Source organism: Centruroides vittatus, unplaced genomic scaffold, assembly GCF_030686945.1.
Source record: "Centruroides vittatus isolate TY-2023 unplaced genomic scaffold, ASM3068694v2 contig_474, whole genome shotgun sequence".
NCBI lineage: Eukaryota > Metazoa > Arthropoda > Arachnida > Scorpiones > Buthidae > Centruroides > Centruroides vittatus.
In genome coordinates, this window is record NW_027122266.1 from 1,495,707 (window position 1) to 1,639,885 (window position 144,179).

General features: G+C 29.4%; 2 protein-coding genes and 1 long non-coding RNA gene across 6 annotated transcripts; 2 read left to right on the forward strand and 1 right to left on the reverse strand.

The window, feature by feature from the left end:
• Positions 1–7,054: 7,054 nt before the first annotated feature.
• LOC136977773 (uncharacterized) lies at positions 7,055–7,921 on the reverse strand. Its single transcript, XR_010881133.1, has 2 exons — positions 7,598–7,921; positions 7,055–7,435 (listed from the first exon to the last, which is right to left on the reverse strand). It is a non-coding gene; the product is annotated as an uncharacterized lncRNA (long non-coding RNA).
• Positions 7,922–8,234: 313 nt separating this feature from the next.
• LOC136977790 (RING finger protein 44-like) lies at positions 8,235–99,724 on the forward strand. Of its 4 annotated transcripts, none has more exons than XM_067273355.1 (12): positions 8,235–8,360; positions 8,987–9,067; positions 9,151–9,301; positions 12,738–12,814; positions 76,396–76,568; positions 76,636–76,801; positions 78,216–78,527; positions 78,598–78,708; positions 85,006–85,127; positions 87,926–88,071; positions 88,143–88,303; positions 97,203–99,724. In XM_067273355.1, the coding sequence occupies exons 2-12, from the start codon at positions 9,002–9,004 to the stop codon at positions 97,278–97,280; spliced, it is 1,563 nt and encodes a 520-aa protein (XP_067129456.1). In that variant the 5' UTR covers positions 8,235–8,360; positions 8,987–9,001; the 3' UTR covers positions 97,281–99,724. The 4 variants fall into 4 exon arrangements, with proteins under 4 accessions (XP_067129456.1, XP_067129457.1, XP_067129458.1 ...); XM_067273356.1 differs by having other exon boundaries at positions 87,929–88,071; XM_067273357.1 differs by lacking the exons at positions 8,987–9,067; positions 9,151–9,301 and having other exon boundaries at positions 8,267–8,360.
• Positions 99,725–124,324: 24,600 nt separating this feature from the next.
• Positions 124,325–134,929, forward strand: LOC136977774 (M-phase inducer phosphatase 3-like). Its single transcript, XM_067273324.1, has 17 exons — positions 124,325–124,478; positions 124,692–124,903; positions 124,972–125,054; positions 126,482–126,527; positions 129,497–129,563; positions 131,088–131,243; positions 131,347–131,424; positions 131,503–131,634; positions 131,713–131,901; positions 131,974–132,219; positions 132,287–132,362; positions 132,436–132,473; positions 132,551–132,613; positions 133,641–133,739; positions 133,885–134,018; positions 134,097–134,214; positions 134,289–134,929. The coding sequence occupies exons 2-17, from the start codon at positions 124,770–124,772 to the stop codon at positions 134,427–134,429; spliced, it is 1,800 nt and encodes a 599-aa protein (XP_067129425.1). The 5' UTR covers positions 124,325–124,478; positions 124,692–124,769; the 3' UTR covers positions 134,430–134,929.
• The last annotated feature ends 9,250 nt before the right edge of the window (positions 134,930–144,179 follow it).

The window sequence follows — 144,179 nt, forward strand, 5'->3', positions numbered from 1 at the left end:
CCAGATGCATTTTGCTGGATATACACTACGCCAAACCAGTGACTTCCAAAAACTGCATTACAGTGGATAGCTTCTAGTGCAAAAGGAAGCAACCTTGAAAAACTTTTAAGTCGTCCTTAAACGTTTGACACAAATGATACATTCATTGGAAAGAACTTGCTACACAATATGCTTTGCAAGTGGTGTTGATTCTTTAAAAACCAAACTGAGAACATCTTCAGAGCAAAAATTTGTATATTCAATTATCTTTCTAGTAAGATATCTAAAATTATATGAAAATAAATAGTTCAGGATATTAAAATTAAATTAATGTATATTACAAAGTCATTGAAACTATCAAACTTTGAAGAACAATATCCATTCTCAAACAAAAGTATGATTGTATTTAAAACATTATACTAAATTTTAACTGCTGATCAGTCAAAATCTGATAATGTAATTTTCCTCAATTATGATAACCATCTATGATTTAATATTAATGTTTTTTCATTTTATGAAATTCCATTAGATCCAAATGCTATGGACTAAAGCAGTGGTTCTTAACCTGGGGTGTGTACACCCTCGGGTGCGAGAGAGCATTTCCGGGGAGTGAGAGAAATTTCAAAAATTTAAAATAAAAAAAAAAGATAGCTAATGCACATATGGAAATAGAATTTGAAAAACTAGACTTAGAACAGTTCTGGTGTAAACAGAAGCTTATCACAACTGGCAAAAGCAGCACTAGAGAAACTTTTACCATTTGCCGCCATCGGCATTTGTGAAATCGGATTTTCAGCACTTTTGCACATCATACAAAAGCCAGAAATCGCTTAAATGCATCTGATGACTTATGCGTGGCTCTTTCAAAAAAAGAGCCTCATTTTAATAGAATTATTATGAATAAACAACAACAACCTAGCCATTAAAATTTAAATATTGGTTTTTATGTTAATAATATATATATTGTAAATAAACACAGTATTTGTTTATGCAATAAATGTTTTTTCTTAAATAAAAAATATATGCACTTTTTTAAGAGGTGCAAGAGCTTATTTTCATATTTCGAGGGGTGCTGACCACTAAAAAGGTTAAGAACCGCTGGGCTAAAGGGATGTCTCAAAAATAGATGGAAAAATCAAGAACACTGAGCTTAATAGTACAAATAAGCTTCAAAATTAGTTATTTATGGTAGTGGTGAAATTAGTTTGAAAGAAATACAAGAATGATATAGTAAAAATATCAAGATTAATGTTAAAAAAGTAATTTATTCAAATAATAATCACTTTTAAAATAACAGTAGACAAGTAATTTAGATAATAAAATTAAACAATGAACATAAAGTCAAAGATCAAATAAATGTTGCAAAACATGAATATACAACTTGTTAAAAGCTCCAGGTGTGTTTGACATTAAAATTCCCAATGAACATATTTTTTGACAGGTATCGATACATGTTAAAAATAGGCTATTGAAAATAAATCTAAAAATAGATTTATCATTGGAGGTGCACTGTAAAACATTTCTCCAGAAATTGAAATTTATACTTTTGTCACCACCATGTGAATGTGCATTCGAAATGGTACATTTAAACAGTTTGCCAATATGAACATTTTAATAAATTAGCAATATATTAGCTAAAATTTCAACTGGATTTTTCTTAAGATGATTAACAAGAAAAGTATTGAGAAGTACACTAAATACTCGTGCGTTATAGTAATTGTTCATAGATACAAAACAAGTTCCAGAAATTTTTAATTCTATCGTAAAATTCTCGATAAAATATTGCATAGCTGTTCAAATTTTGATACCTATAAGCGATTAATGCAAACGCTTGTTTTAATATTCTGAGATCTTATTAATTTTATTGTTTATGATGATAATCACTAATATAGATATGCATTTTGTTGCGTATGTTTTGTTCTACCTAGTATAAATAACACAAGCGCGTACAATCGCATTCAATACGAAAAGAAGTTGACACTATAGCAAACCATTTTCTGTGTGTTGTATAATTAATATTTTTTCGAATATTACAAATATAAAACGGAGTCTTCCTTAAATGTCCTTCACTTGTCAACAGGAATATGCTTAAAACAATGGAGTGTAAAAAATAGCATCCATAAAAAAAACACCAGAATAGTCACCCGTGGGTTCAAAGTTGTAACTTGAAACTATTATTTAAAACTGGAGGTCACTTTATTATTGCGAACATACATTATTATTATTATTTTAATATACTAATATAATCTATACCATTTAATAAGACATCTAAAAAATCATGTTATATTTTTTTCTAAACTGCATATATTCATAAATTATCGTTAAATTCAGATTTCAAATTTTTATATACACTAGCGCAATATATCGAAATTTTCTATATCCGACGAAGTTTTTCTTCGATCGGGATATGACGTTAGTCGAATGACGTCACAGAGCGAGTTTTGACGCTTGCTGATAATGTCGCAATTCATTGCAACAATCTAGCACCACTCAGAATATATGACGTGTACTCTATTTTATGACCTTACTGCTATATAGTTTAAACCAAAACTGAAACTGGACTTTTTGATAGTATGATGTCGTGCATGAATAGGATTCTATAATTAACCAAATTAAACGATTAGTTTGAAAAGTAACTAAAGCGAAACCATTTTTCGATGCAATAGTACGATATACATTCGAAACTGAGAAATGTTACGAAACGAACTATTCTTTCGATGGTCAATATCTATATATCTTTATCCTCAAAAATGAATCAGAAAAACTATACATTAAAAATTCTGACTAACGTCTGTGTCAGTCTGTTCTTTCTGATCATTTTAGAGCAATTACTATTCCTTTTCTTGAAGTTCGAAATGATTTCAAAATACAAAAACTGATATGGTTGGTTTTGGTAATACTACGTCTAAATAGATTCTCCGTACTTTGATCTAAACATTTTACATGGAGGAAAAATGATTGTCAATTATCCAAAAGCATTTGCTTAAAAATAAATAAAGCAATAATGTTCATACTACACAAGGCAGTAGTTTTCAACTTTTTTGAAGCCGGCACCACCTGGTTTAATTTGGTGTAATGACACCTTCACAAGCTTGTTGCGATATCGTGTCATGAAAGCCAGGTTGAAACCACTTGCATCAAATTTTCAATCTCCTTGTATTAATTCTTAGAAATGGCTCAATGAAATAGAAGTCAACTGGGTAACTGGATTTCATGTTGGAATAAAACCATGATCACGATTTAAAACATTTTACACGTAATGAAAAATTTTACACACATTTAATAATTACTGTATACTTTTTATATAATACTATCTTCCAAATATTTAATTTTTTCCGTAAATTCTTATAAACACGACAATACTAAACCATGTGTACTGTACATGGCACAATAAACATCATATATGATCGTGTTAAAAAAGTTTGTTAATCATATTTGGAAAATATATTATTCAAAACTCTGACCCATTTCTAAAGTAAGGTCGTACGAAATGCGCGTTTTGACCCAATTAGGTTAGAAAAGATTACAGGATGAATTTGTTCCCAGGGTTAACGAACTTTGACAAATAAAAATAAAGCACTTAAGAAAAAACAAATTTTATTTAAAAATATTCAAAATTTGCACAACTTTTTTCCTTAAACAGTTTAAAATTATAAAATTAAAACTGGCCAGACAGTACAATTACATTTGCTACCCGAATGTTAAAAGAAAACAACCGTTTTGACATCGTAATCAAAATTATGATAGATGACACAAAGTCTATTACCACACTACTGTACTAGCCAGTCTGAGCCAAACATTTGAACATAAAAGTGCAATTTTAACTGTATTTTCAAGACAAAAACAATTATAAAACTTGTGCATAGATTTTGGTTAAAAAATAACTTTTCACTTTAAAGCCAAATTTTTTTTTTAAATGTCAATTATCTGATTTCTCATTTGTTTAAAATATACTGAAAATACAAAATTTATTCAAACATAAAAAGTATTACCAACCCACTTAATATTAACCCTTCCCCAGCATATTCAGGATTGTATGTTAACTTATTGCATTTGTTTTCACTGGAAATAGACAATTGAAAAAATATACTTTGAAAGTAATGTCTAATCCTGAATTATGCTTATTTTATTTTTATTTTCTGTGTGTTGTGTTCAAAATTTATTATCCTGGTTTAGCTTTTTGAACTTGCATCATAAATTATGTTCAACATAAAGGATAAAAATTTTTTAATGTCCCCAAATAGAATCTTGCAAGTACTAAACCAGTTAACTGTTTATACTTGTATTTTAAATTTTTTTAAATCCCTAAAAAAGTTTAATACTGTTATATAAATCATACTTTTCTAGTAATTTTGATGTTCCACACTTGTACAAATACATTTTCTATAAGAGAAATAAAACATTTTTTGGAACATTAAAATTACTCTATCATACTCTACTAACTTAAAATAGCCAACCTTCAGGATGACTAGAAATACTAAAATATAATTGCCAGGAATACTTTGTAGGTTTTTTTTAATTAAATGAAATTGATATATCTTTAAAAATGTACCAATATTTTTAACTGAATGAGATTTGTCATCTCCTGCCTTTAAAGATATATCAACATGTACCAATGTTTTTAACTAAATAAGTTTTTTGATCTCCTGACTTGACAAGATCTTCCAAGCAGTTATTAACTGCACTTAAAGGAAAAATATACATATATACATGCATACACTTTATACATGCACCAAGACTTGTTCCCTGCTGATGCTATCACCTTATAGGAATGATAATTTTGGTAATCTGAACTTAGTTCCCAAAAATTCAGTTTAATTTTCAAAAAACAAAAAAATTATTGTATGTATGTATATATGTATACAAATGTATAATTTTTTTTTTATATTTGTGAAAAGGAACTTAAGCAAAAGTCTTAAGTTAGTAATAGATTAAAGCAATTTTTTTTTTCAGAAATACAAAATCACAAAAACAATGTTGTTTCACTGTGAAACATTAAATACTAAACAATTTTGAAAAATGAGAGTTCATTCATTTCAATATCAATCAAGTATACATACATACACACATGCAGACACTCACATTCATACCTACATACACTCATGCATTATATAACAATCATTCAGAGAATGAAGTGGTTTTAGGTTTTCCTCTATGATAAAAACCATATATAGCAAAAGGAAAGATAAGCAATTTAGTCATTAGCATTGAAGCAAAGAAAAGAAAAGAAAAAAAAACAAAAATTGAAGTGATCTTTTTTTATGAATTTTTTTTTAATATGGAATGATCAATGAAATTAAATTTTAGCACTATAGGCAATGTATTAAGATGGGATTTGGAAAATGACTTGTTCTCAATGCTCTAACTAAAAAAGTTTCACTTTCCATCCAGGAGTTAGTGTTTCTTGATGGCTTCTACTTTAGTCCTCCTTGAATTATCTGTCACAAAGAACTATGATGGGTAATTGCAGAGCGATGTACCATTTTACAGATCTAGCAATCAATTGTCAATATTCTTGATCCCAAGCAACACATATCAACACAATGTGTTGAAGAAAGACATAATGGCTTTGGCAGCTACTGTAAATACAGTGGAATGTTTGTGTGTTGCTCAGATTCAATGACACACAAAACCATTACTCTGACCATGTAACATATTATATTGAACCCATCATTAGCTTGTGCTTTAAAATTTTCATCCAGTTGCCTGTTGCACAATATGTACTAACATAAAATAATATATGATAATTGATTGTACATTTTTGTGATTTTTGTCATACCTCTTCAATACATAAGAGGCTTATGAATATCACAGTTAGTCCCATTGTATCAATAGCAACATGGAAAAATAAAAGGGGAAAAATGTAAAGGTGACATCACACCATAAAAATAGTTTGACATATTTACACAGTAAAAAACTAAGTCTTTGTGACTAGACAAAGCAAGCCACCAAGATTCACTAACCATAAAACATCCAGGGGAAAAAATATATATATCAAGTATCATCTATACATAACACCTAAGACCACATCACTGGTTTCTACATAACACATTGGATTTTTAACAATTTTTATATTAAAAAGAAAAATATATATATGAATTTATGATAAAGGAATCTGCACTAGCATTTAATATTAAGTATTTGAATTTCTAATTAAAAAAAAAATTAAGATAACGAAACAACCAAGCAATAAGGTGGCATATTTACAAGCTAAAAGAGAAATCACAAAACATGCAAGAAAAAAGAAAAGGAAAAAAGAAAGGAAAACTACCAGAAGCTTATATGTGTATATAAATATATATACTGTTTGTTTGTAAAGATATTATATATATCTATGTTGAACTATGAAAACATTTAAAGATAAATTACTTTACAACTCCAATAATCACATCTAATTAAAGTTCCCATCGCACCAATTAAATTGATCACAGCCAAAATATTTAATCACTAAAGTGATTTACTTTACAAAATGCATATGGCATTTGATTTGTTTATAAAGACATTTTTTCAAGTTATTAATTGGATAAGAATTTTTAAAATTATCTTATCCTATTTACAGTTATAAAATTTCATATATGCATTTTCTACTTTTCACATGTAAAAAATTTTCTAAAGAGAATGATTGGAGTTGTAAAGTTTTTTTAAACTTTGTTTTTCCTTAATACAAATTTAAACTTATGTTCCATTTGTCAAAAGGAATAAAACAAAAATGATGAAATGTTAGTACATTATGCTTGAACATTCAGCAGCAGTTTGAGATGATTGGTCATTTCGACACAGTTTTCTGGTGCTGATTCTTTGATACTCTGTTCAAAGTTTTTAAAGGGATCTTGGGGTTTCATATTCATGCTCATCCAATGCGAATTATTTGTAGCCAAAGGTTTGTCAACAACGGTTTCAATGGCTACGTTCATCCAGTGAGACGGCGGTTTAGGTAATGCTGCCGGAGACGGCGGATCACTGAATTTGGCACCAGCATTACAATCCATTGTCACTGCACGGTGCAAGTCGACTTGGTCGGTGACATTCTGGACGGAGAGGGGTTGGCTCCCTGCTTCCCTTTTAGCTTTGGGTGAATTTCTTTTCAGTATATTAATGCTGGCCTTTATTAGGAACAGTGGTAGCAGGTGGTGTATAACATTTCCTCCAACCAGTGCCACAAGTAAATGGAACTTGTATTCCCCATTCAGAAACATTCAAAGTTTGCCTTCTAGGAGGGCTAATAATACCGTAGAGAGATGAATTTATATATTGGCCTCTGCGCTGCACAAGCGGCAGTCCGACCACTTGAATGGCTTCGAAACTATTACTGATCATCATAATTTTAAAACAAATTTAAGCAAATCAATAGTTTTACCATCAAACATACAGCTTTCTCTATTTGTATATATTTATATATTTATAAAATGGCTGACAGCTGCGTTACGTCAATAGAAAATCCAACGCAACCATTCACCTGAAATATAAAATTAACTAATTTAATACCTAACATTATTACTAATCGAAGTCCGATTAAATAATCCCGATTTTTCATTTTCTATAAACTATTTTTTAACTTCCGAAACGAAAACATTCGAACGAGCCAAAATGGCGACCGTTAAAAGGAACTTCGTCTCACCTTCCTTTTTGACATCAAACTTCCTGTTATCTCCACTTCGCCCAATTCTCTTCTGTCTCTTCTTACTAACTCATTAAACACTTATCTATCATAAAAAGTCTATTTTCTGTACAATACGATCTCAAACCCGTAAACATACAGTCCTCGTATGCGATCACCGACATCCTTCCCAGTGCTTCTTCATGGTTTAGCTTGATGTGTTTTCTTTATCATTAACCAATACCAAACCAGCATTTCGGCCATGTGACTTTTGTATCCAATAAAACTTCGCATGGAATAATCCCATGATTTTCGTAGCAAATGGAATCAGTTTGAAAACGTCAGTTCTAAATTTTAAACCAATAAGATGCCGATATTATATTCACGTAGTTATTCCCTTTAAAAACTCCAATAACAGACCAATGCAACAACAACAAACTTTCACGTGATAGTGATGTAATAGATTTTAAATTGTAACACATATAAAAAAACAATCATAAAAAATACTTTTAAAAGTTTATTAATCATTTTTTTAATTAGGGATTATTACACATTATCACGAAATATGTAATGAATGTTGTGTAACTTGACTATCATCAATCATAATTTAGAGCAACTTTATCCTTACTTGGAAATGATCGGTAAAGATCGGTTTTTCAGAAAAATGACGTCACGAAGTGAAGAAAAACACATGTATTACCATTGATGGCCTTGAACACTTGCATTTCGCAGGTGTTCTCTCGCGTCGAAGTTGGATGTGTTATCTTTTTTGAATTAAACTCAGGTGGGACAAATAAATTTTATTTTATTGTACGTTCGTTTTAAAATCCTTTAATAAAACGCTTAAATAATATTTTATAATAACTTTTTTAATATCTTAACTGTCGATATTTAATAAGTTTAGTATTTAAATTTATTACATAATATTTTTAATGATTTTTTTTTATTTATGTGAGATATATTCTGAATGGGCGATTGAGTTATTTATTAATAAATACGGTTTTAAGAAATGTCACAAATAATTTCTTGTCAAATATAAGATTTAAAAAAAAAAATATCATATAGAGAAAAGATCTCAGCTGTAATAATAAAAGTCGCGTGTGTTTCATTGCTTGACTCAGACTATTGCCAGTGAGTCAACTACTGTAATTGTAAAATATATCGAAAATGAAAAGAGAAATTTGGACTTTTAAAATTTCAAATAAATAATTTACGTTTTTAGAAATATTAATTGAAAACGTTTACATATATGAATGCATAAGTTCCGTGATTTAAATATATTTAATAAAATCAGTTTGCGAAAAGACATTTTATTAACAAGAAAAATAAAATGCACCTTTTGGGGCCTCTAGAATACAGACCTTTTGTACATCTTCACTTTCATTCAACCTTTAACAACTTTCTTTACAGAATCTATTGTGTACAATGCCCATAGCCAACAAACGTGAGGTACCAACTCACTATCATACAGCGAAAACGGGAGACATACAAGTTAGTTTAATTGTAAAATTATTATAAATAATATTAGAATTATTAATATTATCATCTTAGATGTTATTATCGTAAAATTTTAGGATATAAATCAAATAACTTCACCAATTTCTGTGCTTCACCGTCAGGGGGAAGTGCAATCGCGTTTAGTCAATGTGGAGTCTAGAAGGGATTCGCCGACATCTAGATCCTCACAAGCTGGATACGATTTGAGAGATAGGCAAATTCGCTCTGGTTTGTATATATTCTGTTATATATATATAATTTCTAATCAGATAAAATAATATATTAAGTAGACAAATTATTTTCTTCACATTTTCCTCTATTTCTACGTTTGTGTGTATTGTATATCATCCTACGTTTCTACATCATGACGCTGATAATACCACATTACCCGAAATTAATTAAATTATACGAAGAATAACACTGATAAAACTCCGTTAAAATAGGACGTCGTTTATATCAATATAACGTATTAAATAAATAATATATCGATATATAATCAATAACATATTAAATTTTAATCACTTAAATGTTAATATGTATAGATTTAAGCTTCTTAAATAATTGAGGAATTATAATATTAAGATTCTGCCCATTTCACAATGATATTTTGTATTTAGGATACAGTTTAATGTTTTTTTTTTTTTTTTTTTTTAATTATTTGAAACGTCCTGTTATACAACCGCTAAAGAAAACTGTACAAATAAGATTAAAACTATAAATAAATGTTTACAGGAAAACGTATACAGCCTACATATGTATGTGTGCGTTTTAGTTATCTACCTATAACATAGAGAAATTCGTCATCTCATCCCTGTAGGTATTTACCCTTGAAAATGTAGAAAACATTTGCGAGGGAAAAATCGATCGCATGAACCAAATGCTCATTATCTTCCACCTGATATCATTGATTTATGGATATTCTTAAATATAAATACACATTATTTGTTATGTTATAATAAATTAGGATTTTCATATAAATTGAGCTTGAAATTTCTTATCCTTCAACTCCAATGCAATCTTTAGTGAACATGAAAAAGAAGGGTGAAGGGAAATGGCTGTAGGGTAGAGATTCGTTTGGCATATTAATATGTTTTTTTATGTATAAATATATGATCGATAACTGATACAGTAGGATATAACGGCCATACCCGTAAGGTCTCGGGTAAGTGACCTGTACATTATAAACTTCCTGTTCTCAACTTGTACTAGTTTGTCCCCAGAGGGCGTTATATAATCGAAGAGAGAAAGGCTTTGCTTCCCATGTGTTCCATCGAATTTAATCTTGTTGGCACGAAATATAAAATTTTCATCGTATGCATCTCATTAAGGAAAAAAAATTATATTTTTTTTCTTAATGAGAATAAAAGAAAAAACATTTTATAACGTTTAATTCTTAATATTTCTATAAATATAATAAGTAAAGGAATTATACGTATCAGTTTGCTTTGAAAATATTACATACCTTAGTTACTTGCTTTCAAAAATATTTTTTTTTAATTTCCTCCTGAAATTCGATAACTTTATAAAAATGTTTTAAAAAAGTTTTTACAAAAATAATTAAAGTTGTGCAATAAAAATACCTTTATATTTAAATAACTCCATTTTAAATAATAATTTTTTTCAGCATCATACAAAAGTGTATTTAAATTTTAGTATATATCATTTGTACAAAATCTATTATTATTTTTATAATTCTATCAAAGTTGTATATTTAGATCTTTACTTTTATAATCCAAAAAACAGAGCGAGAGAATAGCAAATATTAGAAAAACTCATTATTTACTATGAAAAAATTTAAGGTTAACAAGAAAATTTATAAATTATTGTGTATATTTAACAAAATTCTTTAATAGAAACATAGAAATTGTAAACTGTAATGAATTGTTAAATTTTGTTTTCCATGATCATAAATTATTTTGCAACTGTATTTATTACTCCCCAACGTTGTTCTCGTTACTTCCAACAGTTCAATGATTTTAGTCTTTCATGAGAGGCCTACAGTATCTATTATCCACAGGGAGAGAACTTCACCGGTAAGTTCTCCTAGCACATATTTTCCTTTTTAACTTAAATATAGAATCATATAGAAATTTATCCAGAACGCATATTGCGTAAGTGATTATTTAATTTTCTTTTAGCTATTGACATCAAAATTAGTATATTTAATTTTAAACGAATGGTTTTGGTTCCTAATGATTAACTGGTGATGATTTATTTTATTTTCGGTTGGTTTGATTACATATATTTTTTAAATTTATATTCGTTTATGGTTATAATATATATATATTTCTAGATATTTCATTGTTTAGTTTTCTTTCCAGTCTCCCTCAATCGATCTCGCTAAGATAGAAACGAGCATGCGTAGTGGCAGTTCTATGACCGATATCGGGATGTTAATATGGCGGCGTTGCCATGGTAACTTTGGGTTTAAGTGAAAAGATTAAATAGTCACAGGGACTGTCTGCTTCGGTGTTGGCAACGCTATTATATTTGACACCCGAATACACAAAGTTTTAAATTTTTATATTAATAATAAACGTAAATTATGGTGTTTAACGTAACAATGCCCAAGTCGTTTAGTTTCAGTATTAATTTTTTTTTTAAATATGAGACGTAAATACGGCGACTATGCAGACGCGAGCGAGCGAGAATATGTGGCGAGAAGAGGCGAGACGCGATAAATATCAAACCCTGTCAGATATGTGCGAGAACCAGAAATTCGCTCTCGCCAGCGATATTTCTCGCTTCTCGCTTGTGCATTGCGAGAACTATATCGCTCGCTACTAAATTCGCGTCTGCATAGTCGCACCCTAACTATCCTGTGGAGAACGATTTTCATGCCGTGTTCTGTTGAATTTTATGTTAGAAAGAAAAAAAATTAAAATATTATATTACAAAACTAATGTGTTTTATTTATAACAAAATATTTTCGTAAATAAAATTAATCCGGAAATTAACTGCTAGATTTAAATTTCGTCTCACGTGATAGCGTGATACGCCATTTATTTTGGAATAAAATTACGAAATAAAAAAAAAACTTTGCTAGAATATATCAATAATTTAATCGAATATATTAGATATTTCTGTAAATGTGTCATTGATATTAAAATCCCAAAGGTCACTTTCTCCATTTTTAATACAATCTTTATCGCATTTGATGTGTGTGTGTACCCGAAATTAATATTTTAAATAAGGGCTACAGATATTTTCGAATATTTCGAAATTATTAAAATTAAAATGTTTGAAATCCTGAGTTATTTTATTTTTTAGAAATTGCATTTACCTTTTAAATAATTCAAACACAATTTTTCCCCCTCAAATAATAATTATTCTATGAAATGTATGATTTAGTTTATTTTAATTAATGCTGCTTTAATTCTGTATTTATAGGAATAGAAATGAATCCGAGATTTAAAAAATTTTAAATATATATTTTTATATAAAAAATTGGTTTCTTGGACAGTGGTATCTTAAAGCAGAAAACAGTTGAAAATAGCAAAGAAATACTATTTAATTTTAATTTTGTATTTTCTAAAATGTTTTTAAAATAATATTAAAGGAAAAATGTTAATATTTATAAATGATAAACTGTAATGAAATTGTAATTATAACTATATATTGTAACTATATAATTAAATGCTAGTTTTATTTATTTGTTTTTTAGATTCCTTATCACAACCAATGCCACAATCCTCTCTCTACTATTCGGAAACTGTTACTAACGAAGAAAATATACATAAAGTAAGCATATACAATTTATGTACTATATAAAATTTTTTTAATATATAGATCTTTAAAATTAACATTAATAAATTTAAAAGCTCTGTTTATTAAACTATTACCACTAGGTAAATGAACAATGCATTTATTTCAGTTTATTTACATTTTATTTTATAATATTCACTATTAAACACAAATATCATTTCTGTTCTCATTACAAAATTCTATACAGAATTCTTTTCTCTATAAGAATTTAGTTTAAATTGATTTCAATGAGTTTCTTTTAATGCACATAATTTACAATGGTCAGAAAATTTAATGTTTATTGTATGTGATATTTTATATTAAATGCTAAATATAATACAAGTTTTGACTGTGTTAAAGTAATTAATTATTATTATTATTTTATAAATATAAACATTTTTAGATTTTTATTAAACAGGTATGATAAATGACTTCTAGTTAATTTTTATTTCCACATCGTAAATAAAGTTATAAAGAATTGTTTCATTTGTTATTTTTAAGTTATAAGAGATAAATCGCTCCATTATCAGTCTATAAAACTCGCATGATAAAAAATGTAAGTTAATTGATATAAATGCTTGAAATTAGAATAATTATTCTAATTTTATTGTACCAAACATTTAAAAGTATTAAATATTCTGATAGTTACTGTAAATAAATTTCTTGTATTATTTGGATAAGTCTAATACAATAGTATGATTATTAAATATGCTTTAGAAAGTGATCATATTTATAATTATTGGAAATTTTGATATTAAAAGTAACGGTAAATTCTGAACAGATACATAATGTTCATAAAATAAAATAAATTTGCATAATTTTAAGCTATTGTTTTATACAAACAAAATCAAAGGAATTTCTTTCTGCTATTTAAATTTATCAATTAAAAAAATATTTAAGTATTAGCTACGTACAGTAAAACAGAATTTTATAATAATGTATTTCTTATTAATAGTAGTAACATTGTAAAATATACTTAGAGTAAAAATTGAAACTACACTACTTCAATTTCATTATTTGATTTATGTAACAAAAATATTAAATAGCATAATAAATATTTTAAGATAATGGTTAATTAATTTCATAATAATATAAAACTGTATAAGTTTTTAATAATAACTTTTTACTTTTACTTCTTATTTATGATTTTAATACTCATGTTACTTAGTTTCTAAATCAGTGATTCTCAACCTTTTTTTCGTCTTGGTAAACTTTAATAATTTAAAAATTTGGCAACACACTAACACTAAGATAAATTTATAAGAATTTTACTTGGTTAATTGAGGGATGTACTGTACTGTACTGTACCTATAACATATTTTGTAAAAATAGCATATGATGATAATTTTCAATGAAATATAAAATGAAATTGCATTACAAACTTCACCTTTTCTAAACGCCTTGGTAACTATCAGCAATTACTGGTATCACTGGCTACAATTTCCATACACGCCCTAGGAAGGTAGAACCAATTGAACTATTTGTCTGACGTTGCTCATGTATGGATATTCGCAGTGGAAGCACATTTCAAAAATCTTGCAGCACAGTGGTCGAGAATCACTGTTCTAAATAAATACTTTGTAAACTTGATACATAATTTCTTGTCTAAACTTAGTGAAATTAAACAAATCTTCAACATAAACCTAATAACCGGTGCAAGTCTAATTAATTTTCTACGGCAAACGTTTTCGGACTCCACTCTGGGTCCATTCTCATCCCGGACTTCAAGGCTGCGAAACTACTGGCATGCTGATCAAATTCGATGGTTAGAGCAAATGGAAATTTATAAGGCCTTCCAATCATCCCAGCCGATAAATGCAAAGGACAAGGTGAAGTTATTGCTAGCTTGGCAGGCCCTACTGCAAAAAGAGTAGATGGAGTAAAGGAAAGGAAAGATGCTGACGGTCTTTTTATTGAAGGGTTTGAGCTGTTTAAGTTTTTTAAAGTTTTTTAAGATGTATAAAGTGAACATGGGAAGCGTTTTTTCGGGTAAAGGTTCTACAGAAGCTAATGGAACAATTTTGAATTTTCGAATGGCACACGATTGGGAGTATTCGATTTGTCGAACACTGAATGGAACAGAATTTAAGCTTGAGAATGGACCCAGAGTGGAGTCTGAAAACATTTGCCATCGAAAATTAATTAGACTTGCACCGGTTATTAGGTTTATGTTGAAGATTTGTTTACAATCCGGTGTTTTTAGGAGTTTATTATTATTCTTAGTAAAATTTTTTGAAAATTATTTTATAATATATTTTCCAAAAATAATTAGTCTGTCTTATGGAATTTTTGATATACTGTCTCTTTAGAACAATTAAAATTGTTGGATATGAAAAAAATATATTGTAAATGTTGATTGATTTTGCGTATCTACATTGTAAGTAATTAGCAAATTATAACATTTTTTAATTATAACTTTCCCAACTATAAAGTAAATTTTATTTGAACACTTGGAAATAATTAAAAACAACGATAAAATCATGAACAATAATTCTGGCCAAAAATTACACGAATCATAGTAGGCATACTTGACAGAGGGGGTGCAGGGGGGAGAAGTGTGAAAATGCATAGGGGAGAGGGTGACCGCTATTCTGAAATGTACCTGGAATCATCATGTTACTTTATTCGGGTTACCGTGAATCTGCTTTTTATTTTGTCTTAACAATATACTGTACATTTTTACTTCTTTACTGTTTTACCAGTACCTCAGTTTATTATTGTGTAATTGTATCAGCACCACCTTTTATGTAAAAACTTTTTGTTCTATCTTGTGTTTAATCTTTTAATGTTTAAGGTTCAAAACATCGAATCTACATGTTAAATGTAAGTCACAGCCTTTATTCCATTTCTGTCAGTTATGGTCCTTTTTAAAATTGTTAACCTCCCATTAATTAATTTTATAGCAAAAAACTGATGAGTGACTCCACATTCGAAATGCATTCTGAAAATAAAATAGTGTTTTTCTAAGTCTAATTTGATGTCCTGTGGTGGTGTAATAAGTCTAGTGGTAAAGTAAAGCCAGTCTTAGCGCTCACAAGTTATTAAGAAGACTAAACAAGAAGCATATCATAGAAAAATTTTCATCAAAAATACTGGAAAAAACTAATAGATTTGAAAAATTGACTAAAATATCTTTATTAATTGTATATATTAAAATTATTAGTTTTTAGATTAAAAACAAACTTCTTAAAGACAAAAATATAGACAATTTCAAATATTACATAATAATTAAGAACAATTACAAAATGATTTGTAATAACTTCCATTTGAAAAGTATCCAAAATTAATTATTTTAGGTAATAATAATTATATGAAAAAGTAACTGATATAAACGTAAAGATCAACTTTAAAATTATCAACTTTAAATAAGATTAATTTGAATCTTTATACTCATTATTTCCAATAAAATTATGTAAAATATTGAACAGGTTTTGATGATAGTTTTAAGATTCATCATGAAATGCTTCAAATTTTTTAAACTTAATATTTTAATAGTAATAATAGACAAATAAATTATATAATTAAATTAATGTAATTACAAACATTTTTTTTCAAAATCCAAATGACTTAAGAAATAACGTATATATAATTTATTTAATATTTTTATTTTGATTTATATTCTAATTAAGTACTAAGTAATTAAGTCCATTAAAAAAAAAGGAAAGTTTAAAATACTTCATTATTTAAAAAATACAACATGAATTAAAAATAGATCTATGTTTTATAAATTGATAACTTAAAATATTACCATTATAAATAGCATATTTTAAAAAAATTCCAAGCTATTAGTAAGGTAATAAATTAAAAACAAAGTAAATAATTTTTCAATACAGAAATATTTTAGTTTAATGTGTTTTATCCAAAGGACTTGCTATGAGAAGTGTATTTTCTCAGATGGACATTTGCCAATCTATATTTAGATTCAATCTGTCAAGATCAACGACCTTTTCCTTGGTAAAATATTGTGAACTGAACAAAATTTTTATCTCAGATTAAAATTTTATAATAATTAAATGTTATCAATGTTTAAAATTACGTTAAATTAAGTCTTTTATTTAATTCAATTTTCACAAATTATTTTAAATGGACTTATTTAATATAATATGAGGTTTTAAGTCAATTTCTCAAGAATCTTTTTTTGTTACTGCTTTAGAAATTTGAACACAAAAAAATAAAACGTTAATTTCTGGAACAGAGTATAGAGTATTGTGAGTGAAAGATATGTCCTAGAATTTGCCAAAGTCATTTATTTTCCAGCCGGGCCTTGGTTAGGTAAGACCTTGCCTTCCAGTTTTTATGACGGGTCGCAGAAAATTAGTTTATCAAGGTTAAAGACACGCTCTAGAAATTTGAAAAGAGAAATTTACTTTAACGGAAATATGGATTTTTGTTAAATGTGAGGGAGAAGTTTTGATTTTTTTCCAAATGTAAAATTCTTCCTTTTTTTCAATTACGAATCGCCATTAGATTATACCAATTGCATGACAATTAAAATTGAAAAATTTTAAATTCTCTTATTATTTTGCGATTAAATGCAATAATAGTGTTGAAAGAAAATAAAGACGATTCCATTTCTCAGAAAATATGAGGTGAAGGATAATAAAGATGGCCTTGAATTGAATATGTCCCTTCAGTATGCAGGAGTTCAAGGTTATAAGAAAAACAAGGCGGAGTAGGTTAGGGGATAGCCTTTCTATCCCCATCACATATTTGACCTCTATGCGCGATTGTTTCGTTTTTCCTTTATTCTGCAAACACAAATTCTCCTGCCAATGTTTATTTGTTTATAGGAATAGTGAGAAATAGTTTTTTCATTTACTTTATTGAAAATATAGGAAATGAATTATATTAAAGATTATAAAAGGATTTTTATTGATGCTTTGATTAGGAAAAAGTTATCATTTGAAAGAAGACATGGTTCCTTTTGTTTAATTTTCACTTTTTTATAAAGTATATCAGTTTTGAAAAGATATACTGAATCTTTTCAAAACTGATATATTGTTTTAAATGATATCATTTCAAATTTTATATTCCAATCATACAAGATTTTATGGAGAATTAGATCAATAATTTATGGAGTGATTCATTCGATAAATTATTGTATATATATATATGGAGTGATTCATTCGATAAATTATTGTATATATATATATAAGACCATATCTAAAATAATTTTAGTGTATTTATTGAATGTTTGTAAACATTTTTAAGCTGAATTTAATTTATAAAATAAGATACTTATCTCATTAATGACACAAATCATAAAATTATATTTTACCGATAAATGTTGGTAAGGTAGGTAGGTATGCCTACACTTAAGACTGAAATTGTTACATGCTACATTGAAATAGTTGCGCTAATTGCGAATATTTTCACTTTTTTGTATCAGATGAAATTTGATTATAGAAGAAACTAATTCTTTTCCATATCAAATATTTTTGTTTTTTTTTCTTCCGAACGAATTATAATATTTATTTTACAAGTTGTGTACTTCCCGGAAGGAAAAGTCTATAAGTGATCTTATTCTTCCGTTGGAGTTCGAAATACAATAAGGAAGTTCGAAAAACAGGTTCTGTCGTTCTCACTGATGTTTCAAGAACAAGTTGCTGTGGAAATTCAGGAAACAGGGTTGGCCATCGGCAGTCAGAGTGAACACTTACGTGCAAAGCGGTCATGTTTGAATTTAAGATAATCAAAAACAAGCTGATGCGGAAGCAAATGTTTTCTCCTATCTCTTCTATCAAATTCAAATTTAATCTAATCACTAAATACATCTAATATTCTTGCGTTTTATATAAAATATTAATTTTTTTTCATTAAAAATAGCGAACAATTAAAGTATGGAAATTTGAATGGAAAATAGATTTTACGTGCCTATTTTGATAATTACTTCGATTTATTAGGTGATTCATGTAAGAAATAAGTTATTAAAATTATTTGTAAATTAATAAACTATTTAGAAGAGGATGATAATTAACTATTTACCGGTATTTAGTATTCAAACTTTGATGGTAATTGATTAACTTCGGAGTTTTATATTGTAATTATATTAGAATTGTCTAACGAAATAAATATTTAACATAAAATAATTAAATAAGTTATTTTTCTTTTAATTAAAACACAACCGAAATTTCTGAAGGTTTGAACATTTTATTCTTCGATCTAATAAACGAGTTGAAAAAGCAAATTTTTAAAATGATATTTCAAACTATTTAGCAGATTTTTCATTTGCGTTTGGTTTATTATAGACCGAACATCTTATCATCTGAAATATTTATCTATTTAATCAATGTACTGTAATAAACAAAACTTATTTCTGAAATATGAGAGATTCTCTGACAAGTTCAACAAACTATTACGAAAACTAGAAATAACGATCTGTTATTTCGTAAAAATAATGGTGTTTTTTGGAATGGAATTTAAGAATGATATCTTCTCCCTTATTCATGATACTTGATTTCATTGCAGTCTAACTATTATAAAAATATAATGGGTCTTTAATAAGCAAAAATGGTACTTTCTTTTTAAAATCCATGGTGTACTCCCTTTTTAAAATCCATCGATTTTTAATTTTATGAAACAGTTTTATAATTTTCGTGTTTCGTTAAAACGTTATGTTACTGGCAGGACTTGGGGTTTTTTTTTTTGTGGTATATTTTGAGTTTTATAATTATATGAAAACAGAATATAGAACCATCATAAAAACGTTTCAGAGAATTGAAAATATCTGACGATGACCTGTTGATCAGGTTGAAAACGTTTGTTAAAGCAATAAATGTTGGTTCTCAGAGATATAAGGTGTGTGTGTGTGTGTGTGTGTGTGTGTGTGTGTGTGTGTGTGTGTGTGTGTGTGTGTGTGTGTGTCATAGTATGAAAATAAAAATTGTCGATTTTCTCTGAAACGACTGAATTTTGACATTGATAATTTTTCATAGAGTAATTCGTCTATATTTTCAACCATACTTTGTAATTCAATTATACATTGAATATAATAAATCTTAGATTTTAAAAATCTTACTTTGAAAGGATTATCAGTTTAACTTATATTTTTCTATCGAACAATAGGAATAAATTAATGAAGTTGTAAAGCTGTCAATGGAATTTTACTACTTTTGAAGGAATTTCTATAATTAAAATTTTATAGTGACAATTTTTACAAATACTTGGTTATTAACCAAATATTTGCAAAAGTCCTTATTAAATATGAAATATATTACAACGAGTATATTTAGATTTTGTTTTTAAAATTCTTTAAAAATATTGAAATATTTCAATTTTTATTTGTTGGATTGTTTCATGTAAGAATTATAATCCATTTTATTTATAATTTAGTCCATTACGTTATACAAAAAAACAAAAACAAAAAACCTATATTATAGTGGCCTCAATTTTTTCCAATTACAAGCTGTTTTGGTCAGCAACGAGGTCAGCAGCATGAATGAAGGATGAGGAACCAAGACCCAATTCAGTCTTCTCACGGAAAATCTCTAGAGATCGCCTACATGGCCTGCTGTTGTAAGAGATTCACGTTCAGATTCTATGATTCGATCAGGAATATCTTCTCCCTTATTCATGATACTTGATTTCATTGCAGTCTAACTATTATAAGAATATAATGGGTCTTTAATAAGCAAAAATGGTACTTTCTTTTTAAAATCCATGGTGTACTGGTTCTTCGCATGATAAATCAACTCAGAGATTCGGATTTGATTCCAGTTTTGTACCCCTTATCGTATAGTCAACCAAAAATTAGAGTTAAATTTATTAATTGACGGTAGAAATCAGATGTATCCATTTCTATTTGTTGTTTAACTATGGGAAAAATTCGTCTTCAGTATGAATATTGGAGACCTCATAGGTATTTGTAATATTGTCACGATTTCATGTGTACCGTGTTTATGTATTACGTTTACTTTGGTCATTTACTAAATAGTTCGGTTTTCAAATTAAAATTATTGTATCAGCGAAACTTGAAATTCTTTAAAATGTGTTAAATATGTTTTTAACATCGTTATAAACAATTTTTGCAGTAAATATTTTTGTAATGATTTTTAAAGAATTATGGTCCCAAGCTAAAGTGCAATAAAAGTAAAACTACTTTTTATAATAGTCACTAATATGTTTGATTTTTTTGTCAATTTACTGTGAAAATTGAATAGATTTGATTTGCTTTTGTTTGATGGAATACGGCAAACACATGGCGACCTTCCAAGGAAGGGTGCTTTTCCAGAGGACTCTCTTTGGAAATCTGGACTTATTTAGGTGTTAGATATGTGAAGGAAAATCCACGTGGCCAGTCCGTTGGTCAGACCAGTGTTCAGTGGTTTTATCCATTTGACCATTAGCAAGCTGAAAGTTAAGAAGTGCAGCGTGATAATATTGCGATCTATATAATTATAATAATTTTTTAAATTAAGTTATTTTGCTTTATTTAATTTTCAATGTTATTACTGTAGATTACATACAGAAAGTTTATATCCAATTTATAGAAATTGTTTGTGACAGTAAAATATTCAAAGTAAAACGTTAGAAATTAAATAAAGTAATCTACAATAAAATGCATGTATCATAATATTAATAAAAAATATAGTATACAGTAATTTAATTTATTAAATTATTGATTACATAAATGATGATGAATAGCATTTATGCTATTCTTCATCACTTTTTCTCTATCGTACTAAAATTCTATTAACGGGCGACTTTGTAAAGTTAATTTCTCGATTAAGGGTTGTCCATAAATTACGTCCGCATTTTCATAAATTTTTACTCCTCTTCCCCCTCTTGTCCCAGTTTTTCCAAGTTTCCATAACCCCCTTTTCGGACATTCAACAAAACTCGATCCCCCCTTAAAACCTTTTTTATGAATGGTAGATATCATAAGTAGACGAAATATACAAGAAATTGTGAATATAATAAAATTCATAAACTGTTTAGAATTTAATGAAATAAATAAACATCCACTGAAGCTCAACTTATCCCATTCCCTTTGTCCGACTCGTCTGCCCTCTCCCTGAGTCTGTCAAAAGATCATTGTCTGTTACAATTGTAGTTCTGTGAACAAATATTAGTTCTTTGTGATCAGCCATGGACAACCCTGTTTTTTTTTTTTTGTGGCCCTCCCATAAGTCACAGTGTATCTATGTGGCCCTTGGTCTTAACAAGTCTGTGCATCCCTGAATATATACTTACAAAGTCTTCTTTTAGATTAACAATCACTTGAAGGCAAAATATGACTTAAAAGTTTATGTTGAAAAATGTCATATTTCATACTCAAGAGTGACTTTTGAAATTGTTCCGTACAGTATGTTACCTGATATTCCTTTTTCTGTCCGATTCGTGAACTAAGCTGAATTTTCCATAAAGGGCTGTCCATAAATGACGTCCACGCTGGAAGGCAGGGAGAGGGCAGACGAGTCGGACAAAGGGAAGGGGATAGGTTGAGCTTCAGTGGATGTCTATTTATTTCATTAAATTCTAAACAGTTTATGAATTTTATTATATTCACAATTTCTTGTATATTTCGTTATGATATCTGTCATTCATAAAAAAGGTTTTAAGGGGGGATCGAGTTTTGTTGAATGTCCGAAAAGGGGTTATGGAAACTTGGACAAACTGGGACAAGAAGGGGAAGAGGAGTAAAAATTTATGAAAATGCGGACGTAATTTATGGACAACCCTTAATCGAGAAATTATCTTTACATTACAAAGTCGCCCGTTAATTCTGATCATATTTTGTATTCTGACCAGAAAAACAATTATAGTGGTTGCTGATAATTTCTAAAAGATTCGAGAGTAGGGTAGATGTACCAGTTTTGGCCAGAAAACAAATTTAACTTAAAAATATAATCACAAATGAAACAAACTTTTATTGTTAACTATGTGAACAGTTAACAATAAAAGTTTGTTTCATTGGACAGATTTGAATATGTGGTTATTATATTTTTAAGTTAAATTTGTTTTCTGGCCAGAACTGGTACATCTACCCTATTAAAGTATCCTATTGCTGTGAGAGATTTTAAGTTCGGATTCGCATCTATATTCTTATGATTTTTCATGGATAGTTTGATCAGATGCCATTTCATTTCTCATCCCACTTGTCGACCTTATTGCAAGTCAGATCACACATAAAAGACAAAATCGAGGCCTATCATATAACTCACGTACATTGATGCCTCGAGGAAGAACCATCGATTCCTGCTGGGTATTTCATCATTTACAATGCATTCATTGCAGTGCATATACGATGCATATTATGAAATAAATTATTCTTGACCTAAATAATAAATATTTTTTAAATACGTTCACTTTGACCTAATTGCAGCTTAATGATAAAATTTAATTTTGAAATCAGCATTTTAAGATATATAATAAAACTTTTTATGAAAATCACATTTTAGAGAAATAATTTTGTCAACGTAATAAATATACAGATGTTTTTGTTATACAGAATTTTGTTATCTTTAATTGCTGATTGGAAGAACGTGAAAAATGGAAAATAAGTTTGGCTGTGTGGGCGATTCGAAAAATTAAATAGACTTATAAGTATACGCCTATCAGCATATATTGAAAACATTACTATTAATATGTGATCGTATTTGGAATGAAGAAAACGTGTAAAAAATTATTAGTGCTTGAACTCAACAACTGTATATTTTCTTGTAATAAATTACAAAATCTAGAGATATTGCATTAAATTTCCCAAAATTACTCAAAATTTATGCCGGCATACTAACCGCTGTTGAAAATAGGTTAATCATTTATGAGATTGATCCAATCTTAATGTTTTAAATTTAGAAAAATTTTTCGATTCTTTTATTTTAGCATTTTCGCTTCACCTGTATACTTATATCTACTGTCCAATGCAGTATTTTATGTATACAAACCAACATTACAAATATATAATATATTTATTTGAATATAATCAAACATGACCAAACTGCAGCTCGCGAGTGTATGCGACTCTCCTTACACTGTCGTTCACCATTAATTACAGAAATTACGTGACGATGTAAGAAAATTTTAAAGTAAAAATAGTTTAGAAAAAAATATCCTTATAAAATTTATCATAACAATCAGACGTGTTAAATTGTTACAATACTTAAAATATAATGTACCGTAATAACATATCGTAAAATGTGATACAGTAAATAATATATAAAAAATTGTAATATATCAATGTCAAAACGTAATTGTTATTTTTGTATAGTCGTATAAATCATGTCTGATTATTGCTTTGTGGTTCTCGAAAACATGAGTGTCTTGTTATAAACTAAGCAACTTAGTAACATTTTATAAACATGTTAGTAATTTGAAATATAGACGTGGTATATACTATAAAATTTTATTGCAAGATTGTTTCTTGGTATCATTCTTATTTTTTCATAAATATAGATTATAAATATATAATTTAAAATAATATACACCTGTATGCTCAAATTGTACATATTATATTCATAGTCCTTATTATTTAATTATGTAACATTTTGAAAAAAATAATTTTCAATATTTCACTAATTATTGATAACGGAATACCTTCAAATAATGTTTTCAGCAAGAAGCTTGTCTCAATTTTGCTTACCTCAACTCTATCTAAACATATAGACGCTGCAGCCTACTAGTTACAGTACTTGAATGACTTTACTAATGGAAGCCCAGTTGAACCTTTGAGTTGCAATAATTTAGAATGATCTATAAATTATATTTTGGGTTTTTTAATATTGCTCATTTAATATCATATTGTAATTAGAAATAGCTGAAATTAAAAAAGCTTGCAATTAAAATATTTTACTAAATTATCGAGACACAAGTCACTTTTAAGTAGATGACGTCATTATTGCAATTGAATTTCAAATGATAATCCACCTATTACAGCTTTCTCCTATCCAGGTATTGTTGATTTGGTATTGGCTGTTATGACTAGAAATTCTCCTGTCAAGCATAACCGAATTCTTTTTATTAGAAAGTAGATATTGAAGAATTGAGAATAGTAGAGATTTCAAGAAATTCGAGAAGAGTTGCTGATATTTCTACATATTAAGAAGTTTATACTCGAGCTTAACGTTGTGATACTGTTTTTACTGATAGCTCTTGACAAAGCCATTCTTACTCAATGTTGCTCAAGTCGGACTTCACGGCCTTCAGGGGTCTCAGTTGTTCTTATTCTTTTAGATCTAGAATTTACCTGGTCAATTTTACTCTTAGGTTTTTCCCTAGGCATTTTTCCCCGACAAAATAGCGAGTCTTTTTAATTCCATTTTGATAAAACAAAGATGAATTATATGTACTGTACAGTACGCAGTGGCTTAGCGAGGGGGGTGCAAGGGGGGTCTATCAATCACCGGGCGCCACTCTCAGAGGGGCGCCCAAATGGTCTCCAAGACAAACTATGGGTACGTTCGTTAAGTCAAACGAGTTAAACGAAAATGACGTCATCGTTATTCTTGTTTCGTTAGACTTTTCGAACGATTCGTTATAACTAAATGGCTGTTTCTAAAATCGAAGATATGAATGTTGCTAGTGCAGCCTTATCCAAAATATTTTTCTTAGGTTGCTTCGGATGGACAGTTATTTCAATCATTTCATTTTTTAATTCACAATTTAAACACTCGAGTAGATCTAGAAACATCGATATCGTCGGGCGCCATTTTCTTAACGAAGTAAACTAACTCTTTCCTTCGTGAGCTTCGTTAGAGTTTCCTTCGATACGTCATCACCGCGGAGCATGCGCACTGAGCGAGACTACTACTTTTCGAACGATTCGTTACTAACGCGTTTAACTCGTTCGACTTAACGAACGTACCCTATGTGTTTTTGGAGGGGGGCGTGCCCCGGGAGCCAGTTATGTTCGCTACGCCACTGACAGTACGTTAATTAGATGAACGATAATACATGTACTTTCTAAATAACGGGCTCGTTGGATCGTTACTTCCGATTGGATGGTAGAATGTCACGTGGTCACTATGGAAAGTTCCTTAAACAATTGGTCGCATTGTGTCACTTCTATAACCATCTTTTTTTAAAGTTAATTCATTAAAATTAAAGTTTAAAATACGCCATTTGCCAAAATATTTAAAAATATAACGTACGTGAAATTCGTCAAACAAGAACTAAATGAAATTATTTACGTCACTGCAACGTAAGTGCGATCACCGATCCAAAATCGATAAAACGTTTATTCTATAGCTAATATTTCCGTAAAAAAGTATCTTATTTTTTCCGTCAGAACATAAAACGATTATAACCAAAGTTTCATCTGTATTGAACAAAAATCGCAGGAGTTATAGGGAATTCACGCGCGCGCGCGCGCGCGCGCGCACACACACACACACAGAGAGAGAGAGAGAGAGAGAGAGAGAGAGATGACGGCTTTTATATTAGTAATAATGATAAATGTTGCTCCAAACCTATTTACACAAAACTAGTAGCCCGGGACGCGCCCTAGTGGGCATTCTAGCAGCATTACGACCGACAGACACGCGTTCAATGGGTTATATATATATAGGTAACAAAAATTTAAACAATATTCAGACAATCCTCACAACAAATTAAGCGATTCAAAAATTTTAGCGGCCTCCCTATTACGAATTTCTAATGAAATATAAAACTTAAGTTAGACTTTATCTTAAAATGAAAGAATATTTCTCATTACAATTTTAGTAAGAGAAAGGCAAAGAATTTTAAAATGTATGTCAGTTTGTCTAATTATCATTATGTATATAACAATATATGTTATGTTATATATTTTTGTGGAACTTTTTGAAATGAATATTGAATAAAATGCTGTATAATAAAACAGTAACGAGCAATTATTTTTGTGACGTCACAATGCTGGGTTGCAATTTTTAATCATATTTTTAATTTATTTGACTTAAAATATATGCTCTCCGGCTCAAATTAGTAGTGTCTTGCCCCTATGCATAATATTTTTCCTGTTGGCAGTAGAGTCAGCCAGCAGGAAAAAATTTTTAAACTGAAATAACATGACTTCCGGTTTTCATCAGAAGTTTGTATATAGTTAATCGAGGCCTCCTGCCCCTAAGGTTTTCGTATCTGGTCTCGTCTTTCATTTCTATCTATCATCCGTTTTCGAGATTAAGGGAACAGATGATAGTGGGAATTTATAGGTATAATTTTTTCAAATTGCAGTCCAATATGCGTATGTCAAAAGTAAAGCCGATCATTAGTTAAAATACAAAACTGTATCTTAATTAGTTTTTACTAATGAAGAAATAGCTACATTTCTATTCGACTTAGTCGTTGCTTTGTTTCAGACATTTTTTGTTAGCGTTATCCCCTGTGCACCGAAATCGGCCGCCTGGAAGTTTGAGGAAGCTACGTAAATGTGCACGATAAAGAAAGAAATAGAAGGCCAACGTTTAGAAGGATAAATTTTTCAAACGTGTGAATTCAAAAATTAATAAAATTGTCGCTTTACAGTTAACGATCTTGCAGAGGGATTTCTCGAAATTTCATCATCTATAGTCTATTGGATTCTCACTAACAAAACTTTCGAAAATTGTGTATGAGAAGGCTATTAAAAATATTTGGATGTGCACAAAAACAAAACAAAAAATGGAAACTACATGTGTTTGTTTTTGTCCATAATGAGCGAGAGGAAACGTTTTGTTCCATATTGTCACTGGTTACGAAACATGTATTTCTTACGTGAGCTTTGAATCAAAACAAGAATTTATGCAATGGTGTCACCCATTTTCATCAAAGCCCGAGAAATTCAAGTCAACACGGAAGATTATGGCTATTGTTTTCTGGGATCAAAAGGATAACCTCCTCGTGGATTCTCTGGAGCCAATAACAGCGATCGCGTTCGAATCGATCACGTGTGATACGCTTTCGAAACTCAGTACGAATGGCACATTCAGAACTGGAGGCGATGTTGACATCAGGAATTAGTCTGCTTTAGGATAATTAAACTGGAGACACTATTGGCCTAACTTTTTCTTCACTCATTACTGTAGGGCCATAAACTTTATACATTTAACGATAAATTTCTGCAACACTGACCTTTAGCGTTGAGTAATCTGATTATTGATCTGACTTCGTAAGTGACAGAATTGTTTATTCTTTCAGCCATAATAAATTGCTATCATGGGACAAAAAACAACAATAGACTGATAACAATGAATGACAGCTACCAAACGAATCACTTGAAGTTGTTGCGCATGAACAATTCCATACAGTATTGCCAATATTTGTAATTAGCGATGACCCTTAGTTTTGACTAGGGTTTTTCAAACGGGGTCCCGGCTTTTTTTTTAACCCGGGAAATATCCCGAGAAATTCTCGTTCCAGGAAATCCCGCAAATTTTTTTTTAAAGTTCACTTTTTTCTCTTTTTGTGTTAAGGTTGAGGAATTTTGCAAATAGAAAATATAATTAACTCATAAATACAGTTGTATTTATTAATTTTAAGCCTGCTTATTCGTTTTTTAAATTTTTGCTTGTTATGACATATCACACATTATCAATAATCAACATGTATTCGTGGCAGGACTCTGAAAATTCTTTACTTGTCAGAACCTGTAATATCTTGAATAATTGTGCCGATGCTGTCTTAATTTTAACCATGCACAGTAGCTTCAATAGCTGCATTATGCCAGGTTGTGCAAATTGGGCAAGGATAGAAACGAGTACGAAGTCTGCAAGTATGAAGTTTTTCTCTCATAAACCTGATTATTAAAGCCAAACGAACTGCCGAATTATCGGCTATAAGCTTGATGTTTTTGTTAAAGCAGCCGAAGTAGACAAATCACGAATAGTTGAGAGCAAAAGCACTGCAACGCATCTCGAAAACGAACTAGAAATCCTCGACGCTACGGGTAAAACAACACGTAACATTTGTCTTCTCTTAAATGCATTAAAGACAATTCCACCCACATCATTGAATTGGAAAGGGTACTTTCATTAGCGGGACTTTTTATTATTAAAATAATAACCAGATTGAGTGATCGTAGTATTGACCATCTTTGGTTTTTAAAATCTTATAAAAATTTACAATAATATTTTGTATTATGTTCTATTTAAAAAACGAAAATTACCTTCTAAGTTAGAAGTTTGATCTAAGTTCATTTTTTTTTTAAATTTTCAACTCGATTCAAAGGCATTTTTTGTAAACAGTTTCCAACAAGCTTTAATAAATTTTTTCTATTTGTGAAAATTTCTACGTAATTCAAAAGTAATTTTAATATATATTTTACACAATATTATTATTATTATTATTTTGGAAATTGCAGAACGTATTAAATTACTTTTAAAAATGAAAAATAATTATATCATTCGATTTCAAGATATAATTAATTATTTTTAAAATATAAAAAATATCCCGGGATCCTGGGAAACAGGTGACTTTTTCTCGGAATCCTGGGACAAGCAAAAGATCGGGAATGAAAAACAATAGTTTTGACACGCCACATAGTTGGCTTTTCCCCCACTAAGCGACCTCAGAAAATGCAGGTTCCAGTATACAGTATTTGGCTTTCTGATTTTTACTTAACTCTTTCTGCATCACGACATTACGAAAGTTTAACAAGCTTATCAGTTTAAAATGTCACGGAGCTAAGGCGGTAAAGCAGCAATCTGATTCTCTAGGAACTTGAGTCGAGTATGAGAGTTGAGTCTTTTTGACTCTGCCCTGAAATCAATAGTCGAATGATAGAGGTGATTGAGGCGTTGACCTACTTCTCTGGGAGACTCGGAATCGAATTCAGGCGAGCAACCACAGGAATTTTTGATAGATGGTAAGTCCCGGATAAGTTGGGCTCCATCTCGCATTATTTGGTGGCTCCCATTAAGGCCAGCGCAAACTAGGCAATGACATTGCTTTCGACGTGATGTCAGAGACAAATTTTATGGTCACGTGACTAGTTTGCTTCGACTATCGAGTAAATTCGCGGCTTGTGATATCACTCGTGACGTAGTTCTACAGAACCAATGAGTATTTCGTCTACTCCTCTACTAACTATTGCTCGGTAGTTTGTTTTGTAAAATGACGACGTTTTCGTAGTTGATGTTAGCTTCGATTGCTTCCACATAAACGAAAACGAAATCGAGAACCCGATAGATTTATAAATTTCAATAAAATAATTTATGTTGTTACTTCTATGAAAATCTATCAGACAGTTCTGTTTCGTAATCCCAACGTAGTCAAGACATGGCCAAAACGTGAAGCATAAAAGATCGCCTTCTTTGTGGCCTACGGCGCATGCTCTTTTCTCGCAAACTTTCTAATGTGTATGAGCGTCGTCGTTCGCTGCCCGAAAAATCAAACTTTTTGGATCCTAGAGGCGTCAAACAGACCGCCTACTTTCCGCCAAAGGGTATGATGTAGAGTGATATTGAGTCAATGACTGGCAATCGATGGCCATCAAGCGGGCGATGATCGAACTAAATTGCTTCGATCAGTTTGCGCCTGCCTTCATGGAGCTGTACGAATCCACGATAGTACCCTCTGGGTGAGAAGAACCAAAATGAAAGGGGGAAAAGTTTTCTTTAATATAGTAGATGACAATGGAAATATTTTAATGATAGTGTGCATATTGTATTAAAACATTATAAACACAAGACAGCAATGAAACGTGCTGTCAAGCCTCATTGTATATTACTTCCGTCTGCAATGAGCGTAATTGTGGCTTTTCAAATAGCCTTAACAAGCCAATGCCTTGCGTTAACTAAATCAATCATTCTTTATCAGTTTTAATCTGATCATGAAATTAATAATTAAGGATTTAACAAAAATCCTTGGTTCCTCTATTTTATTAAATTTTCAAAAATTATTTTATCTTTTGCAAAATATTCTATTATATCAAGTGTGACAGTTTATTGCAAAATGTATTTAATTAAAGCCTAATTACATTTAATTTTAAAATATAATTTTAAATAACGATCTTACATTAACTTATAAATTATTTTTCTTTTACTTATTAACAGATATTGTGTTTTATTATATTTTGTTTACACAAATTGTGATTAACTCTGAAATTAACTGCATTGATTGATTGATTGATTGTGATGAAGGTTGAAACAAAGTGGTTAACTTAATCACCATTCTACAACATATTTAAAATTTTTTTCACGTAAAATTATACTGAAATAAAATTTAATGTAACGTCATAGTTGAACACTCCGATTGCTCCTTTCTACGAGCTTATTCAGGTATTGTTTGTAGTTCTCGCATAGCTGCGTTAGAAATTTTGTATTGTGCACATTGTTATTGTTTGTAGTGATGGAATGTGCTTTGCTAGTAAAAAAAAAAAAAAAAAAATTATTTATAAGAAATAAATCTGTTCCGCTAGGTCAAAAGAGAGAATTTTAAAAATACTGTGTTTAAGTTTTAGATTATTTGGTTACAAGAATTCACAAATTAAGACCTCAGTTTTGTGAAATAAATAACAGAAAGAAAAAACTGCTTCTGCTGCAGAAAATGTATGGCCTCATTCTGCGATGAGTAAGTTATAAAGTTTTAGTAAAACATGGAATAAAGTTACAAAACTAAATCATTCTCTTTATTTTCTATTTATCTTCTTTAAACTATTTCTTGTTATTTAAAATCGAATCCATTCTAAAAGTGATTCGAGCATGCATGCAGTACATGAGAACACAATGTTAGAAGTAAATGATTCTATTAAGCGATTTCAAAAATGTGCTACTTTTCGGAGATTATTTTTAGCAATGTTAAAAGCTTATTTATTTATTTATTTTTCATTTAAATTCATATTATTTACGAATTTAATTGCGAAACCATGCATTTATATTCGAATAAATGAATTAAATATTCGGTTTAACTTTCTGTTTATTTTATTGTTATAGCTCTTTAAAAAATACATTGCGCTTAAAAGCATCATATATTCGCTATTAAAAAACAAAAAAAAATTACTTTTTAAAAATGCATTATGCTTAATCCTAAAAATCAGTGTTTTTCAATTTTTATTAAATGGTAGAATACTTATAAAATAAGAAAAAACTGAGTAAACGTTTATTTAAATACACAATATATTATAATAAATTAAATATGTATAAACTTAACGAGATATCTAAATATATATTTTTTAAATATTTTATACATAGTATAACGCCATTTGCCAAAACGTTTACAATTCTCAGTCAGGGTCGTCAAAATTAAATTGTGAATAATACAAAATAGAGAAATGTGACAACATAAATACTGTACAAACTCTCACAATTTGCAAAAGGTCGCAAAATATTTCTGAGTTAATTCGTTTGTAAAGCTTAATGCCGGTATGTAATAGTTCCGTGGCCGAATTTCTATGGGAATTTTCCCATTTCTGTGTTAACCGTTATAAAATGGACAGCGTGCGGTAAGGTGTTTGTCTGCGTGTTGAGGAATCTAAATTAGACTCCGAACTGAACTTTCAACTGATGAAACAACTCATTGTTATTAATTATCCAAATTAACTAACAATGATGAATGATTCGATTCTATTGCAGATCACATCATTCTATAATGGGCAGACTTGAAACCGACTATATAGTTAATGTGTTTATGACTGCAATAAAAGCCCAGTTTATTTCTTCCAATTGTTAACTGCTAAGAAAAACAATCGGGTAGAAACATGGGCGTCTGCAGAAAATTTTCCAATGGACAAAGCTTGGAGACAAATAATACAGCAATAAGTTTTTGTTTTATTATTTAATTTTTGGGAGTTTCACAAGTAGATTATAGAATACAGTATTGCAACAATACAAAACGATAGACAAAGCGTCCCTTGGTCGAGGATGTAAGGTTACATATCTCAATCAGTTCTACGATTATAATTTCTAAAAATTTTACTCGATACTAAGGGGCAATGCCCCGTTTGTCCCCCTCTGCGGTCGCTCATGGGTAGGAGTATTTAATTATCAACGACCGATTTAAAAAAAAAAAATGAAAACAAATGCATAAATACGTAGTGCGTACTCGAAATCGAATGTATCATAATATTCAAAAGCATAAAATATAAATACTGTATGTTGAATTTACGTAAATCTGATTTATAATTTTAATTTAATATTATATAATCAGAAAGATAACATATGCCTATTTATCAGATCTGTCTCAGAATCATTAATTTACATAAATGCATAATCGATTACAAAACGGTAATTATAAATTAACTTCGTTGGCAATTAAGTTTAAAAATTAGATTATAAAATTAAGTTATTTATAACGTTTATTCAACGACTTTTCTAAATTTATCACATTTTACTTTATATTCAATATACATATACGCACGCGCACTCACAAAATAAATAAATTTTTGATGTAGCAATTATAAATTTTAAACGTCAAAATTATCGTTTACGCATTACCGCCATCTATTGGTACGATTATAATTACAGATTATAAAATCCGGTGACCTTTTTTTTTTTATAATTGAGATCTCTTGCAAAAATATCGGAAATTTCAAATAGTTTATAAATTGTTATAAACTATTTGAAAAATTGTGTGTTCAGATTTCAAATCAGTGCATCAGAATTAGTGGGAAACAGTCACAATTGTTTATTTAACAAAGCCTCTGATGATCAGTGTATTTAAAAGTTGCAATTTAACAATATATAAATAATAATTATAATTATTAAATAGTTTAATCTTTAAAATCTACAACAATCGTATAAAGATACATCCATAAAACGTGTGCCCTGTTTTAAAGTTTAAGCCCATCTCCTTTCTTTGGTTATCACATGTGGTCTATAGCTGCACTCCCTACCAATAGCGTAACCAAATCCGACGAACAGGAAAACCTAGGTTAAAATTTAATTTGAATCACTACACATTTACATACTTATATAATGATTATAACAAATATATATAAATCTATGTTATAATAATAATAAGATTTTTTTTATTTAAACAAGTCATACAAAGACTTTTGGACGTTAAGGTTAGCAACTTTGATCACATGTGAGGCCATCACAACTTACCAACACAGATCACTTTTCAAATATTAATAGTAGATCAATATTTATTAGTAGTCCGTTAGCCAGCCTCTCTTCTGGAAAGAGGTCAAAGACTACTTTTGGTAGAATTACTTCAACTCCCTTCCGCAACAGCCCGTTCTTTCTATTAGACCAGCAGTATGGTGGCCTAATAGAAAGAACGGGCTGTTGCGGGCATTTGAAGAGGAAAATTACAGAATAGAAGATTTCTTGCAAGCACAAAATATGTTGTAAGTGGTTTTCGGGGGTGCCAAGTTTAGATATTCAGCAATGCTATCTCCATCCTATTAACCGGAGTAAAATTTGTTCTAAAATTCGCTAACGTTAGTGAATTTTAGAACAAATTTTACTCCAGTTAATAAGTTGGAGATAGCATTGATTTATCATCCCGGGGTATCAGAAGGATGAGAAAGTATATTTTAGATATTCAGTTCATTTTTTGTGAAATTTGATTTGTTGACAGATTACCATTTGATATTTGGCTTTGCATGGTACAGTTTCTTAGAGTTAACATTAGAAAAAAAATATATCTGAAAAAATTGAAGATATATTTTCAGTTGGTGTCTACTTGACCAATGAAATTTGCCATTTGTACCCTCTGAGTATTGCAAAATATGACAAAGGTAGATTGAAATAACCAAACTCTTTATGTGGTTTTCGTTTAAATGCTCATTATAGTATAGCATTTGATTTATATAACTATAAAGGTAATCTTAGGTAAGGATTTATCACACCAAATGATAAATCTAACACATTTTAAAAATTCTTTAAATTGCATACAGTAGAGGAATAAATAATTTTTAGAATGTGTTAAATTGGGTACTTGATGTGATAAACCCTTACCTAAGGTAACATTTGTAGTTATATAAATCAAGTACTATAATGTAATATAATAGATTATTTTGTACTTCTAATCTTAATCTTTGGTGGTGTTATTTTTTGCCTTGGCTACACTGGGCTCATCTGCTAGTAATTCATATTTTTATTCATATACTATACTTAACTTTTTCATCAATTGACATTTATATAAATTAGATTTCAAATAAAAGTAAATCATTTAAATTTTGCAATCTGGTAATTTGTTGTAGTCTCCTATACTTTCTGACACTATATATTTAAAATAAATATTTCATCTACATATATATATATATATATATATACATATTTTGTTATTTGTGACTACTAACAGTAAAAAATTTATAATATACTTAAATAAGAATAATGATAACAAATACTATAATATTTATAATTTTTGGTGGTAAGAAATCAGTATAATCCGTTATCGTGATTTTGCATGTTTTAGTATTATACCATATGTGTATATTTGCTATTTTATTTTTCGTGCATTTTACATAAAAATAATAATTATTAAGATAGATTGAGAAGAAACAATAAGTTTTTTAACTAAAATAAATTTAAAAACACTTTAAATCATTTTCAAGTAAATGATATCAAATAACAGAAATAAGCAAATTCTTTATTGTAAAGTATTATTTGTTTTAGGAAAACATATTGCTTTTATATTGATAAGAGCTGAATTAAAATATTCTGAATAATATAATGATGACAATGTAACAGTTAAAATAAAAATGCTATAATTAGGATTATCAATTCTAATAATAATGCTTATACAAAGAAAAATAATACATTGATGTTATTTATTTATATAATGTTGAAAAGGTGTAATATTTTTCACTTTATATTACATTTTTTTATAATATACAGATAGTTTATTTATAGAATGAATTAGAAAAACTTTCTTTATTGGTATAATATATATAACCCTTTTAGTGCTACCTCTTTTTATAAATTAGTTACATTATTATATCAGCTTAAATCTCCACATATCCAAAAACTTCATCAGCTATCTAAATTTTAATATTTTCAAAAGTTGACTGATATTTATTTCTATTTGTTAAGAAAGTACATTCTTTAAAAAATAGAAACTTTAAAAATATTTTCTTTTTTTAATTTGTCTTAGTTTAATGTTTTAAGTTATTGGTAGTTTTATTCATTTCTGACTAAATTTCATACAATAATTTTTTTCTCTTCTATTAATGTAGTTACCAATTTGGCTATTAATGAGGACTTATCACATAATCAAAAAGATTACTAGATTAGAACCTCTTCTAGATTAGATTCTTTTAATTAACTCCAAAATGTATATTTTGGGTCTTTCGACTCTTCTTCAGTTAGAATAGATAATTCTCGTAAATTATTAAAGATTTATAAAAATTTCTAAAATAAATTGCAATATTACATGTTTAAACTCAAGAGCTACTCAATTTTTACTTACCGTATATCTCGGCGGATAAGACGATAGTTGAACCATAAAAAATGGCCCCGAAAATCCAGGGTCATCTTATAGAACAGATACAAAAAAATTTAGATTGAAATTTATATAAATTAAAACCAATATAAAAAGACAGACAAACCATAATTATTTACTAGAAGAGAGTAGGGTATGTGCACAAAATGGAATAGCCCATAGGATGTTTTTGTAAATAGTCAAGGTCATTACCGAAATGCCCGAATTAGTGCGAATGTTTGCAAAAATCTCCAGATGCAAGAAAATAAAATTTGTTCATTCGAAAAATTACAAATAGGGACATAATTCCATATATACTATACAGTATTATTATTCAGATAATGATTGCTGTTCTAAACTAAATTCATAGGCCGTTGATAGTTTGGGGATCATCTTATAGGACAGATATATGCTAAAACTACAAAACTTCGATGAAAATTTGTAAATCGTCTTATCTGAAGGTCGTCTTATCTGCCAAGATATACGGTACATATGTAACTTAAAATTTTCTGTATAAAAAAAAATGTCAATAATTTTATTCGGGAACTGGATCTTTTACAATTAATAAAAATATTGGGTTGTTCGGAAAGTAATTTTGTTTTTTATTACTAGAGAAATTAGATGTATTTTTATCAGCCAATTTTATTTTAAACTACATTTTCATTATATACTTTCGACAGCTGACATTTTAAGACTTATTTGTGAAAAATTTTGTTTGATTCTGTACAATTGTTTTTTTTTTTTGGTGACCCATCAAATATGGAAAATTGAAAGCATCATTTTCGACATATTTTGCTTTTTTATAACTAAAAAATCAAAATGCTGTTCAAACAAGAAAAAAATTGTGGTACATGTTTGGAGATGATGTGTTGAGAGAAAGACAGTGCCAAAACTGGTTTACAAAATTGCGTTCTGGCAATTTTAATATCGAAGATACACCACATTCTGGATGGCCATTTGAAGCCAATGAAAACAAAATAAAGGTACTGATTGAAGCAATCTGCCATATAACAACACGTGAAATCACTACGAAATTATATCTGTTAAATTGAACCGTTTATTATTACTTAAAACAAATTGGTTTCATTTCAAAGCTTGATATATGGGTTCCACACATTATTAACGAGAGATGCTCTCTATGGTTTGATTTTAAAGAAATTTTTTTTTGAGCTTTTACCAGACAATTTAACAATTGATTCGAAAGTGTACTGCCATCGAGTAAACAAATTGAGTAATATCATCAAACAGAAAAGGCCAGATTTGATCAATAAACAAAGTGTAGTGTTTTACCATGATAATGCCAAATTTCACACAAGTTTGGTAACTCGTCAGAAACTGTTATAGCTTAGATGGGAGTGTTATCACACCAACGATATTTGCCAGATCGGGCACACTCAGATTATTACTTGTTCCCGTCTATACAAATTTTTTTTAACTGTAAGACATTTACTTGAAATGACAATGTCAAAAATCACTTGGATCAGTTTTTTGTAAACAACGATCAAAATTTTTATGAATGTGAAATCATGCTACTTCCAGAAACAATGACAAGGTATTTGACCAAAATGGTCAATATATAATTTAATAAAATATTTATTTATTATAAGAATATTGCGTTTATTTTTCTATGGAAAAAACGAAATTACTTTCCGAACAACCCAATACAAGTATGATTTCTTTAGATACAGTATTTATGTATTCATCTGTAAAATATGATAATGTAATAGAAGTGTTAGAAGAGTTAAAATGTGAAGAATAGTTAATAAGTTTAATTGAGTATATATTGAATAATTGATAAAAAAATTAAAATTTGAGTTAGAATGTATAAAAGACAAAATTTTACTGTATTTGGATATAAAAATAATAAGAGATGAGCAATTATTTATTGTGACATTGTGATAATGCCGGGCTGCAATTTTTACTCGTATTTTTAATTTATTTAATTTAAAATATATGCTTTCCACCTCAAATAGTAATGGCTTGCCCCTGTAAATCATATTCATGCCAGTCATCTATCTAACACTTTTTGAGGAAAAATTTTTGAATTGAAATACATGACTTCTGATTTGCATTTGAAGTTTTTATATAGTTAATTGGGCCTCCTGCCACTATGGTTTCCATATCTGATCTTGTCTTTCACCTATCAAACTCCGTTCTTGAGATTAAGGAAAGACAGAGGGATAGATGACAGTAGGAATTTATTTAATACAGTTTTTTCAAATTTCAGTCCAATAATAATAATATTACTAGTAAAGTAACTCACATCAAGAAACTCTAAACCAGTGATTCTCAAACTTTTTCGATCCACCGCCCCCTTTGTTCCTTAAAGTTATACCCAACGCCCCCTAACTCATTTTCTCTTGTGTGAGAAAGGATTGGAAATATTCTCAGGAAAATTTTCTATGAATCTCACACTTTATGCCCTTACCGTACATTGTTCTCAACATCTGGAAACCATGCAATGTTTCCTCTTATCCGTTTAATAGAGAAAAGGGAACAGCTGTCAGTGGCTCTAACTTTTGCCTTTGATCACCGTTCAGGGTAATGAACAGTGATCAAAGCTCCCCTAGATTTATTAGCACCCCCCTAGATTTACTTACCACCCACTTTGAGAAACGCTGCTCTAAACAATGTTTATTGGTGTAGTTAGTCTGGGCGAGAAGTTTGAGCAGTAATATGTCACAAATGAAAGATTATAAGTGATTTATTATTGAGAAAAGAAAAAAATATATAATGAAAGGTATAGATAAAAAAGAAAAGTATAAGAAAGAAATTAAATTAAACAAAAGTAAAGTAAAAAATAAGAAATAAAAGAATAATAAAATCACATCAGTTCTCATTTAAGCGGGAATAATTGGAGTCGATCATTAAAACCATCCACGTTTGAGATTTTGTCCAGTCTGGAACTGTGTCTCAAACATAACATCTATGGGTCGCGTGACATGGCTAAAAACATTTATTTGAAATAGTTACATAAAGTTGAAAATTTCCGATGGGATAAGAGGAAGGAGTTGAGGTGAGCAGTAAGCGAGTTCAGGCTTCTGGGATAACTTTTGAGCTTTCATGTCTGTTTTTTTTTTTTTTTTTTTTTTTTTAATTGCACATTAGATTTTGATGATTTTGGTATCAAAATGCTCAGTAGAACCCTGGCATGTGGATAAATTATATCTTGCAAAATATAATTAACTCTCAGAAAAAATTCAAAAAATAAAAATGTCAACTTTTGCCTTTTTGATGCTTAATAACAATAAAGTAATATGACAGTTTTGGGTGCTGGTTTTTGAAATATAAAGCCAGGGAGTTGCTTCATATTTTTGTACGTTTTGGTGAATTTCGGTTGAACTATGAAAAAGTTATCTGAGTTCAAAAGAAAAGGAAGCAGATTTACTTCCTTAATCCCCACTAAATGGCAGCTTTCACTAGCTCTAATAAGGGAAGCTTCTGGAACTTTCTGGAATATCTCGCTAGCAGTTTGTGGTAGTGGCAGTGGTTTTGATTTTATATTTTTTTACTAAAATATATGTTCTTTAGCTAGTAAATGGCTCCAGCGCAACATCGAAGAGGAAGACACCGAGCTCGAGGTGTAATGAGAGGAGGAGGTGGTCGAGTAGTGTCCAGACAGATCCAACAGCAGCCACAAGAGGAACCTCGACAGAGAGCAAGACGCTCAAGAGGAAGGCCTCCTGGACGAACTGCTCCGGCACGTAACGTACCAGTTAACATAACAGAACACCAACAGCATCGAGGCCGACGAGGTAGGCCTCGAGGTGTTCACCGTGGTCGACCACACCGTTCACTAGAAGGTCGATTGGTTCGTGAAAGGAATAGACTTTACCAAAGAGAACGCCGACGTCGAAGGCTACAGGCTACAAAACTTTATCTTATTCTATATGATTGATTTGAATTGTGTTTAGAATACATATATTTCCCACTTGGAAAAATATTATTAATCCCAAAATATATTTTATTCGATTCAAATTTTATCTTGACTACAAATGTGCATGCATTTTCTAAATACTGTATCATATAAATAATCTTAAATTAGTGACATTAGATTGAATAAATATTTCAATGAATTAAATATTTTTGACTGAATTTTGATATAAAATTTTTAATGCATTATTATTATTGATTTCTATAAATAGAATATTTAATTCTCTATATGTTTGAATAGCAATGTATAGAGAAAATAAATGTGCTAATTTACTACTAGATAGGTGATATCAAGAAACTTGAGACTATGTTTATCGATGTAGTGAGCAGTTTGAGCAGTAATACGTCACAAATCAAAGATTATAAATCATTTATTGTTGAGAAAAGAAAGAAATATGATAAAAAGTACAGATAAAAAAGAAAAGTGTAAGAAAGAAAGTAAACTAAACTAAACTAAAAAATAAGAAATAAAAGAATAACAAAATAAAATCAGTTTGCATTTAAGCGGGAAAAATCTTCAATAATTTGGAGTCATTCATTAAAAGCAGCAGTGTTTGAGATTTTGTCCAGGAAACTGCGTTTGAAACATAATGTCTGTGAGTTGTTTGACATTGCTAACAAACATATATTTGAAATAGTTACATAAAAGTTGGAAATTTCTGATGGAATGAGAGGAAGGAGTTGAGCATAACTGCTGATATGTTGACGAAAGGAAATGACAATTCGTTTAAGACTGTACAGGACCGTGCATGCAGTTACAGCAGAGGCAATTGAAGAGTTAGGTAATGTGGCGCCATCTAGTGGGGATGAGGGACGTAAATCTGGTTCCTTTTTCTTTGAACTTGGATAAGTTTTCCATACCTCAACTGAAATTCACCAAACTGTGCAAAAATATGAAGCACCTATCTAGCTTTATATTCTAAAAAGCAGCACCCAAAAAATGTCAAAATACTTTTTTGTTATTAAGCATCAAAGAGATGAATGTCAGCATTTTCGTTTTTTTTTATATATCTTTTCTGAGAGTTAATTATATTTTGCAAGAAATAATTTATGCACATGCCAAAGTTCTACTGAGCGCTTGACACCAAAATCATCAAAATCTAATGTGTGAATTAAAAAAAAATCGGACAGGAAAGTGCAAAAGTTACCCCAGAAGCCTTGGCTTCGCCCACGTAATTATTCGTATACTCCACTATACTTATAAAAATGAATGTTTTTAAGATGTAAATGATACAGGGCATTTCTACATCATCTTTATTCGGAATCTCCTATAGGCCAATACACGTTTTGGGCATAAGCCCCTCATCTGTCGGCATGACTTCTGGGATTTCTTGTAGGTGGTGTTGACATGTATACATTTCGTTTAAAATTATTTATTTATGGTTAAAATTGTTTTAATGTTAAAGTACCATTATAGTTTAAAATATATTTACAATTAAAAGTACTATTACAGTTAAGGTTTCTTGACTTAACATAGAACATCTAGCACAAGGGTGGGCAACCTTTTTTATAACATGGGCCAGAATAAATTGTACATTTTTTCAATGGGCCATAGTAGTTAATTGACACCTTCTTGTGACCTGTAATTTTTTAGTCTGCAAATGTGAAATAAATAAAAAAAATAAGTTAATTGCAGTACTACATTTATTTTTCTTATCGTTTTTGAAAAATTACAAAGAATTGGAAAAATAACTATTAATTAGTTAGTTATTTTTCCAATTTAATAATCTATTAAAGTTCTCGCGGGCCAGATAGAAACTTTTCGCGGGCTGGGGGTTGCCCACCATTGATCTAGCATATACTCTTGACGTCTGTGTCTATCTATGCACCTAGTCGTGAAGATAAAAACAGATAAAAGACACTGTTTCAAAATACACAAGAGAGAAATAATGTTTTTAAAAAAGTTTATGTTGAATGGATATCCTAAAAAATTATTAGGTAAATGGATGGATAATATTTTAAATACAAATAATAAAAGTAAATGTAAAAATAAACAAAATTTGAAAAAATATTTAGTGATTGTAATATATATTTAGTTCCTGAATATACAGAGGTTATGGAAGATCAGTTTATGAAAACTGATAATTTAAAAAATGATAATGTTACAGTTAAAAATAAATAAATAAAAAAAAAAGAAAGTATACAAGGTGGGATGTTCATGAGACACACCAAAAATAATATATGTGGAGGAAATGAGAAGATCATTACCTATGAGAGTAGCAGAACATATTACAGCAATAAAGTATAAATATGAAAATTATATAATGGCAAAACATTATAATTCAGTAGATTGCAAATGAATTTAAATAAAATAAAAATTTTTGAAGGGGAAAAAAAATAATAAATTTAAAAAAAAAGCTGAAAGAACATTTAGAAATTAAAAAAATAAAGAAAAATGTAATAATTGTATAAATGAAAATGAAGGAATGAAAATTGATAATATATGGATAACATTATTGCTGTTAGAAGGTGAGAGTTGGGTGAATTGATTAGACAATTAATATAATTTGGTTTAATTGATCAAGTGAACTATTGTTTTTTTAAAAAGTTTTAAATGAATACAAAAGATAAACAACTTATTTCTGGGACTATTATTGTAAGTAAATTTTTGTATTACTGATGGTTTTATAGATGTACATATCAATAATAATGTAATCTATTTAATTTTAATAGTGAGGTTGAGACTGAAGTTTTAAATGCGAAAACGTGTACGTCAGATGTTCGGCACCGCTTTCCTGTAAGCCTAGAAGTTTGACAATGGTGTTTGGAATGTCGAGCATGATTCCATTGACTTTCCAAACATCATTGTCAAACTTCTAGGCTTACAGAAAAGTGGTGCCAAACATCCAACGTACACGTTTTTGCGTTTAAAACTCCGGCCTCAACCTCGCTAATATTTTATAAAATCATACTTCAAACAAGAAAATTATGTAACTCTTGGGTTTAAACATATGTGAAATTGTAATTTATTTTAGAAATGTTTATGAATTTTTAATAGTTGATAAAAATTGCCTATTCTAATTGAAGAGGAGTCAATTAGAATAGACTGAAAATGTACTATACATTTTGGAGTTATTTAAAAGAATAAAAAAGTTCTAATCTGGTCACCTTATTGATTGTGGTGTGATAAGATCCTCATTAATAGCCAAATTGGTATCTGTGTTCATAGAAGAGAAAAATATAATAATCAAAGGATGTGACTCTTTTTATAAAAAGTTCTTATAATAAAACTAACATTCAAGTTGAAAAAGAAGAATAAACATATTTACAATTATTATTGCATTTAAATTAACAAGACTACAACAAACTCCTTTTTTAACTCTAATAGTTGTGAATAATTGTACTAATAAATATTTATACAATGCTTTCCTTTCATTAAACTGGGTAGGATTAGTTTGGTATTAATATTCTAATGATATGCATTAGAATTGTCTCAGCATTAAAAGGGTTACTGATGATTAAATTAACTAGTATTTAATATAAAATTAATTAAAACTTTAATTTATGAACTATTTAATATTTGATAATTTCAAATATGAATTTCTTCAATTATACACTGTTTCTATTGAAAATCTTTACTTGGGAACAAACTTTACAAAATTTATAAATATTCTTTTGATATGTTTTAGATTCAAGAATACAAAATAGGCCTTCTTCTTCATCAACTTTATAAATCATTTAATCAATTTAATATCACATCTTTATAGTTTGTGGTTGCTTTTTGAACAGACTCAAATCTTTCTTATTTGGAATCCACTTCACTCATAAGGTAACATCTTATCTATTAATTATCAATATTACCATCTAAAAACCCAATAGTTATGTTCTAGAATAACAAATTTTCACTTCTGATAAATATTTGTCATTAATTTCAATAAAATTGAATTTTTTGAATTTAATGAAATTTAACATTTATGAAATAATTTTTAAAGGTCTAGTGTAATTGCTATGGATCTTCAATATTTTGAATTCATTATTATGACGTTATAAATGTACAAAAGGTTTAGTTCTTATAAATATGAATATAATTATAGCATCATTAGTTTCAAGGATATGATTTGTCAAAATGTTACTGGCATTCATTAAAATGATTAAAATAATTTTTTAATCAAATTCAACTGAAAAATGAAGTTTTCAAAATTTTTCTGTTATGGAACATACAACATAAAACAGAGATTTTCATGCAGACAGCTTATATTATACAGAGATCTTTAGATTTACATTACTGCAGCAGTAACTACAGATAACAAATTTAATTTTGTGTGTTTTGGACACATATTGTAAAATTTATTATATTACATTCATTGTGAACCAGTTGTTAAATATATAACAAATAAACAATTCAAGTAAAAATTTGTGAAATAGATATAAAATATATCTACAATTGAAATCCTACTTTTATTCAATTAATTAAAAGGATTTCTCCAAATCAATAAATTATCTAGGATGCATGAAGAATTAGTTAAAACTAACAACAGATTATTATTATAAATTTTTCTTATAGATATATATTAAAGTTTTAATAAACTTTACATCTATATGTGTAAGAAATACTTAGAGAATATTTTGTAATCATTTGTATTATTTAATAGGCCTGTTGCATTTTAAAAGTGAAGTATTTTTTGAGTCAAATTTCATTATGAAATGAACAATAAAATGTCCATTTTCATAATACAATAGAGCATCGATTATCCGACTCATTTGGGGACTGGGGTTGGTCGGATAACTGAAAAAACGGATAACCGAAAAGTATGAAAAAATACATTATAGTATAGTATATAGTATCCCATGTAATTAGTATATTAGTATATTGCTATTAACCTACTTTGCGTTGAATTTTCATCGATGTTAAGCCTAACAAAATTTTTTAAAAGATAATAATCGTCACTATTGTATCATTAAAAATTATTTCTTTATTTTCCACAAAATAAATACAAAAATAAAGACAAAATAAAAAAATTAAGCCTGGTTTAAATACTGGCCTCCCTTTCATGGTCGAGCCAGTGTTGCCAGCTAAAACACGCAAAAATTTAACAAAAATAATATTAAAGTAGCCAAGACATAGCCAAATATTGTAGCGCCACATCACTATCAGACATTTGAATTTGCCGACTAGAACGCGGTTGGATAACCGATGTGACGGTTAATCGGGGGTCGGATAATTGATGCTCTACTGTATAATTTTCGTACTGTATTTGATTTTTTATGGTTTTTACCATAAATTTAAAAATTTCATAGTTAACTTTATATTGGAATGAATAGAAGCATATGACAAACTATTTAGATACCTGGAATGGAAATATGATTTACTTAAATTTTTTCTATTTCAACCATGTTGTAGGTTAGAGTTCACTAGATTTCATTGAATATCAATATTTCTTAAACAAATATAGATTCAAAATGTAAGCCATTAAATACAGCTGAAATAATATCATCAGATCTCTGTAAAATTCTTCTTTTCTCTGTTTTATTCACTAATTCTTGTATTATTTTTTGGAAAAGATTACTTTCCACAATGTAAAAACTTCCAATAAACAAATTAAAATTTTTAAATTGATTTAAAAAGGTAAACTTTAAAGGATGTTTTTCTGTTTTTATTTTGCCTCATATGCTGATAGAAAACAATCATAATTAAATAAAAATTGTAGAAATTACAATCAAGAAAATTCTAACTCTATTATCATAAAAATTGCTTTATTGAAACATGTGACATCATTGGCAATAGAGTCCATCTCACTTGTCAGTTAAGAATAAATTGAACATAAACAAGAATGACAATTTTTAGTTTAATATTAACTACTGTAATTTTGTGTGGATAACATATGGAAATGTAGTACACTTCATAGAAAATTAGTAGAATGAAAATAAACTTCTACGTATTTACTTTATAGTATAGTCTGCATCTCTAGAATGTCCTTTGAGAGCATGACGCTTTCTGGTATGCAATTTAGAAGATACCATCTCAAATTAGTAACAGCTAATTGTTCATGCTTCTTCTGCCCATTAACTTATCAAAAAGAAAATTTCAAAATTAATTATAATATAATTAGAATGTATTCTCTGTAATTTCTGTGTTTAAATTTCTTATCTTGATTCTTTCTTACACGAAAAACCTTGACAATCCAGTGTTTTTATATACAACTGCTAACGTTTTCAACCCCTTCGGGGTCTTCATCAGGCACAGCACAAAGGTAGTTTCAAATGCCCATGAATGGAACCAAGAAACCAAAGCGAGTTCTATTCCAATTTTTGAAATCAAAGAAATTGGAAGATAAAAATGGAACATTATGCACGAGCTATTATCTATTATCTACGCCTGCGTACTATTTACGTTCACCGCTCTTTAAATTTAAAACAATTAATGCAATATTAAGTTATTTGTGGGTGTGGGATTCCCTCATAGCAAAATTTCCATGCTTGCGAGATGTTGATTGCATCCTTGTAGTTGATGCACGTGTTGTGCAAACCCGCTTTATATATCTCTAGGGTCTCCAGCGTTCTGAGTTGGTCCGTGTGTTGTGACATTCTGATTATACGGGCGTTTTTGAGGTCGGCAGTGATTCCCTGCTGTGTGGCATACGTTGCCAGTGTGGTAGATAGTTTATTATTGGCAATGTCGTACCTGTGCTCTCGGAGTCGCTGATGGAGGGAGCGTTTGGTCGAACCCACGTAGACCAGACTTCTATTAAATCTGTCATCCCACAGGGGAACCTCATATACGCCCGGTGCGTGTTTCATGTCCAAATTGTCCTTCCCATTTCGAAGTAAGCTGTAAACTGATCGCGGTCTCCTGTAAGTTATTTTATTTCGGGTGCTGGATGCGATTTCTCTGTATATCGCATCTAAATGGTGGTTGTACTCAACTATTTTTCTTGCACTAATATCTGCGGATCTTACCCCGGCTTGTAGGTTGTTACGAGTATTTCCCCGTGTGTACTTGCGTGCCATGTTGTACACTATTTTTCTATCATAACCGTGTTGAGATGCCACTTCCTGGATACGGCCTAGCTCGGCCACTGTGTCTTCATACTTCGAGTTGTGCGTGAATGCGCGCTTAATTAGTGCCCTAATCAGAATGTCACAACACACGGACCAACTCAGAACGCTGGAGACCCTAGAGATATATAAAGCGGGTTTGCACAACACGTGCATCAACTACAAGGATGCAATCAACATCTCGCAAGCATGGAAATTTTGCTATGAGGGAATCCCACACCCACAAATAACTTAATATTGCATTAATTGTTTTAAATTTAAAGAGCGGTGAACGTAAATAGTACGCAGGCGTAGATAATAGATAATAGCTCGTGCATAATGTTCCATTTTTATCTTCCAATTTCTTTGATTTCAAAAATTGGAATAGAACTCGCTTTGGTTTCTTGGTTCCATTCACGGGCATTTGAAACTACCTTTGTGCTGTGCCTGATGAAGACCCCGAAGGGGTTGAAAACGTTAGCAGTTGTATATAAAAACACTGGATTGTCAAGGTTTTTCGTGTAAGAAAGAATTAAGTTTCATCCAGTCTACAGGAAGAAGTATAGTTCTTATCTTGAGAAATTCATAATTCCAATTAGTAGTAAGTGTTTTTCACTAGCAGTAGAGATTTACATGTTAAAATGTGGTTGCAATTTGCAAAACAAAAAATTTGCCAGAAATGACATCATTGCCAAAGAAAATTTACTTCACTTTCAACTTTTTGTTAGTAATTCACTCAAACTAAGCTTAAAATTGATTGAACCAAATGAAGTACCAAATTATCAGGATTATGAGTAATAATTACAGATTAATTATTCTAAAGGTAAGTATTTATGCTGCCATCTCATGTTAATTTTAATAATTATAAAAAAATTTTTAGAACCATACTGGTTTCTTATAGTGCCAACTGAGAATGGCTAATAAATCAGGTTTAGAGATGATGATGATGATGATGATGATGATGATATGTACTGTACACCATGCCAGAGTAAAGTGATAGCTGGCTGAGTTTCATGGAGAGAGTTAAAGGCCATGACCGCTGAAGTTGTCCCCAGTTGGCACGGTAAGTAACCACTATGGTTATATCTAAATTAATAGTCCTGGATGCAAAAGTAGGATGGAGGTCTAGAAAGTTTAACTGGTAATGCATTTGCACAGTAGGTGAGAGTTACAGGTTTGAGTTTGAGTCCGACTTCAGGCCAATTCTTTTTCTCCAGAAAATTTTAAATTAAAAATTAATTTATTATTATAATTAAAATTAACACAAGATTTTATCATAACCATGTACTTCTAGACTAATTAATTAGTTTATAATCATTAACTTAGCTTATAATAGCCCAATAATTTGACACATTGTTTGGTATAAACAACTGAAGAGGCAGTGATGGAAACAAATCTGTTGACAGCTTGAATCCAGTCAAGGTCAAGCCTCAGAGCATTCCTCCATATTATGTGGGGAACGTATTTGTTAGTAACTAAACTTTAAAGGGCCTGAATATCATTTCCCTTAAGCTTTTCATACTTGAAAATATTTTGTTTTGTTCTTTAAATATTTAAATAATCTTGATATATATTGCTAAGAAAAATCATTAAAAATAAAATATTAAAAAATGAACTTTTTGAATTCTAAAGTGTTTATCCCTTATGTTTTTTGAGATGTAGATGAGAAATTAAAGAGAGAACGTATTTATTAAAGGTCTCAGAGTATGTTGTTATTAAAGGTCATTATATATGTAGTTTTTGTATTATTTACTGACTACAGAGTATTATTATTGTTATTGGAATTACTTAAAAACATTTTAGCAATCCCTTTTCTCTCAGTTTTCATTGCATTGACAATGGTTTGTTAACCCCATTTTTTTAATTTTAGATATCTGAAACAAATATTAATAATAAAATAATAATTTATAGGCTAAAAATCAAATTTTTATGGTCTTTCACTACTGTAAAAATGTCTCATTTTCAATGTAGAGGAAGGAAAGTATACCATGGGTTTAATTTTTTTGTTTTCATGAATTTACTACAGGTTCAATGTATAGGTTGAGTTAGGTTAGATGTATTAATAGATACAGATATAGATGTGAATATCATGAGTTCTACACACAAAAATTGGATTTGTCAATGAACAGTTTCTAATATATTTCAAACAGATAAACAGTATTAAACAGATATTACCTGTTTACCTGACAAACTACCTTGGTTACATGGCTGGTATTAAAGGTATTATAACATATTCAAAAATATTATTCACCTCAGACCTTTGCTGCAAAATGGTTATAACTTGTTCAATATGGCTTATTATGCATTAATAAAGTAATAAAGCAAATATGGGTCATATAGATCTGAACATAATAAACATAAGAAATAGAAATAGGAAAAAAGTTAGAGAATATTTATACTAAATAAAATTTGTGTAATATGTTATTTTAAAATGTAAAAAATTCATAAAAATTTAAAAATTAAGAAAAATTGTAGAAGCAAAAGAAAAGTGAAGTAAAAATTTGAAAGTTAGTAGTCAAGGGATAGAAACACCTTGTAAAACTATAATATTTTAAATCAGGTGAAGTTGTTTGGTAATTTTATCACATACAAATTTTTTCATGTTTTTCATTCCTTCTTGGCAGCATTCACTGCTATACTTTACATTCCACTATTTCCCCATTATTTAAATTTTTCCATTATTTCCCATCCTTTCCCAAAAGAATTAACAGAATACTATTAAGTTATTTTTTTACTTAAATGTAATATTGATAGTGGCAAAGAACACCAGAGGACACTTTATCTATTTTTATATTTTTACATTTTTTTGTGGAGGCAGTAGCCTAAAAAGTAAGGTCGTCTCCGTAACTTTGTGAATTTTTAAGGATTGCTGATGGTGTAATGGCGAAAAAGAAGGACAAAAGCAAGGTGTTTACCTATGTGAAAAAGTCATATTAATAGTTTTTTTTAATAAATGAAAAATATAAAGTTATTTCATTCATCATGGATCTCAAAGGCATCTGAACATGAAATAAAAAGCATTTGTATCCAATAGCCAATCAAATGTTCATCTGATTACAAATGCATAAAAATTAAATTAATGATAAAATTATACTTTGTATTGTTTATATATTATCAGCTTAAATTCTATTGTTAGCTATTTTTAAAATTATATTCAGTTTAAGCAAAATTAACTCAGAATGCAATGCTTTGGCAAATATATCACAAGACATTTGTTCTTCCCTGCACAATATGGGGATCACCAGGTTGCATGCACATGTATTATCTTTGGTGGTTGACTAACATTTGCCTCTCCAGTTATTTATAGTTCTATGTTTAACTAATAAATCAGGTTTAGAGATGTTGGTGATACTTAAAATAAATAAAAAATTTTAATGAGTTTTAATATTTTATTAATGATAAAAAGTTTTGTCTTTGGTTGAATGAATTAGTTGCCAAAAAACTATGATTACTTATATGGAAAAGACGTGATGAATTATAATGGTCAGACTCTAATAGGACACTGAAATTCTGTTTTATTCATTCAATTACTGTTTAGAAAGAATTATGTGAAGTTTTACTTTACTGTTAATTTCTGGCCCAAAAGGTGTTTAATAATTTATTTTGTATTTTATATGAATATTACTTTAACTAATATAAAACAGATAGACTGTAGACCAGCATTTCTCAACCTGGGGGTTGTGAACCCCTTGGGGTTCACGGTGATGTTAAAGGAGGTCGCAAAAGAATAATGAAATCATTTTATGAGAAAAAATCATTTATTATAAATTTATAAACATTTTACTTACAATAAGTACACATGTAAAGAAAAGAAATTAATGTGATGATTGCATTTGTTTTTCATTTAAAATTTTCTCCATATGTAGATATACATTAGAAACACACAAAAGCAAATTGTTTTCGAGTGATAAAAGACAATTCCTGTATTTAGTTTTTAGCGCAACCATAGATGAAAAACCCTTTTCACAGAGATAAGACGTGGCAAAAGGGATTAATATTTTCAATGCTTCTATGACTAAATTTCCATATTCATGTCAACGAGCAAGCCAAAACGTATTTAAATCTTCAGATGTAAATTGCAGTTGTGGTGTTTTGTTGGCAGACATTTCGATGAGCTGGTCATGAATCTCAACTGGTAACTTAGCAGCAGCAACAACATATTCACTAAACGGATTCATTACCCATCTCTTCGAGAAATCATTTTTATCTTCCAGGAAATACTCCATCAACTGGGTTTTTAGCTCACACAAATGCATCTTCATGCAATCCAAACTGTGGTGAATAAGAGTGTCTTGTTCATTCAAATTTTTCTCAATATAATCCGAAGTGTGTGGGAACATATCCAAATTTTTGCTTTGAAGGCGAATAATCCAGATATCAAGCTTCTTAATTAATGAACTCATGAACTTTGTTTATCATTAATAAAATGTATTTATCATGTCCTTATAAATTCACATTCAAGTCATTTAAATTCATCTCGCAATTCCAATACCCAGGTTAACACTTTCCCCCACAATAACCATCTAACTTCTGTATGGAAAAGAAGAGATTTTTTGTTTTCACCCATTTCATTGCAAAGTTTAGCAAACAGCCTGTTCTGTAATGGTTGGTTTTTAATAAAATTAACTAACTTTACAGCTTCACAAAGAATTTGATTGAGATTTTTCTGGCATATTTTTGTGACAAGAGCATGTCTGTGAAGGAAGCAGTGTGTCCATTCCGCCTTTGGTATAAGACGATCTCTTAATATTTTCATTAATCCTTTAATCCTTTCATTAGTTCTTTCCTGTTATCGCCTTTGCACCATCACTACATATTGCAATACATTTTGTCTAATCTATGTTAGTATAGTTTCTCGTAGCTTCATAAAAAAACATCAAAAAGACATTGTCCTGTTTTGTGACTCAGTACTGTTTTGCAAAACAACATATTTTTTTTGATTGATGTGTCCCTATTGCATTTGTACCTCACAAAGCATAAGAACTGAGACATGTTTGCTACATCTGTTGATTCATCAAATTGAATACTAAAAAATTCACTCGAACTCACTTGCTGAATTATCTGATTGCAAACATCGGCAACCATATCATCGATTCACCTTGATATTGTGTCATTAGAAAGCAGAATGTTTTTCAATTTTTTTGCTTCTTCCACACCTATTAAAACACTGACTATGTCAATTGCAGCAGGCAATGTGAGGTTTTCGACTATTGTATGGGGTTTGGACATCTTAGCTACTCTTAATGCTACGAGATAAGATGCTTCGAGTACACTTTTATCAGTACAGTAGTAATAGATAGTAATAGAGCAGACCTTCTACCTGGCAATGAATGTCAGGCTTCTGGTGCTCCACTTTATTTTTCAGACGTTCTCTGTTTCGCTCACTGCTTTACAGAGAGTTGGATACACTATTGCGGTCGTAGCCGCTACATTTTGCCGACATATATTCGTATTTTGTTACATTCAGCATATTACATTTTATATATTTAAATTACATATTATTGAAACAATTAACATAATATGTAGATTTTTTTTTATAGTTCCATGTTGGCTGTTTTGTACTTTTTTTTACAAACATTATAAATAAAAATAAATACAAATACAAAATGTAAAATATATGTGGAGTTTTTTTTTTTTTTAAAGTTAATGATAGTATTAAAGAGTCTACATATGTTTTATGTTTTATTTAAAAGTACTTGAGATATTTTAATTAAGGTTTCAGAGATAACCGCTATGTTTGCTTGTCGTATGTTGGCACTTCCTATTGTCATCGTATTTTCATATTACCACTATAGTATCGAAACGTTTCTTTACCTGTACTAGTATCACTGTCACTGTTACTGAGTAGGTACCTCCACAATTTAGCACTTTAATTTGTAGAGCTTTCACTTATAACACAAAAAGTATCACTTTCTTGTAGTACTTTCACGTGTAGTTTCTTAAGTCACTGTACAACCATTCCTCTTGCTCCTCCGTCGTATTTCCCTATTATTTGTAGCACTTGTAGTACTTCCAAGATTATTTTGTTTTTCATGATATCATCTCATTCATACCACTTATTTCATTATCACTTCCTTTTCGTTTTGTGTGTAAAATTAGATACACTTGTAGTACTTGTAGTACTATTGCCTGTTGTTTCTGTTAGTTGTATTATTGTTACTAGCACTGTCGTCGTATTTCCACGTTTCATTACTTCTTCGTGATGGTATATGGGACGATTATATTCTGGTTTTATAACATATTTTTATAAAGTTTATAAAGTATGTATAAAGAGTGACGTTATTGATAAGACTACTTTTTTTATTGGCCAAATATAACCTTCTTTATTGCTTATTGTTCGTAGCTCGTTTCTAATATTTTCATATTTAATACACTCAGAGAAACTCCGACACATCTTTTATTTGTCTCCGCACATTTCACAAGTGCCATCATTATTATGATGGAATCTATTGTGGTACTCTGCAAAGTCACCATGTGCAGTCATGAATCTTGTAAATTTATAATTTATTATAAAGTTCTTATTTTTTATTCGCTGGTGAACATCAGGTAGATACTCAAAAAGTTCTCTTCCTTTTGTTGATTCTGTCCATCTCTTTTGCCATTTTATTATATATTTGTTCTTTATTTCCCTTTTTTACATATCTTTCAGATAATTTTTTGTATACTACTTTCATGTTTGAGCTGCTTGCCTCTTTTGCTAGGCTGTCTACTCGTTCGTTTCCAGGGTCGCCCATATGTGCTTTTACCCAGCTGAAGGATATATTGTTTTTATTTGCTAAGATATATTTTCTAATGTTGTCGATGAGTTCGTGTTTGTTTTCGTCGTCATTCAATGCTTTTAATACGGAAAGACTATCTGTACAGATTGTGATTGTTATATTTTTCATGTTGTTGCTAATCCAGCTTACAGCCTGTTCTAAGGCTACGAGTTCTGCCTGATAGTTATTGCATCTTTTATCTAGTTTGATTTTCCTGTTGTATTGTTCTCTATTATTTGATATATATATGTATGCAGCTCCTACTCCTTCTGGGGTTCTCGAGCCATCCGTATAAATTCTATTTTTAGTTAATGGACTATATTCTTTTATTTGTATCTTTTTCCACTCATATCTTTTCAATTGTTGATATCTTTTGATTTGATATTCTATTTCGTCTTTCTCTGTTAGTATTGCACCATATGTTATTTTTTCTTTTAAAATTTTTCGAATATCCCTCCTTTGACTTATTTCTAAGTCCATTGGTAGGAGGCCTGCCATTACACATAATGCATCATTAGACGTGGTTCTATATGCACCTGTTATTCGTAGGAGAAATTTACGTTGGAAGCTTATTATCTTTCTTTTCATATAGGTCATTTCTGCTCTATTTCCCCATACTTGAGCGCCATATGTAGTTATTGGTATCACTACGCCTTTGTATATTTGAGTTAGTGCAGTACCTCCTGTACTCCATTCTTTTTTTGCCACTTTGGTAATTTCTTGAAAAAGATTGCCAACTTTCTTTTTGACAGATTCAAGGTGGGCATTCCATGACAATTTGTTGTCTATTGTCATACCTAAGTATATTATTTGATTAGAACATTTTATGTTTTTGTTTTGCAATTTTATCGTTGGCTCTCTTTTATCCACTTTGCAAGTCGTAAACGCGATGGCCGTAGTTTTATCGGGATTAAACTGTAATTTGTTTCTCTTTCCCCAGTTCGCTATCCTCTCCAATATGTTATTACATTTTTTCTCGATTTGCATCCGACTGTTTGCTGAGCAAACCACCAATATATCATCCGCAAACGCTGTTATTTTCGTTCCTATTATTGTCTCAGTATTTAAAAGGTCATTTAGTAGGATGGACCAGAATGTGGGGCCTGAACACGATCCTTGTGGGCATCCCATTGTCATTGTTTTTTCAATTTTTATGTCAGCATATTCTATGAATGCTGTTCTGTTATTTAAATAATCACATATTAATGAGTATATATTACAGGGACAATTGATTTCTTCTAATTTTTTGTGTAGGAGCGGCCACCACGCACTGTCGAATGCTCCTGCTATATCTAGACTGAGAGCTATTGTCCATTTATTATGTTTTCGTTCTTCTTCGATATCATTAATTACTTTAGCGATGGCATCTTCCGCCGATTTTCCTTCTTGGAATCCATATTGATTTTCGTTTAGGTACTGTCTAGAATTTAGCCAAGTTGTGAGGCGGTATACGATTAGTTTGTCAAGAACCTTGCCCATTACTGGTAACAATGAGATTGGTCTGTAGCTTTTAGCTTTCAATTTATCTTTATTTTTCCCTTTGTAAAGTGGCAGAATTTTAGCTACCTTCCAGGGTGTCGGAAAGATTGCAAAATTTAAGCAAGTATTGTATATTTTAGGCAGAAGATCAGGATCTTTCATATTTAGTATCTTAATCATTTCTATTGTAATATAATCGTTACCTGGTGCTTTCCCGTTTTTAAAGGTCGATATTATCCATGTTATTTCCTCCTTAGTAAATTGTGGCGTATGTGTTTCATTTGTATGAAAACGTATTGCTTCACGTAATGTTTTCTGTTCAGGAGTATCCTGAGATTTATCATCAGTTTTAATAAATTCCTGTAGTAATATCTTTAGACATTCCTCCATATCACTGATGATATTTCCATTTTCATTTTTTAATTCTGTTAGTTGGAACTTTTGTTTTATTTTCTTAGCTGAAATTTTATATATTAATCCCCAGGGATCATTCGCACTTTGTTGACAGAATTCTGTCCAGCTTTTTTCCTTCGACTCTTTTATAAGTTGTTTATACTGCCTTTGCTCTGTGAGATAGTCTTCTTTGAGATTTCCTCTTAAATTTTGATCTTTGCATTTTGCATAACGTCTACGCTTTGCCCTAACTTTACTTTTAAGGGTGGTCAGTTCTGTATTCCACCATTTGACAATTCTATTTCTTTCCTCATAAATTGGGATGTTTTTATCTATTGTTTTATTTATTATGTTTGAGATTTGTAATTTTTTCGTTTGCCTGTTCTTTATTTTTTGTTTTCCAATTCTTGTTTGTGTGGTTTGATTTCTTCGATTATTCTTTTCCATTTGGCTTTTTTGATATTGTACTTTTTTATACTTATATTGTTAAATATTTGATCTATTTCATATGTGATGTATCTATGTTCAGATAGGCTGATTTCATCGTTTACTTTCCAATTTTTGACTTCATTCAGTGCAATACTATTAATAATTGTTATGTCTATATTAGAACTTCCATTTGTACTTTCGAATGTACTAAGCATGTTTGGTTCATTTAGAAGAAATAAATTTTGATGATTTATGAATTCTTCCAACTCGTCACCTCTGTCATCCATATTTTCGTCGAACCAAACATACGAATGGGCATTACTGTCTCCTCCAATAATAATTGCATGGCTTTGATGGTATATTGTACACAATTGTTCTAATTTTGCTAAGTGAGTATTGATATTTGCTTTCATTGGAAGGTATATATTACAGATTATCCATTTTTTATCTTTGTTTCTTAATTCGATAGTAGTCATAAATTGATCACTATAGTTGGTTAACAACATACATTGCATATTTTTGTTGTTTATAATTGTTATGGTCCATGGTGTTTCCCCATTGCTCGAATAGAGTACCTGTGTTTTGAGTGGCCAGCCCATAGGTTTGTTTGCTTTGCAGTACGGTTCTTGTATCAATAGGATATCAAGATTTTGTAGTTTATTACCTACAATTTGAGATACAGCATTTATTCCCCTCCCTACGTTAATCTGTAAGCATTTTAAACTTTTACTTTCCAAATGATTCATACCTTCGTTATTATTTAGAGAACTAGTTTCCATAATCAATTTTCATTTTAATTTTTCTGATTATTTTCTGCTTTTTCGGGCATTCGTCACTTATTGCTTTGTGGGTATGTGTGTCATTCTTACATTTCATGCAATTTACGCAATTTGGGGTTTTATCCTTATTTGTGCATTCATTGTATCGATGATGACGCAGATGTGACAGCAGTGCTGTGAGGTTGCCGACTGGTGCGACTATGTCAAGAAGGTCGAGCGGTCGCGAAGGGTCGTATGTGGGCGATCGGCACTGAGACAGACTCTACGGTTACAAGAAACCGTTTATTTGACACGAAAGAAGCTTACAAGATTTCCGCGATCTTGGAAGTTCTAGGTCGGCAGCAGCCTCTGGGTCTTCCTCTCCTTTCGAATATAGTCTCATTTTGAAGGAGTGTCCCTAGGTCGCGAATGGCCAGTTCCCTCGACGACTCCGCGACTCCAGGACGATGCGGTCGACTTCCGTTGATGGAAAGATGTCGATCCGAGGTCGGGAGACGGAGACGAAGATGGGCACCAGACACACACACAACAATAGATCCGTCACTTGGAACTTTCGGGAGAAGAAGCCCTCGCGTCCTTGAATTCTCAGGTTTTATCTGTTTTCCTCCGATTCCGCTTTCCGATTGGTCTCTTCTCGTCACCTGGTGACAATTCGAAACCTTTCGGGGGCGCGGGAGAGGTCAAAATCGAAGTTTAATTCGATTCCCACTCGGAGATAGACGATCTACGTTTCCCCATTGTTCTATTGTTTAAAAGTTCGCGTCGTTTTCTTTAAGAAAAACTATTTCTAACTTCTATTTTTTTTTCCTCTAAAAAAATAATTTTTTCTAAAAATAAATGATTTTAACGCGAATTTCAGTGAGGTTCGGACCTATCCAGAGCCTCACAGAGCTTCCCGCCAATTTAAAATGTCGTAACGAAATAACGACATTTTAGCTGGCAGCTCTGGAAGCTGACAGTCCTTTCTCCCTTTGTTTGCCAAGTGACGTAACAGCGATACTTGTCTGAGAATCCAGCCTTCTCTGGCGCGCGTTCGGTTTCGCGTTACAACAAAGTTTTTTTTTTCGATACATTATTGAATGGTATAGAATATCGTTTACAATTCATCGAAATGTTTGTGTAACATCACATGTCTGTTTATAAGATTGGTTACAAATAATCAAATAACAATCACGGTCATCGAATAATATTTTAACAACATAAATGATCGACAAACTATTTTCTAAAACATGTGAGTTTTTTTTTTTCGTTTTCAGACTGAGCAATTCACACAATCTCAAAATTTTCAGAAAATGGTCTGAAACGGAGGGGGGAGGAATGGAATGTATTCGTGTTCCCTTCCTAATTTTTCGGAACATCTGATTCAGAAATCTGATAACAGGTTCAACGTTTAGTTTGATTCGCCTGTCTCAACCAGAATTGGAACTTGGGAACTTCATAGCCATTTCCGGTGCACGTGTAGCGCGGAGTTCTCTGGATCTAAGTTGAAGACACGTGCTTTTCGAAGCTATGCATCTAGTTCCGTTCCAAGTTTTCTGAAAAACTTCGTCTTTACCATGGGGGTCGAATCTTTTCCATTTTTTTTTTTTTTTTTTTTTTTGTACTGGACCGAAAGAGGATCATGGAGCTTCTGCATTGACGGTGTGCAGTTGTGATCTTGCCAATGTCTTTACGGCCATAACTTCCGGATGTCAGTCTCTTGAACCAGTGACAGTTCTCTATCATCGGTTTTCCGACGCAGATTACCGCTAATCAAGGTCACGCAGTTCAGAGTGTTGTTCCGTAACTTCCGTTTGATCTGGTCAGAGTCTATTCGCAGTCTCGACTGTGACAGGTATGATCAATCATCATGTACGCAAAAAAGGAAAAAATTTTCTGACATTTTGACTATATAAATTACTCAATCTATAACAGAAGTTTTCATCAATGTTTTGATCACGACAAAATTGTTTTCCGATGAGCGCGAATCAAATAGAAGATCATCGTTAAGTTTTCTCGAGAGTGATCAAATCCTCATTCTCTCTAGGACGGACAAAGTGACAATTTTCTGTCATCTATCCTAAGTATGAGAAAATTTTGGAAAGGCGTTGACCAAGGAGATAAGTCGCTTCCCCGACATGACTCTCTTCCCTTGACCAGTGTAGGCTCAATCGTGAGCGCTTCGTAAGGGATGGACAGAACAGTTTACACGAAACAAAAACAATACTATGGCTCCCTTTCGAAATGCACCACGCTCACATTGACTTGAATTCCGATTCGCGACAATTTTAACATTTAAGCACGTTTTTTGCATACATTTTTTTCAGCGACAATTTTTATTTTCAGAAAACGTGAATTCAATTAAAATTAACATTCGCTTTTGTTTTTATGATGATCTCTCCTCTCCAGAATGAAAGTTCATCATTCACAGTTCGCAAAACCGGACCGATAGAAAATAGAGAGTAGGATACCGTAATCGCTTATAATCTTGACCTTAGGTTAAAGTTGCTATATTTTTTTTTTGCAATTGACAATCTGCTTGCTTTGCGTCTACCTTGGGACTGAGAAAAGCTAAGCATCTAGTTGCGGTCGCATTGGCCTGTTTCCGGGCTAATACTGTCAGAAAATCCTCTACATAAAGTGCCTGTTCTAAATTTCAATCGACTTCGGATTCGATTTGCCTATTCTGCGATTGATGAAAGAGTATCTACTGAAATAATTAGCCTATATCGCAATGAATACGATGGATTTATAATCGGAACCTGCAACGCATTGGCCTCGATCTCCACTCGACTAGAGATGGCAGAGGGACGTCCTTTTCTCCGTACCAATCGGGCGACAGTGGTTGCATGTTATGAGGTTGTGAAAAGCATTGCAGCGAATTCGGATAGGGGTGTGCGTTTCCTACTTCGCTATTCCCTCGTTCCATGGGTTGTCCTGTTTGTTTATTCTGAATATTATCTTTGCGCACCAGTTATCGGTACTGACAATGTTCGATTATCTAACAATTTTTCCTAAAGTTTTAAACTGTTTAAAATTTTGACCCATCTTTGCACCGAACGCAGATTTCTTATGGAGTTTCACTCTTCCCGAATCCATTAGGTTATTCTCCGCCGTTTCAGCTTCGCGCCTGACAAAACTGTGCATTCTGCTAGTCACTCGTTTCTTCCCTAATGGCTACCTTTAGAGCTTTTGTGAATGAAGCAGTGCCAAGCATCCTGACGCTCAGTTTAATGTTTTTACTTATTTTTTGAAAAACTGACCTCGGAACATTTTGCCTAACTTCCGCTGCTGGCACTATTTTATAGTGGCGTTTTGTTGCTCGGTCAAGCCTATTTATTCTATCATTGTCGCACCTGCGAGCTTGCGCTTGGTTAACTAAAGCATTTCTGCGGGATCATCCAGCTAAGCTCGATATTTTTTTAAGGGATCGAAGAAGTCATAATACGCTTACTTTCACCGAAGAAAGCAGGTATCATTCCTCTCAAGGCCAATGAAAGAGAACTGCTAACTAACTCGCGAGTTCGCGCCGAAGTGTCTGTCTCAGCATCTATCGTTCCGACCCACCTTTAACTCAATTTCGGGGCGAAATTTTGATGTCGGCATCCTCAACTATAGTGTGGGCCCGCTGAATTTGTGCAAATTCTGCATTTAAAATCCCACTCTCTGACACCAGTGTGAGTTTGCCGACAGGGTGCCGACTATGTCAAGAGGGTCGAGCGGTCGCGAAGGGTCGTATGTGGGCGATCGGCACTGAGACAGACTCTACGGTTACAAGAAACCGTTTATTTGACACGAAAGAAGCTTACAAGATTTCCGCGATCTTGGAAGTTCTAGGTCGGCAGCAGCCTCTGGGTCTTCCTCTCCTTTCGAATATAGTCTCATTTTGAAGGAGTGTCCCTAGGTCGCGAATGGCCAGTTCCCTCGACGACTCCGCGACTCCAGGACGATGCGGTCGACTTCCGTTGATGGAAAGATGTCGATCCGAGGTCGGGAGACGGAGACGAAGATGGGCACCAGACACACACACAACAATAGATCCGTCACTTGGAACTTTCGGGAGAAGAAGCCCTCGCGTCCTTGAATTCTCAGGTTTTATCTGTTTTCCTCCGATTCCGCTTTCCGATTGGTCTCTTCTCGTCACCTGGTGACAATTCGAAACCTTTCGGGGGCGCGGGAGAGGTCAAAATCGAAGTTTAATTCGATTCCCACTCGGAGATAGACGATCTACGTTTCCCCATTGTTCTATTGTTTAAAAGTTCGCGTCGTTTTCTTTAAGAAAAACTATTTCTAACTTCTATTTTTTTTCCTCTAAAAAAAATAATTTTTTTCTAAAAATAAATGATTTTAACGCGAATTTCAGTGAGGTTCGGACCTATCCAGAGCCTCACACAATGTGTACAGTAGTTTCTATTACATTGACATTCTTGGGCAGTATGCCCATATCGACAGCATTTATAACATTGAATTATGTTATAGTAATCTCTTATTTGGCACCTTACCCAACCCATATTTATTTTTCTTTGATTCAAAAGTAATTTGCGTAGTTTCGGGGATACCTCACAGACCCAATGATTTGTGTTTTTGGATTTACCCCACCTATATTTTATGTTTATTTCGTTATTATAGTTTCCTCCTTCATTATAGGCCATTGAAATATATTCGTTTTGAATGAACAATTTCTCTATTAATTCCTCTTTCTCTATATCGTCTGGTACATGATAAATACATATCTTTGGCATGATTTTTTTTGGTGTTTTTGCTGTAAGATCCTCATTTTTAGCAATTTCTTTAATTAGTCATTCGCTCTGGTTTGCATTTTCTACTTCCACTAAGATACCATTATTTCTAATTTTTCTTACATTCTTTATGCCAATTCCAAGTTTTACTGGATCGATGACCGTCTTAATTTTTTTCTTAACTTCATCTGAGTCAATATTTTCGTTTTTGTGATTGATTATTATAACTGCTTTATTTTCTTTTTGTGGGGATATCCATTCCTTTACTATATCTGCATATGTTGGATTTTGCGTTTTTATGGCAGTGTTATCAATTAGTTTTTCTAACTTGTTGTTAATTTCTTTTATACAATTATCTGTTGTTCTATTTTCTTTGTAAATATTTACTATTTTATCTAGACTATCTGTTATAAATTTTACATGTATTTTTGTTCCTCGTTTTGATCTAGCATATTCTTTTATATACTTTTCTATATCACTCTTTACAGATAAAATATTTAGTAATCCTACATCTTCCTTCTCAGATTGTGATTTGTAATCCGTAGACGAATTACTATATTCTTCCATTTTTTTTATTATATAAGTTTTTATATAAGTTTATATAAGTTTTCCAAGTAGTACTAATTAATTATTCTAAAGTTTCTAGAAAGAAACAGACATTGACCGTTGCCATAGCAATGGTAAAGTCAAGGTGCAAAATGGAAGCCAATCTAAGAACAGTCATAATTTAAAAATAGGCAGGCGGATTTTGATAAAATTTTCAAGATACAATACTGATGTTGTCCTCTCGGCTAGGGTAGAGTATTATTCAAATCTGTTCAGCCAGAGGTCCGTAATTTGAATTCGATGGCCGACCGGAAATAGGCTTAAGAAAAATATAAAAGTTTTCAAAATTTTTGTATCCTACTTGATATTATTCTCTTCCTTTATACTTCTGGCAATTCTTTGTTTACAATCCGACAATGTTTTCCGTGAATTAATGCATAAATCACACAAAAAAACGAGAGCAAAATCACTAGCAGCTTTCCGATTCCCTGATCATCTCAGTAAAATCCCCACTTTTATCAGTATGGCTTAACTTACAAGTAGAAGTTTGTTGATTCCTCAAGGTATGTAATTTTCTTTCGAAAAATTCCAAGGGTTCGTTTTTATGAGCTGGATGTTTAGTTTCCAAGTGTCAAACTAATTTTGAGGGCTTCATGCCTTCATTGGAGAGAACTTGAGAGCAAACAATGCACTGTGGCTTTCCATCCAATGAGGTGAAACCATAATTTAAATAACTGTCATTGTACAACCTTGTCATTTTACCAACTAATTCACTGGATGATCTAGGCTTGCTTCGTTTTTTCACAAATTTATCCATTTCGCATTGGAAATTTAAAAAAACAATTCAGTTTTACAGTTGACCGCACACTAAAATAAAAGCACCAGATGCACACTTCGCATTCAAAACTTAACTGAAGTGGTGCAATTGCCAGCACCTCTTTTATACTAGTGACAGCACGACTTGTTCAAACACATCCATATGCATGTTCAAACATGCTCTCACAGCAAGTCTTATAGAAGGAGATCAAATTACAAAGAGCACATACATAGTCTTGCCACTTTTTCAAAATCGCTGACCCGGACGGCAGATCAGGTTTGTTCGAACACAAGTCCCTGATCCATGCGCAATGTCATTTTACCATGTGAAGAATAACGTGCATGCCAGTTCTAAACCAGTTAGGACTTGTGGTGTAGGAGTAACTTAAATTAAGAAATGAAATAACTTGGCTTTACAGGCAGAGCGAAGAGAAGCCAAAAAAAAAAAAAAAAAAAAGGTTGAAGGATTTCTACGAAATCCAGACAATGAGTTAAAAACCAGATTATCCGGGTGAAAACCAGACGGGTGGTAACACTACACATACACATCAAGTTGGCACTTATAAATTGCTTATGTATGTACAGTACACATCATACATCGTCTTCATACCTGTCACTATAAACACAGCAACATAAAATAATAGGAATACTTGTATTACATTTTTTATACTGTCGGTATTTTTTAATGTATAAAATTAGTGCAATGTGATTATATAATATTTTAAAAAATTTACTTTTATAATTACAGTCAAAATTCAATTACTAATAGTAAGGCTTACTGTTATTATTCCTTTGGGTGGGGGTTGCGAAATATTAATTTTATTTATATTTACTATTTGGACCATGTAAGTAATGTTTAATTATATATTTTATGTAATTAATTAACATTGAAATGGGAGCCAGGTATGATGTTCACTCGGGCGTCAAAACTGTATTGCATGGCCCTGATAACATTACAATTTTACTTTATTTGCTTCATTTTTAAAGTCTACAGCAGCAATTCTCAACCTTCCTAGCTCTGTGACCCCACCAAATAGTAAATATAAATAAAATTAATATTTTGCAATCCCCCACCCAAAGGAATAATAACCAATTAAGAAAACAATTTGCTTTCGTGTGTTTCTAACATAGATCCAGGTATGGAGAAAATTTTAAATGAAAAACAAATGCAACCATCACATTAATTTCTTTTCTTTACATGTTTACTTATTGTAAGTAAAATGTTTATAAGTTTATAATAAATGATTTTTTCTCATAAAATGATTTCATTATTGTTTTGCGACCCCTACCCCTCTTCAGCAGCACCGCTAGCTGTTTGAGCGCCCGTGTGCAATACCCAGTAGTGATATTCGAAATATTTAACAAGGGGTTCGCTAGCAGAAAATTTTTCCCTGACAATCACCGACAAATGAAATGGAAGTTTTGAATAGAAATAAATACAATACTTTTTCTTGCAACCGTATATCTAACAATCAACCTTTTTTTTTTTTTTTTTTTTTTTTTAGGCAGAGGTAATCTTTACCGCGAAATGATGGCGCTTCTGGAAATACACACGTGTCATCATCTCTCGAGATACATTATACTTTTATACTTTTTCTTTCGCTGTCCATAGCCCGACACGTGTTCGACAGCCATCTTGTATTATCTCGTGCACGTGGCATTCTGGAATCTCTCTTATGACTGGATCAAGAACTCTCTTGAATCGATCGCGATTAAACCTCGATTGAAACGGTCGAGAGAGATCGCACCAAGACACTCCCTGACCTTGCTCACAATCTAGAATGAAATGCTCGGTACGAACGGGGTATAAGGCTCTAGTTTAGTAGTATTACAGAGTATAATACGCATATTTTAATATATTTTTTTAAAAAACAAACCCACTGAGAAATGTTCCGTGTGTTTAACAAGGTTCGGAAAACTGAAAATTTTAACAACGGGTTCGGGCAAACCCGTTCGGAAAACTGAAAATTTTAACAACGGGTTCGGCCGAACCTGTGCGAACCCGCCGAATATCACCACTGGCAATACCGATTATTGCCGCCCCTGTTTAACTACAACTACCTATGCTGAACTTGCCAGCAATACCAATTTCCCGCCCCCTGGACGTGCCACCCGTGTGCGGTGCATGCCTTGCACACCTGCTTACGGCGGGCCTGCCCCTCTTTAATATCACCACAACCCCCAGGTTGAGAAATGCTGAGATAGATTATTAGCAGGAAAGTATGATATACAGGAAAAAGACACTACTAATTTGAAGTAGAGGGCATATAGATTAAAAATATGATTGTCACAATGCTGGGCTGTAATTTTTAATGTCACAATAAAAATCATTATGTTCTAAGTTAATGATTCAAATTGATGATTAAAGGAAATTATTAGACAATTTTACATATAATATTAAATAACATTTATAATTTAAATGAATATAATAATGTTATATTTCAGTTTTTGTTTATAGTTTCTTTCAAAAGAGCTTAGTCACCAATTATGCTTACTTTATGCAGCAGGTATAAGTAAATGTACAGTATATAGTTGAAGATTTGTTAATTCTTTTAGTTTTTTGCTTTCTACAGCATGTCTAATAATTTTAACAATGATATTTACCGTATTTTCGAGCATATAAGACGACTTTTTAACCCAGGAAAATCTTTTCAAAAGTCAGGATTCATCTTATATGCCCAGTTGTCTTATACGCCAGAAAGTACGGTAGTCTTATATGGCGAGTATATCCCAAACTCTATATTTTAACTGTAAAAGTCAGGGGATTGTCTTATACACCCAGTCGTCTTATACGCTGGAAAGTACGGTATATAGTATTTTCATATATATTCAAATGTTACTGACATAATCATTTGATTTATGTAGGTTAAGATATTTTTGAATATATTTAATAGAATAAACTAAATGTAATAAAAAATTTCAAATACTAAATATGAATACTGTATATTTGATCTAACTAATTTTTCATTATCATCATATTCAAATGATTGTTAGAAAGGATCATAATATATACTGATACTTGTAATGTATATTTGGAAAATTTAACCATGGAAATTAGTAGGCAACTTTTTTATGTTGTGTTCTTTAGATCAAAATGAAATTTTTGATATTAAAATCATATTTGGCATTACAGAATATATAATATAAATTTTGAAAAGTTAAAAGAAACTAAGGATATTTTGAGTGTACATTCTAACTGTTTATTCATTAGCACTCCAAAATCTTAATTATAAACCAAAAACAACTGCTTTATTAGAGTATATTATTTTACACATAAACATTCAAGTACTTTTAGACTTCTTCAGTTCATCCTCAAGGACTAAGAACCTGGAGCTTTAGAAATATTTTTTTAATGTTTTAGAACATTTGTGTAAAGTTTTGCAGAAATTGGTTTAGTCTTTCTCAACTTATATTTGGACAGACAGATGTAAGTTCAGAATTTTTCTCAGGACTATCTTGAGTATATGTACAAAGTTTCATACAAATTGATTCAGCTGTTCTCATCTGATACTTGAACAGACAGACAAAACAATGTTCTGGAACCTTTAAAAAATTTTATTAGGTTCTTCAAAAAAAAGAAATTTAAAGTTCTTGGTTCTTAAATTCTTAGGATGAACTGAAGAAGTTTGAAAATACTTTGATATTTGTGTGAAATAATACACTTGAATAAAGCAGTTGTTTTTGATTTTATAACTGTTTAAATAAATATGTGCAAGATTGTCTTTAATAAATTAAAGGAAATTATTAGACAATTTTACATATAATATTAAATAACATTTATAATTTAAATGAATATAATATAATGTTATATTTCAGCTTACTCTTTGCTTATCAATATAACATATAGATTAAATAAATTTATATTTGCATACACAGACATTATAAAGGAATAATTGCATGATTTTAGCAGAAAAATTTTAAATGACTGTGATTAGTAATATAATAAAGTAAAAAGAACAAGTTAAAGTGATAAGAACTGTTACTGTAGATTTACAAAATTAATTAAAATGTTTGTTAGAACTCCATGCTAAATATTATGTAAAATTTAGACTGCAATGAAAATACAGTACTACCTCGGTTTTTGTTGACTTCGGTTATCATCGGTTTTGGTTTCTGTTGATTTTTTTCATGAAAAATTTGTCTTGGATTTCGTTGGCATGCCCATATGACCTTGCTGCTAATTTTGTGAAAACAAAGGTTGACCCACACATTTCCTACTCAGTGTGGCATTGTTTTTCATTGTGTGAACATTAGCTTGTGCGTCTAGCCAAACAACTCTTCTATGACAGCTGGATGGCTGTGGTCAAGGTGGCAGCCAACCACTCTGGGGGACCTGGGATCGATTCTGGGTGGGTCGAAAAATTCCCAAGAATTTTTCAGGTGGTTGTCCGTCCAGATATGTCGGGCACCGTCCCTCACCACCCGGCTGCCCCATTGTGGGCCTGGCCAAATCCATAATGAGCTTGCTAAAAGAGGCCCTCTTAGTGCCCACAGGGCAGAAAGAGTTTAAAAATAGCCAAACAATTCCATTTCTTTCCTTTCTTTTTAGCTCTATCATAGGACCAAAGGATGTTTCCAAAGCCAGTAGCCCTTTGAATGATATGTTAAATGTTCATTTATTCATTACATTAGTATTTTATATTCATTTTATATTAAATTCTTATTGTTTTTAGTATTAAACACTATATTTATTCTCTATGAAATGTTTTTTGGTATGTATTTCAGTGTGTCTAGAATGATTAATTTGATTTACATTGATTCATATGGAAATAATTACCTCGGTTTTCGTTGGTTTTGGATTTTGCCAATTGTTTTCAGACGGATTATTGACAAAAACTAAGGTATCACTATAATAACCAGAATTTTTATTGCAGTTAAATATTATAGTATTTTGGATATCAACTTATTTCAGATTTGAACAATAATTTGTAATTTGAAATTAAGATTGACTAATTAAGTTTTGGAAATTGATATTTTAGACTGGTATTTAAATTTGATTTTTAATGAAACTTCACAAATTCAAAATTTAAATATACAGGGTGTTCATAAAGTCTACAACTTAAAAAATTTATTGCAAAGGCAATTGATAAGGTATCTTAATCAGACTTGTTCTATTGTACTCAATGGTTTTCAAAGTTTTCCTACGTCATTTAATACACTTCTGTATGGGCACCATTAGTCACACAAAGCACATCAAGATGGTATTCAACTTCTTGCATATTTGCTGTAGCATAGCCTCATCAATGGTTGCTATTGCATCTGTTATCTTTTTCTTTAGTTCAGTAATGTCTCATATCTTCGTTTGATACATATCTTTAACATAACCCCATAGAAAGAAATCCAGAAGTGTGTTATCTGGTGAATGTAGTGGCCATGGAATTGGCCCATCACTTCCAATCCAACAGTCTGGAAACATTTGATTTAAGGAAGTCACGAATATGCAGTCCCCAATGTGATGGGGCACCATGCTGCTGGAAAATGATGGTCGGTTGAAGGTCCTGCAGTTGTGGGCTATGTTACAGCAAACATGGCAATAAATCAAATATTGTCTTGATGTGCTTCATGCGATTAATTGTGCCCGTATAGAGGTGTATTAAATGAGGTAGAAAAACTTTGAAAACCATTGAGTACAATAGAACAAATCTGATTAAGATATCTTATCAGTTGCCTTTGCAATAAATTTTTAAAGTTGTAAACAGACTTTATGGATACTGTATTATGTCATAATCATTAATATTTCATAAATTTTATAACTAAAATTTAGGCTGTACTATAGATTACTCCCTATGGAATTTCGGGACTGAGTATATATTTGAACTCATGGGGCCGAGACGAGTTCAACGGTACCCTACTTTTGGACAGTAGACGAAAAATAAGAAAGTTATATTTACAATTTCTTGCCTTTCACAATGCATTCTACACCATTTTAGTTTTTCACTAGGTGATGTTTGACTGTTCGCACTCCCGACGGACCTCCCGGAGGGGGGCCACTGGCAGGCTGCCGAGTGTTTAACATCACTAGTTATTGATTCATGGTAGTTCTTAAACAAAAGAAAAAAAACAGGAAGTGGTGTTCGACTGTTCGTGCAATTTCTTGCCTTTCAGAGTGCTTTTTTTAATGGTTTGCAGACTTTACCGCAAGATGGTGGCACTAGCAACTACAGTGCCATCTGTATGATAGCATTAAATAAGTATGATAACTTTCTTATTTTTTGTCTCTGGTCCAAAAGTAGGGTATCGTTGAACTCGTCTAGATTCCCTGAGTTCAGATATATACTCAAAATCCCGAAATTCCATAGTGAGTAATCTATAGTATATCCAAAATTTCTATTTTTTAACTGTAAGTGACAAATTACTAATAGATTTCAAACAAAACTAATTGTTTTTATACTGAGTTGTAGTATATTAACTTTATGTTTTATTCACTAAGAATACAATTATTCTTTGTATCAGTAATGGACAGAGAATGTCAAATAAGTATGTAATTATTATCATATGATTTACTTACAAATCTCATCAACAATGTTGAAACTAACAGTAGTGAAATATGACAAAATTACAGTGTTTCTTTTATAATGTTAGCAATATTTATATTATTTTCATATTTGTGTTATAAGTTTTAAATATGTGCATAATATAATAGCCTTAGCACATGCATGTGTGTGTAATTAACTAACTTTAAATATTAAAAAAATTGTTTTATCTATGAGATGGCACTAGATTCAGCTCAGAGATGGTACTTACATTGCAGTGATGTCATTTACTTTAATAATAGCCACATCATGTTGCTTCTACACTACAACAAATTTTTTAAAAAAATTTTCCATACTGACCACATGACATTTTATTTTCTATTCTACTCAGTCATGCTTGACAGAGAAATTTCTCTAGTATATTCACAAAATAAATCATTTTAAAACAATCACTGGTTGATTAATTTTATTGTTTAAAAATTAATAAAAAAAAAGAAAACTAAATACTTTCTTCTTAATGTTAAATAAGTAAATACAAACATACAAATGGACTGGCAATTTTTGTATGCCACCCATTATTGATAATGCATTTCATTAACTAAATGTACTGACTTGTTTATGTGATAAACTACTATTTTTTTTAAATAGTAAATTTGAAAATATCACACACTTCCGTAATTTTCAAAAATTTTGTTGTATCAATTAAATAATTTGAAATAGATTTATCATGGTATTGAAAAATATATAAATTTCATACCCAAGTTTATTTCAGAAGTTTTCATGCTAACACAGAACAGAGGTGTACAAATTAAGGTAGATCAAATTAATGTAATCTTCAAATAGTGAGCTAAAACTTACATACATCTCTATAATATAATTATAATATTTAAAGCTTGGCACCATTATTAATACCTTTATTATTTATTCTGCTAAATTGAAAAAATCCATCAGAAACATTTCCAATGGATTTCTTTATTTTTGGCTTTCTCAGTTTAGAAGAATAAAGAAGAAATAATTCTTTCTTATATTTTATGTATACTACCTTTTTTCACATTATGAATGAATATACTAAAAAAAATAAAAATATTCTTGCAAAACTTCACAATTTAAACTGTAAAATTTTGTATAATTATAATGTGATGTACATGCGGACGAACAATAAAATACGAGATTGTACACAATAAAATAATATTTTATTAATGGTTTGCGCGGTTCTTTGAGATCCCAACTATACACCGCCAATATGTACAATGTCGGTGTGGTAAAACTTTGTACATACAAAGGAGAGTGATACGTTTACACGACAATGTTCTTTGTTTGTAGCCCTTTCCGAAATATTCCGATTAACTTAAACTATCTTAAACTAACTTATAATTTAAAAGAAAATAGAGGAGGAAAGAATGAAGGGTAAGAATAGAAGAAAAATGCTGGTGGGGTACCCAGGTTTCTTTCTTGTCTGGTCTTCACTCTTGACGAAATGGAGACTTGCACCGCAGTCACATGTAGCTGTCCCTTTCAATAACTCCGATCTAATAATCTCTAAGTATTCACCAAACTCTCAGTTTTAGTTTTCATCTATGTCAGTTCTTTTCTTGCAGACGACCTAAGCACTCTCTGTCTCGATCAGTGATGACGACCTCTTTCTTTTTCGTCCGCTTCTTCTCAATGCTAGCCCCAGAATGCCTATCTCCTTCCCCAACTTGCCTCAGGGTTTTTACACACTATTGTTTTTTGGTGTTATTCTACGAAAATGTGTTCCCACCAGCAGGAAGGAAAGACCGTTAGAAAGTTCGAAGAAAAGATATAGAACAAAAGACTAACGAAACTTAATATTAGGCTTAACACTACAGACATATATACAACAATATGGCTTATCTCCACAATAACATGTTTTTAAATTGAAAAGTTATTCACAAATGCTATATGAATTATATCTTTAGAAAGAATAATTCAAAATATTCTGACTATTAAATAAAGAGAAAGGCAGTGAGAAGAATTAAAGAACAAAAAATATATATATTTAACAAATAGATTGAATAAACTTCATAAATAAAATATACCTTATAATCCCACCAGAGAGTATAGATTCAGAACTTTTCATTCTTCTACTTTCAAGGAGAGGCTCAGGATTGCTCCCCTCAGATTTCAATGAGTTTGATATACAGGGTGGACCAACGAAAACGAAACGGCAGTGTGTTCGTGTTCGTCCAAGCAAATCACTTGGACAGGTCGATATTATTCTCGAGGGGACATCTTATGCAATAAAGTTTTTGCGAATCTGAATATTAACTAAACAAATATTTTTTTTTGAAATAAATGTTTGTTTAGTTAATACAAAATAAACGAGTTTTTAAAATTTTTTGTTGTCTGTTGTATTCAGAATCGCAAAAACTTTATTGCAAAAGATGTCCCCTCGAGTATAAAATCGACCTGTCCGAGCGATTTGCTTGGACGAACACGAACACTCTGCCGTTTCGTTTTCGTTGGCCCACCCTGTATATTGTAATACTATCCTAATAAATCAATTATAAAGCCATTTGATGTAACTTTAAAATATTTGTGAGTTTAAAGTTTTTCATATTTGTTATAACTGAATCTCAAGATATTACTGTACCATACATGTAACAACTATCATTATAATACTGAACCAACAGAGACCTCAGAAGCATATAATACTATTGGAATGTTTGCATGGCATCTTTGAATTTATTGTTCCAACAAGTTCAAAGTTGCCATAGACATTTTGTACTTGTTTGTAATATTACTATTATGTGTGAGTTTTACTGCAGATATGGCAGCATTTCTCTTGGTCACAGATTAAGTTACAATTGTTTTATTGTTTTTTTTTAGTTTGTCTGTTGAATTGTGTACAAAAAGGCTTAGATTAATATATATAATCAAGTTATTATTTCTTTATTTTTACACACACATTTTCAACAAATGTAATGTAGATATTAACTCTCACACAACCTTTGAATAGTAGCAAAAAACTTTAATAACTAACACTTTTGGTTATTTTTAAAGATCTTCAGGTTACAAACTTTAAATCTACCAATTTAAAAATTCAACAGAAATAACTTAGAACAAAAAATAAGAACGCTGAACTATTTTTAAATTAATTTTTTCTGTTTTAATTTAATTTTAAAATTTTTCAGTGTTCTTATGTTTTCATTCTAAATTATTTCTGTTGCATTTCTATATCTTTTTGATTTTCCATATAGGCCTAAATTAATTTAAAGTTTGTAGTCTAAAGTTGGTCTTTAAAAATGACCAAAAATGTTAGTTATTAAAGATTTTTGCTACTGTTGAAAAGGCTGTGAGTGTGTTAATATCTACCAAAACACTTATTTTTGATTACAGTGTAGAAATAAAAATTATTTTTAATTGTCTACATGGACATTACTCATTAATAGGACTTTACACTGGTGTTTACTTATTAATAGCACTAATGTCCATGTAGTCAATTAAAAGTAACTTTAGAAATAAGGACTGTAATGCAATTATAATTAGAAATGAAATCTTTGTACAACTGAAAAATTATTTAAATCTTTTAAAATACATTTTAACGATAAAAATACAGTGGAACCTTGCTTAATGAGCATAATTTGTTTCAGAATCTTACTCGTAATGTGAAACACTCATTACGCAAAACAGTTTTTCCCATAGAAATTAATGTAAAATACAATAATGCATTCCATGCTGAAAAAATACTCAAATGTTTTATGTATAACATTTATTCAAAGAAAATTACACAATATACATTGTTAAGAAGTGTGAAACATCTTCATCTTTTCTTCTAGCACAGAATGAACCAACCTGGAATGCGAATCGATTTGCAGAAAACAAAAAAGTAACAGATAATATGTCTGATGAAGAGCCAAACGATATGCCAAATTTTTGGTCTATGTAAAGGCTATAATTAAATATTAAAAATTAAATTATTTGACTAGAGGTAGGCAGTTATGCTTCCATCTCGTACTAAATTTAATAATTATAAATAATTAATTTTTAATTTAGACATTTTAAAAATTTAATTTGGAATTGGTCATTAAATGTAGTATGAGATGGCGTGTTTATTACATAACGGGCTATGATTGTCGATGTTTACACATAAAGTGTGTGATCACAAGTGACACTAAGATGCTAGCGGAAAGAGTGCTAAATACAGACTGATGGAGCATGAGCACAATCCGAGATTTCCCCTCTCCTTGTCACTTGTTATGCAAAACATCGCTTGTTAAGCGAGGCAAATTTTTACAATTTATTTTGCTTGTTATGCAAGGTGCTCATTAAGCAAGGTTCTACTGTGTGTTCCTTTTGAATATAAATTCAAAAGAAAACTTTTTTTTTAAAGCAATATTGGAACCTACATGCACATCTCAAAATTAATATTTAGTGACCTTACACCCAGGCTATGGCAACTCAGTAAGAAAACATCTATGTATCTATTTTGAGAGTCAGTTATAACAAATACAGAAAACTTTAAACTCAGTTTTCTTACAAATGCTTGACAGTTTCATCAAGTGACTGTATTATTTATTTATATGGTACATTCCATAAACATAAAGGTACTAATAGATTTTCATGTAAAATCATTCGTATGGAAAATTTTTTTCACATTCTATTTATTTTTAGTTTATTTAAACAATTAGCTTAAAGGTCACTGCCCCAAGAATATAAAGGCAGGTTGATATTAAGATAGCAGAGGTCAATATTAACCCAACTGAAACCACTAGAAATGACTGAGTTAGAGTCACTAATTTAACAATGAGCTAAGGCAAACCTCTAATGGACTTAGAGAAAGGTGAAATTCTTGTTTTTAGAGGTGAAAAATACTCTAAAAGAGCAATTGCTAAGAAATTAAATTAGTCATCCACTGTAATCAACAACTTTATTAAACTTGGAGATCAATATGGTCAAAAAAAATCAATAGGATGTCCTTCAAAGCTTATAAATAGGGCAAAATGAGCCATTGTTTGCCAGATTTTCAGCAACAAAACATCATTTTGGAAGTTAGCAGCAATGCCCATGTAATTTGCCAAACAATTACTGGATTATATTGGACTACTTTTCCATAATTATATTTAATTTATTTCTAAATAATTTAAAATAAGAAGTAAAACAACTACAGTGTCTGTGGCCAGTGTGCTTCTTTCCTTGGAGAAGCTTACTGGTCACAGACACTGTAGTTGTTTTACTTCTTATTTTAACTCTTTCCAGTGTTTATCCTTTCCATTTCATCTAAATAATTTGTCCTAGAGGGAGGCATTAGGTGCCATTTCTGGACTGGAGGCTCGAGTAGCATAACTGGCAATGCATTTGCACAGTAAGCAGGAGTTGCGGGTTCAAGTTCCACTCTAGGCTGATTCTTTTCTTCAAGAATATTCTAAATTACTTAATTTAATTATAATTATTAAATTTAATAAGAGATAGCACCTAACACCTTCCTCTAGGACAAATTATTTAGAAATTACTTAAATATAATCATGGAAATGTAGCCTGATATAATCTGGTAGTTAGTTGTTTGGCATATTACAAATTTATTGGGCTTAGATGTTTGTAAATGCCCAAGTGTAATGTTGGCAAATCAGCTATTGGAAAAGTTGTGCAAACATGTTGGTATCTTGTATATAAGTCAAGAAAACCTGCCCCATTACTAAATCCCACTCACAAGGAGAAATATTTACTCTAGGTCAAAGAAAAAGTGAGATGGGGAGGACACATGGAAACAAATCATCTGGAATGATGAGAAAAATTTAATCTTGATGGTCCAAATGATTGGAGCCATTACTGGCATGATTGAGAAGGGAGGAATGACCATATTCCAAGTGACAATAAAGTGGTGGTTCAGTTATGCTGTGATATGTTTTTAGTTGGCAAGGAAACACTCAAATTGCTTTTTTACAATGGTTATACAAAAGCAAATGATTATCAAGATATGTTGGCAAGCAATCTCCTGTCTTTTGCAGAATGTATTGCTGGAAATTGTTGGTTCTTTGAACAGGACAATGCTCTCATTCACATAACAAACTCTATGAATGGATTTTAACTAATGAAGTGCCTATTATTGATTGATTGGCCAACTCTATCTTCTGACCTTAATCCAATGGAAAAAATCCTTGGAGAATTCTGACTAGAGCTGTATTTGCAAATGGGCAGAAATATAATATTGTGGAATAACTAAAACAAGCTATAATTCATAACTGGGAAAAAATAAGCATATCTGTCCTCCAAAAACTCATACATACAATGACAGACGACATTTAAAAATTATTTTAGACAAAAGAGGTTTCATTGGATATTAGATTATTGTTAAGTATAATTTATTAACATGTCATTAATTGTTTCAGTTAATTTTGTTATATGCCTTTTATATTTTTGGGAGAGTCAAATTGATTCTGTAAAATTGTGGTTTATTTATTTATTTTTTTGATATGGTTTTTTATGTGCATTTGTGAAAGTCCAAGAAAGCCAAAATTAAATTATTTTTGCAACGTTTTCAGTGTGAATATTTTTATATGAAAATCTTTATATTTATGGAATATACCTTGGTGGGGTAGTATTACAATACATATGAAACTTGTTGAAATCTGAGGGAGCCAATTCTGAGTTTCCCCTTGTTAGTAATAAATAATAGATGTGTTTTGCACATTTATGACTTACCATTTATGTAATTTGTAAAAAAATTTTTAATGTTTTCATTGACAAGTACAGAATTTTGACTACATTTAATTTGATGATGGAATGACATTTAAATGTTGATAGGTGTAGAGTACCAGTATTTAAATTAATTTTATCCTATAGTTTTGTTGACATTCATAGTTTCATTATTTCAAGTAAAATTATTTACAAATTGTAAATACATTAATTAATATTTTTCTACTATAAACATATTACAATATATTGTAAGTATTGTGTTTATTAAATTTTTTATATGTATAATCAAATGTATACAGTAAGTTTAAATATATTCAGTTTTTTACAATTCATTAATTAAGATTTTTTAAAAATTATTTTTAGAGTCCAAGCAGAAAACGCCGTCGTATTTCTTCACACAGAATTGATTCTTTGTCTCCTAGCCAAATATCTCCCACGTCTTGGGATAATAATTCACACTCTATTGGCAGAATGGTACATGGAAGAAATACATCACGTATTGCCATTCCAGAACAGTCTTCTACTTGTAGAAATAGGTACTTAAGTATTAATTTTTAACTTTTACTATACATATATAAAACTTTTTATATTTTAATCCTTTAGTATTGGTGTAAGATGTGAAAATATTCCATCATGGTGTGATAATCAAGTTAGAGATCACAGATATAACTATCAGCCTGCCTTCCAAATGAATCATGCATTGCCACATCCTGGTCTTTTGGCTCATCCTACTGGTACTCAGCAAGGATATGTTTGTGATATTACACAGGTATGTTTGATAAATTTTGAAATAGTTTTAGAATGAGTTCATGGAAAAAATGAAAAATTAACATATAGTTGTGAACGTAAATATCATATCAAAAAGATATTCTCATTAAATCTGATTAGCTATTTTAAAATAAATAAATAAAATGTTTCTAGACTACCATGATTGTCATCATAACCTGTATTCCATTTCAGAGAGTCGATATTTAAATTATTTAGCAATTACATAATTTTATTTCAGAAATCCCATAATTATTAAAATTTTTTGAAATCTTTTGATTTAATAGTAATTACCTTGTATATATTTTATTACAACAGAGTTGTCGTCATGGATATAAATTAGTATTAGATCAGATAAATTAGATTATATTTAGAATTAAATGATGATGATGATGATGATGATGATGATGATGATAACAGAGTTGCCATCATCATTTAATTCAAAAATTTCTTGCCAGAGTATGTGCAATGAGAAATAATTCTCAAGAATTCTCTGACCGAAACTTTTGTGCTGTGTGTAATGATATATTTTAAGAAAAATTACTCAAAATCCAAAATTAATTAAAAATATGTTTGTATACATAAAGTTTTTCTTATATAATAAAGGTTAATTATTGAATACATATATACATATCTTTTGTAATATTGAATTTCTTTTATTTATGAGAAATTGAATATGGTTATTTTATAAAATTTAATAGTAATGTTTTAGATATTGATAAGCAGTACTTTTTTATTTATATAACATTGTTTGCAGCATTATATTATAATAAACAGTTTTCTTTTTGTTGATATATGCTTCTTGTTCTTAATTACTTATATTATACTTTTGCTGACTTTGGATGTTTTGTGAACTAGGTCTTGTTACATTGAGGGTAGAGGAAAAACATAATTTCAAATTAAAACATATTTAATGTAATGTAATCCTGGATTATGTTTTCTTGTTTGGGGGTTTTTTTGTTTTTTGTTTTTTGTTTCTGTAAATATTAATTATAGATTGCAATGGAGAATTTCAATTGAAAATATTCTTGAATGGAATTGCTCTTACTTCCCATTATTGTCGATAATTAAATTAAAGATTATTTTTGAGTTAAAAAATAAAAACAGTATTAAACTTGTTAATTAAAATTTATTGTGAAATAATATGAATAAACACTTTCTAAAAGAATAGAAAGATTTAATTGTATAATTATTACAGTTTATATATATTAAAATATTAATTTAAATTATTTATGATACTCATATTTTTTCCTCCATGTTACTATGATTACTATCTTGAATAAAAATCAAAAATGTTCATTCATTCACTTTTAAACTTTATTAGGTCTATTTTTATTTCTAAAAATGAATGAATAGAACTCAGTATCAATTATTTCTTTTTTGTATGAAATTTTGTGAAATTTATTATCATCTTTTAGGTTGCAGGAAGTGTTCCTGGTATATCTACTCATCCATTTCTTATATACAATGGGACTGAAAATATTGGGCCAATTCCTATTTCATCACCATATTATGTTTCAGGCACTATTTCAGGCAATATTCAACCTCAGATAGTTGCTCCAAATTTTGCCTGTAACTGTTGCTATCATCAGACTAGATATCGTTCCATAAATCCCACAATTCCTACACAACTCATTCAAGCACCGAATCAGCAATTGCCTCATTTTCAACAACAAATTCCAGCAATGGATCAGCCCCAATATCCTGTGTCTTCTTCAATAAATACTCAGGTACAACAATTAATAGTTCTTATTATTGAATAATATATTTTTTAATTATAATAAATTTAAATTATTTTAGTCACAAGATAATGGTTTAGGAAACCGTAATGCAGATTCGCAGACAAATTATCCGAATATTCCACCATCACCAATTATTGCTGCATCAACTTTTTCTGCAATACAAGATATAGTATGAACAATTTTTTACTTTTCATATGAATACAATATTGTCAGTTTTTTTTTCTATAACAATAAAAATTAAATTTTTATATCATTTTATTATTAATAGTAGTTATTGTAACAATAAGTTACCAACTGAATAATGATAAATCTTTATTTTCTGACATTCAAGACTAAAAGAAAATATTATGATGATAAAAATATTTAGTATGACAAAACTATTGTTAGTTCTATATTTATCCTCCATATGTCTTAGTGCAAATGTTTCATATCATACTATGATCAGATATTCAATATTAAATTAAAATTAAATAACTCCACTAAGAACCTTCAAAAGTACCAGCACATTAATATATTTAAAATAATTACAAACTGACAAACGTTTTCGATTCAATAATGATCTGCTTAAGTTCTACAGAATTAGAATGCAGGATGTTCGAATTTAAATATTTTAAAATCGTTCAAATGGTAAAACTTTATAATGAGTATACAAGAAAAATCATATGTATGTGTTAACCTTAATGCTAAAACTAAAATAAAATAAAATTTAACACAAATATTAATGTATATATTTTTAAATAATATGTGAGTTAATTGTTTTTCAATTTCTAATTTTGCCTGGATTGTCAAAAAAGCATTGTCAGGCATATGAGATATTTGCCTCATCCTTAAAATTGATGGATTCCCCTTTTTTTCAGCTTTAAAAATTTCTAAAGCCTCTACAGCTCTGATTTGATCCATACGCAGAGACTGGCTTGGTGTAATTTAGCTTCTACGTCCGTTTCTGAAGCGTATATTGCTAGGGCGGTGGTCTGTTTTTTGCGTTATACTATATCTATGCTTTGCCAGTCATTTTTTAAGTGATCTCTTTGTTGAATCATTGTATACAAGATTCCTATGAAATCTGTCGTCCCTGACAAGTATACTATACATTCCCAGTGCATTGTAGGTGTTAATGGCATCTTTGCCATTTCTTAATTACTTATATACTGATGGATTATGCATGTATGTTATTGAACAATTTCTGCAGGTAGCAATGTCTTGGTATAAAGCATTTAATTCCCAGTCATAATCAATTATTATATGTTTGCCATATGGGCAAACATATAATAATTGATTATGACTGGGTCACAACCCTTATTATTGCCATTGTTAAAATTGGAAGTGATGTGTTCATTCATTTTTTTAATATAATTCTTTGCTAGATCTTGTACCACTTTTTTAGGGTAACCATGAGTAGCCGCTATTTTTTCTATATGTTTTAATTCTTGTATTTACTAAATATATTTGTGCAGTATGTGAAGGCTCTTTTTGTAAGGGCTCTGAACGCTTCTATTTTATAATTATAAGGATCGTTCAAGGTGGCCGGTATGAATAATGGCTGGTACCCAGATTTATAGTAAATGTCTGTTTCAATCTGGCGATTTTTAAGATAGATATTCAGGTCTGTCCCAACATATTAATGGCGTATCAGTGATTGCTTTTTTTTATCATTTTTCTGCTTGATGTAGATCCATCTCAGCTTTTTGTTGTATCTATTTTGTAGGGTGTTTGATATTTTGTCTAGTGATGTAACGAATAGTATATTCGGCCTCAACCGAATACCGAATATTCAGCTAGGAGCGTGGCCGAATACCGAATATTCGGCCAGGAGCGTTGTCGAATGGCCGAATATTCGGCCAAACTATTCGGCTTGATTAACGCACATATAAAAATTAGCGCGCAAACCTCATTATGCAAGGATCGCGCACCGTGTTCTCTATTGGCCCGCTGTCACTACGATTTTTTCTTCCATTAGGTCTAAATTATTTAAATTAATTAATTAAATTATAATTATTAAACTTAATATGAGATGGAGCCTAACGTCTACCTCTAGTGCCAAATTGGTTTATAATTTATGTAATAGCCGTAAAAAGCCCGATATGATTCGGCAGTTGTTGGTATTTGGATGTAAGTTATAACTTACATCCAAATACCAAGTTCTTTTATTTGCAATCGATCATTTTAACTCTTTAATTAAACACTAAAATTTTGTTTTTACTACTTATTTGTAGACTGAATAGTACACTAAGGATATACTTTAGTAGTGACATAATATGGTCTAGTTTCTCCCCAGTTGTGGAACGGTTCAAATATATTATTGGGGAGTTTCTATTTGTGAAGTTTTGTGATATTTTGTTGCTATTGTTTTTGTCAATATTTTTAAAATTAACATGATTTCAAATGTTATCTTTTGTATATAATGAGAAATGCTCATTCTTTGCTTTATATATAAAATAAATTATATATTAGTTACTCATCTTCTAGAAATAGATAAATAATTCTTTCATTAAATACGATAAGTTTCAATAAAACGTTTCGTAAATCATTTTAAAATATCGTAAAAAAAATATTAAAATATACGCGAATACGAATATAACATAATTAACTAATCAATAACATTAATGCCCGATACATTCTAACCTACACGCCATCAATGCCATAAGATATCGGGCTAGATAAAGGCTATAATATTATTTAATTACAAAATAATTTAATACTAGAGTTAGATGCTATTTCTTATTAACTTTAATAATTATAGTTTAATTTTCAGCATTAATAAAAGTTACCAAAATGATTAATTTACTGTGTTTTTGTTATTTCTTACTCCTGTTTTTAGGTATTCGGTATTCGACTGAATAGTGACTAAATATTCGGTATTCGGCCGAATAGTGATTTAAATATTCGGTATTCGGCCAAATAGTGAAGAATAGGCCGAATACCAGGTAATAACCGAATATTCGTTACATCACTAATTTTGTCCTGTAAGCTGATAACCTGTCTGTTGACTTCATGCAGTGTGTTTGGATCTTGTTCAAATAGCTGGTTTTCAAATTTAATCAAATTCTTGAGCTTGGAGTACATCTTTCTTCTATTTGTTCTAATGACTTTCCATAGGCATAATATTTTTAATCTTGGAAGGAGGGATTTGCATCCCATCTGTAAATGCATATTGTTTGTATATGCAAACTTTGTTCCTTTTGGCACTCTAATAAGAAGTTGAGTTTAGCCCTGACCCTCGTTAGGGCTAGCACTAACTTTTGATATATCTTAGCTGGTATTGCTTACAGAGTTCTGATTCTTCTCAAAGTTGGTTATACACAATTAAAAAACTTCACTAAGAACCTTCAAAAGTATCAGCATGGTACTTTTAAATATATTAATGTGCTGGTACTTTTGAAAATTCTTAGTGGAGTTATTTAATTGTGTATAACCAGCTTTGAGAAGATTCAGAGTTAAATGAAAAGCAACAATAAGAGAATTTTTATTCTGTGTGAAAAACACTTCAAATAAACTGAAATATTATTGCTTATCTTAAATCAGTTAACAGTAATAGACTACTTTTAATCAAATTTTATATTAATAATGAAGCTAATAAATGAATTTACATAGATGATTTTAAATTGAAAATTAATGAAAATCATATTGTTTATTTTATTCAGTAACACAAAAAACCTTTCACTCTTTGTTTATGAAGATTTCTTCTTAAGTATCTACATACAATCATGGAACACTGGGGATGTAAACCACACTTTCGGGAACCTCTTGCCGGTGTTGGACACAAAACGAAAAATTGTCGTTAACGTTTTCAAAGGTTCCTAGTTTTTTAACCGTCTGAAGAAGAACTACCAAGTTCGAAAACGTTAACGACGATTTTTCGTTTTGTGTCCAACACCGGCAAGAGGTTCCCAAAAGTGTGATTTCTTCTTAGTAGTGACATCATTGCTAAGAAAGTTTAAACAATATTGACATTGTAAATTATCTTGTGAGTTTAACCAAGATGTGCTGTTGATGATATGATATAATTGTTAAAAGTGGAAACAAGATAAATTTAGAAACTGCATGAAAGATTGTAATGGGCTCAATGAGGGTGGATTGGCCTATTAATTTAGGGGGTTATTGAGAAGTGATTGCCATGCGAGGGAGAGCGTTTAAACTTTCTTAGCAATGACGTCACTAGTAAGAAGAAACCTTCATAAACACTGACGTCACATAAATATCTTCTAACTGACGTCCAACCGACCTTATTGTACCTGAAGAAGGCCATTCAAAACAGCCGAAAACGTTTGTACTTAGTAATTTAATTGCTAGAAACAAAGTGTGAAAGGTTTTTTGTGTTACTGATTTAAGTAGTTCTAGCTTTGAGTGCAGAGAGTTTATTTTATTACAAAGATATATAAAATAACTCAAATAGAGTTTTTCAATTAAAAATTATTCAATAAATTAGGTAATATTTTTTTACTTTATATGTAGTGAAATTCTGTTTCTCACATGATACTAAAATTTTCTAGACTTCTGAAATTTCCTATATGTAAAATAGTTTTGGAATGTATAAAGTTGCAAGTATCAGTTTTTATTAAATTTATGAGAAATAAAATTATAAAATAAAAAAATTACAATAATCAGTTTATTCTGTTTTCAAACATAAGATGAATGTCCTTTTTACAAATTGAAATATTTTTCTGTATTGAATGTATGTAATGAAGAGTAAAATATAAAGTAGAAATAGAAAAGTATTCAAAAGTTATAAATAGAAATTTGGAAAAACTAATATTATTGATGGATTTTTGGGCAAATGGAAAAACACAGAGAGAGAACAAGTGTTTATAAATTTCTTAAGTTGTTTTTATAAAAAATTTTACGTTTACAAATAATAAACATAGTAATTCACTCACAATCTTTTCAATGAGAATTTTCTATATGATTACTGTCATACAAAATCTGTATAATTTTATTATAATTTGCTCCAAATCCTGAAAAAATGATCTGTGATCAATAGACCAAGCATTATTTGTGAAACTAGTAATGAGTGTTTATTGGAACAGTTATTGTGCATTAATTGAGTTAAGATTTCATAATTTAATTAAAATTTAGCATAGTCTATTAAATTTAAATGGTTAACTAAAATAAATAAACTTAAAAATGGATATATTAAATGCAAGAAATTGATATGCAACAAACCTGCACTTAGACTAAAAACCTGTTAAAAGATAGTGAATGTTATTGCAACAATATTTAATGCATTAACATTTCATTATGACATATAAAGAAATGTTAATGCATAAAATATTTGTGAAAATTTCTAAAAACTATTAGAACAATTAACTAAAGATTTTTACCTATTAATCGTATAGGATTATTTTTAACTAGAATGTTTCTTCATTGATTCTATTCGGTAGAAGTAATTTTTCTTTTTGTATGAATAAAATTGAATAATAATTGGTCCTGGAACATATTCTGTTCAGTTAAATTGACTTATATATTGATATTAGTACATACAGAATTTAATATTACTGATCTATTGTCTTCTGTTCTTGTCAATTGCTGTGTTAGTTGGTTGGTATATTACATTCTGTTAATGTCAAGTTCTGTGAAGTTTTTACTTAACTAATTCTTTTATTCAAAAACAGACAATTCTGGCAGATAATAAAGATAAATACTGTAAAATTGTTCAATGATTTAAATTTTTTTATACAGTTTTGTATTTTAAAATATTTTTTTTTTTTACCATTAGACATAATGAAATATACCAGTAAACTGGAGTTATTTGTGACACTTTTCATGTTTTTTTAATGTTAATTACTGGATTATTGGACCAAATATGTTGTTAGTTGTTAATTTAGAATGATTTAATCTTCCCCTCTTTATACACAGTTTTTAATTGTTCATTTATTGTTTTAAACAATATTATGAAAATTATTGTCACAATGTTATCCTGTCACTTGGAGTAATTTTGTGACAGTCTGTTTGCTGCATATAATGAACTCTATGTGACAGTGTTACCCCTGTGACTTAGTGATTACTAATAGGAAAGGAAAACAAGAAAACAATCATTCATTAGAAATAATAACTTGTTAATTATCACAAAATAAAGGATTTTTAATTCTTCAATAAATACTAAAACTAAAACAATACTGAAAAATATTTATCATTCATTATACTTTATAAATCATTAATAAATTTAAAATTTTTCCATATTATTTAGATAACTTTAATTTCTAATTAATCATTAGATTAATATAATTGATTGGTACTGAAAATATGAAAATAAAAAAAAATTGATTTAAATGATTATTTTTGTTGTTAAATATTATTTAATTCATTTTCTAGCTAATTTTCTAACTTCATCAAATTTACAAACTTAGTATTGATATGAATAATTATATTTTAGGATATAACTTTTTATTTTTCAAAAATTTATTTATATTATACAAATGGAAGAATATATTGTCAAAATTTATTTTATAAAAATTTTTTTAATTTATAGAATAGTTATCCAAATGCTCAATGGATGGATAATCGGGGAAGAAGACATGCAAGTAGACATTGGAGAGGAACAGTGTTACCCCCAGTACCACCAGCATATCAGGGTTTTCTTCTGCATTTCATGTATGTTTCTGAAGTTTTTATGCATTCTTTACTTGTTTTGTCTAGTATACATGTATTCTTGATATTTTTATGCAACTGATCAAAAAGGCAATATATAAATTCTAAATGATATAGAATTTTGATATATTTTTAAAATGTGATCTCAAAAATTTTATTAAATATATATAAGATTTGAATTGAATTAAAGAATTAAAAATATTAAAAATTATAAAATTTAAAATTTTTTTCTGCATAAAAGTGTTTATGAAGTGTGTTTTAAAAAATTTGCAGACATTTTCATAATATATACCTTTCTTATCATCATTATGTATTAATATAAAATTTGTTCACAATCAGCAGTTAAGTGCAAATACATTTTTTCAATATTTAGAAAATTTTGCAAAGTTAAATTTGAATGAAAAATTGGACAAAAAGCATTTGCTTCAGATTTTATTGGAGATTGAATTTCAAAAAACATGATCCTATAAACTCTCTTACTAGTTCAAGTAAGAGAGTTTATAGGACCTTACTCTAAAATAAACAGTATTTGTAACAATTTTCCATCATGATTATGCATTAATGTGTGCTTTTTTCAATTGTTGTTTTTTATTTTTTCATATTTAGCAGCATGGTATGTTCTAGATTGGTTATGAAAGTATCCACATAGACTCAGATATCAAGTATATTATATATAAATTAAATAAATAGATTTTTTTTTTCAAAATAAAAATATTTATAGGAAGAAACCATATAAAACTTTTTATATCATATATATACAGTAGAATTCAGTTATTATAATCACAGATAATGTTATCAATTGGTTATTATTATTATAATCATTTGGTCCCAAAACACACTACATATAATTAGTTAAAAATAATCTGCCCGTTATAATCACACTTCTGTTATTGTCATCAATTGAGATAATTACACTTAGAGACAAATGATAAGAATTCTTAGAAAATTTGTACTACTGTAAATGGACCTTTTCTTCAAAATTTATTTTTAACCAAAACATACCTTTTATCTTTTACACATCATGTGCATGACAAGAATTCTTAGAAAGTACATGATGTGTACCCGTACCTTTTCAAAATGTATTGTTGTAATGACTGGGAATAAAATTGTGCACTTGTTGTCATTCTTCTAGTTTAATTTTATGATTTATTGAGTTAAAAAAGACTGTATAAATACAATCTTTTTTAACTCAACAGATCACTCTAATGTACTCTGTAAAAAAAAAACCATTTTGATCTTAGCAGAAGCAGTGCAAAAGTATAGATATTTGTCTCTTTGAGAAAACCAAACAATTTTAAGAGTGTTATGATAAGTTGCCCGTAACAACTCAATGTAATGCAGCTCTGCATTTAAAAATTTCACAATAATTTGTGTGTATCATTTTATATAAACAGATCAAACGTAGAAATTTCTTCTTTTTCTAACAAGAATGTGGATTAGAAGAGAGAATGACCTTGAAAGGATAGTCAAGTTGAGTCAGCATTAAAACTTTGGTTTAGTAATGTTCATGAAAAGATTGCTTCAGTTAATGGGCAAAGATTTCATTGCAACTGGTGGATGGTTCACCAAGTGAAAAAATGAGAGACTATCATGTATAAGAATCTTCATGGTGAAGAAAAAAGTGCTGATTTGTAGTAGCTAATGTGTAGATAAAGACAGATTGGCCCAAAGTTATTGCTGAATATTTATCCCAGTATATTTATAATGCAGATGAAACTGGACTCTATTTTTATGCAATGTCTGAGCATACTTATTTGTTTAAAGATGAAACTGCTAAAGGATTTAAACTTTCAAAAGTGTTAGTGACAGTTCTTTGTTGTGTTATGATAGATTTTGAAAAATGAGAGTTACTGGTGATTGGAAAAAGTAAATATCTTTGGTGTTTTAAAGGTGTCAAAAGTTTTCCTGTTGATTACTCTTCTAGGGCAAATGCCTGGATGACAAATGCCATTTTCACCAATTAGTCAATTAAATGGGATCCTGAATTAAAATGAAAAATTGTCTTGTTAGTAGACAACTTTTCCATATACAAATGCTTTGATGTTAAAAAACAACAAAATTATCTTACTTTTGAACACTATGTTGTTAATTCAGCCATGGGACCAAGTGTTATACAAACTTTAAAAACTTATTACTGCAGGAGAATTCAAGTGCAAATTATAGCTAAACTTCATGAAATTCAAGATTAATCTGATGCAAGTGCAATTGCAAAAAAAGATTTCCCTACTTGATACATTGCATTTGCTTACAATCTTGGAAGCAAGTCTCAGAGAAAACCATCAAAAACTGCTTCCAAAAATGTGGATTTTCTAAAATAAATCTGAAATTCCTACTTTCAAAGAACCTGATCTTAAGCTGAAATTTTCAAAAGAATTCCAGGCGGTATGTGTAAAGACAAATTTGAAAATTTGGTGGATATAGATAACAATGTTGAAGTGGTTGCTACAATTACTGTATTGGAAATATGTCAAGATGTTGCTGATTATAACTCCAAATTACCAAAGAAGAAATTTCAGAAGTTCCTCCAACTAATGCCCAGATGCATGAATCTCTATGAATTCTTGTCATGGTGTGCAATATTAAGTGTACAGTTTGTGATAAATATAAATTGTAGAAATAACATAAATAACATAATAACTTTGTAATAAATTGAGTTCAATAATGAAAATTTTTTAATCCTCTATTTAAGGTTAGCTGGTTATTGTTATCAAAAATTGCAAGTCCCAAAATGATCATAATAAATGAATTCTACTGTATTTAATATTGTAATTCATTGTATAATTTAATTATTATTTTATCAGCAGTGCCATGTTATCCAATCCATCAGTACCACCTTATAACCAAGAATTACCTAATTCAGATTCTCCAGAAGCAGAAAATTATGAAGCATTACTTAGTCTTGCAGAAAGATTGGGTGAAGCTAAACCTCGTGGATTGCCCAAATCTGGTAAATGCTTTAGTTAATTTGAATAAGTATTGCAAATTATTTTAACTAAGTTATATAATTTGAATTTTTAGAAATTGATCAATTGCCTTCTTATCGTTGTAAATTGGAATCTCGTGAAAATGATCAAACATCTTGTGTTGTGTGCATGTGCGATTTTGAATCTCGTCAGATGTTAAGGGTCTTACCTTGTAGTCATGAATTTCATTCTCGTTGCATTGATAAATGGTTAAAGGTAATATAAAAACTTTTATATAAAATTATTTTATTTACATTAGACTTGTATATTATTATGGAAATGATATTTTTAAATATAAAACTGTATCTATAAATATTTATTGTAAATACTGTAAAGTATTGATCTGCAGCGTATGATTAACAAAATATTTTCATAAATTAATACATCAATTTTAGATATGAGTACATTCTTAATAATAGTAAATTATTAAAAAAAACATATAAGTAAAGATCACTCTTAGTAAGATGAGTTTAAATGAAAATCAGTATTTTATTTGTTTGTTAAATATATTTTAATTTTTGAAGTATTATTTTTTTCTTATTATTAATTGTTTTATAATATTACAGTTTCAAAGCTTAATAAATTTAAAAATTTATACAATCATTTAACAGAAAAAGAAATAAACAGTTATCTAAATATATTTATTTTCTAAAATAAATATTATTTCATATAAATTATTTGAGTATTGCAAAAATTTTGGCTTTTATCATCATCATAACATAAACATGTAGTGTAAGACAGAGTTTATAAAAATCTGGAAAGTAGGGAATTTTAAGTAGTCAAAGAATATTTTTATTTCACAGGAATAAATATTCACTAATTTAATTTGATAGTGTCTAAAATTTATATAAGTCATTTTATATCAAATAAACAAGGCTAAAAACTAAAGATACATTCAGGCAATATGGAGAGCTAATGACTGACTGGTATGGCATGTTTAACTTTTATTTATGCAGATAAAAATTTCTAGTGGATGTATAATAAGCATTGTAAGCATACATTTTATTTTATTATTATCCTTTGGAGAATCTATAAAAACTTTAAAGAAAAAATAAACTCAGTTTTTAGGAGTCTAAATTTTTGAATATTTCAGTTTTATAGAAATTTTTATAGTGTATTTTTGTTTTTTGCTATCTGATCATGATCTCTGAATGATTTCATTAAAATGAGCAATTATTTATTGTGACATTGTCAAAATGCCAGACTGCAATTTTTAATTTATTTAATTTAAAATATATGCTCTCTGCCCCAAATTAGTAGTGGCTTGCCCCTGTACATCATGCTTTTCCTTTAACAATAGAGTTGTGCCAGTCGCCTATCTAACATCTTTCAGGGAAAAATTTTTGAATTAAGATAACATGACTTCCGGTTTGCATTTGTATATAGTTAATCGGGGCCTCCCACCCCTAAGGTTTCGATATCTGGTCTTATTTGACTTCATTCTCAAGATTAAGGAAAGACAGATGAACTTCAGTAGAAATTTATAGGTCTACAATTTTTTCAAATTGCAGCCCAATTAATCCTCACTTATCATTCCACATGTTCGAAAACTGGGATATGACTGATTTTGTCATTTGATACATCAAATAAAGCAAAAACTTCAATGGGTCATAAAGCACCAAAAAAAAAAGTTATTTTGGAAAATTATTTTGGTACACTTTGTTTTTATGCTAAAATACATCCTCTTGCCAAATATAAATCAAATTTAAAAATTCAGTTAGTTTTTGGCTTTGTTGTTGAACTTGTATTTGTTAGAGAAATTCTAAGATTTTTACCTGGAAAACCTGGAATTTAAATGAAGATGGAGAGGGACCCTGATTACAATGCTTATTTTCAAATTCATAAATCTACAATATCCATTTGACAGTTATTACTGATCTGTTAAAATAATAGTAAAAATTAATACAGTAGATTCTCAATAAGTTGAACTTCCTTAAATTGAAATTTTTTCTAACTCAAATTTTATTTTATTTTTCCAACTCTGACAGTACATTCTGTGTTTCTCTAAAGCAAAGAAATTCTGAAATTAAATTTCACTGACTTGAAATTTAAGAACCAGAGACTATTTCATGCCTAATTTTGTATACTTTTCCATTTTTAAAGGGATGAACAACATTATCTTGAAGATGAAGTTTGGTATTGTATAGAATTAGCTTTTGATTGTTAAAATTTTGAATTTTATATAATGCAATGTTTGCATCTAAAGTAATTATCTCAAATTCAAATTGACTGATCAAATCAAGTGCTTTAAAAGTATTTTTCTTATTTTTAGATTTAAAAAAATTGAAAACTTAACAATTTTAAAATGTAACGAACACATCTGTGATTTGACAACTCAGCAAGTTGTCAAATCACAAACTTAAACATAATTGGCCACTTGCCAACTGGCCAGTTATGTTTAACTTTGTCTCTATGTATTTCCTTTATTTGGAACTAAGCACTCATTCTGTATAAATTTCACTGTAAAGTTTGAATCACATGTTAAGGTTTAATTGCATGTAATCAGTGTTTTGACCATTCAAAGTTCAAAATAGATAGAATAGTAAACAAAAGAGAACTAAAAATTTTGTCAACAGCAGAAAAGACAATCTGTCATAAAGATTGTGGAGGCAAGCAAAAAGAAAAATTTGAAATTTGATATTCTGTTGAGCATCCTCTTCCCCCCTTTTCTGAAAAACAATAAGAGGCTTTCATAAAACTGCAATGCACAACAGAATCATAGAGAGCAGAAAATGAAATATGAATGTGAATATCCAGATTCTGAAAAGTGTGTGCTTGAAGTAATTTGTACACTACAGAGACAAGAATACTCCTGTCATTGGAAAACTTCTTAGAGAAAAAAGCTGAATAATTTAAACAACAGTTGGAACATAGCAGATTCAAAGTACCAGGTAATAAAAAAACTGCTGTCATTATTATTATAATATGCTGCAAGTAAGAATGCATGAATGATATCAGAGCTTTCTTTCTAACTGGCTGAAAAATTAAGAAGTTTATATGATTGGCAAAAACAGAAAATTTATTCTTTTTATGAACAGTTGCAGTGCTGTTTGATGATCCCAATTGTGAAAGCTATAACAGTTCAATTCTTACCATCGAATATAACTTCTAGATTAGAACCCTTAGATTAAGAAATTATTCTAAACTTTTAAATTACAATACAGAAAGCTAATCATACAAAATGTGATGTACATTATTGAAGATAGATCATATGAGTGTGGTGTGACCTTGCCAAATGAAAAATGAATAATTAATAAAGCTTGAAATAAAATTTCACTAAGTACTACTGCAAATTGCTTTGCAAAAACAGATTTTGGTCAACAATTTATTGACACTGAATAAATCAGAATTTGTCAATTATGTTGAAGGTTTTGTCACTACTGATAATGACCTATCTGTCTACCAACACTTATCTCAAGATACAAACATTGCTGAAATAAAAAAACAAGTACAAGAAACAAACAATAAAGATGAGGAAGTAATAAATCCTATCAAGGACAAATATCCTGCTCCCCTACATGTAGGGAAGTCTTAAGCTTTTAAGGGGCTTTTATGCTATTCACATTGTGATATTTATGAACTTATTAAAATGAAGACATTTTCCATACTGTTTCTGTCCTTTCCACTTCAAATTATTGAGAGTCTACTGTGGTTTACAAATTAATTTTTAACTGCTTTATAAATATATTTATTTTTAGAAAGGTAAAATTTCCAGTTATGTAAACAAAACAGAATATAACAATTTTAACAGTACTACTCATTTTTAAAATAATTTTTTTAATAGACAGTCAGGGTTAATATTAATTAAAATAAATAGCATGAGATCTGCATATAATTGAAATTGATACAATTATTTTGATTTTCTTTTATATATTATAAATTTGAATAAATGTTTAAGATAAATTGATCAAATATAAAAGTTTTCCTTAAATTGATTTAAACATACATACATACATACATACATATACAGTGAACCCTGTACAACACAGGATACATTGTACACTATAGGAAACCAAAATACACTAAAACCTCATTATTTTGATATCAGACAATTCAAAGTATTGCATAATTCAAAGTCAAGTCTAGTCCCAGGCCAAAGGATCAGGATTTTGCATATATTTTAGTTTCGATGATTTGAAATATGCATACAATGAAATTCAAAGTTATTATTTGGTCTGGTAACCTACATAAACATTGTTTAATTCTAAACCTTTCATCATTATGTATTCATAAGAAAATTTCCATGCCCAAGTGACTATTTTGGTTTTACTAGTTATACATTGTTGATTTATTGGACATCCATTCAAGGTCATTCAGACATTGTACTGCCAATGAAGAGAATTTTTTATTTTTATGGAAGAAATCTGTCATTTAATTATTTTGGACATTTTTTGCAAAAATCTATGATTACAATAATTCCAAAATCCATTGAATACATATGCATATTCATGATAGAATGCCTACTTATAGCTTTTAGTTATTAATAAAACTTGTTTTCACCAGATCACATGATTTCTGTAATCTCAAACTGAAGACAAAATTTGTGGTAATTCTTATTGAAGCACTTAAGCTTCTTTCATATGTTATGAAAATAACATACTTTTATGGTCTTGCTTTGAATGTAATTTGGTTATGTTTTCATTAAGTACTCACCAACTGATGGTTTTTTCAAAATAACTTAAATTACTAAGTAATAAATCATAATATTAAAGCATTTGTAAACAAACAGGTGAAATTATGTAAGATGATGTCATAATTTTATTCAAGAATTTACATAAAACTTTGACTCAAAAAAAGTTTGGATAATTTAAAGTCCATGTTTTTTTAGTCCCTTGAGTTTCAAAATAATAAGATTTTACTCTATATGAACCATATGTGTTATGTATAAACTATGAGTGTGGCATAATTGTTTTGCACAAATTTGATAATGAAAACTTTGCAAATGGTAAAATTTTTGTTTTGTGACAGTTAGTGATTGCAATTGCTGGATCCCTCATCCAGCAATCCAGCTGGATCCAGCGCATTCTTCAGCCTGCTGGATCCAGCGCTGCAGGATCCGCAAATACTCAATTAACTTTCTAAATAATTGCGCAAAAGTCTACATTGTCGCATTGCCGCTTTGCTAACTACTAGACTGCTACTAATTACTTACTCACTACTTTACTAACACTAATAATTAAATTACTTATAAATAAACTATACCTTAATCAATCCAGCAAAATTTAATAAAATTATAACATATTCAATTGCTTTTAACAATCTTCCTCAGTTACAAAAAAATACAAGATTAACTATAGAACATAAAATGTGTTTGGAATAAATAAATAAACAGAATAGTGCTTAATTACATCCCATTTTTTTTAAACAAGATACATAGATGTACTGCCAGGTCTGATAATTTTCGTATTGTATACCGACGTAATCCCACTGTTTTCAAACTTTTAAGAAACGATAAAAAGAAAGAGGATCGGAATTCAACAACGGATATATATTCGGTGCCTTTACACAACCAATGTTTCAATTCCAAGCTTGTTTATGTGGGTGCACGGTGCGCAGTTTAAAACAAAGGCTCAAGAGCACAAATATACAATCAGTAAGAACCTTGACAACACTGCACTGGCATCATATGCAAGACAGAAGGATGTTAATGTCCAATGGGATCAAGCGGCAATTATAAAAACGACGACGAATAGGCAAACGATCAAACATCTTGAGAGATTGGAAATCTGCAAGGCACACATGACAACTGGTTGTATAAACCATAGAGATGCGGACTCATTGTCTACCATGTGGAGATTCTTTTACATTAATTAATGTTATTAACGGACAATGCTGGTTTCGTTGTTATATCTTATATACAGTAATACCCCGAACTTACGCGATAGGTGGGACCGAGCGATAACCGTGTAAGTCGAATTTGCGTAAGTTGGGTATAACTTCGCATATAAATACATACAAATTATTTTTAATTGGGGCCGGAGACTAAAGAAAACAATAATTTAGAAAATAATGTTTAATAAAATCTTAGATAATACATATGTATAACAAATTATATTATTAAAATCGTAAATCGAAGTTATTTTGTTACAGAAGGCTTCCTAAAATCTAACAAATTCGTCTAACGGCTCAAAGATTTTTTTCTCCCGCAAAATTTTCTCGTAGCATGCTAATAATTTTTTTATTTCTCGTTTTGTAGAAGAAATGCGCTCTTCGTTGGAGTCTATGTTTTCTAAAATTTGTAACCTCTTTTTAATTAAACTGAGGCCTTCTGTCAAGTTTCCAATCGTCATTCGATCATCTGATTGAACTGGGTCTAAAGGATCAAGTTTTGCCAATTCACAAATTTTCATTTTTGTATCAAAGTCTTTGGAATGTAAAGTTAACATTATTAAAGATAAAATTTTTCTTTTCTTGTTTGATGCAGTTCTACTTTGTTTGGATGGCATAGTAGAGTCTCAAGTCTCCATAGATATAACAAACACAGAAATAAATAAGACAAAATGAATTGTAGCTATGCGTCAATTCTGCGCGACACATCCGAACATGTAAGTTGAACAATAGTTTGGGGGGGGAGTGAGTAATCAAGGGTTGTGTGGCACTCAAACAAAAGACGAATCGTCGAAATTTGAAAATCACGTAACTCTGGGTTTGCATAAGTCGAGATATTACTGTACACGGTGTTTTTTTTTTTTTTTTAACTGATGGTACTCAGAGACATCTGTAGAACAATCTAACAGCCGGACTGTTGCCAAATTTGGGAGAGTTACTAAGGACAACATGGGAAAGAGATTCCGCGAAGAAAAAAGTAGTACCCAAATTTGCCGGTAGGGGTGGATTTGGCACTGTTGTAGCAAAACAACTAAGAATCTGCATAAAATCCAGCTGCAATTAACTAACACACGAATGAATAATCAGACAGAGGTTTCAGTGTAATAACAAAAGTTTAATTAATCACCAAATAACCTTCTCCCTTTTTCAATGTGATCACCGTCCTGCTGGACAACTCATTGCATCCTGAACACTGTGTTTTCTATGGCCGAACGTAACATGTCCACAGGAATGTTCATCACAGTTCGAGAAATGTTGTCCTTCAAAGTCATCAAGTTTGGGACACTACCAAGATAGACCTTGGACTTTAAGTAACCCCACAGAAAAAAATAACATGGGGTTAGATCCAGGGAGCGAGGCAGCCATGCAAGTGGAAAAAAGCGACTGATGACCCTTTCTTCAGTGAAGTGCTGGTAGCTTTTTCGCTACAACAGCGCCAAATCCTCCTCTACCGGCGAATTTAGGTACTACTATTTTTCTTCGCGGAATCTCTTTTCCATGTCATCCTTAGTCACTCTCCCAAATTTGGCGACAGTCCGGCTGTTAGATTGCTCTGCGGATGTTTCTGAGTACCGTCAGTTTAAAAAAAACACCTTGTATATATTTTTTCCGCTATTTATTTTGTTTATATATCTATATTTTGTCCGTTTGGGCGTTTTCCGTTAATTTTTATATTTATTCCAAACACATTTTATGTTCTATTCTTTTTGTAACCGAGGAAGATTGTTAAAAGTGATTGAAAACATTATTATTTTATTAAATTTTGCTGGATTGATAAAGGTGTAGTTTATTTAACTTATTTTACTTCCAGTACATAGTTTTATATACTTATAAATAACTACAGACTAATATGTAGAGCATATATATGAAAACTGGTAATACTGATAGCCACTTAGCCACTGATTATCCGTTTTTACATTATTATAATATATTAATATAAATTAATCAGTAGAATTATCTTTACTGTTATTTAACTTAAAGATTACATTATAATTATAATCTAACTAAACATTTAAAGTTAATTATCTCTATCTCAAGTGTTAAACCGAACCAAAGTTAAGTTTACTACCTAAATGTGTAAGAAGTTTTACTGATTTATAGTGACCAGTCTAAATAATAAAAGCTTCTTAAGTATTTTTTAAAAATGTTTTATTTCATTAAAAAAAACATAAATTGCAGGATAGATAGATAGACAGATAACACTTTATTGCACCAAAAATACATCCATGCTGGATCTGCGCTGGATCCAGCTGGAATGATTTCAATCCAGCAAAAATCCAGCTGGATTCAAAACACTGCTGGATTGCAATCCCTAGTGACAGTATTATCCAGGCATTGTGAGAATTTTTTAAAGTTATTAAGCTAGCAATTTACCCACTCAGCATCATGTAAATTATCAAATTTTTGATGATCCATGCGTTATTTCTTCAATTGTTTTATTTCTCATATAGAAAACATTCTTGGATAAACAATCAACAAAAAATTTCAGTACTTTCTGTAATATTTTGAATGATATTAATTTTTGATAACAGTGTCAAAATGTCAAATTTATCTAATTTATTTTATAGGGGTGTTTAATCACATTTTATGAGTACTGATTACAATTTTTAATTGTGTTATATGAATCTGTGTTATAGAAGAACATAATGTATGGCAGTTCACTGTATATGTATGTCCTGTATATATCTGTACATGTTAGAGTCAATGATGTGAAACAAAATGATGTCTATATGTTTATGTGAATGACCAAGCTATATTTCGGTACATTTATTTTGAATCATGATCTTAGAGAGTAGATATATAATATCTGTTGTTTATCATAAATATTTTAACTCTTTCACTGCTTTAGGCACAGACTAGAATGCTGCCTTTCCAGACATAAATGTAAATGCTTCTGACACTAAATTGGACTTTAATTATTGAATTTTACATGCAAGTGTACTGAATTTGGTACAGTTTTTAAAATATGAAAATGAAACATTTTACTAAATGTACTGTACAGTACAGTTAGAATACTCTACATCAGTTTTTGTCAACCACTGATCTGCAGAAAAATATTTGACCCTACTGAAACTGGTACAGTTGATAATGGGTGACATTTAAATTGTAAATTGCATTTTACATTTTAATTTTAATTCCTTATAGCTTCGTTTCTAGAGAATATTGGGAAGTATTCTGTAATAGAATGATTATATTATAAAATATACAGTAATATTATAAATGGTTTTCTTGATTTAAATTTGTATTGTAAAAAAATTTTATACTATATTTTATTCATTTTTTCCAGGCAAATCGAACTTGTCCTATTTGTCGAGGAGATGCCTCAAACATTCGACATCAACAAACACATCAAAATACAGTGTAGATATTCTTGTTCTCTACAAGAATAACAGTATTTCATATCAAATCAAACTCTTATACTTTGATAGCTGCAGTTCTTTTTCCTGTCTGATCGCATATGTGTTGCCTGTATGATGTTATATAAATGTATTCTAATTTTATCATAAATGTAAAGTATCATTATTAGATGATGATATTTTCCATTCAGCTGTGTTAGTGCAGTTATAGGATACAGTGATGCTTAATTAATAACAACTTTATTTGAGATGCGATCATTTAATGAAAATGCAAGAGAAAAAATCTTAACAAAACAACGAGTATGTAACTACTATTGTGCCTTGAGAATACTTGGCATAAACTGGAAAAGTAATTTTGCCTTATTCAATTATAAATAGATGGACTTGCTCAAAATCTTTAAAAGTCGAACTTTATTGTGCTGCCGGATTGTGAAATATTTGTCTGTCAATATAATGTATTACATATTAATCACTCACTCCAAAATATTCCATAAAAAATTTATCTAATTATTCATTTAGATAGTTTAACAATATTATTGGGAATATTTTATAGGTATATAAATGTGTTGTTTCATTCCTAGATTGTGCCAATATACAATTTCAGAATTTTTGATTAAGGTCAAAGTGGAAATTGGTGCACTTCAGTTATGAAAACTTAAATTTTAAATGTTCTAAATTACAATAGTTTTTGAATGAAACCCCCATCCTTATAAGTCTATAATATGAAACTACTTTAAGATATATGAATAGAAGCAGTTTGATATTATTGGTTTAACTTGATATCTTGTTTTTTTTTTCTGATCTCTAGATATCTTCAAAGAATAAAATTGATTACTTAAAAAGTAAAATTTAAATATTAATAAAACTATAATGATGCTATAATACAATCAAATATTAATTAAACTTTCAAAGTTATAAAATACTTTGCATCTTCAATGATTTTGAAATCTTCATTAATATATGAATTTTATTTTATTTTTTTAATTTTTGCTCTTTGAAGAATCTAGGAATTAGTTAAAAATATATAAATATAGAAATAATTTTAATAATAATGTTTTTTGCCATTTATTATATTTTTAGATAACATAATTTCCAAGTTTGACTTCAAAACATAAAAACAGGAAAAAATTCCTATGAGGAATTTATTTCTGTGAAATTTGATAGAAAAATAATTAATATGAATGGGGTAACTGTTATTGAACTTAAAGTTCTATTTTTATTATCCAAGACAGTTCTGTTTTGTTATTCTTTCAGAAAATATAATGTATAGTTAACAAAATTTAAGATTTATTTCTGGTTTACCAGTTATGTCATGCTAAAATATTTTTCTTTTTGATTGCTATAAATGACAAATTAAAAACAATTGTTATAATTTAGCATAATATACATAATTATTATTTTCAGTTTTATTGTAATTTATAATAATTTCAGTTAAGGTGTGTAAAGCAATGCAATTTGAATTCAAAATATAATTGATTGATAAGACAAAAGAAAGTGGAAAAAACTTAAGTTTATATTATGCATCACTAATTAATGCTTATGTTGTTGTTAATAGGTTTTTCTTATCTTTTACAATTATTTTTTATTTCATATAACTGTACATAGTATTTCAAGTTTTATGAAAATTTCATATATTTTTGAAATATTTTTAACTGTTCATTTTCATATTTTGTGTTGATGAAAGTTTACAGTGTATTACATTGTTTTTATTACCAAATCTAAACTTTTCTTTATCATCATTACTAGTTTGTTCACTAATGGAGAATTCACAGTTTAAAGTGTTTATATCCAATTCTGTTTAATATTAAATAAACATTGAAAATAAATTCTCTATATTTAAAATTAAAAGTATTAAATTATTTTCATGTAATGCATGCAAAAGTAACAGATGACTCTCCCTATTAGCATGATCTCTTTAATAATAAATTAAAAAATTAGTTTCTTAACGATTTTCAGTTTTGATTTTCATATATATTTTAGTACACAGATATAACATTACAATATTGTTATTAATTTTTTCTTTCATCCAATTAAAATTGATTAGAAATAAATATGTAATGCTTTATGACAGTTTTGTTATAAAAAAATTGTTTAAATATGCAGTGCTATAACAGAGATGAAGCAAATGGACATTTCTCCAGACACAGTGTAAACTATATGGATGCAAAGTATAAAATTTTTGAAGTATAAAGATATATTATTTATAGATGAAATGATATTAAAATAAATATTTTATTTTATCTATAAATAAAAGTAAAAATAAATTGTGTTTATTGTTGTTTCTGTGGTGCATGGCAGTAATTTCACCAGCTGCATAAAATCTGTTATGATACTGCACATTTGTACCTGTTGGTATAAGTGATAATAGATGGAAGTTTAATTGATCATTGTATTTTATCATTTTTTCAGTCACATATTTCAGAAAAAATTTTGTTATTTAATCCTTAGATAAGAGAAAAAGACTTTATTATTACATTATTTATAATATATTTTTTCTGAAGTTAGTTTTCAGCTATTGCATAGGTTTGTGAACTAATTTTAGATGGAATTATACTAATTATTATAGTATGATTCCATCTAAAATTAGTTCACAATCTATAAAACTAAACTATTTATGATGATCTCATTATCATTAACATTAACATAAACATAATAGCATATCTCCAGGACAGTACAAAATTGTCTTGATGTATAATATATTTTCAATTTTACATTGTTAAAAAACATATCTTTATGTAATATACTACTGAAAACAATTGTTTTTAAGCAAATATGCATTAAGTTCTTGAAAAATTGGTGATAATATAAGATAATATAAATTGTTTCTGTTAATACAGATTAAGATGAATTGAATCAATAACTGAATTGAAAATGTGGTGGCAATGCAATTTTTTGAAAAATATATAAACTATAATAATTCATTCTTTTAAACATTATTATAAATATTATGAATATTATAAAAACATTATAAAATGTCTAAACAAACTATAAATTATTTTATTTGTCAGAGACAAAAAAAGCTCTAACAATTACTGTAAACTGATAAATTAATAATTAATTAAATAAATCTAATCATTCAAGAAAATTTACGTTAAAATGAAAATCATAAAATACATTATTCATCCAAGAGAAATATTTTGAAAAATATTTAAGTCATACTAATTATTAAAGATCACAAAAACACATTAGCTGTAGTTAAGCAACATATATGGTTCTTTAAACTAGAGCTGACGCATTTTTGTTAGAAGATAAAGTTCAGATTACTAAAAGTAATGAAAAAAAGTAAACTAATCATTGAAGAAATTGATTTACACCTTAAAAATTAACTTTATTTAATCCAATGTTCAATATAAACATTTTCCATATTGTATAAAAAATCTGGCTTTGTTTCATATTTTTCCATTTTTAAAGATCAGTATTGATCATGATTTTTAGTCATTTGGATCATTATTTTTACGATATATTTTTTGGAAATCAATTATCATTTTCATTTATTAAATAAAAATATTTTGCTTGTGAATTATGAAGTATCAAGAACATTTTATTGTCTGTCTTATGTATTTTGGTACTTGTGGGTTATTCTCCCACACTTGTTGTCTCATTTGAGTTGAAACAGTATGCAATCCGAAAAATATAAAATTAAATTTATTTGTTAAGAGTTATTTTTGTTTATATTAATCAAATAATCATTCAAATATTTTATTTACTAAAATATGAAGTGTTTTCAAATATTTTAATTATCAAATTATAATTTATATTTGAACAAGACCCATATGTCATAATTTTAATATGTTAATTGTTACTATAGCATATATAGTTCATTTTAATTCTTAATACTTGTATGATATTAACGAGGTTGAGGCTGAAGTTTTAAATGTGAAAATGTGTACATCGGACGTTCAGCACTGCTTTCCTGTAAGCCTAGAAGTTTGACAATGGTGTTTGGAAAGTCAGTGGGATCATGCTCGACATTCCAAACGCCATTGTCAAACTTCTAGGCTTACAGGAAAGCAGTGCTGAACGTCCGATGTACACATTTTCACATTTAAAACTTCAGCCTCAACCTCGCTATTAAAATATAATAAATTCAACTTACATTATCTTTCTAAGTATTAGTTTAATAGGCTGGGCTCTTTTTATCCTGTAGTTTTCAGTAGTTCATGAAACTTACTTTTCATTTGAAATCATCTCTATACAAATTCAGCAATAGGCCAATTTAATGTTTTCTTTAAACAATACCATTCATAAAAAAATTTTTGTAAATTTTAAAAATAAATAAAATTATTTCCAGATTAAAAGCTACTTTCTTATCCAAGTTCAAGTGAATATTATTATTTTGTGAATATATTTATAATACCATTCATTTTCAATATAAAATTCAGACATAGGCAAATTCCAATATTTAATGAATAATCCATTCTCCACAAAATGTTCCATCAACACAAATTCTCAAATTGAAGAGTAATTTGTATATTGCGTGTAATATTAAATACTGTATGGTATGTTTGATTTCTTAAATAGTTATTCCGAATTTATAAACCAAAAAAATTTTTTTAATATTGTTGAAACTAACTAATCTTAATTATGTCTTTGATTTGTGTGAAATTTAATTATTTCATTTGGTCACCTATTCAAACTCATCTATGTCATTTTATAAGTGATGTGATAGAGATGAGAGTGGAATGTGATACACAGTGCAGCATGCAAGAGAATAACCCGCAAGTACCTGTATTTAAATTTCAAAATATTGAACACTTATGTATTCAAGTATTTTTATTTTTCATGTATTTGAAAAATAATTCTGTTATATCTTTTTATAAGTTGATTTGTAACTGTAAAATTAAAATAGTTTTCCTAATTTATTAGATGATAAAATGTTTAAAAATTATATTATTGAAATTTCTAGTTTATTTGGTGCTAAATTAATAGATAGAAATTTACATACAGTAAATTTTTTTGAAAAATAAATCAAAATTAAATTTAAAAATAATCATCAAGTATTATAAAATATTTTGATCAATGTTTTAGCTAATTGTTTCTAACAAAGTTATACACTGAATGTTTACTGTAAAATATATAAATGCAATTCTTAAAAATAACAGTTATTATACTTTTCTCTGACTGTACTTAAATAATGACCAAATCTCAACACTAACCTTTAACAAATACAGCCTTTTTTATTCACTTTTTAAATGTTTTCAGCCATTTGAATGACCTTCAGCAACAACAAATTGAATGATTCTGAATTTCTATAATAAGATTTGCTTTGGAACTTTTTAAATGTTTGAATTTTTACACTAAACATCTAAAGATTCAAATGTTTAAAAAGTTCCAATACAAATCTCGTTATAGAAATTTGGAATCGTTTGATTTGTTGTTTCTGAACATTCAGATGGCCGAAAACATTTAAAAAGTGAATAAAAAAGGCTACATTTTTTTAAAGGATAGTGTCAAGGTGTGGTCAATAGTTATCATTCAAAAGAATCAGTTTTCAGATAAATTAAATATCAAAGAAATATTTTTTATAATAAATTTAATTTATGAATATTGATTTAAATATTTTCATTATACTAATTTTGATTAACAACATTCCATTTTGTAATTAATGGCAGCTATTAAAGGAATGCTTTGGAAATATCTTCCTAGCATCCATATGAATAAAAAACATTAAATTGTTTTGAGAAATATCACTTTCCTGACAAATAATATTTTGAAAACTAATATAGTAAATGCTCCCTTATCCAGACTAATCAAAGGCAACCAAAAATTTTTTACACTTTCAAATCTTATTTTTACCTACAACAGTGTGTACATTTTAAAAGTTTTTTTATTAAGATTGCCTTGAAGTTCATAGAAAACCACAGTGCATCAACCACCACTGACATGATAATGATGAGGCAATGGTGTGATATGGTAGCTGTCAGCAAATTGAGAACAAAATGAATAACTTTAACACAATACTTTCAAAATTAATTGTATTTGTAATTGTCAAAAATAAGTATCGAAGTCAAAATAAACATTTGTTATACATTTGGTAGGCATATATGAGGTCTGTTCAAAAAATAACCAAACTTTTTTTTTTTTTTAAGTTACTGATTATTGGTCCTTGTCTTCTTCAAAGTACTCCCCTCCCCTATTCACACACTTATCCCAGCAGTGTTTCCACTTTGCAAAGCAGTCCTGGTAAGCTTGTTTTGGAATATCCTTCAATGCTTGTGATGAATTTGTTTTAATGTCATCAATTGTGTTAAAACATTTCAATTGCTTTTTCAGCACTGATTTTAATTTCGGAAACAAGAAAAAATTGTAAGGAGCCAGGTCTGGTGATTAGGGAGGCTGGGGAGGAGAATCATTTGATTCTTGGCACAAAACTGGCAAATTGACAATGCTGAGTGAACAGGCACATGTCATGGTGAAGGAACCATGAGTTGTCTTGCCACAACTCTGGTCTCTTTTTGCAAATTTTTTCACGCAATTGTTTCAAAATGCCTGCATAATATTGACAGTTGACTGTTTGACTTTGAGGCAAAAATTCAAAGTGAACAACTCTGATTTTCTGAATGTGAATGTCATCAGTTGAGGTTGAAGGCTTTCCTGGTTGAGGTTCATCTTCAACTAATTGACAACCACTTTTGAATTGGGTAAATTTTTCATAATACTGCATACAACCTAGAGCATCGCCTCCATAAGCTTGACTCAAAAATTGAAATGTTTCTGTAAAATTTTTCCTACAAACTTCGCATTGCATTGTTGTTCCCATAAATCACATATTTTAAAAATTGCCATGAACACTGAAACATCTTTTACTCAAAAAACAATAATGCAGGAACAAAATGAGATATCAACAATCCGAAAAAAGCAGCTTACTTGGTAGTTTGTCACGAATGTAGTGTTGTCAACTTCATGACACTAGGACACTGTTTTTGCCCAATTCAAAAAGTTTGGTTATTTTTTGAACAAGCCTTGTATGTTAAACCTTGTCTTGTTTAAAAATTATCACACTCCCTTATTCGGATTTTTCTAATATCCAGATCACTCCTGCCCACATTAGTTCTGATATGGAAGAGTCTGCTGTATTATAATATGTTTAGCCTAATACTGTATGAAATTCAATTTGATGAATCATATTGTATTCCAATATTTTTATTTAATGGTACATGAATGTATGAATAGCAGATGATAAGGAATACATTGGTATTTGAAACTATCCAAAGTTGTATTTTCTTCTCATCTGCAATATGCATAAGAAATATAAATTGTTGTTACAGTGAAGTATCTAGATTGAACAATGAAGAAATATAATTTATTTTATTTGTGTTCCTCTATTAAACAATTTATTTTTGTATTTTTAATTTCCATTCAGTTTCATTTTCTCTTTTTCAATTACATTTATTTTTGCATATGCACTTTCCAGTGCTATTTTATAGTTCCTGTTATTAATGTAATCTCATAATTTTTTATTTTTCTCAAAAACAAATAAATTGATAATGTAATCACACTATCAGTTAATTTATTTTTGATTCATTGTTATATAATTATAATGCAATAGTCATTTCAATTTTGCATTATATTGTGCTTTATTTTTCTTTATCAAGTTCATATTATTTATATGATCACAGTCTATGCCTTTTTCACATTTTAAACTTAACATCTTAATATATACAACAAATACAGTAAAAGTCCCCTTATAAAACAGATAATTGAATAAAAGTGTTGTAAAACTGATAAAATATTGGGCCAAATATTCAGCAAGCTTGGGACCAGAAATAGTCTGGATTTCTGGTTTTTCTGCACACAGTCTGAATATATATTTAAAATGTAAAATAAACAATAGAAAGTAAAGAACCAAATTTTATTTAATACACTATATGCCAGTAGTCATATTGGAATTGGCATCATGTGATGCCTTTGCTACAGAAACCAAAACAAAGCTGCCACGCAGCAAATTATAGCTGTACTATAGCCTGTTAAATTCAAAACTAGCCAGTTTCAAAAATAGCTGGTTTTGTGATAATTTTGGATTTCTGGAAGCTGGATATTTGGTCCATTACTGTATTATTATTTCTATATAGTGTTTCCATTATATAGAAAATTTAATAACTGCTAAGCTGATTCAATCACTTTGTTAGATTTCTTTTATACTGTAGTTCTGTACATTTGTGAATTATATATTTGTATTATTGTTATTTATATATCTGTTAGTGATGATCATTTTGATATTGCATTACTATTTTGTGAAAGCCCAAATTCATTGCTTAAAAATGTTACTAAGATATATTCTTATGGCATTACTTTCTTACTATACCTTAAACTTAGAAATCAATTTTATATAGTTATAATGCAAAAGATAGGAATAAAACTATATATTTTCTCATTAAAAAACATATTTCTTAATACTATTTTTTCTCTTAAGAATAATTTTGCATATAAAATGTTTGAATTCCTCTTCAGATTGAAACTTCATTACTTAGTTTGGATTTTATTATATACGTAAGGTATTCAAAATTATTTTCAATTATTTAGGATATTTTTTGTACATCTGAATATTTCAGTGTATTTTATTCTTTTGTTTATTTATTCATTTTTGTTTTAAGATTATAGAAAATAAAAACATATTTTAAAATTTTGATTGAAAAAATGCTTGTAAGAAATACAGAAAAACTACATTTAATTAAAATGAAAATTAAGTATGAAAGTTATAGAGTAGAAAGTAGCTTTTATAAATATATTTTTTGTCTGCAATAGTTTTTTCATTTTCATAATTTAAACATATTTGTTTTGATAATTTTCGTATTTACCTTTTTGAGATCCATTGTGTTTTAGAGAATGAGTGAATATGTTGCATGATATGATACTGAAGACTTGAAGTATAAATTTCAGATGATTGGTAAGATTAATTTTTTATTGTCAATGTTTAAAGCTAAATAATATAAAAATAAAATTTCAAAATAATCTTTTGATTATGGATTCAATCTACCAACTTTTTGAGACTTCAATATTTTACCATCAAGTTAACTGAACCAGTTATTGCTGATACAGTAGAGCATCAATTATCCGACTTAATTGGGGACTGGGGTTGGTCGGATAACTGAAAAGTTGGATAACTGAAAAGTATGAAAAAAATACATTATTAGTATAGTGTATTAGGCCTGGTTTAAATACTAGCCTCCCTTTCATGGTCGAGCCAGTGCTGCCAGCTAAAACATGCAAAAAATTTAACAAAAATAATATTAAAGTAGCCAAGACATAACCAAATATTGTAGCATCACATCACTAGCGGACATTTGAATTTGCCGACTAGAACGCGGTCGGTTAACCGATAAATCGGTTAATCTGGGGTCGGATAATCGATGCTCTACTGTAATTTTGAATATTTTCAATGACAGCAATGAAAGTATATATTTATTGGCAATTACTAGGTCAAGTTAGTTCAATTAACAAAATGTTTATACTTTTTCCATTTTCATACAATTGAATATTTTATTGATATAGTACTCAAAAATTGAACATTAAAACAAACTATTACATTCCAAAAAATTGTTTTTATGCTTCTTTATGGGATTTTTCAATCTAGTATTTTATATTTTTTAATAAATCATTTTATTTGATAGATTTTAGAAATTTATGAATATCTTTAGAATGTTTTTCTGGAATTCTATATATCTATTGATATATACTATTGCCAGAATGCCAAAAAATATCTGTTGATATTAAATATCTAAAAAATTCTGAAATGTCAAATAATTTGAAGATATCCAAAAATTAATTCTGTTACCATAATAATTGTTTTAAAATCTTAATGCTTTATTTATTCTCTTACTGTTTTCAAAAATCACAATTTGTTCCTTTTATAACTTTTTTAGATAATATTTTATATAAAATAGTATTTTTTTTAAAAAAAATCTGGTGTAGGATGACTAGATCAGTGAATGATCACTTAAGGTAAAGATGTAGCTCAGGATTATTTTGTACAGTTGCTATTTTCCTTGATTAATGAGACATAACTCACATGTATACTGTACTTAAAGTATATTGTTTTATGGAAAGATGACACAATCTAAAAAATGTAATTATATGACTGAAAATTAAGCATGGTCTTATGAAGGCAGGAAGTCATTTTTTTCTGAATTTGTGTAGATTCTGAAAGATAGAAATAAAATTGAAATGATGAAAAAAATTTGAATACCACTTTTAGGTCAAAACCCTAAACTTACTTTATAATTTATATAGATTTTTATTAAATTAAAATTATATTGTAAAAAATCTAATGGATGCAGCTACATGAAGCATAAAAATTGAATTATCCAGAAAAATTTAACAATATAATCTCTATCTCACAATAAGATCAGCTTGCTTTAAACTTATATGAACCTAAATACATCTGTAATTATAGAAATAATAATTAATAATTCATATAATACAGACATTTTAAGTTTAACCAGATTGTTGCAAATTGTAATAAGTGCCATAAAATAAACATTATATCATCTATCATCTTAGTGCCATAAAAATATAAAAAGCTTTAAACATAATTTTTATTTTTACTAAATATTTATATAATAAATTATTTTTGTTTCATGTGTCAAATATAACATATGCAACATAACATAAACAATAGCATAAAATAAGATTTTAAATCAATAAAAACAAAGCACCATATTAAGAAACAATTTCTTCTGAAATATATATATATATATATATATATGTTTCTTAATAATTTGCTAAGAGTTTCAAATTGGTAGTTTAATACAAACATTTAAATTTCATAATATTTAAATTTTTTCTTTTCATTTACTGTTTTGATTAGTGAGTATTTTGGATTATCTGAAATTCTTTTCTTCCATTGTATTTTTATATTAATTTGAAGTTTTTCAATTTACTGTAGTTGGATGAGCAGGTTGTATTATTTGATATAAGCTTCTACTCTGTTATCTATTAATTAGTAATAAATAACTATGAGCCCACTAGCCTTATTGTTATGATTACAGATTCATCACACACCTTTCTGATTTTTATTCATTAACACATGATGTCCTGGGCCGTTAATGAATAAAAATCAGAAAGGTGTGTGATGAATCTGTAATCATAACAATAAGGCTAGTGGGCTCATAGTTATTTGTTACTAAGGTTGTATTATTGGAAATTCTTTTTAACACTGATAAATGATATAGTTTTACTATAAATCTAGGTGTTTTTGAAATCAAATTCCTTTCTATAATAATAACAAATAAAAAGATTTGTCAATTTGATTGAATCATCTGTCATTGTTATCTATATTTTATTCATATCACTTCAGATATTTTCAACACTTCTTAACAATTATTTATTATAAATAAGTGTTTGAATTTTTTTTAAATTCTAATATGCAAAATATTTTATTTATTTGTCAAAGAGAATTATTGAAGCATGATAAGAGAGACACCTTTTTACATTATTTTTATCACTATCTGCAATTAAGGAATATTATTGAAATGAAAACTAAATTACTTCCTGCTGAAATTTTAAAACTGTTGATTAGACATTAATTATATAATATAGCATTTTATATTTTAATCTTTAGAATTTTTTTTCTACAAATATATATCAGCTAACTCTGAATTCAGTAGTCAATCAGAAATCTAAATTATCAGATTAATAACTGGAATTAAAATCAATTTAATCTTAGCACAAACAGGTGATCTAAACTGCCTGCCTTTAAACCAAATTATAGCATTCAATTAATTTAGCAGTTTATTTTCAGATTTTTTAAAATTTTATTTACAGGATATTTCAAATCTTTGATGACAAATTATAGTAGAATCTTGCTAATCCAAAATAATTGAAACCCAACCTGTTTTGATTAGCAAATGTTTGTTTTGGATTATCTGAAATTTTTCCAATGTAGTTTTGATGTTTCTCAATATACTCTACTGTAGTTGGATGAACCTGTTATAATGTATCGGATGACTGACACTAACCAGTTTTTGAGAACTGTAAATCTCATAGAAAGAAGTTGAAATCCCCAATACATGAACCAAAGTGTTTGACTGTAGGAAGAAGATGCATTTGTTTTCTATTCTGATAAAAAATTTTTAATTTTTTTTTAGAATTAATACACATCATGTATTCTGGATGGCATGAGATGAGTGCAACAACCATATATTTTGTTAGAGAAAGATACAGTATTATTTTGGCTGTTCGGATTAGCTGGAATTTCAGATTATCAGGATTTAGATTAGCAATATTCTACTGTACTGTACATTTATAAAAATTTATTGGTGTATTTATTTTCTAATTATCATTTTTAAAAACACAAATTAATTATTAATTATTTAATACAACTTAAATCAGTAACCAAATATAAATAAAGTTATATTTTTATGATTAATGATTTATGCAGGTATTTGTTAATTTTCTAGGTATAAAACTAAAAGTAGGAAAAAGAAAGTATAGTGCATTTTTCAAAAAATTGCATATACCATCTAGCAAATAAAAATTAGTGCTCCAAAAAAGTAATAATAGTATAATATTAAGTTACTGTAAATGTTAAAAATTAATAATGCTCAATGTTATCTATGTTGCATTTAGTTTAAATCAGACTTCCAGGTTCATTTTTGTTGATTTCATAGACATTTTTGATTAATTTACATGAATTATCTAAAAATTTATTAATAGATATATGTAAGAATGATTAAAAGGATTACATGTAATACAAAAAGCAACTCAAGGAGTTCAATTAATTAATCAGATCATATAATTTTATTTTGTTTCCAAATAATAATAAAAAGTATGACAGTCTGGTCAATTAATAGAAATATTGCTTCATATGAAAAAATTGTATATGTATAAGAAAATATGTTAATGGATGAAATCTGTATTCTATTACTAGAAGCTAGTTTTTGCAATTATTACTTTAATATCTGTTATCAGATTTACATTGAATACATTTCAATATATTAATTTATCACAAAACAGTGTTTGGCATATTATTTTATCATCAATTCACTGACATGTATTGTGATTTATGCAATTATATTGCATTTACACCACTAAAGTTGTTTAGCTTTTTTAGACTTTTATATTTGTTTAGAATTTTCTCATTGATGTATATTGTTTAAATATTGAACTTATTGAATCTGTAAATAGATCTAATGAAATATATTTACAAATTTTCAATAATTTTATTACTATTTTAGTAAAACAATATAAATTGCATATCAGAAACTCATCCAAATTCAGTTTCATATAAGCAAAAGAAAATGTCTAACTTTAATAGAAGTATATCTTGAATATAGTTATCTCATTTCTTTAGTTTATGAATAATTTTCAGGTTTTTTTCTATAAATAATTTTGTATTAAATATTATACAAATGGTAAAAAATGATGATGCAAATTCTTATTTTTAATATTTAATTCATTGTGCAGGTTTTTTTTTATTGTTATTAGTCTAAATTTTTGTTATATGTATCATAACTGTGTCTAAAATTACATATTCTCAAATTTTATAGTTCAATACTTATAAACTTTGAAATAATTGTTGTGTATTTCATGCACTTATAAATATTAATAACTAAATAGAAAGTTTATAAACAAGAGCTTCCAATTTCCACTTAGGCCATCTACAATGTAATTAAAATGTACTCTTCAAATTCTTGTTCAATTTGAGATTTTTCAACTTGCATTATGTTTGCCAAATAGGATGCCATTAATTTCAGGTATATTGAAGAAATCTTTTCTCCTAGTTAATATTAATATGATATATTTTGTAATTAAATGCACAATTTTTTAATACTGTTTTACTCCAGTTGATATATATATATATATATATCAATTAAAAATAATATATACATATATATATATTATTTTTAATTAATATTGATAAGAAGTTAAATTTTCATTTTTATTACAATTTGTTTTTGTTATTATTTGAAAGAAATGTGCTGGTATATACAACTCCATATTAAATAGATTGAACATTGCAAGTGCTTCATTTTTGTTCATTGTTTGTTATTATTGGTGTTATGAACAATATTCCTTATGAATTATAAAAATTAATTTTTATTTAAGTTTACTTCTGTTAATAGTGTTTTTTAAAATAATAATTAAAAAATTTTCATTGGGGAAGTACAGAATGAATTTTAATGCACATAATTGTATCAAAGTAGTCCAGAATTAAAATTTATTTTGTTCTGCTGGGATAGAGCCAAAGGTTTTTTCTCCTTCATGCTCTGCTTTTAAATTAAAATCACAAAGGGACTGACCATATTAGCAGAATTCAAGATGAACCAAAATTTTCACTACCTCATGAATATTCCTTGTATTTAATTTTTATTTTTTGTGGTTTTTATATTCTATACAAAATTGATATCTATCTGTAGGTAATAGAATATTTTTAAAGTTTAAATCCTATGCAGGATACAAGCTATGAATAAATGTGATTGCAGCAAAATACCAAATTGATGTGATGCACTGTATTGGAATCTGTTGTTCTTTGCACTCTGCTTACATTATTTAATAATCCTATAACATTGTTATTTTTATCTGGCTGCAGCTTGTATTCTGTCGTTAATCTATAAATAAAATTTCATCTTTATTCATTAAAAAATATAATAAAGTGATAATCTTATTTATAAACATAAATTTATCTTAGTCTTATACTTAAATTTATTTAAAAAGCTAAATTTCCGAATGTCTAAAATATTATTTTGTCCTAACTTTTACAGAAAGACAAAAATATATATTAAAAAAAATTAGATAACTCTTTTATGAGCTAGTCATTTTTGACCATATGTCACAGAATTGTTTGAACTCTTTTAATTTAATTACTTTTAAATCATTATTTATTTCTAGTTATATTCACATAAAATAATATATTTTTAAAAACATGTTGAAGAATTTTATTTATTTTGATAAAAATTGGAAGAGCTAGGTAATCACTTTTCATTTAATTAATTTTTCAGTAATAGTAAATGAATATCGTCAGTTTCAAAACTATAAAAATGCATCCTCAGTAAAATAGATAAATTAATGATATAGCAAATAACGAATTAAGTGTGTACCCTTATCCATTAAACATTTTTACTGCAAATTGTTTTTTCAAGAAAATAAATTTCCATTTTAGGCCCATACTTCTATCCAAAAAGTCAATTATACAGGATGTTAAGAAATTAGACTGACAAAATAAAATGGGTAGTAGAGATGAATTGATACATGCAAATTTGGTCCTATGAATGATGGTCGCCGCAGCCTGTTACGAAATACGGGCTCTTAAACTGTTGATAGAGGTTTCTACCCTGTGATGCAGGAGCTCTATACGGATAAGCCTGACATTACCATTAAATTGTTAAAGTTACGCATCGTGTGCTACTAATGGACACTGTTCTAAATACAATGTGAAAACATTTCATTCTGGGTAAACAGGGTATATTACGCAAATATACCATTTTTTTTTTTTTTTTTTCTAATGATAGAGCAAATAACAAATATTAAATTTTATTATTAATTAGTAAAAATGCTTCTAAAACGTGATGTTTTAATATAATTGAGAGCATGACATAATTAAAAAGCACTGAGACAAAGTTCAATTACCAAAAGTAAGACACCAAACTGATATTGATTTCTTTGATCAAGGAAATCATTACCGTATTTTACGGACTATAAGACGCACCTGAATTTTGGAGGCAATTTTTCGAAGAAAAAAGTGCGTCTTATGGTCCGTAAAATACGGTAATCCAAACAAAAACATTGAGATGTGAAAATTTATGACAATTTAGACGATAGTCACAATGTTTCGTAGCATTTTTTCATGGTGCATGGAAGCAAAATATAGAAAACAATAATACATGTAAAAATCTCGTGGGTACTGCGTTCAAGCACCAAGTTTCTCTTTATATTGAACTTATTGAATATTGACAGAAAAACTGCCAAGAAAAATATTGACCGTCGTCTGAATTGTCATAAATTTTAGTCGGTGCTCGGTGACTGGAGCGCGCCGCCAACAAATGCGCTGCCAATCGAACGCTTTCAATATTCATTTCGGTCGGCACCGACTGACGCTTTCGATATGCCGTTTAGAAAAAGCGATATAAAAAGTTTTAATTGGCACAAATTTGAGCTTTTGTAATTCTGAGTAACGTTTTGAATAAAATTCATTTGTTTCCATGCAATTATGGGGAACCCCCGTGAACTTCGACCTATCGACCCGGAAGTTTCGCCAGCAACTCTCCGATAACGAGAAAGGTTTAAGATTTGAGCTTTCTAGACCCAGTAATTTTTTTCTCTACGGGCGTCTGCAGTGCCGGATGAAGAAGAAAATAGCTTTTTGCCTATTTTTGTATTTCAATTGTTTATATTTCGGCAATCGCTTTAAAGAAAATCCTGAAATTTTACACACTACCTAAGAAACAATTTTTTTCGAGCGAGATATTCGGAATTCGGGTGTTTGGGGGCCAGAAATCGACTCCGAAAATCGGCAATTGATTCCTGTATACACAAGGTAGCTTCGAATGGTTTCCGGAATTGGTTTATTACTCAAAAGTATGTGTACAGTTGACAAATCAAGCAACGTATTATCCTTCGTCGACCACGCACTTTTGCCAATACTGATATAACTGCTAAAAACATTCTTGGAAGCCGTCTCGCGACAACGCCTGTAACGCAGATGTCGCACTATGTATAACCTCATCCGCATTCTTGAAGTGGCGTCCCTTGAAGGCATCTTTCAACCGGGAGAAGAGGTAGAAATCGCATGAGGTCCGTCGTGAGCATTTGTGGCACCGTGTGTTGGCAAAACGATGCATGCAGGATGGAATGATAACTTCCAACCGAAATTTCTGTTGTCTTGGCGATTTGCTCAATTGACTGCTGTCTTTTTGACCTTAATCTCGCGTACAATCGACAGTTTCTTCTCAGATGTTGATGTCGACGGACTACCACTTCGCAAATCAACAGCGATACATTCTCGAGCCTCACAAAAGCGTGTTTGCCAATCATAAAGTTGAGAATGCTTCGTGGAAGATTCAACATAGTCGTCCTGAAGCATCTTAAGGTTTTTCCCCCAATAACACAAAATTTGATATATGCATGTTCTTCCACATTTTCGCCGGACTCTGTTTTACAACGTCTCACTAACACGACCTTCAGTGAATGGTAACTGTTGTCATCTTTACAGCGAGTAAGGATTTGTTTGAACATATTTCTCTATTCCTGGCATGTTTAGCTAAGACATGCCATTACATGTTCCCTTTTTTATTGCCTTTAAATGACTAATCTAGCATTAATCCGGGAACTTTTTGAATCTACCTTGTATAGTCAGTCAGTGACTTTTTTTACTTCAGAATTATTGGAAATAATTCTGAATGAGCACAAGTCTATATAACTTCTCAAAAAATTAGGCAAATACTTGCTGTTTAATGTCTGATCTTTTTCTCCCTTTACTATTTGAACTCTTGTGAACCAGATTTGCAATGAATAAAATTAACTTTTATCAACATACTATCAAATTATGATATATAATTTTCATTATTAAAATGTATTATGTAATGAATTATAAAAACTTAAACACGATTCAGCTTATCGGTAGGAACAAGCTCTTGAGATACTGTACTTTTACCTTCAAACTACTAGTTTTATTTTATAATGAATGTGACAGGTAAGTATCAAAAGGGACTTTATGAAATTAGTACAGTGGTGCCTCATATAACGTACTTAATCCGTTCCAGGTGCACGTCCGTTATACGAAACGCATTTTCCCGTAGAAATACATGTTAAAACATCTAATTCGTTCCGCAGCATAAAAAAATGAACATGGGGTGCGTTCTTTTATTCCTCCGCGTAACTCTGCGCGAGCGACATCCGTTTTTTTTTTTTTTTTTTTAACTCTTTCCGCCCTGTGGGCACTAAGAGGGCCTCTTTTAGTAGGCCCATTATGGGTTCAGCCAGGCCCACAATGGGGCGACCGGGTGGTGAGGGACAGGGCCCGACATATCCAAACGGACCACCCCCGAAAAATTCCTGGGGATTATTCGACCCGTTCGGATTCGATCCCGGGTCCCCCAGAGCGGTAGGCTGCCACCTTGACCGCTCGGCCATCCGGCCGTCGAGCGACATTCGTTTAAAAATTCCTGCGGAACGCGTTCCTAAATTCCGGTGGGAGTGCACGCCGTCGAATGGCAAAAACGGCCGCTTGTAGCAGTAGTTTAAGGTGGAAAGCAACATGGCGTCCTCCATGGCTCAGATAGTTTCGTTTCCGGGCCCATTACGTGGTTTTATGAATGAGAATTTAGAAACTGTGAAAGCGCAAGTTAGCGCACGCGGTGATGTAAGTGTCAGAAAAAACCAAACACCTTATGTTGCTGAGAAAAAAAAATTTAATAAAAAATTTTTTTTATTTATGATTTTTTATTAAATTATTTCTCAGCAACATAAGGTGTTTGGTTTTTTCTGATTTACATATTGCTGAGTGAGTTCATTTCGTTGTAAGTGTCTTTACGAATTTTTTTCGAGGCTATTTTGAATGCTCTTTCAACAAATAATCCATTTTATGGTTAAATTTCACAATTGGGACTCTTCTTTTGCCTTTTAAAGCTCATATTTTAGAATTATAGATTCCTCCATCACGATAGGCCTACTATCGATAGTGCGGGCGCCGCCATCTTTCTTTCTTTCACCGTCGTTCCTAAATGCCTACAAACAGCAGCCCACTCCCGTAGTAGCGGAGACGCAGAGCGACCGCTATTAAAGAACGCACCCATGGAGCAGTCACCAATTATGCCGGAAAGTCCGTTGTTCGCAGCCAGTCCGTTGCTCGAGTCACGTAACGGCCAAACAGAAAGTCCGTTGTTCGCAGCGTCCGGTATTCGAGGCGTACATTATACGAGGCACCACTGTATTATCTACTATATATATAATTCTCAGCTTTTTTTTTTGGTAACTCTCTCTGCCCTGTGGACACTAAGAGGGCCTCTTATAGCAACCCATTATGGGTTCGGCCAAGCCCACAATGGGGCGGCCGGGTGGTGAGTGACAGGGACCGACATATCCGGACGGACTAACCCTCGAAAAATTCTTGGGATTTTTCGACCCGTCCGGATTCGATCCCAGGTTTCCCAGAGCGGCAGGCTGCTAACCTCGGCCGTTTATAATTCTTAACTTAAAATCGTCACTTCACGTTTTTTCATCACGAAAAAGAAAATAGAAACGGTGGTAGTAGAAATCGATGAATCGTCTGAGATTTTTTGTTATGAATAGTTAGATTGGGATAGGGGATCGAAGCCCGTAGATCTACTAGATAACCGATGAGGTTAAGGCGGCAGTCTACCGCATTGGGGAATCAAGATATGAAACCGAGTGGTCAAAAATAAAAAATCCAGCAATTTTTCGGGTCCCTCACTTCTCTGGTCGAACTCACGATGGGCTTCAACATAAGTTCTTTTAGTCCCCACAGGGCGAAAAGAGTTTTAAAAAATCCAATTCCATCCTTCAACACAAAATGGTTATGGTATGGATTGCATTGGATGGATGGACTACGCAACACTGGACGATTTGCCAAGAGCGATGTCTTCCGGAAGGACGTTCTACGGAAAATTGACCCCCCCCCCACTTAGGTGTTAGAAACGTGAAGAAAATCCGGAAACCCACATTAGTCAAGCGCGAACTCTCGACCTACTGCCAATGTTCAGTGGTTTATCTACTCGCCCATTGGCAGATAGTTTTTTATGCTTTTGGTATAAAAAAACTATCTGCTATAAAACTAGCTATATGTGTTATGGTGTATAATAAAAAAGTCGAATAAAAAAAGTAAAATTAAATTTTGTGCAATTAATATAAATTTATTAAATCTTGCTTATAAGTAGCCTTACTTGTTAGTTACAGTTGTCCCTACTCTGATTTTTTAATTACAATTGAAATACTGTATTTTGTTTAAACACATCCTATTATATTAATTGATTTATCATATTATTTTTACTGTTTTTTTTTTTAAGTCTGAAACTAATTTCTATTTTTCCATAAGGACAATATCTTTGTTTACGTGGATTTTCCAGGAATCTATCTACCGTGGAAAAAGTTACTGTACATAATTGGATGTATATATATCGGCCCTTATGACTCGGCTATATTCTGATTAGATTTTCTATTGATAAATTATTCTAAACTCAACATTTTTCAAATTTATTTTTATTAACGAACCATTTAAGTAAACAAATGCATTCAAATAACCAATTTCATGAATAATATACAGTAGAGCAGGGGTCCCCAACCCTATGCCCGCGGGCACCATAGCGCCCGCCGATCGTTTTATGTGTGCCTGCCGCTGTGCGACCACGATAAAAATAAAAATATTTCAATTTTCAATAAAATGCTATGTAAAAGTTTTCTCATTTTTAGTGATTAACCACACAAAAGTAGAAATGACACCCAACACAGATAAAAGCACAAAGCGAAATGCGACCGACCTCTTTTTCTCCTTGTGCCAAATCTTCTCCAACCAAATTTCCCATACCTAAAATGAAATGAATCAGTCCGTTTCTATGTTTGCCGTGACAACGCAGACATTTGTCTGGAGTTTATCCAGCATTGCCATATTTTGCCACTTTGCGCCAAATTTGGCTACCCTTTCTTTAGTTTTGCCTAAAAAATATCATTTGGCGCATTGGCTACTTTTTGGGTTACATAAATTTGACGTGGCTACATTTTTGGCTACATATTATTTATAAACATATTATTTGAATAAAAATCACTTTAAAATGGTGTTTCGTCGTTTTTCATTAATTACAGACCCAAATAAAATAAATATTTGTTTTATTATGTTTTTCAAATTATGCTTTTTTTCAAATACATTTTTGTTTGTACTCCTTTATAATAAATGAATATATCTATTTCTAAGTAAAAATTGAAAGTGTCTGTAGAAGTAATTTTTTTAAATAACCTTTTTCGTGATAAAGTTTTAATACTTATTATTATAATCTAGACATGTTAATCCTTAACTAATAAAAGTAGAACAAAAATAATAATAATTTTTCTATTCCAAAGAACTTCTCAAACCACAGTTATTTAATTTGAAAGTTGACTGACATTTCTTTATTAAACTAATATGTGCATTTTGCATATATCATGACCCTTCGTCAATTTGGTATTAGGTTTTTCTGTTTTAAAAGATATTTTAAGCGATTTTAACTTTTCCTTTTTTAAACTCCCCCCCCGTAGGCACTAAGGCCTTTTTAAGCAAGCCCATTATGTGTTCGGCCACCATACAATTGGGCGGCCAGGTGATGAGGGACGGGGCCCGACATATCCGCTTGGACCATCCCGAAAAATTCCTGGGGATTTTTCGACCCGATTGGATTTGATCCCAGGTCTCTCTAGAGGGGGCAGGCTAGAGGGGTAGAGATAGAAATTTTGGATCTTCAGAACGACATTATCCTAAAATCCATTGTATCAGATGAGAATTTCTGGAATATAGTTGAAAGAAACAAATTTCCATATTTGAAAAAAGCAGCATATAAAATAAAATCGGTTTTTGGTTCCACATACTTGTGTGAATCATTGTTTTCGACAATGAACATCATAAAATCAAAGTACAGATCACGACTTACAGATGAACACCTTGACGATTGCTTACGAGGAGGAATAACATACTCTTCTAATTACAAAGCAATGGCCAATGAAATGCAATGCCAAAAATCACATTGACTTTGAGATTTATATTTTTTTTATAAAAAATTTTTATACTTTGTAGATTTTGTACGCATTGTTTGGTAATTACTTGTTTTATAAAAATTATTGTTTATATTCTTGTTTATGTTAAATTACGTTTTTGGAATTAAATGTTTTTTGTACATTATGTGTATGTATTATTAACTATGTCCAATTCTTGAAAAAATAAATGGTGCCCGCCGTCCGACCGGTATTCTAAAATGTACTCTTAGGTACAAAAAGGTTGGGGACCATACAATTGGGCGAGTAGAGAGTCGTTAATCGGAACGCCGGTAATCGGAATGGCCGGTAATCGGAACGATTTTCAGTCGGACTGTGTCATGCTGAATCGAACGTTTTTGATACTAGATTTACTTCTAAAGTATAATTTTCATGTTTTTATATTCTTCAATATATTTATTTTGTTTGTACAAAATAAAGAAATAATTTTTAACGATACAATAGCCTCGATTATTATTATAAAAATTTTCGTTAGGCTTAAAATCGACGAAAATTCAACGCGAAGCGACACGCGACAGAGAAAAATTCAACACGAAGCGACACGCAATGGAGAAAAATTTGAACATCGGACAGGTTAATGTATTTTTTCGTACATAATGGGTAATCGGAACAACCCCAGTCCCCAATTGATTCCGATTTTCGACTCTCTACTGTATAGTGCAATTACGATTTATATAGCTTTATTTTAGGTAACTTTAGAATAATACGTTCTTGTAATACAATTAATGTTAGGTTTATCGCTTGGAGGAAGTCGAGAAATGCAAAAATTTTGGGTTTTTTCATATATGTATGTATAGATGCATCTCTGGGGGCACGATTTTGTTCATCCATTTTGAAGCTTAATAATTCTTGTATTTTTTGATGAAAAGTTTTGAAATCTTACACAGTTTGTATATTAGAGAGATTGATGATATTAAATTTTGGTGGTTAAAGGTCGTCGAGATGGGGAGAGGTGATCGTGTATCACATCTCGAGTAAGGTCGGACTTAATGATTTTACACGATTATTATTATTATTTACAAAACTCATTTCTACCCTCAAAATTAAGTTTTTGTCATTTTATAATAATTAATTATATAAAAAGTGTTTTAATAAAATATCGTAACAGATAGGCCACACGCAATTTCGAAAGTTATGCAACTCTGCTGTGTGTTTTATAGGCAATATAGATTGAAGCATTGATCCTCAGCTCTCATCCATGCTGGTGGCTTTCATAATTATCCCTGTAATGGGCACAAATATGGCTGGCAATAAATCTTAAAATTGTATTAATTCGTATAATCAATGTAAATAATAATAATTAATAAGTATCATATAGCATACTAATTTTTACCCATGTATTCATTCATAAAGGGATTTAAATTAAAACTTACAAAATTCATCGCTATGTTAAGATATTGCACTGTCATATTTATAGATAACTAGTCTAGTTTCTAGGTAGATAACCTTCAGATAAATTTTTAAAATTTTTCATAGTGCATGTAAACATATTCTCATAGTCATTACAAATTTTACTAATTTTATTTTCTCTGTGTTAAGGAAAGAACCCCTTTAATTAACGTATTTTTCTCTGTAATGTGATTTTTATCTTACTAGAATGAAGGCCTCTACTTTTACTTGTTTCTACTGTCTGAATTATTGTGACTTTTCGAGTTACATAACATATTTACTCGTTTGCAGTTGCATCGAAATGTTGAGTTACTTTGTAACACAGGAACACTGAAATTCTTTGCTTTCAGTTAAAGATTGACTCGATGACGCTGCTCTTAGCGATACTTCATTACTCGGCATCGATTGCAAAGAAATATAATCCAGCTCCTCAAAACTTCTAGCTACGGCCAGTTTCTGTTGGACAATTCTCGAACTGGCCATTGACTGTCAAGCGCATAGCAAATTGGCCGGGCAAAGCCTGAAATAATTGTAAATTCTCGCATATTTCGGGCTTTGGACACATGACTTGACCAAAGATAGAAGTGGCCAGCCATTTCGCGAATTGGCTAGACTTCAGACATTGGCTGTAACATACAGGATATATATACATTTGACTTTTTGTCCTGTAGGCACTTTTTTTTTAGCAATCCCATTATGAATTCTGCCAGGCCCACAATTGGTTGCCAGGTGGTGAGGGACTGATCCCGACATATCCAGACGTAACATCCCGTAAAATTCCTGGGATTTGTCGACCCTCCGGATTTGATCCATGGTCTCCCAGTGGTAGGCTGCCACCTTAACCGCTCGATCAGAATCTAAATAATTGCAGTAAAACGTTGAAAATCAGGACTAATTGGGATCGGACTTCATCCGGATTTTTAAATGTGCGGTAAATTAGCATTTTACTGTAAACTCCAAAAACACTAATTCAAGTTCTAAGCTCAAGTCAATATTTCAGAAAGAATATAGGAATATTTATAAATATAATTTATAATGATTCTGTAAATTATATTTCAAATTATTTAAAAATTACAAATTCTGAGTGAATGTTAGAACATCAACAACGTACTGTATGACTAAGAGAGCTTCAACTATGAAGTTACTGTTGAAAGGGTTATTAACCATTTTTCGACTGCCGAATCCGGATTTTCGATAGTTCATTATATTTGTCTTAAAAACAACTATCGTAAAATATATTTGAAATTTGAGACAATCGGACATCGATTCTTCCAGTCATAAAAAACGTACAGAAATAATAAAATAATAAAACATTTAAAGTGTTTTTTTTATTCCAAAGAATAAAATTCTGCAAGTACTTAAAATCATAAACAAATTATATAATTCACAATTTTTCATTTTTCTGTAATGTGTAATGTCTTATTTTTTATAAATACAATATTTAATTACTAAGTGTTCACCTTACTAAAAATATAGGCCTACTATAAATTTAAGATTTTACTAAATCAGATAAAACTATGCATTTTATTATCGAATTAACGAGAAAACGATTCAAATCCTTTATTAGAAAAATCAGTTATTTTTTAATAACTATTTTTATTTTCTAAGCCTGAAAGTCCGAAAATAATGAAATAAGAGGTATGAATAGACGACATAAAAACAAATACAAAAAGTAATTAATGTATATTTTGCACTACCATCTATTAAGAGATTACCGAGCGGTCAAAGTGGCAGCCCACCGCTCTGGGGGGACCCGGTATCGGATCCGGGCGAGTCGAGAAATCTCTAGGTATTTTTTGGGGGTTGGTCCGTTCGGATATGTCAGGCCCCAGTCCCTCACCACTCGGTTGCCTCATTGTTGGCCTGCTAAAAGAGGCTTTCTTAGCGCCCACAGGACGGAAAGAGTTTAAAAAACATGTATTGAGACAATATAAATTATGTAAATTTCAATGTAAATATTTTCATTTTGTACTTAATGAAATTTCCGGAAAGAAAACGTGCGTTATGATTTCTTTCTCGGCTGTTATATTCAATATATTATAATAGAGGGAAAGTATGGCTAAAAGATCGGCTAAAAATTGCACTCAGCCAAAATGGAGCCAGGGGCGGATATGGGTTTATTGAAGTCCAATGAGGGTCTATTTTTTGTCAGATTAAAAATCTTTAAATTGGGTTTTAAAATTCATTTTTAATAACATCAAAACCAGTTGAAATATATTTATTTATGAAATGATGCTAAATGACAAACTTTATATCTTATATAAAAGAACATAAAGAATAAAAAAAAATATTTACATTGATTAATTACTGACCAAATTACATTACATTGATTACTATAAAACAAATAATACTATAAATTATCATTATCATCATATTATTAATATTAACCGTTTTTTACTAAACGATAAGTGCTCATTGTTAATAAAAAGTATTAAAAATTTACGATAATAATTCAATTTTTGTGGGCCCTTGACACGTGGGGGCCCAGGGCTTAAACCCTATTAGTCCCTATGTAGATCCTCCCCTGTATGGAGCCCGTCCGTATTGAAAGAAATCGTAAGAAATGCAATCAAACACATAAAACAAATTGTCAAACTTCGAATTAAATATTTTTTTCTAACTGCTTCAATCGCGGGATAAAGTCGAAATGAAAGATTGATTGTCGCTATACACGTTAAAATAACTAAAGTAGTAATAAACAGCTAAATCTTAAAATTTTCTTCAGCGTGTGTAGCGGCTTTAATTGTAAATTGTAAGATTTTTCAATTAAAAAAAAGAGTAATTAATTTTCTACAAAAGAAAGTAAATATTTTTAAAAATTAAAATCAAATAATTTTTTAAAAGAAAAGTTTAGCGAACCGTGGTAAATCAAAACAAATAGTGTGAAAAGAAAATTGAACTTTTTTTCAGATTGTTAAATCAAAATCATGTAAAAAAGGGGGAAAAAGTCCGTGTAAAAATAGAATTGAGTGTTTATCCTATTCTTATCTAAAATGATTGAATACCGTAGTTTATATAAAATCAGTAAATAGTATTAAAATAATGGAGTTTCATTTCTACAATTTTATATGTTTTATAAAATCCTTTCAGCTTAATGCGCATTTGCACACTAAGCTTATAAAAATTTTCAAAAAGAACCATTTTTCCATATTTATCACAGATTCGGCTGAACCCACATTGGATGGCCAGAGGTATGGGTTGGTATTGGAGTATGGAATAGCATTCGACATATCAATATTAAACAATTCGTGAAAATTTTTGAGGATCCAACTCAGTTTTCAGCCCAGTACAAAACGTCATCATTTATCATAGATATTTTGAATCGGGTGTCATTTCTCATTGCTTACCCATGTCCGATTTTACTGCATGACCATAATAGATGAAATTATAATCAATATATAACCCAAAATTTTCTTATGTTTTCCATTTTACTTATTATTCTTTTTGTATATTAATCAATAACAACGTCAGTACTTTTTTCATTTTTCTAAAACCTTTACATTCATTTCGGCTATTTTTGACGATACTCAAAATCTGCATTTCTCAATTTAAAAACTTTATTCCAGAACATTAAAATACAATATTTATGAAAGATGTAAAAAGTTAAAAGTCCTCCATAAAATTTATTAATTTTAATTAGCTTTTTAGAAAGATTTTAGACATTGGAATCTTTTATATTATACAAAACACTGGACTTGATAATATATATTTTATCATTATATTAACCACAAAAGCACGAACGCCTTCTCTTTTACATTACTAAATCGCTACCACAGCCATAACTGACGTCAACAACGTCGCGTACAATTAAATAAACAATTATCTGTATCGCTTCTAAAGCGAAAATTAAGACCTTATTAATTCACATTACTATATTATTGATATTAATAATCACTTAAATGCGATTTGGAAGAAAGATTTCTTTGTTGTTACTTTGACCGGTTCGAGGCGCCCTAATTCAAACAACCGATCAGTTGAGTCGTGAGTTGGTCGTAACTGCTACGGGAGGTTGGGCGGGGGAGATTGTTGTCTATTGATTAGTTTACCCTGAACAAAAAAATGTGTTGAATGTTCTTCGATCCGTTCGGCTCGCTTTTATCGTTTCTTAGCATTAACATTAACAGGTAGTGTATATTATTTCATTAAACTTTCGTATAAATCGTATTTACTTTCAAATCTGCGGGGGGTCGAGTCATAAGGTCATTGTGGCATGCCCCATTCACTAATCTTTTCTTTCAGAAAATTCCTCGAATATATTTTAAAATTCATAGCATTCTCTAAAAGTTAATATGTATATTATGTACTATTTTATGTTTATTAAATTTATTATTTTTCAGCTACTAATATGAAATAGTCTGACTGATATAAATTCTTATTGGACTGTGTTGATTTCTATGCTTCTCGAGTGCATTTAGATGGCAGGTTCTGAAGAAAAAACTAGACTGGCTCTCCCTCTTAGACTTAATAATTCTACAACACTGAATTCAGGATGTGGAATGTCACCTGTAACAGATTTAATGTTTAATTTGAGTGGACTGTCTACTGATAGGTATGACATAGAATTTAAAAATAAATTATTATGTAATGTTTCATATTTCTTTCCCTTACTCTTTGTAGTAGTTTGGTAGAAACACCCAAGAGACGAATATCCTGGTCTAGCTTAACACCCAGTTGTTTATCTTCTGTAGATTCTGATCAAAGTAAGAATTTTTATTTTAAACATAAAATTACTTTTTGAATATATTGTTAAATGAACATAGAAATTATAATTAATTTCTTCTTTTTTTATATTTAAGGATATTTAAGAGATTGTGAAAATTTTTAAATACTATAATTAGATTTTGATTAAAAAAAATTTAAATACAAAATATCACATACATAATGAATGTATAATTTAAGAATGTTGAATTTATTTCTGTTTTACAGATAAAATTTGATCTCATTTTGAATGAATATTATCAGAAACATTAAATTTATCAATAATGTTTGCCTTTTATTATCTCTAAAGCAGATAGTGTAATTATGTTAAACAAAAATACTATACTGTATTTTCTATTAAATACTGTAACATTCCATATTGCTTTGGACGGTATTCTTTATGTAAAATAACTTTGATTTTCTTTAATTAAAAAGATCTGCAGAGATTGAATTATAAGAATTTGTTGATCTGTAGGAGAGTGATTGTTTGAGAAGCAAAAAACAAGAATGCTTGTATCTTGCTGATATTACTGATACCCTTGTGAAAATTTCTTCTCTCACAGGTAACTGAAGTTCGTCGTCCTAACCTGTTTCCCACCTGCCTTCCATACAGGTTACAGTGATCATCCATGCTTATTGTGGTGTCAAGGTCGGGCATGGCATTTCCTCTCCTTTTCCAAGCTTTTGTTCATTTCTTTTTTCTAAATAAATGGATTCTAGTTATGAAAATTTGGGTACGACTAACGATTTCAATTTTAATTCATTTTCGGGTTAAAAAAGCGAAAGTTATTTCTCAAACGCCTACCTTCCTAACCGGTGATAGCATTTCCCCTCCTCTCTCTCTCTCTCTCTCTCTAATCTATGCATTACATAACCTCTAAGTGAAACTTAAAGGTCATAGAACGGGAACAAAACAAATTTGAACGTTACTTTATGATCGAACGGCAAACATCTGTTTTTTAGATTTGCATTGTAGCTTCCTGTACCTCCTTTGGTCATAACATCCGCACTTCTCGGTTTCAAGATTACGTCATTAAATAGATTTCATTCCGTTCCCATATCATTAAGAGAGTTAAAATTAACCACTTCGTCTGAACTATTTTTTAATAATATTTATTGGCTTACTGTTTTGAATAAATTATGCAGCAGTTGAGAAGTGGAAAAACCCTTGGTAATCAAGGAGATACAGGTGGATAACTGTAAAAAGGAAGCAACGTATTGACTCGCTCAATCTAGAATATATCCTGTTTTTAACTAAGCACCTGCTTATTAATTTGATTTAAATGATTGTTTCTTAAATTGTTTAAATATGTACGAAAGGAAATACAGTAATAGTATTATTAATATCTCCAACAATTTTTTTTAAGAATTGAAAAATCACTTTTAAAGTAAACTTTTGTTACATTTAAATATTGATGCTACTCTTCAGGCTTCAACGAATCTCCGCAACCTGATATTCCCGTTTCGCAGAATAGGTGAGTGCTTTCACTGAGTCCTACTTTTAAGATAACGTTATAAAAGCTGATTTCCGTTGTTTAGACTGTAATGTAAACAAGATAATGTTTTGATACTTTATAATTTAATATTGGAAGGATATATTTTTTTCATTAAATTTGCTTTTTAATCATTTGGCATTTTCATTTGTTATAAATGCCAATATTTGATTTATTTTTTAAATAATATCGTGTGAAAAACGTATTAAAAATTCAAATTAAAGAATGTCTAGCTCATATTTTTTGTTTATAATTTATGAAAATCATTTTGAACAATTTAAAACAATTAGATTAAACCCTCAGAAAATTAGTTTTATTCGCGAAAATTGCCTTAAGAACTGAGGATAATAATAGACTAATTAGATAAGTCGGAAATTATTTCATTAAATCCATCTGTTCCCCCTCCCAAAAAGGTCAAAGGAGTTTTGAATGCGACCGTTGACGTGATCGCCTGCATGTTTCGCGACCGGTTTATTCCGTAACTACTATAATTATTTTGCTTTTATATATTTATAAATATAATTTTATGTAAATATTTCGCTTTAAAAATTTTCCTGTGTGTATGAATGTGTAAAGTAATCGAGTCGTGATTTAAAAAGCAAACAAAGCTTGTAGCATTTTTATTAAAACTCTTCAATAGCCGTATAGTTAAATTTTACTCCAATATACACTTATATGCATATATTTAATTTATTAAATGGAAAATTCGAGAGTGATCCAGCTGCTACCGACGATGAGAATAGGGTGGCCAAAAGCTCTCGCAGCTGTTGCTATATAGATCGTTGATGTCACGCCGCATCCGCGGATACACCAAAAACTGGTGTGGCCAACTGCCACATGTCAAGGTTAAAATTCTTGTTTTAAAATCTGGTTTTTCTCTTTATCGAGCCAAACCGCAATTTTATGAGGAAGCGATGCTCACTGGAAGTGCAAATTAGCAGAACCCGTCGCTTTCAACAGATATTTTGAACATTTCAAACGGCCACACTTCTTGTAAATCGTGAAGATTATCTGTAATCAAACCGATTACAGTCGAGAATAATGTTTAAAAAAAACCTTAATTTATGTTGAATACTCAAGTAAAAATGTTAGTACATTATAATATATTTAACATTGACATAAGTGATTTTTTTTGAGTAATAAAAATATCTTCAAGTGACAATTAAAGAAATGCAATTGCTATAAGTATGTTTAATAGGTTTCCGTTGATGGATCGCTTATGTGTTCTCGTTTTGTTTAACGTGTATGGGTTTAATTATAATAAATAAATAAACCTTGAAAACAAATTCAGTTTTAGGTTCATTGCACTCTCTCTACATACAGTAACTCATTGAATACTTTTTTGCGTAGCGTTACATTTAATAACATGTCAGTCGCTGGATGTCTGACTGCTGTCATGGCAACACACTCGTCTGTTGTCAACCTGAACAGCTGGAGGGATGGAAAAAACGCACATTTTCTAAACACTTTTCGTCCCTCCAAATTTATACATTTAATATTCAATACAGCATTTCAATACACTAATATTTACTAAATATAAAATGTGTATGTTTATGTATAGGCGCGCTCGCGCACACAATGTAACTTATATAATATATATAATGTTTGTTTGTGTGTTTGTGCGTGTGTGTGTGTATATATATATATTACATTATTAGACATGTATATATTAATTATTACTTAATTGAAAAGTGTAATTTTATTTTTAATGCAATTAAACACAGGGAAAATAACATCTATTTATAGGGTATAGGGGTGGTTCAAATGAGGATGCGGCGCACTGAGGCTCCAAAACGAAATTTTAAAAACAGTAAATAAAATAAAATATAGTTGTACGGGCAAGCATTAATTAAAAATAATTTTATAGATATACTTATTTAATATTTTGTTGTTATTGTCTCGATATAGTTGCCGGCTGCAAGGGCTCCCCAATACGTTTTGCATGGCCTTGTATGTATGTATGTGTGTGTGTATGTATGTATATACATATATATATAATTTATTCGTATGTATTTACTTTATTCAATTTACTATAAATATCGTTTAAGCTTGAATATTAATAATTCGTAAACTGTAGAATATATTTTTGCAGTTTCTTGAAATTAAAATAAACCTTGATGATTAAATTGATAAGATATTTAGTAAATTCTAGATTCTAGAAGATAGTAATATTGGAAAACAGATTTTAGAAATATTATTTCCATCGAAAATTGCAACTTTATGTAGATTTATGTTCGGAATTATTGCAAAATCGTTAAATCACGCACCGTTATTTAATTGATAGCTTTAATATTTCAATTGTAATTTTTCAATACATTTTTTAAACTTGATTTGAAGGATTTCAAAGATTTATTTCGTGTTGGAACAATTTTTTTTAGCGCTAACGGAGTTTGATGACGTCACTGATAACAATACTCAGTGGCAGTCGAGCATCTGTCACTTTCGCCTATCGGCACGTGATATCGCGTGTGGAGTTATATTTCTTTCGTGATTTTTGTGTTTAGTTGAATCCGCAGAGGATCAATATAAAAATATATCAATACATAACGTAAAATCTTTTCGAAAGACGGTATATTACTCTGCATCTTTCTGCAGATTGGCCGGATATTATCAGAGTGATGGAGGCGCAGATTTTATTCGATACACTCGGCCCCCCTCTCTCTCGACTTATTGTGTAAACTTCAGCTGATTGTCTACCTCAGAAGGGGGATAATCGTAAAAAAGTATCTCGACACTAGTGACACGTGGCGAACACGTGGCACCAACCAGCTGCCGTTATTCTCTCCCGTCTATCAGTTTGCATCCGTTCGGTTGAAGCTGTCTGCATTTGGGCATTTGTGTATAGTCTGCACACGCTGCTGCATCGTTATTTTCAACATGACAGCATCTTGCTCTGTAACTATGGAGTGCTCTCTATTTATTAATGTAGTTCAAACTTCGCTTATTTCCAGATTTCTGAAGAATGTAACATCTCAAAATGAAAGTACTCAGATTATTAGAAGAGTTCGAACCTTTCCGGTAAGTATTGAATTTATTTTTCTATATAAATTTTGTTACCTGCTTGAATAAATAATTGCAGATATTTTCATATATATATTGAAACTACATAAACATTCAAACGTTATCTTCATTATATAATAAATTTAAAAATTAATAATTAAATATAGATTTTATGATTTAATCATGATAAATGGATTTATTACCTAAAACAAATTGCACATAATGTTATTTGTCAGAAATGAAAATTCTCAAGTCACAATATTTAACAATTTTTGAAAAATATTCTCATCTTGATTAACAGTCTACTGTGCTTAGAATTGTTCCATTTATTATAATATTTTAAATTTGAGAATTAATCTGAAATATAAAACAAAATTTATTATTGCTTTTAATGTTTTATAAAACGATTTTGTTCGTAAATAAAAAGTTATTATATGTATATGTTAATATATCTAAAGTTAAATTATCTTACTGCTTTAGCCCTTCTACAAGATCTTTTGTTTCTGCTCTTTCTGTATTTTCAATTTTGATTATTTTACATGTTAATTGAATGAAAACGCAGCAGATTCAGTGCTTATTTATTAGTTAATATAAATTTAATTAAATTGTAAGATTGCTATTACATAAAAGTTTTTTTTTTAATCATCAAATATAATTCTTTATATATGTAATTTTCATTCTAATACTATTAAAAATAAAATACCGTTATTGTCAGTATATTTCAAAGTGAAGACAATAGATTATTGTTTGTTACAAATGAAAAAAATTCCATTACTAGAGCAGTGGTGTTTTAATTACATTAGCTGCACAAAAAAATTTTTTACACCTTTTTTTAACAATGATGAATTTCAATAGATTCAATAGTTCATGTAAAAAAATTGTTGATATTTTTTTTTTATACAAAACTAGAAATTTGTTAGCAGTTAATGAAAAATTGTTTTATGAAAGAATAAAAATTTTATGCAATTTATTTGACATTGTAGTTTTAATAAATAGCAAATGAATTATTGAACAATGAAATTTGAAATTCTAGCATGGCTGATTATTACTGAATTTTTTTAAAAGTGCCAAGAATTATTATGAACTTATGAAATATTAAAAAGATTATTTATTGGCATGTATTAAAATTATAATAATCATACCTTTTGAATAAGAATTTTACTAGTATAATCTAAAAAATATACCATCATTGATCTTTTATTATTAGCTTTAAATTATTATTATTATTATTCTTTTTCAAAGAAAACATGATACTATGAAATATTGAAAACTTTTCACATTTTTATTGGATATTTAATATTTTATTTGAAATGTGAAATCTATTTGCATGATTTTTTTAATAAAATAAAGTTTATTATTATTATTATTATTATTAAAAATTAATATTAATGAGTAAAAATTAATTCAACATTAAGCTATAGGCTATTAGTTTGTAATAGTGTTCTAAATAGTGTTTTGTAATGAAATTTATAAATCATATAGCATCATAATTTAATTATATGTTTAATGAAGAAATTAATATTTATTTTATTTAACTTTTAGTTTCATCAAAATCCATTGAGAGATAAAGAAAACATTCCAAGTTGTATGTTAACTGAAAATGTTTCCAGAAAAAAAAGTTTGAATACTTCAACAAATGATTCTAACAACAGTTTGGAATTGAACGACAGTGGTTACTCTACTTGCCCAACTAATTTAGTTAGTTGTTTAATAATTTTACTTTTATTTTTATTTTTTTTATTAACAAATTTTTTTTAATTTTTATTAACAAAGTTGTGATATCTTATATTTTATCTTACAGGAAGAATCTAAATCAAATAATTCATTGTTACAAAGGCTAACATATGAAAGTGATACTAAATTTGGCAATGAAATAAGAGTAATTAAAACTTAATTTAACATTTTATCTATTTATTTATTTATTTATATTATTGAAATATTAAAAATTAATTTTTAGGAATCTGTAAGTACATCTTCTCCTAGTGTTCTATCTTCACCTGATAGTTCTCAGTCTACAACAGTTAGAAGTACTTTGTTTGCAAATGATGATGGAGACGATTTCTTAGATGTTTTTGGAATAGATAAACAAGTGAGCATTCATTCAAGTTTAAAAATCACATTTGAAATTAATGTATAAATAAACCTTTTCCATTTGTTTTAATTTTAGATTGACAGTTTAAGTGGATTTTCAGTAAACATTACAAATTTGCTCACAAAGCCTGTCATTCATTCTTTATCGGAAGAAACCTTGCTTTCAGATGATGATTCAAATAAGCAGAAAAATACGGAAGAAAAGAAATTGCATCCCAGAATTCGAAGATGTCTTTCGCTGATGTCTGAATGTGATCTGAAAATTGTAATTTCATTTCAATCAAATGATAAAATGTTTTGATATAATATTAATTATAAAAATTATGTTGAATTTCAGGCAAAAACTGGATTGGATTCACTTTATCAGTGGAAAAAACACAGCTCCTCCTGTGATATCAATGATCCTCAAAACTCTCAAATAAATAATAGTTCTACAGATACCAATAACAATACTAGAAATTTTATAATAACTGAAACAAAACCAGCATTTAAGCGACCTGATCCACCAAAAGATCTTTTCTGTCCTATTCAAAGTAAACGTAGGAAAAGTGTGCCGTTAGTTCCTCTACTAAATGATACAAAAGTAAATTTGATTTGTGCATATGAATAATTATTTAAATACTGTCTTTACATTATGTTTATTTTTTCAGTTATCTGTAAAGAAATCTCCACTTCAAAGATGCCATTCTGAAACGGAAGCAACTATTATGAAAGCATTACAAAAATGTAAGTGTAGAAAAACATTGTTAAACTGATAATTTTGATCAGTAATTTTATTTAAATATTTTAATATTTTTAGCTGTACAAGAACCTGACTTAATAGGGGATTTTTCTAAAGTAAGAAAAATTTTTTAAATTTATTTTTTATTCTATTAATATACTGATCTAATGAATGATTTTTACTTTAATTACAGCCTTTTGCTCTGCCTTTAATAAAAGGTAAACACCAAGACGTGAAAACAATAACTGCTTCTACGGTAAGTAATATTTTGAGTGATTTAAAAAGTAAAAAGACAAGAGCTTTAATGTTTTCAAAAAGTAACTTTCCAAAATGTTAGTTTGTTAATTCTTAAATTAACAGTTGAAATCATTTTTTATTTCAATATGTAAGTAATGAAGTCATTAAAAAAATGAAATATTGTTCCTTAAGAAACAAATTAAAATATAATTCCAAGAAAGCTGTCATATTTTAATTTAGAAACAGGACTTTAAAAAAATGTTAATTTACATTTAATGGAATAGATGATGGTTTTCTTGTTTTTATGCAGTTTTAACATCTCACAAAAAATAACTGTTCAATTAAATTAAATTTTTGTTATTTTCTGTAATTAAAAGTTACTTTATTTATAAAACAATTTAAAATTGAAGTTTCGGAAGAAAAAATGAGAGTAATCTGTTTTAAAGCTTTTAAAATATTAGTTGAAAAAATATAATTGTTTAAATTTTTCACTTGTCCTAATGTGCCTCCAAATTTTATAAAACTATTTTTAAAAAATTTATTAATATATTCATATTCCGAAAATTAAACTTTATTGTAGTTTCTGGAATTCCAAATGATTCCAGAAGATTAAGAACACACCACAATAAACCATTAAGAATATATAGTTCAGGAAATTCTGTTTATACATCTAAAATAAAGCATTTTTTTTAGAAATTTAGTTAAATTTGTTTGTATAAAAAAAAATGTTCCAAAAAAAAAATTAAAATATTTACAAGTTAAACTACAAAAACAACCACTCATACCTTTAAATGCAATGAGAATCTTTCTCTTTCTGATTGCAATTTAAAAATAAGAACGGAAAGTTGTCCTCTGGATCAATTTGCATTTAGAAGTTTTAATGCTTTACAAGTTATAAAATTGGGCAATATTTTTCAATTGCTATGTATTTGAAAAATAAACTGCAAAATTTTTATTAAGAATTTAAGATTATTGTTTGAGTCAAACATTTTTAATCATATTTCAAGTCTTTAATCCTTTTTTTTAATAATTATTATATTTCATAGGTTATAGATTTATTAAAAGGTAAATACAAGGATATTGTTGACAGTTTCACTGTAGTTGATTGTAGATATCCATATGAATTTGAAGGTGGACACATTGTAGTAAGTATTACTTAATTTTGTGTATTTGTAATCAATAAATTGTGTAATTTATAAAATTCATATTTTTCATTTTAATAAATTAAATATTTTCTAAAATAATTTTTGATTTAAAAATCTACTAAAATATTAATATTGTCATTTTTAGAATGCAAAAAACATCTACACTAAAGAGGGAATAATAGACTATTTTTTATCAAATAAAAACAAATTTAATCAAGATAAGAAACGTAATGTAATTATATTCCATTGTGAATTTTCATCTGAAAGAGGTCCTAATTTGTAAGTCGTTCAAAAGAAACATTAAAATTTTATGCAACAACGTTTATACAATTGTCATAACATAAAAATTTTTTATAGATATCGCTTTCTGAGGAACATGGATCGAGAAACTAATAAAGACAGGTATCCACAATTACATCATCCTGAGCTTTATATTCTTCATGGAGGTTATAAAGCTTTTTATGAGAGTTTTAAGGTAATTACTTAAGAAAATAAAAATATAAAAAAAAATACTGTTCTAAATCTGATAAATGAATTGTATTTTAACAGGAATACTGTGAGCCACAGGAATATAAACCAATGCTTCATAAAGAACATGAACAAGAGTTAAGACAATTTAAAGCCAAATCAAAATCTTGGAATGGTGACTGTAAAGCAAGGTTGGGCATCAGGCCAGGACTTAAATTCTAAATTGCCATATTTGTAAAAATGTTCAGTATTATACATCTCATCTCTTAAAACTTAAACGTATTGCAATTTCACTGCCAAACAATTGTAATGAAGTATTACAATTACTAAAGAAATTATAAAATTTATTAAAAATATATATATTAAAACTTTACATGATATAATCTACAATATAATAATTACTTCCAATTGAATTATTTTTATGAACAATTTAATCCTTTTTTTTTTAATTTAAAAATTATTTTTAAATGTGGCCAAAATTTATTATTATTAACTGTGAAATATTAAATTAAAAATATTTTTTGTATAACAGAACTGAATTTAAACCTTTTTTTCTAATCAATTTATATTCCTAAGTGTTGTAAATTAAAACTTTTCTTCATAATTTGAAGTTTTGTCTGAAAAACTGCTTAAAAACGAAATGTTTATTGTAATTAGTTCAATTAATTATAATTTTATTACTGGTAATTTTTGTTTTCAAAATATCCACACTTAATTGAAACTATTGTCATTGTAATTACCATTTAACATTCTATTAAATAATAGATTTATAATGATAAATAATGATTATTATTTATTACAAATTAGTTTCAAATCATGCAGAAATTACATAGCTGCATTACTTGCATAAAATAATCACATTGATTTACTTTATGCATTTTTAAATAACTTTTTATTAATCTTATCCAAAATCTGTTGTAAATTCTGTTTAATTCAATAATTTCATTGATCTTTAAAACTTTTTGCAAATGACTTTTTATACAATTGTACTACATAAACAATATCTTAAAGACAAGTAATTTCTCTTTCTCTTAGGAATTTCATTTTCTTTAATATGCAGTAGACAATTAATATAGCATATAATGTGTCATATTTTAATTAAATTGTTCTGTTTTCATGCAATAATGTGAAAGCAAATGAACTGTTAAGAGTAAGTGTGTATGATTGCATTGAAATTTTGTAGTAAAAATTATTAAAATTGTAAACTAATAAAACAGTTGAACAATGCCACTGAAAAAATGAAAACATGCTGGGAATGGAGTCACTTCTCACCTTTTACTAATGTGAATTTCAGTTTTAATAAGTTTCCTTCAACAAAATTCATAATACTGGGATTATTCAGTTCAGATATCACAATGGATACTAACAAATAATATTAATTGTAGTAAGAATTCAAATACTGGAGTGTAACTATATTCCTTGGAATATCCTAGACATTGTGATGCTTGAAAATCCTGAAATTTCAGCTTTACAAAACTGGGAATATTGCATATAGTAATTTAAAGAAAATTTGGATATGTAAAATTCGTTTAAAAAATAGAATAAAGTAGCAAAAATTTTTTTTGTATTTTTCACTTTGTATATTTAAATTAATTATCATGAATAAATAACAATACAGTGAAATAAAAAAGTATCTTTATTAAGTATTTATTTGTTAGTTTTAGGCAGTTAATCTTGTAAAATTAAAATGTTTTTTTCTGATAATTTCACTTTTATTAAGATATCTGTCCAATTAAAAACTATATTTATTTTTGTATTTTTAATAAATACTAAAAACCATTAAATAAGCAAGTTCAGTCTTTGGTATAGAACCCATTGAACAGTTCATGTTTTGCCTCAATGATATCTTCAGATTGTTATTTAGAAACATTAATTGCTTAAATAGTTTTTATCTGTAACTATTAATTTTTCAAAAACTGATTATTATTAATGATAAATGGCTCCATCATTAAAATCATGAACATGTTTGACCCATTTGAATAATACAATGTATAAATATACCAATTTTCTTATTGTAATTAAACATGTTATGATATGCATTTATGCTGAAAAAAAAATCAAAATTTTATTATAATAAACATATAACAACAGGTTTAATAGATTGTTTCCAATCAAATCAATTTACTGCTATTACATAAAATCAAACTTATAACATCAATTACAAAATTCAATGATTGGAGAAAACAGTTGCATACTGCAATTTTGTATTATGGAATGAGTTTTGATATTTCCAAAGTTCTTAGTGCTTATAAGAACAGAATATTCTTTTATGGTATATTATATAAAGATTAATCTTTTGGATGTTCGAAACAAGTAAAAATCTATATCCATTTTCAGAGTTCATCTTAACAAATTTCACTTCTTAATAATATAATCCGCATTAAACAAGATCACAAATATTGTTTGGACGTTTGCAGCATAATACGTGAATATAGTCGGGATGCCCGAGGTGGTAAAGATGTTGGCGTGCTGCTCCGAGAGACCCGGGTTCAGGTCAGAATTGTAAATCTCTAGCATTTTTCATTTGTGATCTGTCCTAGATGTGTTGGGGCCCATTCCTCACCATTTGGACATCTTGGGCCCATAAACTATGTAATTGCAACAATATTATAATCTCGAAATTCTGTGAAATTAACATAATGTACTGTACAGAAAATTTATTTAGTGGAATATACAAAAGTATTTCTTAATGTTTGCCAACTTTTTCATCTAGAAATATCTCTCCTTTGCAATTGTTTGGCACATTTTCAATCCATATGGAGAGCTTATCAAAAATAAAATTTATACTATGGAAAAATCAGTTATTTAGCATACTAACTATTAATTTTTCTTTCATTTTTAAATTTTTTATATCTGACAATGAGATTGAGTTCTATAAGTCTTATTCGTTTAACATTTTTATGTATACCAATCATACCTGTTTAAATTATTTTAAATACAGTAGTATACATATTTTTGCCTATAATTGAATTAAATAAAATTTCAGCAAGAAAAAATAGTTGAGTCATTCCTATTTTTAATTTGTATATAATGTAAGTTTTAACTTTAGATGGTGTGTAAATTATCCTTTTATCATTTGTGATGAGTGTATGAAGACAAACCAATAAATTCACATCAAACTTTTATCCTAAACTGTATAGAAAATGAATTTATCTTAGATGAAATTCTCTGTTGATAAAGCATATTTATGAACTTTGACATTTCTCTATTTAAGGTATAGATTTGAGACTGATGAAAATAAATCCATTCTTAATTATAATAAACAATTTCATCTACTTTGAGAAAACTATTCAAATTTCAAGTTAAATATATTTCTAAACTTAATACTTCAATGATGATTTTTAATAATAATAATAATAATTTTTATTTTTAGTTTCAACAGAATTAATAGAAAAATTCTTTTAAAGGTAATGAAGTTTTTAATTATATTTCAATAAGTAATATCCACTCTGAATTTTTTAATTTCTCAAACAACTAAAGCCAGATTTTATTTGGGCTATAAATAGGACTTAATCAATTATTGATCAGCCTTATTTATAGCCCAAATGTAATCAAGCTGTAGTTTGAGGAACATCAAGCATAAGATTCAATAACATGTAAAATTTAGAAGGAAAAAAATGAAACTATTAAATATTTCAGAATCAATGTTAAATTTCATTTTATGTGAAGTATTATGTTAGATTCTATATATTCACAAATTTAAATAAAATTTGGCCTAACCGTAAGTAATTGAAATAATAAAGGTCTTAAATTTTGATAATAGTGTGTTCAAGAAAGACATATTATACTGAAACCAGACAATAATTAAACAACTATTACTAATAAATGTTCCTTGTCTCAAAAAGTTTTTTTTTTTTATAATATCAATACAAGATCCATTGATCGCTTGAAATATCTAGTTGATAATTTTCTACCAGATGTTAGGAACAACCAATAGAGAGGTTTCAAGGGTGCATGTCATGTGACGCAATTCACATTTGCTCCACCCCTTTGCCATGTTTGTGGTGTAGCTTCCGCTTGCTTAGCTTGCACGTGGTTTGTTATTTGACAGGTTGGCAGTGCTCTTTTTCTCGATTTAAATTTAATAGAACTGCAGTATTTTTATATTGTAGACAGAGTTAAAAAATATGCTCTTCCTGAAGGCTATTCTTGCTGTCTGACAGGATGAGATATTGCTTTATATGAAGTGAGTTTCATTATGTCAAGGTGTCAATCCGTACAAAGCCAGTAACTTCGTTGTACATCAAGAATTCTGGCCTAAAGTAGAATTTGGTGACGTCATAAACTATTTGGTTTTGATAACAAATTACTACACTCTTTCACAAATGAAAGCTTACAAATCTTTAGAGGCCCATAACTAACAAGTGGCTGGATTTCTCCTGATTATGTACTCAGGTTGTGGTCACACTCATACTCTATGTATAATGATGACTCATTGTACAGTACAATGAAGATTTTCCTTTGGGGTAAAAAACTTTTTCAATATATTGTTATTAATATAAAAACGACCTTATCATTATGGTATGTTATATACAGGGTGTTTATAAATGAATGGTGCAGTTTAAAAAATTAATAATAAATCTATTTATTACCTTATATGGGCAAACCCTTACAGCATAAGTAGCAGCAAATGTCCAAGTTTTTTATGCATTAATCACAATCCTTCAATATGTGCACCCATGGTCACACGACACACATCTACATGGTAATCAAATCCTTCCCATACAAGGTGTAGTATGGTCTGCAGTGCATGACAAGTGAAGAGCGGGTAGCGCACAAAAAACTTGGACAGTTGCCGCTGCTTATGCTGTAAGGTTTTCCCACATAAGGTAATAAATAGATTTATTATTAATTTTTAAAACCACACCATTCATTTATAAACACCCTGTATAAATAATAAGAATTTACATAGTAACCTTCAAGTTCCTGACCATGATTATTTTTCACATTAGTAACAAATAATCTTAAATGTTAATGTTGCTCACCAAAACAACCTTACTTAGCTATTTGTAAGTGAACAATGAAAATTATTGGTTTATATCTTAAAAAATACACACACTTTTATTTATGTACATTTACATTTACAATGTACAAATGTACAAAATACATTTCTAATTTTTCATCTGTTATGTGATTATCTTTGCTTAACACTTTAATATTAACTCTACTTCTCTTGTAATAAATATACAGTAGTGTCTGCTTGTAAAGAAAACAAATTGAAAGGTGAAAAATAAAGTTAGAACAAAATAAGTATTTATTCAAACTAAAATCTGCTGCTGTTAAAATTATTTAACTTTATTTTGTGGGTATTAACAAAAGGATTTATGCAATTGGCTTGTACCTGTACACGCTTTATGATGCTCATGCAAAAGTTTATCTAATTATTCACTGATAACTAGTAATCTGATTTATTGCTTACCTGAAATGAAATGTTTCTAAGGGCTGTTCCACACTATGACCGACTCAACCGATCAGTCCAATCCTATAATCGGACCAACTAGTAGTAAAAGCATTCACACTGAGTATGATTATATGTCGGTGACAGACTTGTAAGGACCAATCGGAACGGGTGTTAGAAATCGTTTTAAATTTTTCTAATTTTTTAAAATATTTTTGTAATCTACCTGGTTAAACTTTGTGGATTTGATCTTACTTCATTTATAAATTCTTACGAAAAGTCTAAATAATACCATCTTTTCTCATTACATCAATGATGTTTTTTAATATATATATTAAAATCATGTGTGTTTCCATATAAAATTTAAGCAGTTATGAAAGAAATAAGGTACAAGGGAAAATTTAAATAAATTATAAATATTTATAATGTAAAGTTATGTTTGATTGATTCGATAGTTTTCATATATCCAAAGTCTGATTGGTTGTAGTTTCGAAGCTCTCATTGGCTGTAGCTCACCAACTGCACCAACCTGACTACAAATATTTAACTTTTTAAATCTGTCCAACTGCTGTTGCCATGGCAACACGACTTGGAGTTGGACTGGTCGGTCCAGTCAATCATAGTGTGAAACAGCCCTAACTCTTGTATTGATTCAAATACCAAACATCCACTAACAACCGATACACTTCATCTGCAGTTTTCTCATTACCCCTTGTATTCATACTTAATTATAATAATATTTCTTCAATGAGTATCATAGAAGATCCATATATACTTATTATTAAGGTCGAGGCTTATTCACAAATAATGTGGGACTCTATTTGGATGCAATCACACAAAGAGTAGAGTCCCACATTATTTGTGAATAAGCCTCAACCTTAATAATAAGTATATATGGATCTTGATACTCAGTGAAAAATTTTCTAATTATTAATTTTGGTGATAAGTCATAACTCAAGTCTGACTTAAGTTATTAACATTTATAATTTTTTTTTATAAAACTCATCACTGCCCTCAAAATTAAGCTTTTTGCCTTTTCATATTATTAATTATATATTATCGTGCTGCTGTCAATGGCTGCACACCTTGAAGTATGAAGGAGTACAGTACATGTCAGGAGTTGCAATTTGGCAAGAGTATTAGGTGCACACATAAAATAAACCAGATTTCTAGGTAGTCAGGGAACTGAGAACAGGGTCAAAAGAAAATACAAAATGCTGAGACTGTTTCTACAAACAGGTGCGAGTGCGAGATTTGTGCATGTTCTCCGACACAGTCTTGTCCCAAAAATAGTTTTGCTGTTTTACTTGTAACTAAATTTCATAACAGCTGGGAAAGTTATGCAATTTGTTGCTGGATTTTTTTCAGTATGTTTATCAAGTTATCAATAAAATGTAAAGATTTTTTAGCTTTGACAATATTTGTTAAAATGTTGATTATTACATCAAATTTCTACACTTAGCTATTGGTGTTTGCTACACTCAGATTTTCTTTTAGACTCTTTGGGGTACTACAGCCTTGCAGCATAAAAACTGCATGCCAACATCAAACATACAGCGTACTGTAGCCATATGTACGCCATTCAGAGGGATCCTACCCTTCTCCTCGCCCTCCCCTTTCCCTCTTTTCTGCCCGCTAAACACTTTGTGTATGGCTGATGTCTTTCTTGTATGTACGTATTAGATAATAAAATATGTATGCAATATTATGAATTTAATTTTATAAGTCTGGTCTTCACTCCAAGCATCAAAAGGACTTTAGTGTACACCAAGTAGCTGAAATATCTGTGTTAAGCCATTCACAAAATTCCCAAGGATTTGTCTAACAAGTGAGACATGCCTTGACCCTCTCAATCACCAACTAATTATCATATTTAAAATGTTTAAATTTAGGTAAATAATAATTATATATAGTGAATTTGAAAAAAAATTAACATTTATATTAATATGTACAATTTTGATATTAAAATGTTTTTGTTACTTGATTTTAATTAATGATTGCCTGCATTTTGTTTTTTATTGAATCACTCTTCCTTAAAAATATACAATGTTGTAGAGTAATGCAAACTTGCCATTAAAACATTAGATACATATATAAAATTTATTTATAAAAAATCTTCATACAATATAAAAAATTATTTTATCAAAACTTTTGTGCAAAATACATAAATTGTGACCTGAATATGAATTGTTATGCACAGCATAACTTACAAAATGTTTAGTTCCACACACCACCAATTATTAAAAACATTCAATATTGTATATAAAATTTGATATAAAAATGTAAAATATTTTTGACAATATTTATACTGGCCAATAAAAAAATATCTTTAAATACTGTGTTAAAAATACATGGTGTAGAGATTTACAATATACATAGTGAAGTTCAACCATTTAAATTTACTACATTCAACTAATTAGATTAAAGAAAATAATAAATTATTATATTACTTCAATTTAAGATGCACTCTCACAACATTTTATTTGATTACTTTTTATTAGAAATTAAGAAAAGTATAAAAAGTACAGTAACTATTGTTGTTTTTAAAATATTTTCTGAGAATTTTTATTATATATAGACTTGAAAATGACAAAATATCCAAATTTAAGCAGCACATAGGGAATTTAAAGTTAGGATGTCTTAAATTCAAATACATAAAAACAGGCATCTTAAATTTGAAATAATACAATACATTTGAACATTGTATTTTTTTTAACTTAATCTTTTATCAATAGTAGTAATATTTATTATGTAATACAATACATATTCACTAAATTCAAACAAAATTAGTTTGGATTTTGCTGTTACAATGCAAAATGTTGCCAAAAACATGAATTTATAAAATTAATACATATTACACATTTTGACATAAATACAATAGGTGCCATTTATTGTAATTACTTTGCAATATCATTACTTATTTTGGGACTTATTTGCTCACAATACAAGTGACTAAAGCACTGGGTATGATCAACAATTTTTAATTAATGTTACTGGCAGCCTCAACATTTGACTAATATGAAAATAAAGTAAAAAAAAAAAAATAATAATCATGTTTGGGTAAATAGACCTTAAGTGAAGTTTTAATGATGTATGTTTTAGGGCTTCCTAATTTTGATAACATTACCTGTGATTACAATAAATGGAGGCTATCATATATTTACCAGGTACATATCTTTTTTAAAAATGTTATACTGTATTTGTCTGTAGTCCTTTTTGGGTTAACAGAATAAAGAACAATTTTCAATAATCCAAATATTGCCCATATAAAAATTAGTTTGGATTAGAAAGACTCCACTACTGTTAAATACAGTAATAATTTCAGTGCATTGATAAATTATCAATGAAAAAATTCTCTCTATTTTTTAATATTTAATTTTTTAATATTGTTCTGACTTTAATGTTTAATTCTAACATCTGTGCAAAGTTCAATGTTAGCCATAATATAACCCAAACACAAGTCATCAATTCATATTTAGTAATATTAAAATAATACCATACAATGACTATTCTATAATTACATTTAAAAGTGCATCTTTAAAAATTATTTAATATACATATTATTTTTGATGAAACAGTGATATGATAAAATGTATTTACATACAATTTATTTACATAGAAAAACAATGTGAATTATAAAAAAAATGTTGATGTGCCATCTAACAAACACAAATGCTTTTAAGGTAAAAGCTATTTCTTAGATTTAGCTAGGGCCAGATTTACATATAAGCTTAACAGGCTATAGCTTTCAACCTTAATAAATCTGATCTTCAATTTAGCAATATTAATACATAAATAAGTAAATGAAATTACATGTAAGAAAAACAGCAATCAAATTATTGCTTGATAAATGAAATACTTTATAAATCACTTTTGAAATAACTACTATCATATAATCTACAAGTTGGTCTATTTTTAAATAGATTAAATATTACGGTAAATCAGTTAATATCTTGCTAATATTTTATAAACCAAGATCTAAACATTTTCACATAAAAGGCCATTTATATATAATTTGAAACTTCATTCAATTTTCATCATAAAAATATATGGAAGAAACAATATTTTTATTTTATATAATGAGAAAACAAACTTGTTACATTTTCAAAATTCAGATTCAGATAATAAAATTATTATTAAGATTAGAATCTTATTATTTAGTTTACATTCAACTTCACTCTTTTTATATCAAAAGCTGTGACAATTTAATATTTCATATAAAATTATCATTATCTTTTATCATAACTGTGAATAAATATAAATGAATTCACAGTGAAATTTTGATTTATAAAAGGCACTATTTATAATAACATATTTTTTCAATTACAAATCACATTTATGTTCCCACATCAGAAAAAAATGACCCTAATTATATTTTCTACTTTTCTAGTAATTTGTATTTGCTAAATTTGATATAGCATAGTTGTGTGTAGCCTGAAAAAATTCATTTTAGCTTTTGTATTTGCATATATATTAAAAGAATCTCTTAAACTGTAGCTGCTTTTTTTGAATTTTAATTGAAGGACAAATATTTAAAGCATAGTATGACAACACATTCTTTATAGATAATTATA

What these genes read in the sequence shown, in the direction of transcription:
- LOC136977774 (XM_067273324.1), top strand. Translation starts at nt 124,770, where the DNA reads ATGGCAGGTTCTGAAGAAAAAACTAGACTGGCTCTCCCTCTTAGACTT. An exon ending in AGTGGACTGTCTACTGATAG is followed by an intron (nt 124,904 to 124,971) that starts GTATGACATAGA and finishes TACTCTTTGTAG; the next exon opens with TAGTTTGGTAGAAACACCCA. An exon ending in TTGAAGGTGGACACATTGTA is followed by an intron (nt 133,740 to 133,884) that starts GTAAGTATTACT and finishes TGTCATTTTTAG; the next exon opens with AATGCAAAAAACATCTACAC.
- LOC136977790 (XM_067273355.1), top strand. Translation starts at nt 9,002, where the DNA reads ATGCCCATAGCCAACAAACGTGAGGTACCAACTCACTATCATACAGCG. An exon ending in CGAAAACGGGAGACATACAA is followed by an intron (nt 9,068 to 9,150) that starts GTTAGTTTAATT and finishes GTAAAATTTTAG; the next exon opens with GATATAAATCAAATAACTTC. An exon ending in TCTTCTACTTGTAGAAATAG is followed by an intron (nt 76,569 to 76,635) that starts GTACTTAAGTAT and finishes TTAATCCTTTAG; the next exon opens with TATTGGTGTAAGATGTGAAA.